This window comes from Orbicella franksi, chromosome 5, assembly GCF_964199315.1.
Source record: "Orbicella franksi chromosome 5, jaOrbFran1.1, whole genome shotgun sequence".
Lineage (NCBI taxonomy): Eukaryota > Metazoa > Cnidaria > Anthozoa > Scleractinia > Merulinidae > Orbicella > Orbicella franksi.
The window spans coordinates 13,004,956-13,149,134 of NC_138149.1; the positions used below are offsets into that span (position 1 = coordinate 13,004,956).

A 144,179-nucleotide genomic window follows, 5' to 3' on the forward strand; every position below is an offset into this window, starting at 1 on the left:
TTCCTTTGTGGGTTATTATTATCTTTTTGGTGTTTTACTATCTTAGTAAATTACTATTTTCAGGCTTACTTAGTTCATTTTAAAGGTAATTTTGTATGCAGCCCAAATAACTCAAAATACCGTGACTGAGCTCCTGTAACAATTTGACAGGACCACGCCTCAGAACGCTTACATGAAATCTAAAGAGAGGGCCCTGTCGTCGCCTGCGGATGTTCACCAAACTGTTAGTGTCTTACTGGTTCGCGCAAAACTAAAGACTGGCAATAATCGCTGCAACTTCAAATACAATTGTTGACGCAAGCAGAATATCTGACATATTTAGCAACATAGGACTAAAAAGAGGTAGACAGGAAAGAATCAAGTATTTTACAGTCGAACCTCTCCACAACGGCCACCTTGAGAATAGAGGAAAATGGCCGTTGTAGAGAGGTGGCCGTTAGTGACTGTTCCACTGTTATAGTTTGGAAAACTAAGAACTTGACCGCTGCCCAAGCACTGTTTTTTCCATTGGATTACGGGTTCAAGCCACATTAACTTAGGCCCGGTCCAAACGCCGCTCCACTCATGTGCCGAACCAAACTTGATTAAGTTCGACTTCAGGGCGACTTTGGAGCGACGGCTAGTTCAGACGGCGTACTTGCGTCGAGCTTAACTCGGGAAGCCGGTGGTAACAATTTTCAACGAGAAAATATGCGTTCTGAATTCACGAACTCTGTCCAAATAGAAAAGCTGTGACTAACATTTCGCTGTTACCTGCTGTTATAGCAATATTTAGGGAAGCAAATTCAAACTCAAAGTTCAGTGTTTGTATTAAGGCAGGTTTTCTCCCGGTTAAATCGACTTGTTAAAGGGAAATCTAATAAGCTGGGCTAATATCACGAAGAAAAAGTAAAAAATGAATTTGGGCTAAAGAAACTCGCTTATACAGTCCCGTTTCTCATAAATCGAAGGCATACTGATATTTTGTTGTCTTTATTTGAGCTTCATGCATGACTGGTCATGCCACTCAATTTTGAGCCAATCACGAGTCCCGTTATATGAAAAATAAATTGCAGTAATTTATGCATTAGGTTCGACACATAAGGAGAACGCCGTATGAATCAGCTGCCGCTCCAACGTCGCATAGTGCGACAAACCCTACCGAATTTAATGTTGTTTGCCTCACCGAACTGCCGAACCAAACTGATTCAAACACCGCTCTTCTGCCGTACTTAACTCATCAGTTAGGTTCGGCGCTTGAATGGAGCGGCGTTTGGAACGGGCTTTCCTGTAATCTGGACCCGGTTGTTCGGAAACCTGTTAACGCCAACCCAGGATTAAAAGTTAACCAAAGTATAAATTTTACTTGTATAAAAGTGTTTTTCAATGCTTATGTTTTTTGGTAGTTTGAAATTATTCAAACTCAGAAGGCCAGACAGTATAAACAAAGAGCCTCACCGCAAAGTTAAAAAAACTCAAATCAAAATTCTCGCTTATCCTGGGTTAGCTTAATCTGGCTTTGAACAACGCGCCTCAGGAGCTCCGCTTTTAAGCTTGCCTAACTATCTATATTACCGTAGTATAAACTTGCGCAGTAGTTAGGGCAGAGTTGAACCTGCCATACTGCCCTGGAACACTAGGAAAGATAACATACATCAGAGTTCATTACAACATAGCTTGAATTAAGGTCATTCCCCAGTATTGCATTGCGCATCCCTACTGCGCATAATTGCACGCGTGATTAGCGCATAAAAAAATGGCGGCTTTTTCTTTACAGCTGGACCTCACCATAGACGTAGATCGTCAATTTCTCGCAAACAAGTATGGTGACCTATCATTTTTTCCTGTTGTTTTGCCGAATTGAGTAATAAATTTCTCTGTGTAAAATAAATATGAACCAGTTCTCAGTGTAGAACAAAAAGCAATCGTCGGAAACGTGAATTTAGCAAGCAATCGTAACTACAATCATGGTGCTATTATAAGGATTTATATGGGTATAAACAAGGTGCTTTTGCTCCTCAACGAACATGGGGACCCCTCATTTTTATTTCAAAATTTAAGATAATATAAACAATCGATAGGCAAAGTTTCACAAAAATTTCAGTGCAGGTTCTATTTCAGCGGAATGACCTTAAATCTAAATGATATTAGCGCGATATCGTCTGACTCGTCATCAACGTTGGTTTAAATGTCTTCACAAAGTCCAACGAGATTGAAATTTAAAAACAAGTCAGCCGAAGAAAAAGCCTGGAACACGAGCGGTCCGGGATTCTAGTTCTGGCCGCGGTCATTGCGTTGTGTCACAGGAAGCCTCACTTTACTCTCACAGGTGCTAGCCCGCGTAGCTGGCGGTTGAGTTGGTTGGGGTATAGGACCGTACAGAGCGCGATCCGCGAGTGACCTTGGGGGAAAAATAAAGCCGTTTCTCCCACCACGCAGCATCGCCGATCTCGCCGCTCACTCGCGCGCTCTACCCCAACTAAACCGCCAGCTACGCAGGCCGTACACAGGTGTTTAAATTGGGACCGCTGAATTTGATGCTGGTGAGTAACCCTGTGGTGAACTAAGATCCCATCACGGGAAGGAGTAGAAATACTCCGAGTTACTTGCGCTACTGAAACCTGGATAAGCTCCGGCTGTGTAGACTACTTGGCCCGACGCAGACTATATTACCTTTCCATCAGAGAAAGGTAACTGGTAGGCGCCGTCCACACTACTTCGGAGAAGTTTGAAAACTTAGGTTTCACTCTGAAAACGCATCAGATGTTTTCCGTCCACACTCTGCCAGTAGAATTCAACAACGTAACAATCACCGGTCATTTTGGATTTGCGTTTGAGGAAAACTCGGTCAGGGAGATCACATGATCATCGTGACGTCATCGTTTTCGAAAAGCTCCGTTTTCGAATTGTTTTCTGTCCACACGAAAACGAAAAACCGGCGTTTTCAAATTCCTCCGGTTTGAAGAGTGTGTTTGAAAAGCTCCGTTTTACGACGGGTTAGTGTGGACGGTAGAACTAACCGTAGAAGTAAAGCTGCGTTTTCTAATTCCCCCGGGGTGTGGACGCTGCCTTAAAAAAGAAAACTTGCCCGAAGTATCGCAAATCAGGGAATTTTTAGACGTAAGGACATTTACAAAAGCGCTATGTTAAATTGCGCACAAGGGTTGCTAATATGAACAACAAACGAGGCACTCGAACTGACGTCCACCCTATTCACTGCCTTTGAGCAATTTATTTTCATTTTTCAAGTAGGTAAACTATCCGTGATAACTGACTAATGTTAACGAATTCGAAGTACCATAATTTGGAATGGAAGCTGTTGTGTGGCAAAGTGTTAATGAAGTCAAACTAGTTATTCAGGCATTTGATATCAGACAATGAGAGTTAGCTTCACAAAGGTGGCTCGCTTCTATTAGATGAAAACAATTATAAGCGAGTTACACGTTTCCATATGTTATTAATTAGTCTTGTTCGTAATTACAAAGGCAGAAAAAGAATAAGTTCTGCTTGGTTATAAAGAACACGAGGTATTATGGAAAATAACCACGATACATGAATGAAACACACAGCAGACAGTGTTTGCATAACAGTGTTTGCATAACTGGTTTGATTTCAAGTGTTTTTTGTTGTTGTTTTTTTTGTCCTCTTTAAACGCCGAACACACGCACAAAGTTCCAAAGACATTTACGTCGAACTCACAATGTTAGCGTTAATTTTTAAAACATCATTTTTCCAATAAGCGTTCCTTTGTCTTGCAACACGCCGTTAATCACTTAAGTTAACTTTAATAACAAACGAAATAATCGCCATTAACTTGTGGATCACCATATATTAGAGTATGTTCTGTGTTACACTGACCAGTGGATATCTAAATTACCTGTCTCACTCAAATTTATCACTCTAAGACCAAGTCTGTGATCAGTCACAAATTCTTTATCCGGCGACGAAATGTCATGATTGGCACAGGATGCATAATTTAAACCCTCGGGGTAAACTGGCGGCTGAATTAAGGATTACTAACGTTGAAATAAGCCTTTGTTTTCCACAGGTGGTAAAGTCTAACCTTGTATAGAGTTTCGGAAGCTGTTATTGTTTACGGTTATTTAGTTAGTTAAAGTTTTGTGTAATGAACTTTTAATAAGCAAGCCGTTGACTGCTTTTACACCCTCTTCGCTCACGCCGATGTTAGCTTTAAATGTCGCATCATCTTATCCGTTGATTAACGTTACACCATGTTACACTCAGTGAGGCAATTTGCGTAATCTTATTACGCTGCCAGGTCAATATTCGATAGTTAAGTCGAGCGGAACCCATGTGACACCGTCAAACAATTTTGCAAATAAACATCGAAAGCATCGTACGCATGTATTGTGCGCGTTGTTTACACACCATTCATATCGCTGGCGAAGTGTTAACTGGACTATTACTGTTGACTAAATAATACATCTGTTGGTTGAAAACACGCTAATTTCACGTGGTCAGGGGGAGTTTTGCTTATTTCCACCCGGACCATTGCAATTTCGTAATGTTTTTGATTACAATCCCACTTTTTAAAACCCACCCTTGTTTTGGACTGAAAACGAATACAGAATGAAAATGCTTCTCTGTTAACTGTAGGCTCTCAAACACTTGATCCACTTGACTTCCGACAATGGTTTACAAAAACGTGAAATTCTTTCAGGATTCGCTGCTGTACTGATAATATATAAAAGAAATATAAAAGAAAGATTTTACAAAACTGGAATTTAATCTCCTTCATTTGCTACCAATTTGGCTACGCGTTCATATAGCGCATAGAGTCATATCAAACGAAAAGCAACTATTCATACGCTACTTCCTAAAACCGCTCATAAGTACCCCCTCCCTCTCCCCTCACCCCCCCCCTCCCCGCATCGCCCCGTCCGCTTCAAGTCCTCGTGGACAAAACTGTGATTATAAGGACCTCGCATTTAGCCTGCAAAGCCCCCTTCCCCACCCCTAACTCTACCTTTCCTCGTAGAGTTTGCCTTTCTTATTTTCTATTTGGAAAAATTAATTAAGAAACGCTTGTTCAAGTTCAAGAGTGGGAAATAAAAACGAAACATCAGAGTGCATAGCCTGAAGTTCGATTATATTTTGGGTTACGTAATGTATCAGCACATTTCGCTTGTGGCCCTAACTCGCTCGTTCCGAAAGAGTTTATTTTTTCATACCTTTTTTCACTTCCTTCCTTCCCCCGAATGTGAGCTCAACCTTTCCTTATGCTTATTTGTAAGGGTTAGAAAACCCACCCATTAAGGAGTGATAAAAGCTTATTACCAAGGATTTTGTCGCAAAACAAAAGCCATCTTGCAAGTTAACGACAAACAGCACGACCGTAGAAGACTGTTGACGAATTTAAACCTGATTTCAAGATGGTGAAGAAAACTCCATCGCGACCGCATTTAAATGAAAAATGAAACGTGTTCATAGTCTAATATAAGCTGAATCATTTTTCTGAGCAAAGATGTCATCAGCTTTCTTTTTTTATATAATAATGTCATAACCTTTAACAAAGTGTGTGAAATAAAAAGCCGCAAGCCCATCGATCTTTGACAATGTCATTTCCTGATTTCCTGTTCAAGCACGGAGTGTTGACGGTTTGAACGACATGACGGAAAGACAAATTAACTTTCGAGAGCTCTCCCATTCGAAAAGATCAATTACTAATTAAAACAACACTTCTTTAATACTCTTGAGCTATCAACAAACCACAAGTTTGATTGCTATGTTGATGTAAGCCAGCTCGCTCTTCATACAAGTCTTCCCTGCACATTTTTTTCAAACCATCTTTTCCTAAACTATGGACATCTTTTCGTCTCGTTAGCGTGCCCAGAAGTTTTCAAATTCGATTAATAACACCCAGTATTAAATTCGAAGAGGCGACGATTTAATTAAGGCTTAAGCAATTACATATCAATCCGATTAAAACACCATTATAATCATTACGCGAGTAACATATATGCGTCTTAAAACCGATTAAAGTCCATAGACAGTCTCTCTAGAACTTAACATCAAACGCAAGCGTGTGACACGGCTTGTTTGAAATACATACATGGTGCTTTGTCTCTTTCAAACTTGAAACACCTTCTGGCCCTTGGTCGTTCCCTCGTAGTAGTTTCGTCAATTTGACCGCCTTTGTCGGCCTTGACCACGCTCTTAGAAGCGCTTGTTTCAGTGTCTGATTCCTCTCCTCTTTGAAGAATTTCCCACAGATCTCCAATGTAGCGAATGGCGAAGCGCAACGTCTGTATTTTGGAGAGTTTTTTCTCCTTAGGAGCGACTGATGAAGGAAGGTGACAGCGTAGTTGTAGCATAGCGTCGCTGATGCTTCTCATCCGAGACCGCTCTCGAGCATTAGCCGTCTGTCTTTGCTTGCTTAAGCCGGTAAGTCTTGGCTTTCTACGACGCCTTCTTTTTCTGTTCAGAGTTTCGCTGCTTTCAATTTGTTTCAGATCACGAGGATTTTCGACAACCATACCTGCTTGGTACTCGGGAGCGAGTAGCTTCTGGTTAAGTCTTGGAGGGGAATGAACTGAACACGCCGTTTGAGCGAGATGTCTTGAATCTGTTTTAAGCCGAAAAACGCACTTTCTGTCCCGTTCAAACCAAAGTTCTTAATGGCATGTCGCGCAGTGTGACAACCACAGTGAAATTGACCCCCTTCCACAGGGACCGAGGAATGTGTACTGAAGGAAGATCCAGCCCTACAGTGCGAAGGCGTACATTCGCGTATAGAATTGCAACGTCGATCGAGTGGTTTTCAACTGTGAAATCAAATTATCGGTAACCAGATAAGCGGACGTAGAAATTCAACGACCCTCCTTCGACCGTCACAGAAAAAACCAGTAGCAGGGAGACAAAGGGAAGCCACTTTTATGTGCCGTATTTACTTTCAACATGGGAGGTGATTCAGTTAAACAATTGAACAAAATCTCGGCAGGAGAGAAGCGTTTCAAGGTCTTAAAAAACACACCAGCATGGGTGACCGGAAAAAGCTCCCTTCATTTCTTTGTTTAACGGTTAGCAAGCGTATACAAACATTTCTGGGCCTTTGTACGTCGGCAGACTTTATCACAAAGAGAACGCAATGCCTAATGATACAAGACACGCATCTTGTAAACAAAACTACGAGTTTTATTATGTTTGACTCACTGGTCTGGAAAACATTTTTATACTGTGCATATCATTTAATATCATCCAGCGCAAAATAAAGTGTTTATTAAAAAAATCTTTCCTTCCATACACTCAGGTTTTCAGAAAGGCAACAAGTAAGAATTTGGAAATGAAATAACTGCTTTTTCGCCGACAAAACATAGCAGAATATTCTAGCATCTTCTAACGGTACCCTCCGGGTTCGATGGCCAATTACACTAGAAGTGTAAAACTCTTTGCGCCAGCTAAGAAAAACAAAACCGAGAGATTTCAAAAGGACAGACAATACGCACACTGGGACAACGGAAACTGTATTGACTTTTATCATAATATCTCATCAAGATAAAAAATTATCTTACTCCTTATTACACCGGTTACCACGTGGTAGATACCTGCTAGCGAAAATAAGCATTTTCTTCCGATCAAATTCAATGATCGGCAATTGTGTAATGATCGCATACCAAAGAATGGTAACTTATCTCGAGTGCGGGTAAAAGTATTTGTAGCTTTCTATAAATAGTACTATACTTATAAATAGTCAACGTCTAATAAAACTTTAAAGTATTTGCTGCAAAACTAACTAGCTATTCACGCTAAGACAATCCTTCACTCGATCAATGTCTGTTTGACAAAGCATTGATACTGTATTCAAGTTTCTGCAAACAACAGAGTTTAACAAACAACTGTATTTAACTTGTACTTATTACAAAACAATCAGGAACACAATTCATGCCCTGAGATGTCACCCAAAGACGGCACATGACATGGTCAGCTTACGCAGTTCGTTAGTTTATTCGAGCGAACAGACAAAGTTTGAAGTTTGAAGTTTAATTTTTGCAAATTGACTGAATGCTTCGGTATTGCGCAATACGTCTTTACGGTTTGCTATCCCGGATGTATTAGCGTCTTGAGAACTAAAAATCAAAACAAAACAAGTGGCTTCAAATTAAATTGTCCATTATTTTTCCAGACGCTTGGTTGATTTCGTGACTAAAATAAATTGAAATAGTTACAGAGGAAGGCACATCAGCCTTACATGAGTTTCAAACAGGTCTTCTATACGGGTCAAATATTTGGAATTTCAAATTTGGGTTTTGCAATTTTTGCATTTGAATTTGTAACGTAGGCGAAAAGCTAGAATACTGTCGTTCAAATGCCCTTGCAAGATGACAAAACACATTTGGACTTACATGAGATTCAATTTGTGATTTAAACGGTTTTAACTGACGGGGTGACAGCTGCTAAAATGTACAACAGCGGAGTTACGAGCGAGCACATGTTTGGCGACGATTTGCCGCCTGCAGCTTCAAATGAGTTCTTTGTGATCTTAAATTTTTTCTACTAAGCGTACAAACATAATTTCACAGTCGTCAACTGCCGAAGCGTTGAGAAAAAAAAAAAAAAAAAAAAAAGCCGCGACCCATTTGAATAGAACTCACTGGGAGAAAAACAAGAACTCAGGACTGAAATTTTTTTCTGTGGGTTTAGGGCTAGCGTTGTTTGGACAAAAGAGCAGCTTGCCATTAGAGTGAACAACATCAAGCGAACATCCTCATTTCAAGAAAAGGAAAAATAAAAACAAAAAAAACAAAGACAAACAAATCTATATACATTCCTAAATTATAAACGATTTTCAATAGTGAAGTTGGAGTAAAGGAAACTCGCAACGTAGATCGCGTTAAAAGAATAAGCGGATTCTTTCACTAATTTCGGCTCGTTTTAACACAGCAATTGAGATTCTAATAACCCGTTGTTTGCACATGTGCAAAATACACAAGCTGTGATATCGCAGCCAGTTTCCGTCTAAATTGTTCTTATAAAAACAATTAAGCAGTAAAGGCGTTTATTGTGCACCTAGAGTTAATTTACTGTATGTGTTAACACCAAGATAAGAGCATAGTAAATGAGATATTGGTTGATTTTCACACTTTCTGTGTACATTTTATATCTCACTTTCACGAAAACAAGCAAAAACAACAAACAACAAACAAACAAAACGAAAAAAAAAAAAAAAGAAATAAAATAAAAAAGAAACCTGCCAAATGAAAACAAAAAGACAGGCGACTGAAAGAATAACTACGAAGCACATTTACCTAAAGATAGAAGGGAAGCCTCGAAAACCTGTAAGAACGGTAATGGCAGAGAACATTTTAGAAGACGTTTCAATACAGGTGGCTTGAAGTAGTGTCGCATTACAGCTCGATTTGTCAGTTCTGTCCTGCTGCGTTTTAACATAATGCCGCTTTCAGTACTACCTACTGGCTTCGTTTACTAAATTAACATCAGTACATTGATAAACAACTGTGTCAACCACAAAGATCACACGCTGCAAAACAACAGGCTATCCATTAAAATGCTCCAGTTATGTTTTCCCCTTTCAGTTGTTTTGAGGACGATGACTGAATGTGTTTTCACTTGAAAGAAATGCTTTTCAATGTCTGTTAACTGACTTGAATTAAGCGGTTTACCATTAAGGCCCCGTCGAAAACACTTCATCCACCTACTGTCCATACTAACCCGTCACGATAACGGAGTTTCTCGAATACGCTTTAAAGCGTAGGAATTTGAAAACGCCGGCTTTGCGTTTTAGAGTGGACGGAAAACATTATGAAAACAATGACATCGCGACAATGTTATTTACCTTCCCGAGTAGAATCAGTTAAAAGCACAACTCCAAAACGACCGGTGATTGATGCGTTTGCAAATTTTTTTCCTTCGTAGTTTGGAGGGAAAACATTCGATGCGTTTATAGAGTGACAAGGCCATTTTCTCTGACGTAGTGTTTAGACAAAAGAGAGTGGTCGCCAAATTGAGTGAAATGTAAAAATAACCACTGGAAACAAGGAAGGAACAATTCAATAAAACGGCAAATACAAAACAAGACAAAAAGTGAGGAAGATTCAAACGGGTTGTGATATGGATTTTTGAAAAACAATTAGGCTGCACCGTTTTCAAACTTACCCTCGCTTGTTTCTCACCTTTAAGTACAACGACCGGGTCACAAATATGTTATAATGAAGGTATTTTTTGCCCATGATGCTATTTGTTTTGAATTCTATATTATGATACTCGCATACAGACATACGACCTTATCTGCCACTTAGACACGACGAGGATTATGTACGTATGTATACAGACATTAAGATAAAAAGGAGACGAGCTGCGAGAGAATAAATAATTTAATTGTCTCTATCAAGTAAGTCATATTTACAATCTAAACACAAGCGCACCGCAAATAATCTACACCCTCATCGAAGAGATTGCACACTGGGGAAATAAGCAAAATTCCTTACACAGCATCAACGACTGGTTTAGCTGGAGTGGAACTTTCCAAAAGCAAAGACGAGCTTTCATTCTTCACTTCACGAGAGATGATCCCACTAATTCCTGGATTTGCGTTCATGCTGGTTTCTCCATTGCTTGTTCTGCAAAAATAACAATTTTCGACCAACTCAGTCCTATTGTCAACGTACAAATTTTGCCTACGGGTCTGCATATACATTTTGGTGTATACATCTACGATCACATAACGCACTCTCTCATTGGTCGTAGAACCGTTTTACAACGAGGCTACGCAAATAGGGTCACATTTTACCTTATTTAAGAATAAAGGAAAAAAAATTCCTGTGTTCCTATCGGTTTTCACAATAAATCTACTAACGTTTTTTCATGAATGCCGCTCTCTGATTGGCTACGCTACTCACTATCTGTTCTGTTGTAGACAGAGTGTAACCTAGCAGTGAGTAGCTGTTAACAAAATGGCGGCTCCATCTCTACGTTTTCGAAATGTCTCTGAAAAGGATTCACATAATTTGAACGACTACTAGATTTATACTAAAATAATAAGATTAGTTGCTCTCGATTTCTATGCGTGATAGTTGACTCAGGCTGCGCCCTCGTTAACTAGAAATCTCGAGCTCTTAATTTAAATGTTGAATGAATGTTCGCCTTTTAGCATGGGATTTCTCACAAGCTATTTCTGTTGACCATACAGAGTCCCTAACAGCTACATTACTCGGAGAAAATTTCAGATGATTTTAATTTAATTTAATTTAATTTAATTTAATTTAATTTAATTTATTTACAGTACAGTATAAAACTTTGAAATAGCTCCAAAGCCACTAGTTACCTTTATGAAGCGAACTCTACTTGAGACACTGCTTAAGGAATGTAACGAGTTCATAGAATTTCTTACTTTCTCGTCGGTGTATCTGTAAAGCCTTGAGGGTGTAGTAAAACTATCATTTTCAAAGAAACTGTTACAGTCTACAACTTGTTTAGTAGGCGTAAATTTACGTTAGCTATGTTTCAGCAAAGTACTCGAAATTGTTGTTCGAAATTTGTCTGTAGTGAGATAAAGAGTGTCCGAAAATGAAACGTCCGGAAAAAAAACGTCCAAAATTTGAACGTCCGAAATTTTTTTGCAAGTAATTTACACAGCAAACTTACAGAGGTGGTTCGCCTTCCGCTGGCGGAGCAGGAGTGGGGCGATCTTCACTGAAAGGCGAGTCTGAGAGAGGAAACAAGAGAACACGTTACACTCGTTACATTGATATGCTTGTCTTCAGCTATATACCATGACAGTCTGGTAACCAAGTATCTTTTATGATGGAAAAGTCGACACCGAGAACCTGAGCCTGCGATGTTCATCCACAAGGTTGCTTAGCAACACCAGATTTTTTTCAAACGAGCTAAGTCACGGATGGAGCATGCACAAAACACAGTATAACAGACTTGCTCGTTTACGAGTTAACGTTAATCTTTTCTAATGCCGTTCCACCTTATGAAAAAATACTCTTGAGAATTCCTTTGATATAAACTTACTCTGTCCTAGTGTCCGTGTTAAAGGGGTTCCACTGCACCTTAATATAAAGTATAAAGTACTAGATCGAAAAATAGCAGCAGAACTGACTAGTCTTTCATCCCCTGGGGGAGGAGGGGGACGAACGCAAGCGTTTCTCTTTATTTCTTACCTGCACCAAGTCTGTCAGCCTTTTTATAAGGTATCGTCTCCTTTGTTCCGCCAGGCCGTTCCTTTGTAAATAAAACAAGGAATGAGTTGTCACTTAAGTGCATCAGTCAAACGCTTATGATAATCAACTGTCAGGGAGCTGACTTTGTGTTTAAGTCTGTAAATGAGTCGACCTTCATGAGGCCTAGTCTTCTCCTTCACAGGCAATCGTTTGACCTGTAACGCAGAGGAGCGATTGCGTGACGAGTCCACAGTCTGCGCTGGAGGGGTGGCCTAGGTGATAATCTATCGGTTGCTCGTGCAATTTTCGAACCATACAGAGAAGGAATCAAGAGTGGGAAGACTTGGTTCGGAATCCCTCTGTAGTTTATAGATTAAAAAGGTGCGACTCTTTTTTTGTTCTCACAGAATAGATGAAATCAATCGAAGAACAGTTTCAAAACTATAGTGAAATGACTGAATCATCTTATATCGCCATAACACAGTTCTAGAACACCACATTTTTACATTTACAATTGAAACTTACTAAAGTTCTGTACGTTTTTCCCTGAATTCTCCTATTCGAGACGATAACAGCAGGACCATCACTCTGCAAAAAAATGCACAAATAACCGTGACATAAAAAAAAATATGAAATCTATCATTCTACTTTCGCAAGAGAATTTCTCTTGACTGTCGTTTGTTTTCAACCAGGGTTCTTTTCACCTCCTTTTCAAAAAGTGTTGTAGAAACATAGCCACAACGTTTGGTGTCCAATGTAATCCTGCACCCAGAACATCGTACCACAACGGTCAAAATGAGTATAAGAAACCAAGACAGTTGGCCATTTCCGAGTTACCTTGTGCCTCTGTTTCAAAACAAGTAATCGTGCAAAACCTTTCATATGAAAATGAGTTTGATTTGCATGAAAATGAACCTGTAGGCGAAACACATTTTCATATGAATGGTTTAACACGAAGACTCGTTGCACTACTTGTACGCAGTGCTAATACTGCAAAACGGGCACTTTGCTTTGGTCTTAAAACACTACAGTCGTTAAAAAACCTCATCATGTTCTCACCGCGTACGCTACAGCAGCATGCTGGAGCCTGGCCGCTTGTCTTTGCAATGTGGTTCTTAGGAAGCTCTCATCCTTCAGAGCGTGTAGTCTGTAAAGAATACAAATACAAGAATCAAGGACTGGACAAAAAAGCGTCGTTAACAACAGTAGAACCGAAAGCGCAAACGCGACTGTTGATCCCAACGCCACTTGATTGCCACTAACATGAAATTTCACTTACGTTTGTTGCAAAATGGTGACCTTCATTTCCCAAGTTTTATTAACTCTTTCAAGTTCCTTCTGTAACCTTTGACAAAACGAAGAAATTAGCACCTAGAAATAACAGGACTTTACCCAGAAGCTTCGCATGTACATCTTTAATAGCATTGACGCCTCCGATTGTCAAGGTGTAAAACACAAATACTAACGGGAAAACACATTCGAACTAACCAGTGAGTGATGGCATTGACTTGGAAAGATTAACTCGATTGGGAGGTGAGTTTCAGTCTTAAAAATCAGAGAAGCCTAGTGTCTCATAAAAGCGTGATCGTCACTCTATTTTTCGTACCACGAAGTGACTGGAAACTTTCCAATTATACCCTGGACGAGAACCTGATCTATCGCCTTCAACTTAAGCGCCTTCGATCACGTTACACCAACACTTTTCCTGTACCTATCTAAGGGTCTTCGTGTAGATGAGGCAGGGTGAAAGAAAACTGATTTCCTAGGAGCAATGTAAAGGATTGCCTGTTTTCCAGCTTCGGTATCGTACACGAATCCTTTAGGTTACAGCTCTAGATCATGGCTCAATGCGCAAAACGTAACTCACCACAACAGAAAGTGAAATACCACTCGGGGACGTCAGCAAATATTTTCCTTACCTAAGGATTTCACTTTTCTGTTTTTTCTCCAGTTTTTGTAATTTCCTCAAAAGTTCATCTTTCTCAGACTCATTCAGTTGAGGTTTTTCCTAAAGTAAGAGGAACACACAAACAAAAAATAAATACAGGGAGAGAGAAATAATAAACTCTATAAAGAGATAGGGGAAGCGAGTTGTTTTGGTGAAAAATGCGCGAAAAAACAAAACAAAACAAAACAATAAGAAGTGTAATCGGATTTTTCATAAGCCTCTGAAAACACAAAGAAGTACACACTGTTCCAATTTCTCAGTTTTAATCGTGACAACACGAGCAGTTTTCCGCAAATCATCGTGCAAACTTTTTTGATTAGAGCCATTCAAGAGCGATCTCGTTAAACGAACAAGCTGGTGCCCTTTTAAGAAAGAAGAGAGCAACAGTCAAGCTACAAGAGAACCATAAGGCATCGCGTGTTACAAGAAGACGGGATTATATTCGTGTGAAAGACTTCAACTACCCCTCCAATTAACAAATTGACGTCAGTTTTTCATGCGTCTGTCCTGTTATTGATCACGAATTTCGTCATGAGATTGTGAAAGTAGGTCTGGATCCACGAGGCGAAAGCGTTCGAGTCATGTTAGAATTTCAATATACCCCGGTATAAAACATAGTTAATTCCGTTTTGTCTTTTTCCTTGTCTTTTTTTTTTTAAAGAATACTTGACGGCAGACACAACTGCAATAACAGCTATGCCACAGAAGGTAACAACAAGTTGGCGCAAAATACTTCATGTGATGATTTAGCGCGTGTTGCGTTCATGAGATAAAAACTTAAAACACGGTTCGCGTACTAACAATAAAAATCTAGGAGACAAACAATGCGCCGAATTAAGTGTCGTCATAGAGTGGCTAGTTCTTAACTTTTACAGTGAGTGACGTATTACTTCCGGTGGGAAATTTCATTTGTCAGTTTATAATTTCACCTCCGGCTGAAATTACTAAACGTATCCTCAGGTCCTTTTAGCTTTAACACAATATCCAAAACGGCGTCGAAAACGATGGCTGACAATACGCAATGATACTTATAACACAGTAGGAAAAGTGCAACCAAAAAAACTTATGAACTGAGATGACACTTTCAAATCAGTGTGCAATTAGGCTGTGGTCACGTAATTGCGTCTCAGTTTCCCCATGCACCTAATTATCTTTCGTCATTTACACCTTTTTGGGAGACTGGCGATAGTTTAAGAAGACAGCCCTAAGTAAATAAGGTTACTAGTTTTCGTGATGTTTACCGCGCTATGACCTTTGAAACGTTTCCCAAAGCATTCGAAATCGAAAGGTCTTTTCTATAAAATCGTAAAAGGGTTAATACACAACAAAGGTCTCATGGCCAATTACAACGCGACCTAATTGTATTCAAACGACAAGGTTTATATTGCAACTTGATCGAATCAGGTGGAAGGCGCGGTGGCCTCATGGTTAGTGCGCCTGTTCCCGGAACGAGCGGTCCGGGTTCGAACCCTGGCCAGGGACACTGTGTTGTGTTCTTGGGCAAGACACTTAACTCTCACAGTGCCTCTGTCCACCCAGGAGTATAAATGGGTACCGGCGAATTGTTGGGGAAACCTAAAAAATTGCGGAGGAGTGACCTGCGATGGACTAGCATCCTGTCCAGGGGGAGTAGCAATACTCCTAGCCGCTTCATGCTACAGAAACCGGGATAAGCTCCGGCAGCTATGAGCCAGTCGGCCCCAAGGCTTCACTTTTTTGATCGAATCAGACGCTCGCACACTCCGTAATCGAACTGAACTTGGGAAAACCAGAAAAGCTATGTAAAACTGCGTCCTAGTTCTGTGATACCCCCTTTACAACTAACCCCACCTTACCATTCGCTGGAGTCTGGAACTAGCCATGAAGCCTGGCGCGTACGCGGTGATCTGATCAGCGGCGAGTGCTCGTCTGGTGATGGTGGTGCTTTCAGTTCGTGCAGGAATGATGGACTTTTGGTGCAGGCATGTATGAAGTGTAATGAAGTACAGTGCAATGTGCAGGTTAGTTGAGATATATTAGTCTGTTAATAATTCACCTGAACGTGTGGATAGTCACTGCCTCCTTAATTGACGTCTGCATGCCAAAAGACGTTTCCTCCCTTCCAGCTGGCGAAATTGTGTGCACGATCTGCGTGCCTACCTGACTAATAGTCGACAGTTTCACTTTCTCCTAGTTGCTGGCTAAATCGCATCTACAGAAGCGAAACTTTATCTTCACTCCTAGAACCCGTCTTTATGATAACCTTCCTCGGCGTAAGTTGTACTGTCACGCACGGCTTTGATAACCCTGCGTGACGTGAATCGTAACGCAAGAATAATCTGCCTGGTAGCCATGAGTAGCGTAAATTCTAGTACCTACAGCTTTCTTTACGTGGCAAACACAGTATTTTCTTCTAACGTTGCAAACGTGAATTCTCTTGCCCAACTCATCTTAATTTGCGTGGCATAAATTGGACTAACATGGTAACTTAATAACAAATGCCTCCCCTCCTCTCGCCCATTTCTCAGTCTTGACTACACTCTTTTATTTTAAGAATATATTTTATTAGATTATCGAGGCTAAAATTTGCGGAATTTTAAAAATATTTTAAAAATAAACCCGCGGCTGAGACTTTGAACAAAATGTAATTTTGTATGTTGAAAATTTGTAAATACAATACAGTTATATGTTTTAACTAAGCCGTATAAAATTCTTCCTTTCTCTAACCAGCAAAACTAGCCTAAAAACAACAACAGCGGCACTAGCCGTATGTTCGATGCTAATAACATTTCTGCAGGAAGTTATATGTGTCACATCAGGCTTTATTGCCTGCAGGCTGCCTCCAAAATTACTTCAACGCCATCAAAGTCAATAAAACGGAATGTCATAGGCCATGATATGAGAATAGTCACAAGAATATTTTCAGCCTGAAATCGGCAGATAAATAAGAATATTCAGCCTGGGCCAAAAAAACAATATTCTTATATAAAAAAAGAGCGTATTGCGTATCTTTTTTTCTCTCTCAAACACAATCGTCCTCTCTTTGATTCTATTCCAAGATCAGACGGCGTTACACAAGGTCGCTCAAAAGTAACATCAGAATCTTCTAAACTCGCCGACGAAGTACGACATCAACAGAACCAAAAGACCATGGCCACATGTACATAAACTGTGCCTGTTAAAACCCTAAGACTACACACTGGACAAAAACTGGAGGTCTTCATTACCCGGCAGCGTATATCCGGACAACAGCGGAGGTCTGTGTACATACCCGACAAACACTAGCTGCCTATACATGTATAGCTGACTAGAAGGAATGCTATATACCTAACACAACCAGAAAAACCTAATGTACTAACGTAATTGTTCCAAAACAAAAGCCTATATAACTGATAACAACAGTACCTAGATCACATTACAAAGAGATCTGCACCCTGGTTAGGAATTCCTCAACCCTTCTGCTAACAGTACAAGTGATAAGAACACAGCTTTATCATACGTACATGTACCTTTGTTTGCTGGCTTTCCATCAGCTTTTTTTTCTCGTCAAGAATCTTCTGTTCCTTGATCTTTTGATCATGTGCTTGCTGCAGCTCTTCCACTTGTTTACGTGAAGCTGCCATTAGCTGTCAGAACGAGAATTGGGAGAAAAAGTCAACTAAAGGCTGCGTTTTATAGTTGCAGCTCACAGTGTTATGATAACAAGGCTGCCAAAAACACTGTACGTGTACCTAGTGCTGAACTGCGGGCGTTAAACTGAAACTTAAGTAGAGTGACCCCCCGTACTAAAGATGTTAACTCGTGTGCTTAGCAGACAGTCAGAAACCGCGGGAAAATTGTTTATCTATATGCAGTGTGGAAAGCGCGGGGAAAATCGGGTAACTGGTGGAAAAGTCCTGAGCAATAAGGAAGGAAACAGCTGTCTTAACTGATAGAAAACGTGGCAAGTCTCGGGCCACTGGTCGAAATCACAGCGCGGGAAAAGTCGAGCAACTGGTGGAAAGTGCGAGAAGAAAGGAAATGGAAAGTTATGCAACCCCTAGCAAGCACATGAAATCAAGTGATAGGAGTTGTGACTGACTGACTGATTGACTGACTGACTGACTGACTGACTGACTGACTGACTGACTGACTGACTGACTGACTGACTGACTGATTAACACCTGATTGGCTAATTAAAAGAACTTAAATCAATACAGCTTAACTGTGATTGGCCACAGCCCATGGAAAGAAACAGCAAGGTTTAAGATGCACTTTAAAATGAACAATTAATAACATAGATCTATATAACATACGTTGTTTTTTGTCTCCTGGATTTTGCTATCCATTTCTCTTTGAAGCTGAGCTTTCTGTCTCTGTAGCTGCATGAAGGAAACAGAGATATAGCAAGTCATCACAAAACAGAAAATAGAGCGTTGCGTGTGGTTTCAAAGCCTCTTCTTACAATTATTTTTTTATCAGACCCTTACACGTTTAAATTTAATTGACTTCAAGCAAGTTATTACACGAAATTGACTTAATACGTTCTTCCTTTAGTCTGCTTATATTACTTTCATATCTTCAATAATTTTAGAAATAAAGAGTTAACCTTTTTTGCTAGGTGTATGTTGAGTCACTGAAATAACGTTTCAAAATGCATGTCACTCTTTTAAAGAACCTAGCACCGTTGATGGAAAGATTCCCTCAATTTGTGACTTTAGTTTGTTTACCATTAATCACAAATAACGATTAAAATCACGAGAAAATGGATTGAAATTTATAAACGTAACGTTTTTGCTCATGATATATTTTGCTTTCATTTTACTACATAACAGATTAACTACGTTATTCATGACAATTTATACATTTTTTGACTTGCATATTTTGCACCGGAAAGCTGTTCAGTATCACATAAAAGAGGAATGTCATATTCACTGTAATTTATTTACTCTTTGTGCTATTTATCAGCGAATAGAATTCAACAAGTTAGCTGTTTTATTCTTTAACTGTATCTCAATCAGTTAGTTATTTTAACGTTTATTTGAGGTGATGTTACCCTTACAAGAAAGAACATAGTAGTTTGGTCCACGGTTTTGACTTCGTTACACTTGTTAGAAGAAGCTTGATCGGAAGATAGTTTATGCTGAGAAAACAAACCTCAAATAATTAATAACTTGCAACACTTGAGTGTAATTCGTAAAGCACAAAACAAAGTAATCACAAAAGACGCAAAAAGCACATTGAGCCAATAAGAACTCGAGGCAAAAACACGTGACCAGCGCAGAGCGGGCAAACAATACAACCCAAGCTAGCCACTGGAAACCAGTTTTATGTCGAGAAACCATTTTTTACAAAACGCACCTCGTTTCTGAAGTTGTTTCTCTCGTGCTCAGCAGCCAGCAAAGCATCAGAAAGCTCTTTCTTCAACTGAAAAAACAACAATAATAATAATTTACAAAAATATACAGTGAATGATCTCATAAACCGTTCAAAAGCCAAGATGAAGCGTAGCCAAGTGACGGGTTTTACTGCAAAGCTGCGAGTATTTTTAGGGGCATTTGTATGGTACACGAGAACGTAGGCCATGGAAAAATGTGGTCGTTTTTTTTTTTATTCTTACAAAAAAACATTGGAAACTTATCAGCAAATTAGGAGAGCAATCATTGCAAAATAGCGTACGCATTACAGTGCGAAAGATCATATTTTTTGTTAGAAGCAATCTACTAAGTTGGAGATTTCTGGAAAATGTCCGATTGACAATTCATAACTCGATAGTTTTTTTATTTACTGGGAAAAAGCCCTAATAATTTTTACAGTCTTATAAAATTCCCTTTCGGCATAGCGTTACAAGTTACGTCGCGCTACTTATGGTTATGGCACGAGATTATGGAGTTACTATACCCAATCGCACCTTTTTGTTACGTTTCAGCCGCATACCGGGCGAACTTGGTCGAGCCATGGTTCGTATTTTGGCAACAAGTAGTCGAACTAAAATACCCATGCCGAGACCAAACGAACCTGATATGCGGACACCGAAGCTTACCAAAAAATTTACGATTAGTAAAGGTAAGGTAAAGTCTGCATACGAGCCAAGTGGCCCATCAGGCCGGAGCTTATCCCGGTTTCTGTAGCATGAAGCGACTAGGAGTATTTCTACTCCCCCCTGGATGGGATGCTAGTCCATCGCGGGGTTACCCCAAGCATGTTACCCATTTATTCACCTGGGTGGAGAGAGGCACTACTGTGAGAGTAACATGTCTTGCCCCAGAACAGAACACAATGTCCCCGGCCAGGGCTCGAACCCGGACCGCTCGATCCAGAGACGAGCGCACTAACCATGAGGTCACTGCGCCTCCCACGATTAGTGTAAAAGTACCCAAAATTGGCCGAATGACAATGGTACCATAGTCATACCAGGTCAAGACAGTAGACTAAATTCTGATTGACTAATTACGAATTTGGGTACGGCAAATTTGTAAAAATAAAATCGTCTGGATACGAGAATTTCCCATAGTTTGCACGGCACTATCAGTAACTGCTAAAGTTGTTGCATTGTAGATTTAATCTATTATACCGACACAAATTGATATCCCATTACGGCTTTGAAATCAACTTTCACTGTCTGCTGCCAAGTAAAAACGAAAATTAATATTGTTTACCTGTTGGACTTGCCGTCTTTCACCATTCAGTTGTTCATTTAAATCTTCAATATCAGTCGCTAAGAAAATAAAGAAATGTTCAAAAATACATTACTACGGCAAGAAACTGATTCTATCGTCATGTGAAGATGATAATCAGAAATTAAGGGGTGAGGAGAAAGAATGAAAGAGAGTAGTCTACGACGACGTTGTTTTGAGTAAATGATAGTCCGGGACTATCATTTACTCAGAACTCCCACTTTAATTCAAAGAGCTTGATTACTATTGTCTACGAGGCGAAAAATGTCGTTTTAGTTTGAACAAGAGAAGATCAAGGTAACTATCTTGACCTTCTCTTGATGTAAAACAATGTAAAATCCTACGAATACAGTGGCCTCGGACAATGTAAAGGATGAAAGTTGTGTAAAAATGTTTACATGCCTCGATAAACAAGCAGTATAAAAGTCGCACCCAGAGTTGTACGGTCTAAATCTGCCCTAATGCTCATATAAAAACACTCTCAGGTATTCAAACTGACATCGGCTCTTAAATTTTCATTCGAGGGAGCTCTGCTGCGTAATTACACAAGAAAATACTGTGGAATTGAACTCAGGACTTCCACGGACCTCTAGATCTCGAGCCAGAGCTAAAAGAATGTTACTGAATCTTTTTTCCAATTCTTTATAGGGTACTCTTCTCCACTACATTGACTCACCTAAACGTCTGTTCTCATTTTCCCTGTCCTCTAGTTGATTCATCATGTCATCCAGTTTATTCTCCAGTTTCTCCACCTCTTCTCTCAGGTCATATATCTCAGGATCTGTCGCCACACTACTGGCTGACTTTGGTCTGTTTAACGCTTCTTCCAGCTGTTTGTCCGCACGCTCCTGTGCGTCTCGCATCTGCATCTTCATCATCTCTATGATGGAGTCTTGTTGTTGTTGCGCTTTCTTCTTTACTGCATCGTCATCTTGGACTTTCTTGAGCTTTTCGGAAAACATTGCTTTGTCTTGCTTGCTCTTCTTTGCGTAGTATTTCTGTAGAGATGGAAAGAATGTAAAGTCGTAAGAAAATCATCATAGCCATCATGGCGGTTTGGTTGAGACCCAGGTGAGTTGAGACCCGGGTGAGTTGAGACCCGGGCGAGTTGAGACTCAGGTGATCTCAACACTCATTTCAATCGTGTTTAAAACAAAAAAATCCACCAAACATTTTTTTAAGTATCAATGTACAGTAAAGCATCAACGGTTTTATAACATCAATCAGGCCTCTTCATTCTAGCTACTATCAAAGCAATTTCTCTCTTTTGAAAACGTGTGCACTGTCATATAACATCACCACGGGTCAGGAGTGTGGTGCAAAAGTTCACTTAACTTAAGGTCACTTAACTTAAGGGCTCAATAATGCCTATTCAAACTCTGTCACATTATTCTTGAGAGAATGATGACAAAATATCCTTTTAATTGTCTCCTATTTTCTACACAATAATGTAAAGCCCCACTGGACATTTGAGTCTGGCAGTATGTATATTATCGGTTTAGAAATGTTCCATGCATACAAAAAAGTAAAAATGTTACCTTAAAACCTCCCTCTCCCTCCTGCATTTTTTTACACATATACCCATGGTGGAGAGATGCAAAGAGTTTTACTATAGAGTACACAAGAACAGCTGCCTGTGTAAGGTACACTAATGCACAAGTCATGTGTATACATGCACATTAACATGTGCGTTCATTTAGTTCTATGTACCTGATGTTGATTGGCAATCTGGGTGATAGCATCAGCAAGCTGCTGGCGATAACTTCTTCTAATCACAGCAACCCGCTGAAACATGAAAGATAGACTTGCTTGAAACATGAACTTCTGTTTGACAGAGACACAAACTGGTAACTTAAGTTATCCCAAGGCATCGAAAAAATCGTTTATAGAACCTCGTAACAGAAAACAAGAAAAGGATTGTAAACACTATTGATGCCACTAACCTCCTCGTGTTGTTTTTCCAACTCTAGGATTCTGTCATTAACTCTGCAATATCTGTTAAGCAAAAAGATCCAGTGTCAGTCACTGTGAAATACAGTACAGTAACCTGGCCTAATATTTTAATTCACTGCAGCCATAAATAATCTTTTCAAAAAGTTCTGACAAGGTTATTGATACCAGTCTGACCTAAAAAATTCAATGCGAGAACACAACCAAACAAAAAATACATAAAGGTCAGTCAGTCCAATTTTACGACAATGCTTGGAATTGAGAACTTGTGCAAGGTTCAATCTCCACTATAGCAAGAGATTTTTCATTTTGTTTTTGTTTTGCATCAATTTGTTGTGATATCTCAGTAAGAATTTAAAAAAAGGTTTAAGCCATTCCAGGGCTGTGATTATGTTTTGAGTCACCTGCAGCCTTGAATTTCACACCCATAACAAACTTGCTACTTTGTGGGTGAATTGTATCAACTACAGGCAAATCAAGAGGCAAATCATTCATGGCATCAAGAGCCATGGATGATTCCGTTATTATTCGATTTAGCGTCCTCCTCTCAATAAGATCCCCCCTTTCGAAAAAAGTGCCCTCCTTTGAATGTGTTTTCATTAATAAATGCCCCTATTCCAATAAGCAGCCCTGTTATAATACATCGCAGGGCTGTCAGAGTACATATCAACTGGGGTTCATCTTCCTTAATTGCTTACAAACATAATGTTGCATTACAAAAACAGTGGTCTTCATCTGAGTTTCTCCCCTATTATGTCCATGTGAATGCATACATTTAATTCCTTCACAGGAATGATCTCTTCTTCAAATTTTGAGGTGATTACTCGGCTGGTTCTCTGAGTGCACTGTCTCAAATAAGCACCCTGCCTCGAATAAGTGCCCTCCCTTGAGGTATCAAAAGTACCATAAATAAGTGTCCTAGGTGTTAAATCAAATCATTGCGGTACCCAGTTGTAACAGGTGTTAAAGATAACAATCCTTTTTTGTGAAAGTCCCGCATTCATGCAATATTTTAGCCATATCTGAGATGGGACTGACTAAGGCATCAGTACAAACACATGTATCTACTTTCAAAAATATTCAGTCTAAAGACTAATGCTGTAGAAAATCCACAGAGAGGCTGATGTTAGAAAAAAAGGACATTATTTAAACATGCTCCTGGAAAAGTACTGAAATTATAATGATAAATTTCATGTACGTTCTAACCACGTGGTACTGTATAATACAGTTAATAGAATGTATTTATAACAAAATTATCAATTGTGATTGGATCTCTGCATTACTAAATTTTGTCACATCATAGACATGCAATCATATGGGTGTTAAACTACACAGTGACAGATCCAGATCATGAGATAAGGGGGGGGGGGGGTGTGGTTTTGTTTTGCTTGCCCTGTCGGCTTTTCTTCCTTCTGTGATTTCTTCTTTTGTTACCCAAAATAAGGCCCCCCAAGCCCCTCCCCTAGATCTGCCACTGCTACAGGTATCCAACTACAACTTTTTGTAACTGGATATGGTTTACCTGTAATTGGATATAGATCTATCTGCCATTTGCATGTCAATTACACACACTTTAATGGCTTCCCTCTTAGTGTTTCCAACAACTCCTATGGCTTATGAACAGCATTAATGACTTTTTCACTTTTGAAAAAGCAGTTCTCAAAAGACTATTCTAATCTCAAAATTTGTCAAATGAATGTAACAATCAATTAGTTTTTGGATCTCGTGTCGTACAATCTAGAGAGTCACCATACCCATAATTTCAAATCAGCCTCGCACTACCTGCTTGTTTGATTTTGAAAATTACGTAATACTATATATATACCCACATGATTTATTCCTACATGTAAATTGTACGACATGGGATCCAATTGTTATTACTAATCCATTCAGTGTGATGCTTACAAGTCCAAGGCTCTCTCCTGCAGCTTGTTTTCATAATCGGCCTGTAGAACATGCTTTGCATAATGTAAGCTCCTCTTTAGATTTTCTATGTCCTACATTGAGTAAAACACATGGAAGGCTTGAATTTCAACAAGCTTGTTAATGCTTCTTTGTACCACAACCACATCACACAGGCAATTAATGCTACTCATGAACACAAGTACATTTTAGTTACAATACTTCAATTCAAGCTCTAGCAAACTCATACATTGTGCATTGTGCTTTAAAAAATAAGGCAATGTAAAAACCAAGCAGTATTTAGTTTTCTGGCATTGCAATTTCGATGCTAAAGGATAAAAGTAATTCAGGGAAAACAATGGTTAAATGTGCATTTACAATGTATGTATACATGTTTTATAGTCTGACATGCAAAAAAAGAAAAAAACATTCTCAGTTACCCAACTACAGCATTCCCTTGATATATTTGTAAACTGATATTATATGACTGAGAAAATTAATTCAAATTGTGATTGGCTGAGAGCAGGCCAATTTATTGTTAATATTTCATTTGCAATGCAGTGCAAGGGTGCATTCCTTTGGGGTGATCTGGATCAGGATCAGTGATCCAAGATCACTTGGGTCATAGTTCATCAAAGAAACTGATGAATCCACTCTGGTCACGGATTCATTGGTTTCTTTGATGAACTATGATCGAGAGTGAAGTTGGACCACTGATCCTGATCCAGATTACCCCAAAGGAATACACCCCAAATTAACGCACACGCATTCACCTTCTCTGTCATAAAATAAATGAGTAATCGTGTGAAAAATCAAGCAATTAAGGATTTACACTACTCGTGATATTTGAAAATTCTTTTAAATTGCACGTGCCTACAATTTTGAGAGAATTTTCAAATAGCACTTGTAGTGTAATAATCCTTAATCACAATTGCATTCATGCAACTACCATACTAATTCTACAAACTTTAACATTAATTCAGCATACTGCACAGCTCTCAAGACCAGGAGAAGCAATTCTCACATCAACTGAGAGAAGAGTCCATTCCCTCTCAAGTGACATTATGAAAAACTGCAAATTCCAATGCTTGGTTTTCTTGCAAAACTTGAGAGTTTTTTGTTCACTGTACACTGTACACTGTAAGTCTGCTCTGTTTGCATTCACTCTGAATTCAAAGTGCAATTAATAACTAATCTAAGATGGAATCCACCAGAAGTTTGAGTTACAAGTGGACAAAAACCTAGTACCAAGATTATTTACATCTTATTATATGGCTTTGGCTTGTGGCCGATATAACGCGCGCTCTGATTGGTTAATTGTCACTGAATTGTAGGGCATTATTCTCCCGTAATGCCCACGGGCTGATTACGGATTATGCAAATTAGGAAGAACCCGGTTCTGAAAATTCAAGCGCATTGAAGCGATGAAAGCCGATTAAAATCAGTACGAGAATAGCAGTAGCTAAAAGTTTAGAGATATTTCTTTAATAAAATTTATATAGATGACTTACCAGTCGGTAACCTTGGTGGACACTAGTGAAAAACAATCAAAGTTTGCCTAGTCTTAAGTAAAGCTAAAATCGCTAAGTAAAAAACACCATCGACAGATCTGCCATGCATCCTGAGCAGAACACCACAAAGAAACTTATAAGCTATCATCTTAGTCACAGCAATTACCAAAGTATTGAACTCCGTCAAAGTTCTCGTCAAATAGATTCCCTCGCTTTGACACAAGCAAGTGTAAATCAGCTTCCAGGATCATCAGATGTAAACAATCGGGCGGTTTCTGTCGGTAGCAGTGTTTCTGATAACTGCAGACGTTCACAAGGCTTGAAATGTTCATCCATAAATCCCAGAATGAAGAAGGCGAAGATATGTTGTCGAAAGCGAATGCGAAGATCGAGTTAAGCTTATTTTGAGCAGTGCATTCTGAAGCATTAGTATCTTCTTTCACCGAAAGACGGTTGGTTTGGACAATTTTGAAGCACTTGCTGTCTTTTCTATATCCGTTGACGTTTCGCCCCAAAAGTCGGAAAAACTTCCCCATCAACTTGTGGTACCACGATACTAAAATACGTTTTTGAGGCTGTGACAGTGACTTTTCCGTAAAGAAATGAGTGTTTTTAACGGAATACGTAATACAGTGGTGAAATTCACTGACTATGTAGTTTTGCCCTAGGTTTGAGATGATGAATGAATCGGTAGACGCGCGCATCGCCGGATGTAAATTGACGACTTTCGCTTGAACGATTTTTCTCTTTATTGATATGATGAGCCATATAATAAACAACTTAATAACCTCGACCGTTCGGTCGTTACGGGAAAATCTCAAACCTCGGCCTACTGTATTGACCTCGCTATCGCTCGGTCAATACGGCAAGGCCTCAGTTTGAGATTTTCCCATAACGACCGAACGGTCGAGGTTATTAAGTTGTTAGTATTGCAAACTTCTGTACGACTGTTTCAAATATCTTCTCAAAACAAATAATTTCTAGCAACACCAAACATCAAAAATGAATGTTGAACTTCGTATGAAGAACTTGGAAGTACTGGTGAAGTGAGACTGATGATGAAATTTTGCCTGTGCTTGCACAAGTTCTCTGAACTTTAAAATTTATTTTCTCTTGTTCCCATGGGAAATTGTTTTCAGTGTTATTTCAGGCAATTATTTGTGTATTTAGCTTTAAGAACAAGTAAAAATGACTGTAAAATACTTAAAATTATTCTGGTGCCAGATTTTTGTCCACTAAAGCCTGAAATTGCTCGATTTTCTATCGGATTTTGTCTTAATTTCTAGCTGGCCGGCCATACATGTAAATCTTACAGTTCGATCTAACTGGTTTGTTTTGCTCCTTTTCTAAAACTCTCTGCATTTCTTTGTCCTATAAACTTGTTGAGAAGTCTGGTGATTTGCACGTACCCTGACAAGATTTTGTAAGACCTCTGTCATCTCTTTAAGTTGCGCTATCTCTGATACTTCGGTTTGTGATGATCTGTCTTGACTGAAGTAGCCAACACGAACTTGGTCAGCAATAGATGGTCTGCAAGAAAATAAAATTGCTTTAGAGGGTCATGTAGCCAGGGGAATAAGTGCTACAGTCAAGCCCCTTTTATGCGGCCATCTATTAAACGACCACCCCTATTAGGTGGCCAGTTATCACTAAGTCCTGATGAGGGCTTTTCTACTGTTTTTACCTCAATTAAGCCGTCAGCCCCCTTTAACAGCCACTATTCATTTCCCCAAGGGTAGCAATGATTGAGCGGTATCTTCATGTAGTACATTTTGTCCCGGACTGCAAGTAAGCAGCTAGCTGGTAAACTAGCTTATTGCATTCCCATTTCCGTTACCAAGAGCTATGCTGCCATGAACAGTCTAACATGAGGGCTTTTCAGACCTAAGTGTATTCTGCTGCCTGCAAATGTCATACACTGTAGGGATTACTGTGGTTCACATGGCTTGCTTGCTAATTGCCCTAAATAACACTTTTTTGAGCCTAACTAGCATTCTGTTTATTTTAATTAGCACTCTGGTTCATATAACTTAGCTTAGTTAGCTTTTGGTTAGCCTTTTTATTGGGTTTAAGAGTTATTGAGTCACCTGGCTTGCATGTCTTGCTGGCTTGCAAATTAGTGACACTGATCTCTGCAAACCAGTCTTAGAGACTGATAGAGGATTACTTGGCCTTTTGTTATCCTGGATTTACAACAGGGATTATGCAGTGATTTTTTTGTGTTGTGCTTTTGTCACCCTGGTTTACCCACAGACAGTTTTTGGTTTATCCCAGCAGGTAATGCACGTGCAGGCTTAATTAGCACTTTCATCATACTTGTGTATATGTACTGTATAAAATCAGACATAAGATGGTGTCAACTTCTCACTACAGGTGCATACAATGTGTTATGGAACATCTGATCTTTGCCACATTCTAAAATGTAGGGGTTTGCATCTGAAACATGATACAAAATTCCTACATTTCAAAACCCTCCACGGTATGGTTTGGATGAATTTTGTAATTTCCATCAACGGTCTCAAATTCAAAAACCATTAAGGTCACAGGCTGCCCAAGCTCACAATGCGAGGAGTTATTATTATTATTATTTTTTTAATCTTTATGCAAACATTCAGCGTGTGAAACGTGACATAATTTATTTACTGCCGACATCTACTATTCCATAACCACCGATTTGGTTACACGAAACGTGACCTTCACCTTGCAGCATATGGTGGTGTTGTGTGACAACTGTTTGAATTTATAAAGGTCTCTATGGGGAAAAAGGGTAATCAACATTATAGCTGAAAGTCTTTTAAGTGAGTTGAATATCTCGCTTAAAAGGCTTCGGATCAAGCTGAGAAGCGAGATGACAATAGAAAAGACGACAAGGCATTGAGGTAAGTCATTTTTATTGCAAAAATATCAAAATTTTTGCTATAATGTCGATCGCCATTTTTCCCCATACAAACCTTTATAAATTGAAATCGTAACACAACACCACCATAAGCAACACAACACCACCAAATGTGAAGGTCACATTTTGCGTAACCAAACTCGTTGGTTATGTAATAGTAGATGTCGGCAGTAAATATGTCACGTTTCACGTGCTGAACGTTCTCATAAAGATTACAAAAATAATAATAATAACTCCTCGCATCCAGAGCTTGGGCCGCCTGTTTAAAGGTATATATAAGCTTATAGCTCAAAGAAAAAAATATTTTAGAAAAAAGTCACTGGTTGTCCGAGATTAGCTATATGAGGCCTTTGAAGGAGATCCACACGACAACAATTAATGACGCAATTAAACATTAATAGGCAGTGTTACTAATTCAAGTTGTACTGTACGAGAACGTTATTTGCGAACAACAACAACAAAAAAAACGGACATACAAACTCTTAAGTTCCATTCTAGCAAACCTCACATATTTGTGTCGAATTTACATTTTACGCAAAATGCTGTATCAATAGACTAATGAAAAGAACGAATTCATGATGAAAACACTGAAGTGAATTCAGGCTAATTTAATTATTCAATTAAAAAGCAGCTGCCAAAAAGTTTTTTCAACGCTGATCACTTACCGGAGATCAGAAGTCGCTCCCTCTAACGAAAACAAGGATCTATCCTTCCTTACCTGTATTCATCCAGCTCCATCAAAGCTCCAGAAAAATGAGTAAGCGCTGGAGAGATCGATCCAGGTCTAGACGACACATGTTTCATAACCGTAGGCGACATTTCAGACGATTTCACCGCCTTCGTTTCGTCCGCCATGTTTTGTTTTCTGTGAACTTGCCTTGGTAACCGCGTTCCTGAGACATCTACGGGGGAGGGGTAGGAGAGTTGTATACTGGCTATATTTTCGTTTTGTACCCAGTCCACGACGTTCTCAACTCCAGTTGAGGCACAAGTGGCCAAAGGAAACAATCTTTTTCCCGAAAACTGGTGACAGAAGAACGTCTTTTTCTCATAATACGTAATCAAGTTAATAGTCGATCTTAAAACTTTCATCAGCTATAGTTAGGCGTCCAGTTCAAGAAGCTCAAGTTGATAGTCAACTGCGTGACATATCGTCCACACGATGCACCCCTGAGCCCCTTTGAAGAGGTTCTCAAACCCAATTTTATCCGAGCCCTGATATTAAGCAAGTCGATTATAATTTTGGGCGACCTAAATTACTACTTTCTAAAAAAGGTAAAGTCGCCAAAACCTATCCCTCAATATAAAAACACACGAAGCTATAAAAATTATAGCGCGGAGCTTTTCACAGTAGACTTAGCTAACAAGGCCAATCGCTTGCTAACTATCTTCCTGGATTTGCACGTTCCATAAAATCTATCAAAACACGGAGCAGACCCTGTCCTTTTGTAAATCAAGAAATTAAGGACCTCATGAAGTATAGAGATCGCCATCTAAAACGATTTCTTCAGACACGTGACATCACCGACCGGGCATAATTTCAAGGAAACGCGCAAATTAGTAAAGAAAATGCTACGGGAAGCTGAAAGGAAACGCACTTATGATGAGGTTAGACTTCTCAAGAACAATTCTCGCTCCCTGTGGAAGATTATCAATCGGGCTATAGCTTCCAAAGAGAAGCAGAATCAAACCTATGCAAACGATTTGACAGCCAATAAATTTAATCAGTTTTTTTCAAATGTCAGTAGAAAAGCTGCTGACGCCTCCCTGCACTTGGCAGATAAAAACAACATAACACTTCGAGAACCTTCACTGGAAGTTGATGATATATGGATTTAGCCAAGCCTAATAGCGGAGCTCCTGATTGCAATAACTAACCATAAAGAAAGAAAGAGAGAGGATTGTTTTTCTCTGATCGGAAACTCAAAAAATGACCAATTGTGAGCATGTAATTGTTGAGCATGTGGTTTCGCTATGTTTTCCAGTTAAAGTTTAACTGACGAGACGATTGGGCAGGGAATATGTCGGAAGGAAAGTAAAAAACACGCCAGGGTAAATTCGCGCCGACATTTTGCCTTTGCACGCACTCCCTGCTTCTCCCTCAAAGTAACAACCTGGCATGAGCCCGCGATCCAATCGAAAAATTAAAAAAAAAACATTCCCTGGTCAGCGGTCATCTTCCAAAAAAAACACGCAACCACGACGAGCTCTAAACCTGGGCCTGCGATATGGTCACGTGATACTGGTTAGCGGATATCTTGTTTTGACGTCAACAAAAACATGGATACCCAAAATAAAAGATATAGCTATGGTAATGGTGTTACTGTCTTATTTTTCAATTTATTGACGTACGGACGTACGGACGTACTTACGGACAGTTACGCGACAACCAAAATTTTTCAGATCGATGGGTTACCAAATTTTCTAAGGTATGGAGTTCCGCTCGTGCGCCTCTGCTATCAACCTAACTCCTGATGAGCCTTTTAATTTAAGGACTGTGACAAGCAGCATCTTTGCCTCTGAACAAATCACCTGGGCTGGGTTGTTCGAAAGCTGGTTAAGGCTAACCCAGGATTAAAAGTGAATCGATGTATTACTGTACAAAAGTGTTTTTCACTGCTCATGTTTTGTGTAGTTTGATATTGTTCAAATTTAAAACTGAAGGACAAACAATATAAACAGAAAACCTCATCGAAAAAAGGTACAAAACTGAAATCAAAATTCTCGTTAAAGCTTAATCGGGCTTTGAACAACCCAGCCCCAGACCGGTAAAGTGAGCGCTTGCGTAATCAAGGACCACCTTCCTGTCCTTTTGGGCCCTTTGACCGAGATAATAAACTGCTCTGGTCTATTCTCAGGGGGACACATTGTCTCGGCTTTCAGTTCTGCATCGGAAGATTTGAAGAAAAGAAATACAATATTTGTCTTCTATAGAAATATCTGAAAAAATTTCCTTCTTGTTTATTAGGTATGAGGTCTATATGGTCTCACGCGTGCGCCACCAGCAATTTTCGTGTAATTTGTTCCGGAATTGTTTACCGTTGTAAACTCGTGAATACGAGTCTATAAGGTAAGTGCACAACACTCGCTTGTTCGCTCGCTCACTCGGCTGATCGATACCTGTAAACATCCGGGAATTTCTGGACATAATAGTTTTGGGAAAGAGAAAGGGAAGGGGGCAGTGGTAAGGACTTACAAGTGTTTAAGAGACACCGAGTAGGAAAATCATGAGGTGGTGAGACATAAAAACCTTGTTGGTTATAAATACCTGGATAATTTTTTTTCTCTCGATTTTGGCAAACATATGACGATCAATGCGCTTTCAGCTGTGTTTTGAATAAAGATCGCGGATTTACGCAGCTTTCAGGACCTCAGAAAAGAAAATAGTAATGGCCATACCCAAATCAAAGCTTACCCAGTCATTAAGTGATCATGCAGGTTGTCAAGGTTAGAGAAAAGTCAAGGTTCTTTTTAAGGTTAGGGAAAAGTCAGGGAATTTTGTATCAGGTCAGGGAATTTCTAAATCTTTGTCCAAAATCAGTAAACAGTCGGGGTATTTTATCTCCCGGTTGTCGCAAATTATTTTGTTAGATTTTTTCGTATAGACAAGGAAATTTTGTTCCAAAAAAGATCTTTAATTATAAACCATCCATTTTTGTTGATTCACAGCCAGAATAATCATCGTGCTTGGTCAGGACAATGATTTATACAATCTGACCAAATAAAAAACAGACTTAACTGAATCTGCGTACATTGCTTAGTATGCTGGACAAAACTGTCATGGATCGACGTATTACGACAAAAAAAATAAAAGAAACAAAGCGATGCACAAAATTTTGTGATTATCTTAAACCTTACTAAATTCTACACATGGAAATTTATTTTCATACAGTTCACGCAAGAAAGACTTGCGTTACAGCGTACCTAAATTTGCGGACTGAATCACAAACTATGAAAGTACGGAAAATTGCACGATTTGTGCGAAAAAAATAGTTATGGTTTACATCGCCATCGCAATGTTAGACCAGAGTTGTTGTGCGAAGGACATCGTTACGTGTTTGTGGATGTTTTTTTTTTTTTCATGAATTCGACGAGATGGCATGAGGAACAAAGCGGTAATCTATCTTAACAGCACTATAATCCTGCATCAGCGGTTTAAATCAAAGATTACCGGTTGTGATGCTACCACTGAAGGGCCTCAAGGCAAACCAAACAAAGTCATTTCAAGCTGTTAGATGAGCCCAAAAACGGGTCTGGAAACATTTCTAAAAGCACAAATAGTAGCGTCTCCGGTTCTTGGTCGACAACGCTTTAACACAGCAGTATTTTAGGCAATTGTGACTTGTACGAACTCGAACTAAAGGCAGCCATCTTCAAAACAGACGAAGACCGATCTAGAGGGAAGAACAGTTTAAAGACTTCAAAGAAGATCAGTTTCTGAAGACAGTATCGTATCCTAGTACCAATTAAGTTTTAAATCTTTCTCATGCTTTCTGGTCAAAATCTTGACAAAAATATCCACAAGCACGTGAAGAGTTTCTTCGCAAAACAACACTCCAAATGTGACTTTTTTTTTTCTCAGAAATCACGTGATTATACATACTTGTGTGACTCAGTTTCCAAATTTGGACAAGGTGTAACGCAAGCCCTTCTTGCCTGATCCATATAAAAATAAGTTTCCATGTGTGGAATTTAATAAAGTTTAAGACAATCACAAAATTATTTGACACAGTTTATTCGTCTTAATTTTATGTCGAAAAACGTCGATCCAGAACAGTTTTGTCCAGCGTACGATGTTTATGTGCTATGGTTTAAACTTAAGTCACTTTGTTCCTCGGTTTAACTTGGTTTTACTTATGACGTCAATAGGTCGCTTGTTAGGTGTCGGTAGGTCAGAGTTGGTGGACCAGCTTTTCAGAGTCAGTCGTTGACGATAGTTTGCACCATAGAATACTGATAGTTTGAACTGAATACTTGGAAAACATCGTTTTTGGACGATAGACATCTTCACCAGTAGAGCGTGTTGATCACTGTTGCGCACGCATAAGCAGAAAAGCAACACACGCAGTCGCACTGAGATGCTGATAATAAGCGCCTTTTTTCCGTTTTCCTTGCCTGAAGCGCGGCTTCTTAATAGCACCTTACTGGTTCTTATTGAGTCCGTTATTAAAACCAGCCTTAAAATTTTACATTTTGGTCATCATTCGTAACACAGATAAGCATCTGGCTCGGCTCGAATTCAATTAGCTCCTGTTAATTGGACAGGAGATTTATAGTAAACAAGAGTACTCATGATAATGCATTTTCAGCTCAGGTACTGTTGGCAGAGAATGAAGGCTGGGTTTTAGCAGCTCCAGGAAGCCTATAGGAAGGACTGAACGATTCCACCCTCTGTCGCATGTTGATTAATCCTTTGAAAAGTTTCATTGAGCAAATGACTCGTGGTTCACAACTCCCTTCCTTGCGTATATCTTGCAGTCTAGTTTTGATCGTCCACTTATTCTCTTCGGGGTTATAACATTCAACTCTTACACTGGTTTCTCCGTACCGGAAGCCGTCAGTTATGCAACTCAAGGCATACACCTCGTTGTCAACAGCCAGAAGGGTTTTGAATCTTCCCGGTCCAAGTCTGAAGCTTGTTATAAACTGCCATTCATTTGTTGTTTCATCGTACACCTCACATTGACAGCTTTCTGGCAGCCACGACCCCTGAAAAACACCTCCAGCAATGTAGATTTTGTCGTTAGCAGCAGCTCCTTGAGCCCACTTTCTCGCCATTTGAATGTCAGCTACTTTGTCCCATTTGTTTTTGCTCACGTCATACCTGTCAACATTGGAAAGGAAAGTGCACTCGTTACCAGCAGGCCATAATATGCCTCCAATAAAATAGATAAAATGATCTTTGGCTACAATGCAAAAATCTTCTCTCTGATCCAAATGATCAAATGATGATACCTCTTCCCATGAATTTGTTTCCGGTTTGTACTTCGCGAGGAAGGAAGTATGTTTTCGGCTACCACACTTTTGCTCTGTTTCTCTTCCAGAAAAGTCAAAATGGAAAACGCGCCGACTTGTCCGCCGTCCGTCACGGATCCGCCAGTTTAATAAATGGTCCATGACACATGGTTCAGACATCAAAGCGTACATTTCATCGCCATTTCTAACAAATATTCTCCTCAAATATCGCCCTGGTTCTTCCAAGGATGGTAATCGCACACATTTGTTAGAGTACGGATTATATGTTACCTGTTTTAAAGATCGAGGTATATAGTATGACGCCTCCTGTATGGTACTGTATAACTGACCGTCACAAGGGACAAATTTGCCATGCATGATAAATTCAGCTGGTATCTCACCTAACTTGCACCAGCCATTCTCACGAGGAAAGTAACACAGGATGTCTTCACCCCCATTGATCACTAAGACAGGGGTCTCGAGCGACTTACGAGGTGGAACAAAGAAACTATCGCAGTTTTGAGAGTCAACTAAGTTGATGGCATCCTTTACCAGCGTCAGAGCGCTGTCATTGTCTTTTACAAGTTCTTCTGTCAAGATGTCATGCCGTAGAAAGTCACGTGATACGTAGACAAGCCGAACGTGACGAAATAACTCGACGAAATATCTTTTTCGCCGGCTTCTGTCACGGTCAATCCATGCTAGAATGATCTTGAACACATCTTCCTCGGCGCTAACATATATCTCATCACTTGAAATCCACATTTCAACCTCTCTGCTCGACATATTCAAAACTTCTTCACGGCTCGTAGCATATACGGAGGTAAAATTTGCAAGGAAAAACTTCTTAGTGTTCGAAAGAAGGTCTTCGCATTGATACCTTTCAGCAAAATAGTAAGTTGAAATGCAGTTTGATGCGTTCAGCGTCTGAACTAAAACCCCTCCAGCGAGAAGTTTTAGTTTGTCAAGAATCAAATAATCGGCCACAACGATCAGGTCTCGGGCATTGTCTTCGGCCAATATATGAACGTCGCCGATGTAAATAAATTGTAGCGTGGCCGCTATGACTGACTCGGTAAACATCTCCAACTTAACTATTCCTTCTTGAGTCTCCTTCATGTCGCTGTTCAGCAGCTTTTCAAAGAAAGGACTGGCCTCTGAGAGAACTCGTCTGTGAGCTTTGAATTCTTTGCCATCTTTGACCAACAAAACAACATCGCATGGCTGGTCGATTGTGTCCTTTGGTATAAAGACTTCGCTTATACTTTCCTTCCTGCGGCTTGGAGTACCTTGCTCAGAACTATCAGCAGATTGTCCTTCGGCTGCCATCTTACATGTAAATGTAATTCCTAAATGATCAATGTTTAGTTCTTAAAAATGATGAGTCGTTGTAAATTGCTGATTCATGATAACTGCGCTAGAATATTGCTTCAGTTTTTCTTGCTACCAATCAAAAATGGGATCTGAAACCATAAATCAAAAGGCTTCTTAAGCCAACTCGTTTGACATGTCATTTAATACGTGTGACAAGGGTGGAAAAAGATTTTGAGGAGTTTGTATGACGTGTCGCACAACATACATTTTACAGCAATTACTAATGTGCGAATAATCATTAACGGCTCATTCAGGTGGAACACGGACTGTTTTGATCGTAACAAGTAGTGATTAAAAGTAATGAGTTGTAACAAAAAAACTGAATGTGTTTATGGACACTATACTTTAGAGATAGAGTAGAAGCTCTTAGAGCGTTTACTCGGGTTTCGTACCGCATTATCAAATCGTACTTTACAATTAAGTGAGTTGATTGAACACAATAAAAGAAACAAATAAAAGAATCAGGATATTTTACCACAAGAACTGTACAAGAGTTGTGCTTAGATATTTACTATTCAAGTTGCTTCGTTGAGTATCCAATTGCATATTGTTTGCCTCATCTTCGAAGGTTCTGTTTCGCGACGATTCTTGATTTTTTCAATATCTGAGGTGTTCGTCTCAGCATCAAAGTTTGTTTTTAAGTTAGTAGTCATAGATTTTTGTTAGCGTTTTCGCAGTTTGAACTTGTACACGGCTAATTTGTTCTCTCAAACTAGAACGAACTTGAATTCTATTTGCTTATTTGGCAGGATTTCAAGCGAGAAACATTACCTTAGCGAGTGACGCTTGGTCTCCCAGGTAGACTTATAAATAAAATCCTCAAGGAATAATTTGAGGTATAAATTTTAGCTGCTAAAATAGATATATAGCTGTCCAAAATATATAACGAATAGACAGCCTTTTAAATAAAAACCAGCTCGAATAAGCTGCAGAACATTAACGTTTTCCATTTGCTTTACAATAACATTCAAGGTTAATACAAACGAGATAATCTCGGGTAGAGACTACAAAAAGGATCGTTTTCGAGTTGCTTTTTGTTTCTGTTTACACGATTCCTCATGAATGCCTTTCTCTATGTTTGATTTTCTTGAGGATTAAGAACGTGCATGTAAAAAATGCAGTGGGTCAATTCTAACCACTGAGAAATTCCATACAGTAAATTTCAAATTGGTGGCAAATGGGGCAAAAGTTTTTTGAAAAGTTTCCGGGAAATGCAAAAGTTGTTCAATTTCCGATATGACAACAATTCAACGGAAAATCTTAGAAGTACCGGAGTGAAAATTCCTGGTTTTGGGTGTACTTTGGGTATAGCTGGAAATTTCCTGAAATGCCAACTGAAATTTTGGTCCAACGGAAAGCGCCCACGCTTTGATATCAATGGTTTTGCACAAAGACTAACGTCAGCAAAAGCAAAACGCTTCTCGGAATCATCTTCCATCCGGCATTACCTCTCGCCTGCGTTGGACTTCGTTGTTAGGCCAATAAGTATCAAAAGCGCTAAAATTCGAGCACCAGGGTACCTCGTGATAGGGTTTGGAACGCTTAGGACGGGAGTACATATCTTTTTAAAAACGCGCAAGCATTTTTTCCTCTTTCGTTGCTTTTTCTTTGCTAGTTGTGCTTCAATGTTTGCTGGTAAAGTTAAAAACAACGAACGTGAACACAAATTTAATAATCAAAACTTTATCAGCAGAATCAATGCACTGTGTAATTTAAAGAAATAAATCCCAACTTTATTATCAGAATTAGTACGCTCTGTAAATATTCTTATCTACATAAAAGAATGACGCTGTCTTCAAAGTACTTAGTGCGAACTGTTTTCTGACTCTGAAATTCCGGACCCCGAGCATACCCTTCCAGACCTGGAATATTGCATGCTACGGGTGTTGGAAAACCCGAATAGCGAATAGCTAATAGTCGCGAATAGCGAATAGCGAATAGTACGAACAGTCTCGAATAGTGCAAATAGTCCCGAATAGTGCGAATACTCTTGAATAGTGCGAATAGTGGCGAACAGTCGCGAATAGTGGCGAATAGTCGTCAATAGTCACTGCTTTAGTTCAGCACTGATCTGGATTAGCTGAAATTGATCACTTGGAGCAATAGCGTTTATCCGCGGACGCTGATACATTCGACCGAGCACGTTCTGAGAAAAAAACAAACAAACAAACAAACAAACAAACAAAAAACAACAACAACAACAACAAAAAACATTAAAATACAAATGTAAGGCAAGTGATGATGTCTGGTTAGTTTATCAACTGAAAAGACACAAAAGAGCTGCTCTGATAACCGGTTATAAAAACAAAAACATCTAAGCTATATCTTGCGTTAATTGGTTATCAAATAACCCTAACCCTAAGACAAATAAGCAACAGAATTTCAGTGAACTTATTACCTTTTCTTCTCAGGACTCAGGCCAGGGTAGTCCATCGCCGACATAAAGAAATCAGAAAACACAAGGATAACCTAATAAAGACGTATCTACGCTTTTGTAGCGGTTAAAACAGAAGAAATTACGTTTAGAAACACCTTTTGTCCTAATAAGCGTCTATGCTTTTTAGCGGGAAAATCCCATTCCACGTTGCTGCGAGGTTGACTGCGAGATACTAGGTACCCTATTTGCTACTATTTGCCACTATTCGTCACTATTCGAGACTGTTCGGCACTATTGGTACTATTGGAGACTATTCGCACTATTCGTACTATTCGTTATTCGCTATTCGCGATTCGGGACTATTCGCTATTCGCGACTATTTGCTATTCGCTATTCGGGTTTTCCAGACACCCGCATGCCACAAAAAATTGCTAAAGTTTAGTCTAGCTCAACCGCAGTTGAGCTTACTTTAGCGACGAAAAGCCTTTTTCCAAACTCTAACAAACATTCAGGGTATGACCATATGTCCTCTGCACCTTGAGCGCTTGAGAATTGGCTGGTAAAGGTAGATGAGACTATATTGTGCTCCTGAGGAACTTTCGGGGCATGTAGATAGGATGCTGGAATACGGATGAAAAATGTTGTTCACCGGCAAGTACCCAGAAAAGACAGGAACACTTTCAAATGTTCCTTTCTATTCGATTTACCTTTTTTTTTTAATAAAAACGATGCCATCTCGTACGACTTAGTACACTTCAATTTGGCTGGTTTAGTTTACAACTTAAATGTCATAAGTTTCAACACACCAAGAACTCAATTCACACCATAATCATTTACACTTTATTATGAGTTTTTATATAATAATTAAATGGATGAGCGCGCTCTGATTGGTTGATCAGTTATGGTTTATTGTGCCAGTAAACTCATGGAAATTTCGCGTGTCTTCTGAATTATGATATGAAAGCAATAGACCACAAGTTTCTATGGTTTAGAGGAATGATAAACTACTTGGGGTGTTAAAAGAACACTCGAAGAATTCGTAAGTCACGAGCCGCAGGCGAGTGATTTATGAATTCTTCTCGTGTTCTTCCAACATCCCGCGTGGTTTATCAGCCCATAAACCATAAAAACGTGTGGTCTATTGCTTAAATAACACTAGATTGCGTGACCAAACTGTTATTAGATCAGGAGCCACACCTCAAACAATGCACAAATAATGGAAATGACATGATGGGATTGACGTTAAATTGCTGTCTTTTACGCTATATTGCAATCATAAGAAAACTAGTGGGTTCAGATGAAAAAGAAGTTGCGTTATGGTGAGCTATTGCAGACGACCTACACCTCTTGAAAACTGCTATTTTGATTCGTTCTTGTTAATCTGAACCCCATGAAGCACACTAGTTCGGTCAGTGCCAAACAACAACAACAACAACAACAACAACAAAACAACAACAACAAGGAATACAACAACATTCCCTTTGAAGCCAAATGTGGGTCGGTTAAGATGGCTGGACATCGACCGAGTTTTCTTTTGCAAGTTTAAGTGGCACTGTTTCGGCTGACACATCGTGTTGTAACATAAACTCGCCTTATTATCTTGCAATAGAAAGAAACACAAACAGAAAGCAAAATGGCCAAAGTAAAGAAATAATCGATTAAACAGAAAACAAAAAGTGAATGAAAGATTCAAACAAACAAAAAATGTTCACATTTGCGTTGCTTGGATGTTTCTTTGGAAGATAATCAAAAATGCGCGTAAGGCTGCTTTAGTGGCCCACTGGGCAAAATCTTAGTTCGTCACAGAATGTGGTTCAAGTACAACAACAACTTTATTTGTACCCAATATTTATACGTAAGTTAAACTAATAAGCGAAAAATTAAAAAGTATCGTTTGCTCAAAATAACCATAAGGCTGGAAACACAGGGCAGTTGTCAATAGCAACGTAGTCGTTAGCTACAATGCTGTCATGATTGGAAATTACACAATTATTTAGTCAAGTTTTTACATTTTTTTCAGTCCGTACCAGAATCAGTTTAAGTATTTACAAAGACATGTGGTTATGTCTGCAAAGATCCCACCAAACGCTTAGTGAGGTCGAACAATTCCTGGAGTACAATGGAAAAGTTAGAATGCATACTCTGGACAAACTAGTAGAAACACAAATCATTTTTTTTTTTTCACATAGCATACTTTGTTTGTTACTTAAAGGAACTAATTTGTTTTCAGTCGGTTACATTATGTACAATGAAAATTTTAGTTCGGCCTCAGTTACATTTTTTTTTCATTCATTCAATGATGACGGGAATGCTAACTGGTCGCTCGTGATATTCAAATGACTCATTCGAAAAAGCTGTAACGTTTACCATGGGATCCAAAGAGTTATGAACACCCATCTCATTCATAATCAACTCAAATTTCTCTTCCTGCTCGGCCTCTCTGGAATATGCTTGGACTATACTGTCCAAGCGTTGGAACAGATCTTTCTTGGTCGCCTGTAATCTTCTCAGTTGAGACTTAGTGACATCCTCTGCGAAACGTACTTTCTTTCCCTTCTTATTAAGATGGCAGCGATGCTCATTCCTTGCATCCTTCGGATATACAATGATATTACTGCCTTGATCAAAGAAGGACCTTTTTTTCGAGTTGTTTTGCTTCGCATTTTCTGATGCTTTTTTCCTGATGGTTGACCGGGCTAACGTTTCCTCGAGTTTCCGTTGGCGTAAACCATTACTTATCTTATCATAAAATTGATGGCGTTGGTTTGTTTTCTTCCAGCTGCATTCGTCCACGCCAGGGTCGTAAAGTGGGCTTTCCTTTGCAGTGTTCTTTGCTTCTGCAAGTGCGTCGTTCAGTATGACGATGAAGAAGTTCATCGCCAAAATGGTAGTACTCAGCAGAATCATGGCTGCGAAAATTCTTCCGAACATTTTGTTGGTGAGCTCTAACTGATTGACTGGCCTTGCTTTCACTCGACCCAGAGTCAACTCTACTTGGAAAAAGCTAGCTTTTAGAAATGATGAATAGCGCTCAAATCCCGCTCCGAAAATCAGAATACCAAATTGCAAGAAGGCAATGAAAAGAATGAAGAAAATAACACTGAAAGATGCGAGATGTCTCGCACTATTCTTCAATGTTATGGAAAACACAGCAACGTGTTTATTGAATCTTATCAGGTGCAAGAGTTTCAAAGAGATTACAAACACCAACAAACCAAGAACGACATTATCTACCTCGCGCCAAACCAGAGCGTCTTGGAAACTCACATAACCATACACGTTTTCTTGTAATTTTCTGATGGCCGAAGACACTTTTTCCGATTGTACCACATACATAATAATAGCTAGCACGGAGAAAAACACTTGATACAGTTCCATCCAGTTCCAGAAGGATTTAAAATACCGGAAACCCCGCTTGTAGAGCTTGTAACCCTCTCGTCCAAGGTACCACAGCACGAAGATGATAAATAAAAGAACACAGATCATATACAACTGTTTGGCGGCGGTCTGAGTGGAGGGCAAAGAGAGAACATCAATTCTCTTGAACGTTGCCGTTTGTCCTGACGCCCCAACTTCGTAGAAATACGTTGCAATAGCTAAAACATTTACTGACGGGTTGAAGGCTGAGAATTCCAAAATAACAGCTCTGGTTTGTCTGTCCAGCCAGTCATTAGCTTTTAAATTCTTAATAATGCTAAAACCTGTTGCGTTCTCGTATCCTAAGTCAGCCACGAAACCTCCCCCAGGGTAAAATGAGAATTGTCCCCACTTGGGCACAGTTTCACTCTCCCCCGGATTCTGGTATCGCCAGGGCTTCGGGCAAAGTCGAAGTAGCTCCTCGTGACTCGAAGAGTTGTCGGTGGGCTTCCAGGCCGGTTTACTATAGGGGGTTCTATCTTCATTTTCTAGCCCGTATCCGTCGTAGCACACCGGAAATATTCTCGTCATATAGTCAACTTTACAGGATGCTGAAATGTTTACAAAACCATAATTAGAAAATAGCTGTTCATGCCTTAAAGAAGGCTCTGTTCTCCTGCAAAGCGGTTAACCTGCAGAACATACTAGCTAATGCTATAATCAGAATTTACCTTCTTTGACAAATTTCCAAGTAGATATAAATCATAGACTGCTTTTCTCACAGTTCAAGGGTCCAACAACATGTTGAAGGAACAAGTATACTTGCTTTTGGACAATTTTAGTTAAAGCAATAGTAAACGCGACAAACCGAATTCACTAATAGTTCTATTATTAGATGTTTTGGTGTGTAGTATCGCTTTATATTTTTACTCGTTGTTTGTATTTTGACTCCCCCTAGGGCTCGTGAAAATACGGCACAACTCGTAAAAATATACAGCGATGCTACCCACCAAAACATCTAATAAGATATATTTATAATCCATCAAGTATTTTCACTCGCGCGCGACTGGTGTGAACGCGTCACGCGACTGAATACTCGTCCCAGTAAAAACTGGGGAATAATATCCGTGTTATATTCCCCAATTTTGAAATCTGCGCGTGTTGCGAAAAATATTTGAAGGGTAATAAACACAATAGCTTTTATTTGGCCCGAAAATATTCCCCGATATTTGTCCGTGGACATTATCTATTCCTCAAAGCTCACAGTGTTCCTCGAGCTACACTCTCGGAGAACCGTTCGCTTCTTGGAACAGATAATGTCCAAGGACAAATATCCGAGGGTATTTCCTCGCCAAATGGAGGCTATTGTTTATCTGTCTTCAGCTCACAGAATAGTGACTGAAGTAGCTCAATCACGGTATTTTAAGTAATTTTGGCCACATGCAAAATTACCTTTAAATTGAAAGAAACCGGATACTAGGTAGCTTATTAAAGTAGAGAAACACCAAAGAGATAATAATAAACAGTAAAGGAACAAGGATGGTAAAGGATGGAAAAGATTAAAACGGATTACAAAGGAAGCACTTAAAATATTTAGGCAAAACTTGTCAAGATGCACAAACCGAGACGTAACTCCTTTAAGACCGCCATCAGTTTAGCCATTATCTGAGCCTCTGTGTGCACTTAATACAATTAAAGTGGCGATTTTTGCCACTGCAAAACATTGAGCTTTGAGACTAAAACTTACTCGGTTTAACTCTTAGTTGGCGGGCTCGAGCCATCCCAGCAAGGATTGAGTGCTTGTCTCCAATGTACACTGTTTGATTCTCTTGTTGGCCATTGTACCATCGGCCCGCAAACACACCTGGGATAAAAACCTCATTTAACCAGCTCCAGAGCTTCTTCTTATCGTTAACCTATCATAGAGAAAAGAGAAAGAGAAAAAGAAAATGGACCGGTGAATACCGTAAATCCTCGAATTAGCGCCCCCCCCCCACCCCCCCCCCCACCCCCGCCTCACCCTTCGAATAAGCGCCCCCTTCTAATAAGCGCCCCTCCTATCGGCTGAAATTTAAAATAAGCGCCCCCACCTCGAATAATCGCCCCCCTCCCCTCCCCCCATTTTTTGGGCGAGTAATGAGACAACAAAGGATGTATAGTTTTCGTCATGTAGAGCTCAGACTTGTACATTGTTTCAGTTTGTGAACACGTTAAGTGAACACGTTGAACACGTGAAGTACTAACGGTGACGAGATTTAAACTTTAGGATCAGGTTTTTTATGTCAATAAACAGCTTATGTTGTTGTTTACGCGCAGATGATGTATTAAAAAAAATGAACATGCAGGCCACGACTTGGGAAAAATTAAATAAGCGCCCCACCGCCCCCCTCGAATAAGCGCCCCTCGTCTTCTCCAAAATTTGAAATAAGCGCCCCGGGTGCTGATTCGAGGATTTACGGCATACGAATGTTATTGAACTAACACGAGGTCCATACTGGGGTAATATTTCACTTGCTCCTTTCTTCCCCCAAGGTTATGGACCGAGCCGAAATCGCTTCCATTCCGCATGTCTTGTGACGCCACGTTCTAAGCACTAAAATAGGTTGGACTCATTCTCAGGGCGCGTTCGACTGACCTTATTCCAGAATAAAAATATCACTATTAATTCCGCATTATTCCAAATAGCCAGTTACTTTCAATGCTGAATTGAAAACCTGTCTAACAGTATAGAGCGGTTTCCAATTAAATATCGTAAAAGCAAAACCAAAGTAATCACTTAAGCCCATCACAAAAGACACAGACCAACGAACCAATCGATAATCGAAGTAAATACATGAAGCTGACGCGAAGCGCGGGAAAACGTATGAGGGCGAGTCACGATTGGTTATGTTTGACAAAATGGCGCGAGTTTTTTTAAGCCAATCGTGTAGCATGATACGACAAAACCAATTTACTTTTCGACACTCAATTAATTGAAAACCGCTTTAACTTAGTTGAATTAATTAAACAACATTTCACTTTGGTTTTAAACATCATGCCTACTGTTCGTACTGCTCGTTTTGTAAAATATGTTGAACTGAACAGCTCAACAAATGAAAAAACAAACGAATCCACACGATTACTCAGTTTGGAGTTAAACCAGACTTGTTTCACTGTTGACAGTGCTTACCTTTTCAAAGTTTGGTAGCCCATTCCGGATGGACTTTGTCATGTGATATTGGTAACTATTCCGGTTGCCATAACACAAGACCATCACCAAGAAGATGAACAGGACGTAAACGACAAGCTCGAAGAAAAGAAGCGACCAGTTCTTTTTCTTTAATTGTTGTTTCCTCATGTCTTCCACTTCAGATAGCTTTATTTTCCACAGTCGCTGTTGTGATGGGCTACTTTTAGCTACTTTGTGGCTTTGGCGTCCTTCAGATCTACTCTGTTTCCATTTGACAATGGCGGCGAGGAAAATCGCTGTGAGTAACACTTTAGCAGGTTCTGTAATTGTCACATCCTTCCCCAGTGATACAAGCACTGACGTTAGCCACTGCTCGCTGGTGCTCTTTCCCCAAATCAAGCTGTAGAAGATGGTAAACGAAGTAGAAACAACACAAGAACTAAACAAGAATAACCAGGCCAGGTAGGTAAGCCACTTCGCTTTACGACAACACAGAGTCTTACTTGCTCCTTTCTGAAAAAGGAATACTGTCACAATGTTTATGGGTGCAACGATAAGTTCACTTTTAAAAGTGATAATGATTTGGGCCCACGAGAATTTCAGGGGTCCTACTTTTAGCACTTGTTCAGATTTACCTTCCAACTTATAGAACATCGCGTTAGCAAACATGGCTGTAAGCAGCACTGACAGGCAGCACGATGCTCGCTGTACTCTTGTAAAGCGGCTTCTCCTCGGCTTCGCTAGAACTGAGACCCAAAGATGGGTTTCAGTCAGACCTCTCCACCAACGTTTTAGCATCTCGTGTCTAAAAGTGCCCTCATTTGGCGCATGTTCAATGATTCGCTCAATTCGACCGTCTTCTCGCTCCAGAGCAAGCCACTGGCTGCTGGTAAACGCCCAAGCGTGATTCACCTGTTCGTTAACAACAACAATTTCTTCTAGAAACCAGGAGGGGCTCTCACCAGAGTTGTCATGACCAATTCGCACTGCCTGAATCGTACCAAGAGACTGGCTAAGATTAAGAACAAACACATCCGTGTTTCCACGAGTAAAGAGAAAATTATCCACGCCAGGCTCGTCTAAGTTGAGCTGAACAATTCCGCTGCTTCCTTCACTACCGTATATCTCCATGGCAACCTTAGCTGTTGTACCTGAATTTCTCCACACGCCCGTGGAAATGATTATCCGATAGATGTGTGAGCAGCTTGCTGTGGAGGGTAGATGCACTGGCAGACTAGTCTAGGAATCAAAGTGGATTTCATTTATTAACGTACTGTGAGATACTAGACCTGAAGTTTTAACGGCTCAAGCTAAGATCATGATAATAACGAATAAACTGGAACCCCGTTAAAACGGTCACTAACGGGCCATGAAAATTTCACATCATTAATGGGATCTATTTTAAGCGACATCTTTGTGAAGGAAATTGTGTTTGATTTGTTAACGACAGAGGTCAATGACATGTTACAGGCGTTTGAATAAACAAGAGAATCGCTCAATATTTTTTCTTTTGTTTAACCAAACAAAAGAAAAAAAAAAACAAATGCGTATTTGGTTGGTTGTAAGTTGGGGTTTCAGAACGTAATCGTTGGCCGTGTTAACAGGGTTGCCGCATGGACGGGGTTTTCTTATGAGAAAATGTACGGGCGTTTCGGCAGGACAAAAAAACAACACGGCCGTAATAACGAGGTGACTGTATTAACGAGGTGACCGTAAGGAGTTGTTCCGCTAAATTTAATTTGTTCCTATATCAACCAATCAATCAACTGTAATTGCCACTTTTTTTCTTCCATAAATCACTTGACTCTACAACTGTTTATGTACCAGCTCGATCATTTCAGCAGGGGCGTTAGAAAGTTAAAAGGTATTTGAAGAAGCTTAATCCCTTTTGAAGATATAGAGTTTGGAGCTTTGAATTTCCCTCGATTTTGCAAAGCCTGAAAATTTGTTCTTGATCTGGTCTTCTTTCCAGTAGTGTTATGGCTGCATTCGCATCTATCATCATGTCTTTTTCAAAAAGTTTTTCGCATTTCACTTTATCTTAACTAGTTCTATCCGAATTAATTACATTTTGGGCCTTAACAGGGAAAAATGATTTAAATAATAACAAAAAACTCCATACGATTGTTTGAAATTAAAAGTTCTATCACTGCAAAGTTTGAGTTGCATCGGATAAAAGACCGAAAAGTTTCTCCGAGGGTGCAGCTTCAAGCCCTCTGCTAGCCCGGTGTGCCTAAGGGCAATTCTCCAGGGAAGTGAAGCAAAGTTGGAAATGAAAAATTTTAACCCCCCTTCAATTTTTGTGTGGAGGGAGGTTACCGTGGGGAATAAACAAAAGCAACCATATTTGGATCGGCAGATGTATCGTTGCCATGGTAACCGCACTAGATGACGTCGGCCTCAGGACCATGTTTTGACCAAAAGTTCCACGAGTCTGGTTTTCGGGTGCATGTGAACCAATTGAAATTAAATTCATACAGATGATAGAGCCACTCTCCCAGTTTATAAAATTCGCTGTTAAAATATTTTGAGTTTTATAAACAAGAAGAAAATGCTCGTCTTACTATGTTCCCTGTCAGCCATGTTGACAAGCAGGAAAAACAAGCACGACCATATTCGTAATTTCTCCGAAAGTACTCTTTCCACATAAACCATATTAGCAGCAGAGATTACACAGATATTGACGTTTCTAAATATCATAAAATCGATTTGGGGAAAACTATATTCTGGCCATGGGTGCTGAAGACACACGGGGCAAATTGCAAAAAATTGCAAAATTGGTAATTTTGAGGGCTCTAGTATTTGGCTCAAACAAGAGTTAGAGAGAGAAAATCAGCTTCAAAAGTATCTTTTATCATCTTGTCTGTTACCTACATTTAGTTAATAAGGTTTTGGCAAACGAATTTGATGAAATATAAATTTATACAAAACCTACCTAGAAGGTTTTGGGAATTTCTTCAGGATGCTTTCGTCGCATGGTTCTCTCCAGTGTCTCTCCTTCGCTCGCTCCATTTTCTTGACCAAATCTAGCACAGACTAACGGTTACTCCCATCGAATATCCAGTTTGCCGTGTTTCAGACCAGAGATGATGATATAAGTAGCCTGCATACACTTAACAAAGAATAGTTGACAAGGTCAAAACATGGCCGTAGTAATACTTGCGATTTCTGCCATCGAGCACCTAAATTCATCAATATTATCCAACCAGGAAGTAAAGTAAATGTGTCGAGATCAATGTACAAAAGCAAATGAATGTCTTTGAACAAGCCAAAGTAACGTCTTTGGCTAAAATTGAGTCAGATATTGCGATAGTCGATAAGCCAAGAATGGTGAATAAACTGAACGCGTAAGCCGGAAGTCCGAGAAGCCTAATCGCTGACCGCATGTAACACAATGCAATGGGATGTGACACCGGATGTAAATGTAATGATATCCTCTTGTAATGGGGTTGTTTTACACTGGCAATGGTGAAGAAAGCCAAAACAAAAAAAACCGAAAAACCGAAAAACCGAATAAAAGCATCCAAGATAAATTTAAAAACGTTGAGTAACCTCATACCCTGGGAAATTAACTGGGAACAAAGTTGGATTGTTTTAGTAGGTGTAAAGTCTAACTCGGATTCATACGTACCACAGGGCCCCACGTTGAATTCTATTTTTCGTTGAATGGGTACAAGTGAAATCTGCATTTTTGGCATCCATTTTTGCATACCTGTTCAGACAGACAGAGTTCGAACGTCCAAGAGTTCTTAGAAAAACTAACTTCCTTGTTCTCATTCAAGCCTACACATCATTTGTTGTTAACGAAAACCTGAACATATTTTAACACCTGTCAGTACTCCTGGATTTACTGTAGTTAAAACAATAGATGATAAATGGTATCCTCTCTTATATTAACTTGATCCAGTGTAGTAAAGCCGATAGAGGCAATCAGGTTGCGTAAAACGATCATTTTGTCCTCTTTATTCACCACCGTAAAACAGTCATAAAAGCGGATCAAAAGTCGTCCTTTTATCCCTCTATCAATGATATATTGTATCAAAAATATCTAAAGAAGAGACAATGCTATTGCGATAATGTCGCTTTATCTGAAGCTACAAAAACAAACAAACAAAAAAGCGCGTATATCGCATTTTAAAAGTACATCCGGTCAGCAGTTTTGCTCGATTTCCGGTCTACATACGTGTGATCGTAAACAACGATTTCCTCGCTTCTCAACCATGCACTACGGAATGAACGGCTCGATTTAGCCCAAGACTTGATTGAGAATCGTCGCAGACATGCATTTGCTTAGCTGTGATCTTGATGCATCTATTTAACTTCCTGGATGGATTGTATTAATGAATTATTTCGATACTTGACACACGACTGTGGTTGACCTGTTCGACTGTTCTTTATACTGGTTAATGCATCATCATCTGTGGTCTAAGAGTAGATGTTCGGTGAGGCAAGCCAATTAGATTTGACCTTCCTGCTAGCGTCTGTGCAAGATTTGCTCAATAAAATGGAGCGAGGGAACTTAGGAGAGACTCATACTATCACGTCAAAAGCATCCTGAAGAGTTGCAAGGTAGGCTTTGTTTCAACTTATATTTCATCAAATCCATTGGCCAAAACCTAATCAATCAAATGTAGATAACAGATAATATGATAGAAAATACTTCCGAAGTGGATATTCTCTATCTAAAGCCAGTTTGAGCCAAATACCGGAGCCCTCAAAATTTCCAATTTTGCAATTTTTTGCAGCTTGCCTCGGATGTCTTCAACACCCATGGCCAGAATATAATTTTCCCCAAATAGATTTTATGATATTTAGAAACCTCAATATCTATATAAACTCTGCTGCTAGTTTGGTTTTTTCAGAAAGAGTACTTTCGGAGAAATTACGAATATGGGTGTACTTGTTTTTCCTGCTTGTCAAAATGGCTGACAGGCAACATAGTAGGACGAACATTGTCTCCTTGAATAAAAACCCAAAATATTTTAACGGCAAGTTTTATAAACTGGGAGAGTGTATGTATTTCATTTGAATTGGTTCACATGCACCCGAGAACCAGACTTGTTTATTTTTACTTCTGGGGAGTGAATTTTTTGGTCAAAACATAGACCTCGGACCGACGCGATCAACTGCGGTTACCATGGCAACGACACACCTGCCGATCCAAATATGGCTGTTTTTGTTCACCCCCCCCCCCCCAGGTAACCTACCTCCACACAAAAAATGAAGGGGGGTTAAAAATTTTCATTTCCAACTTTGCTTCACTTTCCTGGAGAATTGCTCTTAAATTTACAACACCTTTTTTAACAAGCTGCATTTGTATGAATTCCAAAATTGTTGAACTGAAATCGTTGGATTCCAGGGTAGAACCCGGCAAGTTTGTAATATGTTCAAAACAGCGGATTTTATAGTTGAACCCAACATTAATTCTTATAAATCGATATGGTTAAACTTCCTTTAATAAGTCATGTTGTAACTTAGTTTCATATATAGGGCCATAAGGGAGACTACAGCCTTGACTGTAATTATGGACCCTATGGAAATAAATTGTCCTCATCAATGCTTACATTTCTGGCGTCTATTTTATCCGCTTTTCTGACGATAAGCAGGACGACAATATAGCACAGGAGAACTACAGAGATCGTCACAATAACTGCAACGTTTCCAGTTTCTTGGAGATCCTTGAACTCCGCTGAGACCTTGTCAAAATCAATAGGATTCGGTTTAATCAAAAGAGCTCCTCCAAATGAAGTCAGATGATTACAGGAACAATTAATAAATCCGTTTAATGTTGCTGATAAAACCTGGTAAAAAATAAACGAAAAAAAAAAATAAACGAAATTAAATCAAATCATTCAAAATTCACCACGTTATCATTTGTGGTACGTAGGCTAGCAAAAGCTGATCACGTTGCTTGTAAAACGTCCTATCAAAATTATTTTTTTCTCTGCCAGTCTGTTACAAATTTTGTCATAAAAAGAATTTACCACAGGCTTGAAATAATTACTTCATTTCGGATTGGTTCATAGAAGGCATATTTGTTGTAAACAAGCACTAGAGGGTTAAACCCTAAGTGAAATGTCGAAAAGTATTAAATGCCCTGGAGAATTGCGGCGGATTACTCTTTCATATCAGAATTTTAGAAGCAAAGGCTTCTAAAGATCACTAGATTGCAAAATTGAAAATGACAAATGAGACCTGACTGAAGAACATTTACACCACTCACCCGACAGCCCTCTGTTATCCACTTTTCCCTCTCCTCTGACCAGAAGACACAGCTCCCAAGGGCTACCCTCAGAGTATAGTTTTGATCCGATTTCGAATCGTATACTGGCACCACAGTTAAATTCTTGCCCTGAAGGGGAGTGGGAGGGGGGTCTTTGACCTCGACACATGAACGCTTTTGTCGTCTATTTCCGAAACATGATCTTTTCGCCCTCTTGTGAGAGTTTGTTCCGCTTCTTTTATAGCCTTGCACTCCAAGAAAGTACTTCCCTGGTCGCTTGGCTAGAGTTTCCACTGGACTCGTTAGCTGGGAACATTTAGTTTTGCCATCCTTTCTGCCATGCGCACCCGGTGACCAAACACACTTTTCGCTCTTCGAGACAGTGGCATTGAGGTCATGCACTTGGGTGGTTGGCCGCTGACCATATCGCAGGTATACATACAGATTTGTATTTGCCTCAGTAGGCGTGATTTCCAGCATTATCAGGGTATTCTCGTACTTAACATCAATTACGTGAAAATGCAGATTATCATTCTGGGTGAAATACTGCCCATTTTCGAAGGAAACCATCTGGTTTTGTAATGGTTCAACGATGATAACGTTGTTTGAGAGATTTGATACTTTGATCAGCTTGCGTGTTTCATCTTTTAAGTCTAGAGCTAAGACATCAGAGTTGACTCTTTGCTTAGTACTGTCCCAGGTGTAAGGATTGAATGGGATTGATAGCATCTGCAAAAGGGACAAAAGCTTTCATTAACAGCCCGGCATTAATAACGTTAAGAGTGTGTCCACGAGAAAACCAGGCAGAACCAGGCAGCAGGTGATACAGCTAAAATCACCGATTTCGCTCAAACTTGGCACAAAGTTTGAATTTGGTGAGTCAATTATTGTTGCACAAAAAGTAGGTCAAAATATTTTATTCCCTTCAAGTTAGGAGGACCCCCGGCAAAAATGGCCATTTGACACTAAATATGCATATCGATATAAATACTGCAGCAGACGATTCAACTCACGAGCTCCCTCAAAGTATGTTTTCAGGTGTAAAATAGAATGGAAACAAGAAATAACTACTTCATACAGGTCCCTTAGACGCGATTTTGCCCTCTCTTTGATTCTTGGATTTTGATGCCCTTTCAAAATGTTCAGTCCATCCTCCGTTGACTTCGACGCACGTTTCAACAGAAAAAATATCCATTACCATCCCGCTTTCATCGCTAGAGAAGTCAACGGGTTGTCGAGATAGCTATTCAAAACGCCGTTCAAAATTCAGGGAGAGCCATCACTACTGCTGTAACATATAGATTTCTTTCAAACGCCACCACAAAACATGCCGCCATCTTTGACGATATTATGCGGTAAAATTTGTATTACTATACATGAACTACCTACTGAGCCGCTTCCTTTTCAATACCGCTAATGGCGTAATAGCGACGGCTCAACGTGGTCAAAAAATGGCGGAGTGGTCGAGTGGTCGTGTGTGGCGGGTTGTTTTATAAAGATCTCTATGCTATAGTAGCAGTGATGGCTGTCTGTGGATTTTGAGCAGTCTTTTGAGTAGCGATGCCGACAAGTTGCAAGCATCTGTGACCATGAAAGCGGAATGGCGATGGATATTCTCTTTAAAACTCACCGGGTCGAAGCAACCGTACATGTATTGATGACAATTTCGCCATCCAAGAATTAAAGAGAGCCCAAAATCGCGTCTAAGTCAGGTGACATGTATGTAGAGGTTATTTCTTGTTTCCACTCTATTTTATACCTGAAAACATAATTTGAGGGAGCTCGGGAGTTGAATCTTCTGCTGCAGTATTTATATCGATATCGTAAGAATGCCTTAAGATACATTTTGTTGTAAAGTTACGAAATATTTGAAAGAAGTGTCCCCAGCGCTTCTTTTCGCCAAATTTTTACTCGTAATCGATAGGAAAATGCTAAACTTGATATTTTATGGCTTTTTTGATAACTTTATTGATTGCTCTCACTATCCAGGTTAGAATAATGTGTATTTGGTTTTGCCCATGGCAGATATTTGCCATCAATTAAAGGCTATTCAAAACACTACGAAATATGTACCTTACTTAAGATGAAGCCACGGAGAGAAATCAAATTGCCCAGTTGAAATGAATATCTGTGCTCTTAGACTGATAGTTGCAGAGTAGAACATGATCCAGTGGATTTCCTTTTCACATGGTTTTTCTTGTTGTAGAAATACTAAACCAAAGATGGCCAATTAAATATGCATAAATTAGTGTCAGATGGCCATTTTTGCAGGGGGTCCCCCTAACTTGAAGGGAATAAAATATTTTGACCTACTTTTTTATCGCAATAATTCATTCACTAAACCCCACATTTGCGCCCAGTTTGAGCGAAATTGGTGATTTTAGCTGTATTACCTCTTGCCTGGTTTTCTCATGGACACACTCTTAAAGGGTGTCCCATATGAGATATCGTGTTTACATACATACGTACGTACACGCAGACATACACACATACATAGACTTAAGTAACGCGTCGAAGATATTTAGCTAAAAATAGCTAATGGGGACACTAACGCATAAAATATAAAATATAAAATACTAACCTGTGTTTAAAAATGTATGGCAAATAACATTTGCAGACCTAGCTGCCTGTCCTTTTTTAATTCTTTAGTTATTTCAGGTAGCCTGGCTCCTAACTCTATTAATATTTAAACTTGTAAAAACATTTTTGTTAGTCCGAGGAGAAATAAAGCTTGTTGTTGTCATGGAAATTAGGAAAGAGATCTAGAGCTTTCAATAAGGAGTCAAATCCGTTATTACAATACAAAAGAAATGTACCTAGATTTAAACACCACGTGCAAGGCCATGGTACTACTTTAAAAAAAAATTCTGTTTAGTGACTTTCTAAAACTCCATGAAGTACTAATAGTAATAATTTGATAATAATTTAATAATAACTTATTACTGTGGATATTGCACGCTTTATTTCCGGTCACGAACGGAACAATAAGTTTCTTAGTGTTTCTTGAGATGTAGTCGAGGGAAACATCTCAAACCACACTTTTCAGAAATTTCAGGATTAAGTAAAGCTTGTTTCCCTCAGGATGGTCATCATCTGGTGCTTGATACAATATGCATACCTGAGTGTCCACAAAACTTGCTCCTTGTATTCCGCTGGACTCCAGTGCTTTCTTTTCAGCCGGCAAAACAAATCTGGCATCTTTTTCTTCAATTATTAATCCTACAAGTTTATCCGGGCTATGGCGTCCTAAGGTCATGGTCAGTCCTGTTGTCTCAATCGATATCATTTCTTCATCTGGAACTCTTAGTGCCAGCACTGCATCTCCAACTAAGCTGAGGATGTTCATGGATCTCATGACTAATTGTTTACCCTAAAAAAAAACAACAAACAAACAAACAAACAAAAACAAAACAAAAAAGAGTTGTTTTATAAATCAAACTCCAAAGTACTCACATGTGTTCAACCAATCACAAGAAAAGCAACAATTTACACAATGAATCAATCCAAGCAAAGCCAAGAAACTGAAGCAGATGCTGTCAAGCTTGTGAAAACATGTGACCAACTGCAAAACATGTAACGAATGGAAAGGTGGGAAATGCTTGGCCTTTGCTTCAGAGCTAAGCAATGAAAAAGCATGCGTATAACCAGTGGCAAGTGTGTGAAAATATGTGAGCCAAGTCATCTGTGGGAAAACATGTAACCAGTACCAAGCATAGGAAAACAAGTAAAGCAAGTCATGTGTGGGAAAAGATGTAACCAGTGCCAAGCATAGGAAAACATGTAAGGCGGGTCATGTGTGGGAAAACATGTAACCAGTGCCAAGCATAGGAAAACGTGTAAGGCGAGTCGTGTGTGGAAAACATGTAACCAGAGGTAAGCAAGGAAAACATGTAAGGTGAGTCGTGTGGGAAAACATGTAACCAGTGTCAAGTATAGGAAAACATGTAAAGCGAGTCATGTGTGGGGAAACATGTAACTAGTGCCAAGCTTGGGAAAACATGCAAGGCGAGTCATGTGTGGGAAAGCATGTGACCAGTGCCACGCATAGGAAAACATGTGAGGCGAGTCATGTGTAAGAAAACATGTAACCAGTGCCAAGCATAGGAAAACATGTAAGGCGAGTCATGTGTAAGAAAACATGTAACCAGTGCCAAGCACAGGAAAACATGTAAGGCAAGTCGTGTGGGAAAACATGTAACCAGGGTCAAGCGTGGAAAACATGAAAGCCGAGTCACATGTGCGAAAACATGTGACCAGTACCAAGCATAGGAAAACATGTAAGGCGAGTCATGTGTGGGAAAACATGTAACCAGTGACAAGGTTGGAAAAAATTTAACCACTGTGCATGTGAGGAGTGTTAGTGTAAGAATTTGTCACTTAATTATTACTGACAAATGCAAGTTAGGTAATTATCGTCGAAGTTATAGATCAAAGTGTGTCCTTGTGCATTTCAGTGAAGTAACAATTGACAGCCGTTAACAATACAAGACGGAAAATACTAACCTTTTCTTGAAGATCAGAACCAACATCTCCTGATGCAATGACTGCTCCTGCCTTCAGCAAGCTGTTAAGACAGAAAGCTAAGTTTTCTACAGATTGGGTGACCAGCGGTATCTTGACCACATCTTTAGCTTTAGTAGTGTTCCATAAGAATGATGCCATTGAATCAATAGCAGACAATGAGGATACCTATCAAAATAAAGTGTAATAAGCAACAGTATAAGTTGTTATCTGCTTGGCTGAATCTGAGGCTACAATAGCTTTTCACAGCCTGTTGTAATTAACAATGGCTACACACGCCTGACTTGATATCGGAGTATGATTTTCTCTTTACAGACGTCCTAAACTCGCAATTCGAGACATTGATCAAAACTTAATGATTATGTAAGTGCATCAAGTGGGACGTGACGACCCAATTCGTAGTTGTCATCAGGGCCATTGCTAAGAAACATTGAATGTATATCTGAAATGATGGGAGAGCGTTTATGGGATAATGTTTTAGAGCTTATGCCACTGTTTAACTGGATAGTTAATCGCCAGAAACAACCCAGCTGGTGCATTTAACAGTCAACGTAAATCTTTCTTGGAATTAATGGACATTCATGGGTGGCAATGATAAAACATCTATGAATATTATTATTTAGTTAGAACAGAGGGAAATAAGCTTGATCTTAAAGCATTCTGTGATCATGCAATATTCCTCAAGGTGAGATATTGGAGACTGAAATATTTAGAGAAACCAGGAAAGGGGAATCTCCTTCTCTGTTCATCTCCCCTTATCACAACCCGGCATCCTCCTGCTATACCCTCGCTTAACATTTATTTTGCTCACCAGTGACGTGTCAGACACTGTTTCTGTTTCATGAATAGCAGACCCTATAATGGAGGAGCTTTGCAAAAGGTCTGGAAGACTTTTCACTTGCAGTGAGACAATCTTTTCAATGATGAAGTCTTGAATCTGCAATTTATAGAAATTGTAGGGAGAACATTGCCAGATGAGGTTCTGTACGGACATTTTTTCAGCACATTCCAGAAACAAATAATTGTTCAGCATTTGACTTAAAGCATATTTCCTGATATGTTGATAATAATAATAATAATAATAATAATAATAATAATAATAATTCTATGTTATTTAATTTTTAATAGTTCGTCTTTTTATTCTGTAAATATTTATACGTGGGCCACTGTTTTTTCAGTTACTACTGTTCGGTGCTACCCTTGATATATAAAGTTCATTATTATAATATAATTAGTTATATTATGTAGATAATCACGTGCAAATTAATTTGATTGGCTAATTTAAGCATGTCAAGACCACTGTGTAGGTATAGCCTGCATGCAAACTTCTACTGTAATTTCCCTTCACGCAGAAAAATTGATGTCTAAGAAGCGTCATCACTAATTGAGTTTCAGTATTCTGCTAATTCTCCAGAATTCAAGGACCATACGCTAATTGGTTGCTTGACAATTAGCCTTGTTAAAAGTCGACTGCTATTGGCTATCTGTGTTTCAAGATACTCGACATTATTTACGTGGTGTTTAAGATGTGGTATAATGTTTGGTATGTTCCTTATTGACTTGACACGTCCAGATGAGTGCTGATTTTTTTACGACACCTGGTAGCAGAATGACAGAATACTGTTGACAATCGTGGGTAATAGGAATCCATCCATTTCAGTAAAATACTCATTTAATCACAGCGATCATTCTTGCTAACGAATGACAAAGAAATAACACAAGAAAAACGCACTGGTCCGATAAACTAGTGCCAGGCCCCTACAGGGAAATCATGTACGGTGGCCAGTCCCTTATTTGTAGAATTCTGCTCTAGAGAGTTACATATATAGATCACCGGAGGGAAACCGCCTAGCAAAATATAATTATGCCAAACTACACAACAGAGGTGCTAAATTGGACACCATGCAGACCTAGCTAGCAGCTATAAACATTTGTTATCACTGTGGTCAAACAGATTCGACACGGATACTTGCACTTCATCAAAACTCCTCTTAATAACACAACATACCATACCCATATAAAAACTGAGGTTATGTTAGTTGCGTCAAGACAGCAGACATCAACATTTCCTGAAATTCCTTCTTTCAGAATGAGTATAAATGACCATCCAGTGAAGCAGGTGTCATCCACGAAACCTCTTGGTGTGCACATCGACCAAAATATGAACTGGGAATGTCATATACAAAACATTTGCAAAAAGATTGCTTCTGCATTGGGCGCAATTAACCGAATACAACATCTTATAACCTTTAATTTGCTCAACCATATTTTAATTACTGTAGTGTTGTCTGGGGCAACTGTGGCAGTGGTCTCTCTGAAAAGCTTCAGAAGCTCCAGAATTGTGCAGCCCGTATTTTAATGTGTGCCAATTATGACTTTAATATCGATGAATTGTTCCGCACACCGGGATGGCTTAAACTCAAATATCAAAGATTTGAATCAGCTGCCATAATGAAGTACAAATCTATACATGGGATGACCCCTGAGTATCTGAGTTCTAGATTTGTGTTTCAGCCTATAACAACCTATAATCCAGTGACCTTCGGCCAACATGTTTACATGATTTTAAACGTAACATATGTCACCACAGTTTTGAATGAGTTTTAACTCGGCACCCTTGTAAGGCAGCTCTTAGTATGTAGTTTAAGTTGGTTTAATTAGGGATAATTAGTTGATCTTTTACCATTTTGTAATCTTTGCTGAAGGATTAACTGTGTATAAATTAAGTTATCATTAATATTACCAATTTACCCTGGCCTTCAGAAACAAGAATGGAGCTGAATAGCTTGGAAGTCAACAGTGAAAAGACAACAGCAAATGTCAGGAAACCTGCCTGGCTTCACAGGCCTCACTTTTCCCTTGTGAAAGTAGACGTCTCCACGCAGGCTATGTTTTGAACAAATCATATAGTTTTGATTTCCTCATGTTTGAACACGATGAACTGAGATTACTTTGTTTAAGGAACTCAAAAGTTCATAATCACATTTAATTACTGTAACAGTGCTAACATGGTCATTAATATAGAGCAAATTAAGGAGAGGATCAAAAAACAATCAACCAATCAAATTGTGAAATTCCTGTACTAGTTGCAACTTATAACAACTGTACAAGTTGTGTGAATCTGATTTAAATGCGCACAAACAGAACTCAACTCATAATTAAATTTATGCTCCTCTGATGATATGGCCCGCTTCCCAAAACCCTAACCCTATTTATGACCAAAATCTGCGATATTCCCTACCCTATTTATGACTTGACCAAAAATTCGAAACCCTATTTATGACCTAACTCTTAAATCAAAACCCTGTTTCAGACCTGCGTTATAATAAGTTCCCTCGTTCAGACCAATGTTAAATTACCGTAAACATAATTTGTGAAGGGCTTTTGTTGATTTTCTTTTCGATAATGACGGAGAAGTGGCTTCTTTTTAAAAACATACCCCCCATATCAAGGCTAGAGTGCAAAAACCATACCCTATTTATGACCAAAATGGCCAAAATCAGCTAAAATCGATACCCTATTTATGACCAAAACAGCTGAAAAACCCTACCCTTTGGGGCCGCACATACCTGTATAGCCCATGTAAGGGAATACACCCCGGGCCGTAGACTCACAAGTTTAAAAACACTAAATATTTGCATTTGCCTTCAAACTTTACGCTAAGCATTTTCAGTTTTACTGGTCATGTTTAAACACGAAAACTTATCTCTAAAAGTACAATTTACATACAGTTTTCTTAGCTGGAAGCACGAATATTAGCTGACATTTGCATTTACTTATCGTAAACAAACTCCGTGCAACCAGCGACCGATTCTAATATTTCCGCCAAGGAATAAAAGTAGACAACATTTCCATTGCCGTTCCTTAGTTCAGGCTTACTCTTATGGCTTTAGAGTACTTTTCCGAACAATTTCGACTGGATACAGACTGAATTTTTCATGAAGGGGCGGGGGAGAGGGAACGTCTGCGTAAGAGCTAAGGCTAGCTAATCTATTTGTCTCCACTGAACCTAGTCAACAAATCCCAAGACAAATGTAACTAATGAGATAAAGCTGTTCCCACAGTAAACATCCCCAAGCCAATGCGATTCAAAAGTTCTGTTCGGGAACATTAATTGTCCCAGTTATGTAGCAGGTCACCTGGCATCCCGAAGAAACAGGCCACGTTATTGTTGATTGCACAGTCCAGAATCACCACCAAAAACTAAACCGTCTCGGGTGCACTTGCTTTTCGATGATGTCATTTGTTTTCGCCCCTGCTGCGAAAAACAAGCCTTACCTGCAAAATGTGTTTACTTCAATGACTCTTTCAATGAAACCCCCCCCCCCCCCCCCTTGACTTTTGTTGTTATTACTGTTGTTTTATTTTTTGCTGGGTTTTAGTATACGTTGTGAAACAACGGTTACACGGGATTTTGCCAAGGTAACAAAAATGGCACGTGTAGGAAAAACATTTTTCCTTTTCGGTTACATATTAATGACAAACAGAGAAACGTGATTTGCTAGTAATACCTTAGACATCAAAACACCAATGCAACTGACCACATTAAATGTCAAGGGCGCTGCATGTGATCTTTCTGATGTATCCATGGGTATTAACTACGAGAAATTTACCTCCGGAAATATTGGTCATACTCACTGGTGAAAGGGTCATTTACCACGGTAAAGAGTTCCGTGTAACTAATCCCTAAGGGAGCGAATTTCCTGGAGACTAAAGTCCAAACATGTTTCTCCTGTGATCGTTTTTTCATCTGTAGCCTGAGATCTAACAATCAGGACTCTACGGTATCTTTACTCGACGTTCATCACTACAACACGACAAAATGTATAAATATTTACTGTAGAGCTACAGTTTCTCTGATTTATCCATGGCGCATCAACTTTTATGTGACTGAAATCCCACACAAGTTCGCACTGCGGACCTATTTTTTCTCACGGTTCTCATTCGCGTCACACTTGACGGACAAAGCAAGACTAATTAGAGAGGGACTACTCATAGCCTAGATGATATCTTTTGAACTATGGTGCAGAAAAAAATGCATGTAGTTAAATAAATAGCAATTTAATGAAAGCTAGTTCATTACCTCCGATATTTTTGTTGAATCCCTTGTAGTATCTTCTAAAAGTGCTTGAACGATCACATTTGCTATTCGTTCTGCCTTGCTGAGATCCCCATCTTTTATTGCATTATTAAACTCGCTGTCATTTGCTGTTATACGTCTGCTGATTTGATCTGGTCTCAAGAGCTCTGGAAATGGTTCAACCTACAGAAATATTTATGTGCAATATGTTACAACATACCAGTACTGGTTGTTAAAAGTGACAACCTGTCATTTAATATGCACGTAATGTGATGCAAGAGTTAATAATAATCAAGGATATACTGTACCTGCACAGAGAAATGGACTCTTGGAGCAGACACGCCATTTTTATCAGTCACTGTGACATTGAACTTCACAGTATAATTCCAAGACAGCTTTCCAGATGGCAGCCATGAGTTAACACTACTACTAGAGCCATTGTACAACACCCCATGTAGACCATTCTGTAGTTGATATTGAAACAAATAAGACAGGGGCGTGCTGTCACTTTCCCAGTCACTACAGCTCAGGTTAAAAACAGTCTCCAGTGAGGTGCCATTTGATGGAGTGATGGAACATGTTCCCCCTCTAGGTGGTGATGAAGTGGAGATGTCGCGAGCACTCATTCCTTGGTGACCGTCCATAGTCTGAACAAACACTGCCAGCCGGTAGTACTTTCCGCCATCAAGGGAGTCCTCTTTGATTACAATACTGCTAGAATCGAGGGATGTAGTTGTGATAAGTTGCAAATCTTGTATTTTCCTCCAAACAGTGTCATTATTTGTGGCAGATGGGTATTGTTTGTAAAGTATCCATTGGTATGTAGATATCTTGGAGCACTGCGGTCCATAGCACTGTGACTGGATACTTAATTTAACTGATGGACTGATTTTAGGTTCACAATTTATTATACATCTGAAAATCAAATGAAAATATATATTATGTTATGAAAAATGCCTCTGAACAGCTTTTATTCTAGAAAGGAGGTAAGACCTATCATATGAAACAAACAAACGATCTTTGAGTAACTGCACTTGTTTATTTCATGGCTATGTGCTAATAAGTGGCTCTGTTTTCTCATGGATGTCATGCTATTCTAACATTAGTATCAAGAATCTTGTCGGTTAGTGGCAAAAGAAGTTTCAAGGAAAAGAAGAAATAATAACTAAAAATACTAAAGTGAACCAGGGTACCAATTGCATCCTGAGAACCAGTGCCAAGCATTGGTGTGGGACCACTAGTAACCCGTGAAGAATTGAAAAAAAATAAATAAAAAATAAAGAATAATAATAATAAATAAATAAAATAACTGAAAAATCTATTAACCTCCTATGTATGTCTCTTGTGTCTTCTGTAGCACGTGCTGTTAATTAATGCACCGTTCTCATGTATACAGTGGCATTTTAGTAAATTAATGTTTTATTAATTATTCAATTCTGTTTATTTCTGAATAGCTAATTTATCCAACTATGCTCCAATTGGACGTAATAGCCATTTGGGTTATTTTGTTTGGTTTGAAGTCATGGTGTTATCTGCTGGACATCTGCCACTACCTATACCATATAATAATGCAGAGAATAGAATCAACATTATAGTTCCTTGAGAGGGTTCCCAGTAGGTTTGGCGGGATGCGGGATTTGGCTTTTTTTCGCCGTGATATTTGGGATTTAACCCGAAAACAGGGGCGGGAAGCGGGAATTGCAACTACGAGCGGGAGCGGTATTTCGTGTTTCTATGGGGTTGGGATACGGGATTTCAATTTTTACGCGACCTTATAAATTGTTATTGACCAGCGCAAAAACCACAAGCTGGCAGAAACGAGCCGTATAGCTGTGTCAGGTTTCAAGTAATGAATAGCAACCGCTCTGTACCCTGTCAGGTTCTTTCAAACGTGTCGTCCATTTCCGACATTTTTGATGCCTGCGTCTGTAACGTTGGCCTCCCGATCCTTTCTAGTTTTTCTAGTCTTTCGACCTTTTCCAAAGCGCTTGGCTTGTTTTGGCCGGGATGGCCACACCAGATGGCGGTGATAGTGATTTACCGAACGAAGTATGCGACATTACGAATTGCGTCACCATATATTAGACCATAATACGAAAAGGATGTGCGAGCAGGAATGCCTTCATTCGGAAAGAAAGTTCTAAGCCCAGATTTCAAGTAAAGTGAAGACGCTGAAAGCTTTGAAAGAAACTGTCAAGTGTGTTTACGGGCCATCTCTTGAATATGGGAATGAACAATCTTTTTCTTTCACTGATACGTGGACAAAAGGAAACAAAACAGTAAACCGTTTACAGAAAGAAACGTTATAATCATTTGTGCTTACTTATCTGCTACCCATTGAATTCTTTGGTGATCTTGTATGCAATATCTTGTTTTAAAAAGTTTGTGTCAATAATTAAATTAATTATTAATTTAAAAAATTTATAATTAACGCAGAAACGTCTTGGAAAAGTAGGCGGGGTTCAAATGCAGACTGCAGACCAGGGGGCAAATGACAGGGTTGATAAACAATGAAAGAACTTTCATACCGTTGAGATATTTGAGGCGGATCCCCTTTTACCAAGTGTATAACTTGATGATCACTTGAGCTGCGATAATCTTTTGCCACCACCAGTTTAACTACTAAGGTCGCAAAGTCCTGAAACATGGAAGAGGCAGTATTGATGGTAACTTCAAGTCCAGAATCATTCCCAATATAATGAACATTTGACTGGTTTATTCCTGTGAAGGAGTCTCTCACCCCTGTCTGTAGGCCAGAATAGTTGCCTTTGATCTCACCATAATGCCAGGTGAAGTTCATCCTGGAGTAGTTACCTAGTCCAACAAACGGGTCATAGGAAAGTGATGCATTCATCGTGATATTTTCATTTTGTCCTCGGATTACTTCGGTACCACCATAGATGATAGCGATGAGGTTCGGTTTTCTTTGGTAGGACTTTCCATCTACATGGAAACACCATCAAATAACAACTTTCATTAGTTTAGACATATCGTATGTATTGTATCAAACATAAAGACACATGCACCTGTACTGTAAACAAGGCACCAGAGTCAAGATCTAGCTATTGCAGCCCCAAAGTTCTTGAAAACGGAAAAAAAGAAAATTGAAAAAGCAAATTTTGCGACTTACATAATTGAAACATATCTAAGAAAAGAGAATTAAAAACAAAATACAGACAAGCAAGAAGACAACAATATCTACTTTCAATTTAGGCTGTGTTGATAAGTATCACTCAGAAAATAATTCTGCAAGTACGCTTGGAAATTTTACTTGGGACTTCTATCTCTTATGGTCACGTAGGGGCCAAACCACCCCGCTAATGTTTCATGAAGGCTATATTTGCTTGGTTTATATATTTCTGAACCAAGCTTGGCAGATGAGCTTTCTTTGTTCTCCAGTTTATTTCAATTTGAAAGTTGTGACAAAATCTTAGATTATGACGTCATAATTGATGACGTCACCAAAACGTGCTATAATTTTTTGTAAAATCGGATAAAAAGATTATGTCACTGGAAAGGCCTTGCCTTGAGGAGTAAAATGTCGGAAACCGTTTTCTGCTATGATGATTATTTTTCGAGATATGGTAAGTTAAATATTTTTTGTTGTCCCCCCCGGAATTTGCTTAACCATACTGTCTTTCTTAAGTCAGTCTCTCTGGTTTATATTTTTCAGTTTTATTCTAGGAGGACTAATAATCTAGAAAAATAGAAAGCTTGATGTTGTCAAAAATCGTATGGTTTTAGAAATTTGATTTTCGGCTTTGTTAGAAATTTTTTCAGGTTTCAACTCCCCTTGATGTGCTCTTTCGAACACATTGTAAAAAATATGCATATTAAAAACTTCAAAAGTGGCAAAAAACATGACGTCATCACTGTGACGTCACAACTTTGACATTTACTGACATTTTCACGTAAATATAATTGGCAATAGGTCTCCTGCTCATTGCTAAGTTCGGCGTCGAAAGAGTCAATACCTTTTAAGTAATGTGAAATAATGTGAAATACCCAAGAACTGACGAAACATTTGGGGGGTGGTTTGGCCCCTACGTGGGTGCTTTTTTAGGAACAAAATATCGAGCGGATATCAGCAATGCTTTCTCTAATAAAATTGTTGTTCTACATCATGGATCAAGTTAAAAGAGTTTTAAAGTGTCATCCATCGACGTCTTGGAGCATACATCGCTTTCGTGATACCGGCAATACTCACATTTAGTTCGATAAAACTAGACAATGAGGAGGCAGAAGAACACTTAACAGAAAAAAGCCTTGAAATATTATGAGACGACATCGAAGGATGGGAAGTGATTCTTACTATCACTAGCAACATTAATTTTGGCTGGACTTAAAATCCTTTGCAATCACTTGTCACACATACACCACTGGCTCAAGCACCTCTTTTTGATTGCCTCCTTTACTAGACTCTTCGCATTTTTGACCAAAGACTCTAAATAGAGCCCAAATTAATTGTTATTGATTGCATCCTATTCAGGAATCAAGACTCAGTCTGCAAACATGGCCCAATAAGAATTTACAGGCCCAGAGCGATTCTTACGTTGGCAACTCTTAAGGGCCTGGTCTGGCATCGAAACTCTGACTGGCGACCCAATATTGAAGAAAAACGGGAGGGTTTTCCTAGGGGGTTGGGTGTGGCTACACGTGGCTATATTGGTGGGATTGCTCCGGTTTATTTGATATCTAAACGCGTACGCCGTTAGAGGTTAGATATATATAAAACCATGCCAAAACTGTCATAGTCATATCACGGTTGGATTCTGCACTGCTCTGATTCAGTAAAACATTGACTGAGTGGAAGAGCGAGGCTAGAAAATGTTTGGTATGTTATCATTCTAGTTTGATAGGTCACAGAACATTGCTCTTCAAATCCTCAATCATGTGAAGAACTGGAGTGGATCTTCACAAAAATCAAGTTATCTTTTGGCATCAGATCGTGAACCGGTTTTATGGTTTGCTGTTTTACCATTAGGTTGTCACCACAAGGTCGGGGGAACAAGCTTCCAGGTCACGAAAAAGCAGAAAAAACGAGTACCACTAACATTAAAAAAATCACCAGATAGGATCAGAGAGCAGCGAGAATCATTTTCCCAAATGCAGAATTCTCTCTTGTTGTGGCTCAATAACAAATAAATTTATTTCTTACTTGGGGAAGTGTAACTCAGTTGCGTGTAAGTTGCTGAAAATCCGTCGTACTGCTTGGACTGCGTATCATCAGAGACAAATAGCACTTTCAGGATCTCAAGAATTGAGTAATATGTTATAGTCTCACGAGGTGCACCACATATTTTGTCATTTGAATCGGGATCAGCCCATAAGCCATTTTGAATTTGCAGATAATCACACGTGCACGCGTTCTGTGGACCGCATTGCTGTATTTTTAGGCCCATGTCAATTTCTAGCTTAACACGGTTTCCCTGGCGTGCTGTTATCTGCCAGCTGCAGTTCAGGTTATCTGGATACTTTCTGGGGTAAAAAGGACTAGTAATAACACCTGATGTCTCAGTAAGGGTGATGTTTCTAGGACACACTGAAACAAGAAAACCAAAAGGAAAACCGTTTCAGGTAACTTCAATACATACACGGCGCAACGCACACATTAAGTAATCTTAGGAATAGCCCGAACGTTAATTTCACTGCATGTTTAAAGGTTTTTAGGGAGCTTTTCCCTTTAGATATTTTTTTTCGTTTTCAAATAATTTAATTTATAGTATGGTGAATACACGACTATGTTCAAGTGAATATATGAAAGATCATATATTTTATTATCTATACGACTGAATATTTAACAATTAGACCCTTCGCCCGCCAGGCTAGGGCTACGGGTCAATAGCCCATGAGGCGAAGCCGAATGGGCTATTGACCCGTGGCCCTTGAGGGCGAAGGGTCTAATTGTTTTAGTATCACCCAACTAGTCGGACAGAAAAGGTAATAATAAAGTTAGCAAATGCAAGTTGAAGAAATATTTATTTGGGAATAAAACGAAAGAAAGCGTCACGCTCGATGGCGCCAATTTCGCTACTCGATGACTATTACTAATAGTCCCCTAGTAGCGTAGCCAATCAAAACGCAGGATTTGCATTAGTCCACTAGTTGGGTGATACTAAACAACTATATTCAAGTGAATATATAAAAGATCATATATTTGAACTTCGGAGAAAGATATGAAGATATGATTGATTATCGCAGTTATACAAACAACTTAAGCAGTTGTGAAATTGAAGCCTGAAAAAAAAATTTCTCAGGCTTTACTCCCGCAACTGCTTAAGTTGTGTGTATAACTGCGATGATCAATCATATCTTCATACGACTATATTGTTCCCCATTTTCTTTCTTTCGTCATAAGAAGCTGACTTACGTAGTAGTCCATCTATCGCTTCATAAGACGCATTAAATCCTGGGTAACCATTGCCAGCAGATCGCAGCCTAACTTGGATGGTATTTCCGACAGAGTACACTGGAGCAGGAAGTTCTCGCCCACATAGCTGAAATTCTTGAGCGCCATCATCCGAGGCAACATTAGTGATAAAAACACTGGCTCCCTCTGGCTCTCCAATACACGCTGAGCTTTGGTTTTGCTCCAAAGTGAAGCTGAAGAAGGTTACTTTGATACTTCGGCCAAATGGCACTGTGATATTCCAGGTACAATTGCTGTTTGTGTAGAAGCTGTTTGGAAAATTCGGGCTTGAAAAGAATCCACTCGATCCTTCAAGGAATTCTCCCGGTGGAACGCATGCTGTATAGGAAATCAACTTAATCAGTTATAAGTGAACAAAGTAATAACTTAGGAAAATGTTTCCTTTTTTCTCTGTTCCACTGTTATTACCCTGGGGGGTTTGGGATCGGGGGGGGGGGGTACGGAAGGGGGTTGTTTCTCTTAGCTTCTAAACTTAAGTGCGAATAGCAATCCATATATATTAACAAAGCCACGGCTAACACAAAAACGTGGTTTAGTTCCTGTGCACGCTCGGATTGGCACAAACGTTTGAGCTTATTGACCGAGTGGCAGGGCTGGGCTAGAAAATATGTTGTAGGACGTCACGACGTCGTCGATGTCGTTTCAAATGTCGAATTTTGGCTACCGTAAAACGCGAGAAAACCCATGCAAAAAGATTCGAATGAGACTGTTGAGAAAACAGCTAAACGTTTTGTTCAGCTTTTTTCGTAAATCGAGATATTAGAGACTCAGCTGTCTGAATTCCCTTTAAACGCTAAAGCGTGGCTATTGAGGAAATATTCAACAATTATATTTGGAGCTCGAGATTTTTTATCACATGATAGTTAACGAGTCACCTATCACGCATAGAAATCGAGAGCGATCGAATAGTCTAACTGTTTAAGTATAAATCCACTAGTCGTTCAAAACTTTATCTAAATCCTCTTCACAAACACTTTGACATATTAGGGCTGCTTGCGGAGGAAGCCTGCTTTCCTCCTGAATTATTTTCGTCTGTCAAAGACATCTCTGTTCTTGGTAATGTATCGAGAGGATTTACCGTAGCTCACTCGTTTCTTTGTTGATCGAAAATTCTAGAAAAGCCAACAGTGGCTTTCCCATTAACAAGCAGAAATTTCTTTCATTGTGTTGGAAAATAGTACTAATTGGCTATATTGGTAGGGTATGATTTTTAAACCGTTTTGGTCAGAAATAGGGTATCCATTTTGGCCATTTTGGTCTCGAGATCTTTATCACATGATAGTTGACGGGTGGGGGTTTTGGGAAAGTGGCCGCTCACCCTCACCAAATTTTTCTGGGAGTACCCTCCCCGAGGACGGAGATTATCTATTGACTGATAACCAACATTATTATATATTAAACTCACTATCTCTTTTCTGATTGGCCGAAAGCGTACAGTGAATTTTCGAAATCAGTGCCCGTGACGTCATCTACAATCATGGACAAAAGTCTTGGGGCAAATTTGCACTTTTGGCGCTTTTGCGTACACGCCAGGCGCGAATACAACTTCACCTGCCTAACCTCGCCCCCCACCCTCCATACAATGTTGAAAACTAGTACGTGCAATTTCAACTGACTGTCAACATTGTGTTGGGTGGGGAGGGGGGACAGCAACCCGTTTATAAAGGATATAGCAGCGTTTTCTTCATACTTCAGTTCTAAAACACAGATAATCCGTTACATTACATAAGTGTCCCAAGGACTTTTGTCCACGATTGTAGCTGCAGATTATACAGTAATCATGTCAAGGGCACTCAAGGTCACGAGTAATCATGTAACGTATGACCGCAGTGTCATGTCAAGTTCGCGCGCCTTGTGTTGCTTGCTTTCAGTGAAGAAGCAAAAACATGACTTCCATTTTTTTTTTCGTTCAGCGTATAAGAGAACAATTATGAGATTCGGTTTTTGTGATATCAAGAGTACAAGAATAATCAAGGTCTCGAAGCCGAAGGCTGAGGCTCATAACCCCTACTTCGACCTTGATTATTCTGGATATCACAAAAACCTCATCCAGTAATTGTTTATTACCCAAGGCTAGGGGTAATGATGGGTAAACTGCCAGTGAGAAGTCGAGTTTTTGGACAGTGCACTTGCAGGGTGTGCTCGGCAAGTTACACCTTTTACTAGGCGCAAGGTGCGTGTGTAGAAGATTGGTGAACTTGGACCTTAATGCTGGTCGCAAAGGAGTTCTTTCGACAACAGTGTTGGACGTATTATTAGCACACGGAAGAAACGTCCTTTCCTCTCGAATTGTTTTCCTCTGTTGAGTTCGATTTAATTTTGGTTCGATTTTGTTCGATTAGATACGCAGGGAGGTTTGTCAACATATTTCAGGCTCATGGTATATTTTCAGTCATTCAGGTTGGCTATTAACACAACTGATCAATGCAACTTACCAGCGCCGGCGTTACCACAATAGCGAGAGTACCACTCACGAGGAAGCCTGTGTAATTCATACACGTAGTAAGAACCGCAGTTCTTCACTTTAATGATGCTAGTCAACCAACAGCAGTCACTGTAATCATTATGACAGACTTGACGTTTCACCACTCCTTCAGCGACTGTCGGGTGTGCACCATTAAGCCAACCTGGACGCTTAGTACCGCAGCGATACTTGAGAACGCATTTGTCCGGCATCTGATCCCCGGCAGCTCCTTGGAAACGATACCAACCCGTTACCAGGTCTCTATCGTATCTGTAATGAGGTTCTGCGTTTCCTTGAGCGCGGTCTGCTTCACTCAGGACTGTGTAATTTGTACAACCATCCACTTCAAGTAAAACCATACCAGTTAGTTACAGTAAGAGGCGTTACAGTCATAAAAAAAAAACTTAATTACTGGTATGATTCATTATTGTAGGGTATCTGATCTTTATTTCCGTAGTGTAGCAGCTCTCGTAAGCTTGTAATTCTATTTGTCGTCATTGCAGCAGCTGTTATTGTTTTAGGGCTAGGGGCATTGTTTCTGTTGTTTGTTCTATTGTCCTCTCAAAGGGTTTCAAGCCATTCATGTGAGACTTTGCGAGAGCTGCGACATGACCCCTTTATTTGCTTATTCTTTTCTGTTTTGTCCAAAAATATTATATTTACCAAGATCATTAGATAACGTTATATAGTTTTTTCCCATCAATATTAATCTTGAGGAGTACTTTTTCTGTCACTAATAAAAGGTTCGTGGAATCACTGCAGTCTTTTGTAAACACGAAAACTTACTCTATTCCACTCTGCTGTCCTCAGAAAACAAACGCTTAATAATCCAATGAGGAAATGCAGCAAATCAAATTAAACAAAAACATTGAAGAATTTCCCAGCATGAGCGGCCGAATTTGAGCAAAGGCATTACCTTTCTAGATATTTTACTTACCTCCGCAAGTAGGTGCTGGAAATAATCATAAAGTTTGGATTAAATTCAAAATCAAAATCAAGCAAAGTTGATCAATTCAGTAAAATTTGTAGTACAACCCTCAAATCTTGATACTTTTACTTAGATACTTAGATACTTATATCGTTCTACAGTGGAACCCCGTCAATCCGGTCACCACGGGCCACAAACATCTACCCGTATTAACGGGGTGACCGTATTAAAGGGATTCTTTAAATAAGACAACGACTGACTGGGCTTAAGCTCGGGCCAGAATAAAGCGGCCGTAATAACGAGGTGATCCGGCCGTAATAACGAGGTGACCAGGCCGCATTAACGTGGTGACCGTATCAAACGGGGTGGCCGTGAGGCGAGGGTTCCGCTGTAGATATTATGCCTAATCTGTTTTATGACAACTTGATAGGAAATAAGTCGTGACTGAAAGAAGGACTTGTTTGAAGATTATCATGACATGAAAGTAGACAAGCCTATATGGGTTATCCCTTTCTAATGTCTTGTCCGAGTCACTATATTTTTTGGTTTTTTAAGGGCCCAGAACCCGGCAGGGTAACCATAGAGGGCCAAAGCTTAAGTGTCGACGACCTTTTTTCTTCAAAACCTTTGTTAGAGACCCTGTTAAGCCTTTGTTAGGAGCAGTTAATTATGCTTCAAAAAGAAGCGTTATTTTAGATTAAAATCGCTTTAACAAACCATGTACGAGTATTTATTGACCGAGACACCTTTACATGGTCAGCTTAACTATGGATGCTCCACCGAAAGAAAGGCTTTATCCGGCAGAAATATATCGGTTGAACGTTTGAAAGAAACAATTTTATGATACTGCATTTTCCATTGTATTCGTCAGAATTCTGCTTTACCACATATCTTAGGGACTGTCGTGATATATGTACAAGATGTTGCAAACTAGGAATGTCTAGTTCATTTGCAGGCAAGACGAACATTAAAATGCAGGCGCTCAAATTTGCCATGGGCCATCAGTTTGTTACAGTAGCCGGCAGGGTGCTACACTGAACGATCACATCTACAGGGAACACAATGTTAAAACACAATCGCACAAAGATTAAATGAACGAATGGCTTACTTATCTGTGCTGCGCCAAAAAGAACAATGGCTTGTAGAAATAACAGTGGTATCATCTTTTATATCTGCAGAAAACCACATCAACCCTGTGTTTTAATTTTGGTGTAAAATTTGTGAGTGGGAAGAATGCGAGTGGCGGAGTTGCGAGTTGAAGTTGCCGGTTGCGAGTTGTCGGTTTGAATTCGAGTTGACGTTTTTACATTAACCAAACGGTAGTAGTTACGACTGCTACTCTTCTGAAGACGAAGTTCTAAATTTTCCAGTATTAGCTCTGAATCGCAAAAATTCAAGATTATTTTACATAAAAATACAATAAATTGAATTCAATACAAATTGACGTACCATTGCTCTTAGAGGGTGACAGCAGGTTTTGTCTTCTATCCGCGAATTGTGACTTCCTCTTTGGTGAACACTAGAAATTGATGGACTAGCTAAGTACTCAGTATACTCATTAAAACATCTATATTGCCGTATTGATTGTAGAAAATTGAATATGTAGAAATCTAGGTCCAATTTACCTGTTATGTTTTCTTTTTTTTCTTGCCAAATCAAAACAAACGTTTCGGTCTCATCCTGAGAAGTCGTACCGCAGGAAAAGTTCCCTTTCTGTGAGGACCAAAATTAACAACAGTTTGTTTAATATAATAGGAGAACAGTTAATCAACGTGATAAATAATTTGTTTATCACGAGTATGATTACAGACCGGATAGGGCGACACGAAGTCTCATTACCAATTAATCATAAACATAGGCACGCAAGGCGTGCAAGAGTTATATTTTTGCGAATTAAAAGCCCCCGGAGGTAGCAGCACTCACTCTTAACAGTAATGATAAGGTTAATCCAACTAGTTTGTTTGGTTACAATGTACAGCGGAGAAAGAAAAGATTAGAATTTTTGTCACTGTAGGTTTAGCTTAGAAAATATCCTTTAGTTCGTATTGTGTAATCGTCGATCGTCCGGGTGGGGATAGTTCTGAAAAGGACTGTTGTTGGTGACTGACGTTTCTACAACTTGAGCAGAAGACATCTTCAGAGTGAAGTAAAGAGTTTGTCAGTCGATAGTGTTATAAATCTGCTCCGTTGAAAGTGATTTGTCAGTTTAGCCATGATGGTATTGGCTGGAAGACTCGTGTAAAGTTGTCATCAGTCATTGGTCGGTTTCGATCCGTCTATTGTCTGTCAAATCACTCCTACTGTTAGTCAAATTAAGTTGGTCTGTTAGAGGTCCGTTTTTTGGTTTCGTTTACGTCGCGAATAAAGTCATTAGTAAGGTGCCGCTAGTTGTTGACATCTGTTAAGAGGCTTTAGTTCTAAATTAGTGTATCAGCTTTCCAGAGTCAGTCCTTGAAAATAGTTTGTACTGTAGGTTCTCTTTGAAACGCTTCTCAGTTGTATTAATCGATATCATTGTATATTAATTTAAAGTGGTTTTATTGTTAACGGCAAAGGTTTGCAACAGAATAAGAACGCGCTATTCCGTGACTCGACATATCAGACGTGACTATCCAATAATTAGTTTAGTTTTGTTTATCCGTGAAATGATAATTAGCGTTTTGAAAATAAATCGTTATTCTTCCATTTTCACCAGATATTTAACTTAATACCAGTTTTCTCCAACAATGAAGAAAAAGCACATCGCCCCGATGTTTTCGAGAAAACAAGAGTTTCGTGTTATATACCTTTACGGGGAAAACAAAAGTATCAAGTTACAAACGTTGGCGTTAAGAGTAAAATATTCGCGTTTACTGGTCAACGTATTACTGATTTTAACTCATTTTATAACAAGACCCAGTTTAGCATGGTCTTATTTTGTTGTCAGCAATGATCGTAGTTTTTTTCGGTTTTGATATTCATAGAAACCACTTCAAATTAATATCGATATAAAAACCCATTTAAACGAGAAGACATTAGCCTTACCTAACTTGAGACTTGAAACAACCAGACACATGAAAAGTTGTATTAATTTTGTAAGACGCTATGAAATCTGCAGAGTTTGGGACGTTTCCTTGTCACATAACTCTTTCCAACGCCTGACATTTTTTTGGTAACAAAAAGTCAGTTACAGAAAAAGTTTTGTTACTTTATAGGAGACGTACGTTAACCTTTTTGAACCACGCAAGGAATCTGTTCAAAGCGAAAGAACGTGTCGCCTCAGAGTCTAATCTAATTAATTCGTAGTTTAACTCGCCGCCGTGGAGTCTTCAGGAATATTTGAAGATGTTCCATACCACAAACCTTAAAGAAAATCTCTATTAAGAATCCCCGTTTTTAAGAATTTCCATAAATGCAAGTAATTAAGATGCCACTGAAGACACTAAGAAAAGAGACGTCCAAACATTTATATCAAGTTAAAGTTTCCGGGCGAGCCGCTAGATTGGCTTCTTGTTTGTTTATTCTGACCGTGTAAACAAGAGTCACTGATTCGTCAGTTTTAATTGCAACTACTCGTGCCTGAAAAACAAAAGTGTCAGGTTACCACTTGAAACTAACAAATAAAAATATCATGTTACATTTATCTGCAACAAAAACAAATTTTAAAACTCAGAAGTGTTCTCATTCATAACTAGCCGTCCGTAATTTCTTTGTTTTTGACAGAGAAAACCACATCAAATGAGTATCTCAGTATCGATTCCAAGGAACATTTCAACGAGAAGACCGTATTACTCCGTGAACAGCTAGCTAAATAGCGCTACTTAATTGAAACTCGCACTCACAAACTGAAACATGTTGCGCAAACGTAAAGGTTTGGACTGAATTCTTTTTTCGTGAACTGTACGTAATGCAAATCATATCGATGGGACCCTGGCGAATACCATCGAAAGCCCCTTCACCATCCCAAAGGTGCATTTCGCACTAAAAACAATCGTTCCTGTCCTAGAATTCACCACGTTACCGAGCGGCTAAGACTCGTTTTATTCGAAATTTCCTGGGGCAAAGCCTTGATGACATGTTAGCGTATACCAAAGACTATGATTCTTCGGCTGATTATCGAATTCTGAACTCTTTTGAAACCCATTCACAATGTTCTGGGCTCAACCATAGTAAACGGAAGCATCGGAAACGTCAGAAGAATAACGTGTTTCTGTTTGTATAAAAACAAAGATGGCCGTTCTAAAATCAGGATCGATGAAATATCCACACACAGGATTCACCTTAATAAGCAACAATTTGATTAGTTGTTTATAGTAGCTCCAATCTGATTGGTGTGACATACATACATCTCTCACTCACTCACTCACTCACTCACTCACTCACTCACCCCCTCACTCACTCCCTCACTCATTCATTGACCCGTCCATAACATACCCCAGCGCGCCGACTAAGAGGTTTTTTTTTTTTTTTTACAAAAAAATAACTCAAAAATAAGTGAAGCCATCCTGCAAACTCAGCGGGAAATGTTCCCGAGCTTGATTGAACGAGATCTGTTGAATCAAGTGGAAAAGACAATGCCATATGACCATGATATGACAATATGACTGCATCATCGAAATAACGTTGTTCCTCGATTATTCCAGCTATCTATCAAAAAAAGAATTAGGTCATGCTTTTGGTTGTGCCTCTGGGAACTTATGATGCACTTGGGAAGTTTGAAGAACACTTCAGAAGGTAGAGTTGCTCTCGGCTGAGCCTCGAGCAACTCCTCAAGCTCTTCAAATCCATAACTCGATACACCAACTTCTTGCAACATGTAGGGCTGTATAGTCTTGATCGCAAGCTTATTGTGCTCTTCAAGTCGGACAGTAGCAAAGACTTGTTTCATTCGGTATCATCCAAGATTAACGCACATTTTCATACGCTAAACGACCTAAACCTAGAATTTTAAACATTTTGGCAGACCATCCGCGTACATATTTAAGGTGAACCTCAGAACTAACCTGCAAAATGCCTTAATGCATATCAAACCCTCGGCTCGCGAATAACTATTTCCAGAAAGGTTTCGGAACGTTCGAAGGGAAAAACCTTTTATCAGGCATGGTAATATACATTTCATTTCCACGTCAGTGTCCTCGCACTCTACTGCTCTTCTTGTATTCAATTCTATTGAGTAATGAAGGTTTGAAATGGATTCCCCCCCCAAAAAAACTGTTTTAAAAAATTCACAAGTCGACACCCCTTCCACAGGGCCAGCGCTATGATGCGAAGAATCCAGGCCATTAATATAGCCGACAAAACAAAGGGAAAATTCAAGGCATGGTGGAGTAAAATTCTGTCCAAGATTTTAGATTAGGTTTTTTTCTTTCAACCTTATTAAGAAGTATGGGCTTTTCATTGCTATGAATGTCCGTCATGAATTCGGAATGTATTAGTTCTTTTAAAGAACAATTTCGAAAATAACGAAAGAAAATTGGCCAAATCTAAGTGACATACAAAAACATTTTACACTTTGTATATGTCCTATTTATCGGAGTTGGCCCACCCAGCATGAAATAAAAACCGCGACTAACTCCAACACCTTTTCCAATCTTTCCTAATCCATTTATGAAATGTATGTGGCTTAATCTTTCTGGTCGCACATTCTCAGACAACATAGTACTATATATCAAATAACGAAAAAAAAATCTTCAATGCTTGCACCTAAACCTGGCCAATACTTTAGACTATATATCTGAGAGAATATTATATAACTAATAGACTATAGCTGAATTGCTCAAATCTTATTAAAAACGTGAGCGTTAAAATCGAACTCATTTTGAACAAATTTTCACGATGCCTTCTGCAAAGAGGAAAATTCATAATTTTCAAGCGTAATGTCCGAATAGTACCGAAACAATGGGAAAACTGACACTGGAAACAAGATGACTTTTTTCATCCAAAAAATATTAGAATTATATAATACCTAATGTTAAAAAAGTACTAATTAAGAATAACTTGCCAGAAGGCTTTGCCTTCTATGTGCAAACTGTGTCTTCCTCTTGTGGTAAACCGACTACACTGAAATAATGAACAAGATGTTAAAACATCCACGATACATTTTTAATGAAAGAAAATTGAATATTTGGTAATTTGGGTCCATTTTACCCTTTCTGCTGTGTTTTTTGGAAACGCACGCTTCGGTCTCAAACTAAAAATTCCTGCTGCAGGATATATTCTCTCTCTTGTTTGATTAAAATACGCACGGGCCAATATCTTACTTGTTGAACCCAAGGAGGAAGAGAGCCTAACGGTAGCACTAGTGTTTTAAACTGTCAAACCGTCAAATTAACCCAGCCAAACAGTATTTTAAATTTCTGTTATTATAAACTGTCAAAGATTAGCCCAAACAAGACAATTCTCTCAGACGTAATTTCTAGAATGTTTAATTTTTTAACATCAATTTTCGTTTTCAAACTTATCGTAGTTTTTGAATGTTGCCTCAAAAAATTAGTCTTTGTTTAAGTCTAGGCAATACATGAATGTTGTGTGTCAGCAATGTGTAGAAAGAGCCTGTGAGATAATAAGGGAACCATTACCTCCCCAAGAACGTAAGACGGTATGCTGGAAACTTCATTCAGTTATTCACGCTGAAGCAGAAGAAGATGGAATAAACTTCCGAGGAAAATACGAGAGAAATTGGCTTGAACTAACTGCTCTTCATGTAGTTGAAGATGCGTGGTTATTTACAGCTTTCTTTCGCGAATAAAAGCATTTCATTTATCACTGGCTATCCGGTACGTTTTCTTCTGCATTTCTTTAACACTGATGTTTGCCAGTTTAACGGTCATATCTAATAACCGTTATCAGACAATAAATAACAAGGACACAGAAAAGGATCCGAATACGTTGCACATACACCTGGCTAAGACTTGGGAATCAGAGCTTATTTTCACATTCTATCAACCCATACACTACGGATAAATTGTTGAAAGGCTTTTGAATCCTTAAGCATTAAAACCGAATTAGTTTTGAACAAATTTTAGTGCCTTCTGCAAAGAGGAAAATCCACTCAGTATTTCCAAGCATTAAGTCTGAATACTTATGCAACAATCAATTAATATGAAATAACACCACTGGAAGCATTATATACAACGCTGAATCGAAATTAATCAAGGTTACTTTTTTCACCAAAACATTTTACAGTCATGCAATACATGGAAGGGCTTATCAGAAGGGTTTGTCTTGCTTTTGCAAACTGCGACTTCCTCTTGTGGTAAACACTGAAAAGTAAGCCAGGACTAGTATGAAACTTCTACATTTTTCTACATTTCGTATAGCAGAAAATAGAGTATTTGATAATTACCCAGGCAGTGAGGCCTGGGTTTAAATTTCGGCTCCGTTTTTTTTTTTTCTGCGTTCAGTCACAAATCGCTGTCTGGTCTCTAAAGCGCATGCGCCACCTGTGCATGCGTACAGCACATGGAATTTACAGAGGTTGTCGTGGAGAAAAGTTAGCACGGCCGGATTCCATGATTTCTAGAGTGATGAAATCACATTCAAACGAACACACCGTTCAAGGTTGACCAACACTAAAGGGCGTTAAGCGTTTTCGGAACGGGTCGCTGAAAGCCTTACGAGAGATCAATTTACGAGCGAACATTTTGAGTGAATCATGAATCATGTTATACCAAAGGAGCCATCAACCGGGGCTATCAACTCTTCAACTTGATAGAAAGCATCTTCAGAAGCGTCTTCGTATTTTTAGACGTGATCGTGAAACAAGCAGAATCCCAGCACGAGCTCAAGAACGTCTGAGCAACAAGAGCAGGAAGGTTAGAGAATTTGTTTACGAATTCATCTGTTCGAGTACACCTAAGTAAAATGCTCTGAGAAACTTCGTAAAGTATAATAAAGATAAAATCTCGAACGAAACGATATTCTCTCGTTATTTGCTTGTAACAAGGTTATGCGTTTTAACAAGAGTGAAACTCATGTAGCGAATTATTGTACATTTAAGCTGAAAGAAACTAATGTGTGTCAGGGACCTCAGCAAAACAATTCTTGGCTTGCACTGTCACGCAATCCTGACGCAATAAAAAGTTTATTCGAAAACCATTTAGTGGATAAAATCAAGAAATTGTGATGTTATAGGAGATTAATAAAGATAACACTTCAAGTTCGAATTTTTAGGTCTGTGCGTTTCCCCAAGCTCAGATATTCGTCGAAATATTTTGCACAAATTTAAAGAGACCAGTATGGAGACGCCATGTTGGTGTACCTCCGCGGTAAGCCTACATTGCGGCCGGAAAATATTGTAAACATCTGGAACTTACTTAAACTATCTAGGCGACTGATTATCTGTACTGAACAAACAAGCATTTACATAAGCACTTTTCCTAATACTTTGACTTCTAAATGGGCTAAAAATCACGAGATAAGTATATGATTTCGACAACCGCGTTCGTAGGTCTAAGTCACGCATCGCCATAACTATGAAATTCAAAATGTCTCGCTTGCTTGAGAAACGCAAATAACAACGACAAAGGCTAAGGAAAATAGACTGAAACGTTTATAGGTTGATATAAAGACCTTGACTCATTTCACACCCTAAAGACTTGCAAACGAGTAATAAGCTATTAATCGATTCCAAGAAATGCAATCAAAAGCAGAAAAGCTTAAGCACATCAATTCGATTGAATTTCGTACAACTTCAAATGCGGAACTTTTAGCTCAATTGCAATATAGCTATTGCTTCTCAGTATAACGACTGCCTGGGTACACGCAGCAAAGCGTCTAGTTTAGGCTCATTTCACCTGTTTTTTTTTTTTTTGGTTTTTTTTTGCTTGTTTTTTTTTTTTTTGCTGGGAGCAAACGCTTCAGTCTCTACCTGTTTAGTTCTGCTGCAGGATAAACTCCTTTCTGGTTGGACGAAAGTGGACGAGAGACGCTTTCTTTAATTTGAATGCGCACACCTGCGTGATGAATAATTAATGATATCTTCCTTGTTTAAACCTAACAAGCAAAAAAGCCTAACTGTAGATCCACTTAAGCAGAAAAGAGATTGTTTGAAGTTATGAAGTTGAAGCCCGGAACTGAAGGAAATTCAGATGTTTACAGCTTGTAGCAGAGCCCACGTTAATTTTGGGCTTCACTGTATTGTTATGAGACTATTATTTATTCACTATTGTTCTAAACTAAAAAACGTCAAATTAATTCACTTAAAACAGTATTCTTATATGACATTTCTAAAATGCTAATATTATAACTGTCAAGGTTATTCCAAACAAGTCAATTTTCCCAGCAATGCATATTTGCGAGGCGTACAGCGTCAAGACTTAGCACAAAACAAGTCAATTTTCTTCAGGGACTTTATAGTATATATACTGTATAGTCTTAAACACAAGGTCACTATGCTCTTCAAGTCGGACAGTCGCAAAGATTTTTTTGCATTCGGTATCATCCAAGATTAACGCACATTTTCATACGCTAAACGACCTAAACCTGGAATTTTAAAAATTTTGGCAGACCATCCGCCCACATATTTAAGGTGAACTTCTGAATTAACCTGCATAATGCCTTAATGCATATCAAACCCTCGGCTCGCGAATAATTATTTCCAGAAAGGTTTTAGAACGTTCTAAAGGAAACGTTTTATCAGACATGGTAATATACATTTCATTTCCACGCCAGTATCTTCGTATTCTACTGCTCTTCATGTCTTTTATTAAGTAATGAAGGTTTGAAATGGATTCCTAAGGAAAACTGTTTTAAAAAATTGACTAGTCGACGCCCCTTCCACAGGGCCAGCGCTATAATGCGAAGAATCCAGCCCGTTTATATAATCCGTCAAAACAAAGGGAGAATTCGAGGCATGGTGGATTAAAATTCTGTCCAAGATTTTAGATTACGTTTTTTTCTTTCCACCTTATTGAGAAGTATGGACTTTTCATTGCTATGAATGTTCGTCATGAATTCGGAATCTATTAGTTTTCTTAAAGAACAATTTCGAAAATAACGGAAGAAAGTTAGCAAAATCTAAGTGACATATAAAAACATTTACACTTTGTATATGACCTATTTATCGGAGTTAGCCCACCCGACATGAAATAAAACCGCGACTAACTCAAACACCTTTTCCAATCTTTCCTTTTCCATTTATGAAAGATATGTGGCTTAATCTTTCTGGTCGCACGTTCTTAGACAGCATAGTACTACATATCAAAGAATGAAAAAAAAAATCCTGCAATGCTTGCACATAAACCTGACCAATACTTTAAACTATATATCTGAGAGAATATCATATAACCAATAGGCTATAGCTGAATTGCTCAGATGTTATTAAAAACGTGAGTGTTAAAACCGAACTCATTTTGAACAAAATTTTCATGATACCTTATGCAAAGAGGAAAATTCATAATTTTCAAGCGTAATGTCCGAATACTAACGAAGCAATGGGAACGCTACCACTGGAAACAAGATGACTTTTTCATCAAAAAAATATTAGAATTATACAATACCTAATGTTAAAAAAGTACTAATTAAGAATAACTTGTCAGAAGGCTTTGCCTTCTATGTACAAATTGTGTCTTCCTCTTGTGGTAAACCGACTATACTGAAATAATGAGCAAGATGTTAAAACATCCACGATACATTTTTAATGATTGAAAATTGAATATTTGGCAATTTAGGTCCATTTTACCTGTTTTGTTGTATTTTTTCTCGGAAGCAAACTCTTCGGTCTCAAACTAAAGATTCCTGCTGCAGGATAACTTCTCTTTCTGTGAGTATCAAAGAAGACAGCACACAGTTTGTTTAATTATAATAAGCACGGGCCAACATGATTTTTAGAGAGCTTAAGCATGACGTTTACGGCAAACGGCAAAAATGAAACTTTTGCCGTCTCTCTTCGGCTGTGTGCACAGTAAAGTGAAATTATTTGTATTTGCAATGAATAGTAGGAGACGTTATTCCATTTTTGTGTGCTTTATTTACGGATTTGAAGAAAAGAACTCAGAATCAGAAGTTGTCTTTGCCGTTTGCCGTCTGCCGTACGTTAACGTCATGCTTAACCTCTCTAATAATTAATGATATTTTACTTGTTGAACCTAAGAAGGAAGAGAGCCTAACGGTAGATTCCTCTTTAGCAGCATAGTGATTTACTAAAAAAATTTAGTTCTTGCTCGTCTTAAAATTTCTTTGCCTACATATTGTCCAAAGAACTAAACAGAACTTAGTGTTTTACACCTTGTCCCCGCGCCTGTCTCAACTCTGGGTTTTACTCTATTTTTATGAGGCTATTATTTACTCACTACTGTTTTAAACTGTCAAACCGTCAAATAAACCCAGCCAAACAGTATTCTAAAATTCTACTATCATAAAATGTCAAAGATTAGCCCAAACAAGACAATTCTCTCAGACGTAATTTCTAAAATGTTTAATGTTTTAACATCAATTTTCATTTTCAAACTTATCGTAGTTTTTGGATGTTGCCTCAAAAAATTAGTCTTTGTTAAAGTCTAGGCAATACATGAATGTTGTGTGTCAGCAATGTGTAGAAAGGGCCTCTGAGACAATAAGGGAACCATTATCTTGCAAAGAAGGTAAAACTGTATGCTCCAAAATTCATTCAGTTATGCACGCTGACGCAGAAGAAGATGGAATAAACTTCCGAGGAAAATACGAGAGAAATTGGCCTGAATTAACTGCTCTTCATGTAGTTGAGGACGCGTGGTTATTTACAGCTTTCTTTCGCGAATAAAAGCATTTCATTTATCATGCTATCCGATACGTTTTCTTCGGCATCTCTTTAACACTGATGTTTGCCAGTTTAACGGTCGTATTTAACAACCGTTATCAGATAATAAATAACAAGGACACAGAAAAGGATCCGAATACGTTGCACATACACCTGGCTAATACCTGGGAATGAGGGCTTATTTTCACATTCTGTTAACTCATACACTACAGATAAATTGTTGAAAGACTTTTAATGCCTTAAGCATTAAAATCGAATTGGTTTTGAACAAGTGCCTTCTACAAAGAGGAAAATCCATTATTTCCAAGCATTAAGTCTGAATACTAAGGCAACAATCAATTAATTAAGGTTTTATGGTTTATAGGCTGATAAACCACGCGGGATTTTGGAAGAACAAGAGAAGAATTCGCAAATCACGAGCCGCAGGAAACATTATATATAACTCTCAATCGAATATAATCAAGATTACTGTTTTTTCACCAAAAACATATTACAATTATGCAATACTTGGAAGGGCTTACCAGAAGGGTTTATCTTGCTTGTGTAAACTGCAACTTCCTCTTGTGGTAAACACTGAGAAGTAAGCTTGGACTGGTAAGAAAGTTCCGCATATATCATATATTAAAACATCAACAATACATTTCGTATAGCAGAAAACTGAGTATTTGATAATTAAGGCTCATTTTACCTGGGTTTTTTTTTCGTTTTTTTCTGAGAGCAAACGCTCCAGTCTCAACCTGTTTAGTTCTGCTGCAGGATAAACTCCTTTCTGGTTGGACGAAAGTGGACGAGAGACGCTTTCTTTAATTTGAATGCGCACACCTGCGTGATGAATAATTAACGATATCTTCCTTGTTTAAACCTAACAAGCAAAAGAGCCTAACTGTAGATCCACTTAAGCAGAAAAAAGAGATTGTTTGAAGTTATGTAGTTGAAGCTGGGAACTGAAGAAAATTCAGACGTTTTACAGCTTGTACGAGAGCCTGCCTTAATTTTGGACTTTACTGCATTGTTCTAAACTAAAAACGTCAAATTAATTCACTTAAAATAGTATTCTTATATGACATTTCTAAAATGCTAATCTTATAACTGTCAAGGTTATTCCAAACAAGTCAATTATCCCAGCAGTGCATATTTGCGAGGTGCACATTGTCAAGACTTAGCACAAAACAAGTCAATTTCTTCAGGGACTTATTTTCTAAATTATTGTTTGAACACCCATTTTTAACTCGTGAATTGCGCATGTGCAACACGAGTTATCGTGAGTTATGGGGAAATGTGTCGCTCGCTCCATGGGTTGGAAACATTATGCAAATGAGGTACGCTCGCGGCTTACTTTCAAATTGCTGTCCATCTTAATTAAAATAAGCTGTTTTAAAGGTCTAAATTAAAAGATATAAGTTAAAGAAGACCCGGCCACCGAAAATGAGAACATCCAGAAACGTAAAATCGATGAGCAACAGCTCTCACTGGATGCGGACTTTGTATGGATTTTACAGAAACGGAAGTCGTTGAAGTACGGTAAATGCACATAGAGCGGGCGAAATGATATAAACACATAGCATTTATTTATTGTATCGCTAAAAACATTGAAAAAAGAAAGGAAAAAAATCTACAGGCACCACGAGTCGATCGCGGTTACTTTCCAATGCGGACTTATCCATTAGCCGAAAAAAAAAAAAATGAATATCTACATGTACCCGGAGTTGATCGCGGTCACTTTCCACTGCGGACTTGTCCACTACTCGATGTGCTAAGTGAGCATAACATGAATGAGACGGAGAAAGTAAACCGCCGATAACTCAGCGGGCTGGAGTCTGTACGAGGATTGTCTGTCCCCTGTCGTCTGAGGGTTAATTTTGTCCTTCACCGAACAACTGCCAGTGAGTATATTTGGTATTCGTGGATTTTTCTGACGCTCGACAGTGCCTTTTTTAAAGCTTAGAGATCACATGTGTTCATTTGTTGGCAAATAGAGTCGCAAAGTATGTTTTGGGGGAAGGTCTTCATGACTTGCTTTGCACCGGGACTCTTCGCAAGCTACACACAACACAGGTAAGCTGAAACAAGATGTTTTGCTCAAGAAGCTTGGTTTCGAAGAAATCGGAGTGAACCAAGGTAGTAGCTGAAGGATACATAAGTCGTCGCGATCACCGTCTGTTGTGTCCCGAACTAGTCGGTGCTAAGAAAGGATTCAACCGGACTGAACCAAACAACAACGATTACTTTATTCTGCCATGACAGCTCGTGCATGACACTACAACCGAGAGGATCTGGGTTCTAATACATTACACCGGGAGGGGATCTGGATCCTAATACACAACACCGTCTGGATCTGCAAAGAGCTTAACATTCCACATTAGGCCGTTTGTATTGGACTTTTTTTGAACATGGCGAAACAGAAGTTTTTGAGACAGTTTGTCCTGTTATTTTTTCTTTGATTTCCTTGATGAAAGACCAGGTGTCCAGCCTGAACGAGAAAGGAGTCAAAGCTCTAGTTTTGAGGCCAGAAAGTTCTGATACGGAAAGTAAGGGTGCTTTAGAAGGTAAATACAACCTTGTGTTTACAAAGTCGGTGCGCTGTCAAGTGGGTTTTGAATACAGATCGCGGATTTCAAGCGGCTTCCTGGACTTTAGAAAACAAAAATGGTAATGTACAGTATTACTTCGAAGTTTAATTCAAATTTTTGAATGACTAGTAAAGCCACGGCCGATAAAATGACTGCAAAAGCCGTCGGCAAAAACTCAAGCTTTCGCTTCAACGTGAAGAAATAATTTGAACATGATGTCACGCGGTTGTTCAAAGCACGACTAAGCTAATCCAGGATTAGCGTAAATTTTTATGTCAATTTTGTAACTTTTCAGTGAAGTTTTCTGTTCAAATTTTTTGTCCCTCAATTTTGGCTTTGACTAATGTCAAACTCCAGGAAACATGGTCATTGAAAACACTTTTATTCAAGAGAAATTAGAACTCTGATTAACTTTCAATCCTGGATTAGCATTAATCGGCTTTCGAACAACCGGGCCCAGGGAATTAGGGGTAGGCTGTGAATCATTATGTCACACCCATGTTTTCGCGCCAAAACTTATACAACTTTTAGATTCGAATCCGAGCAAGCGGAACAAGTAGACTTCATTTTATAGAAGTTGAAGTGTACTTGTGGCAAGTCTATCTGGAGGCGTTCATGCAGGATGTAAGCGTTAACTTTAATAGCTACCCTGGAACAGCAAACACTCATGCCCCGTCCACACTACGCCGGAGAAATTTGAAAAGGTGTCAATCACTCTGAAAACACATCAAATGTTTTCCGTCCACACTTCGTTGGAGAAATTTGAAAACGCAACAATCACCAGTCATTTTGGATTTGTGTTTGAAGAAATCGTCACGTCACCGTTTTGGAAAAGCTCCATTTTGAAAATGTTTTCCGTCCACATTAAAACACAAAGCCCGCGTTTTCAAATTCCTCGGGTTTAAACAGTGTTTTCGTTTGAAGAGCGACCGTTTTCGTGGCGAACTATTGTGGACGGAAGACCTAACCGTAGAAATAAAGCTGCGTTTTCAAATTTCTCTGGCGTAGTGTGGATGAGGCCTCAGTATGGTCGTTTATCAAGTATTACAAATCAAACCTGAAGGTCAAAATTGCTAAAATTACGCACTGGTCGGTAAACACGTACTGAGTATCAGATAAGATCGAAATCTCCGGTGATATCACAAATTGTTCTTCCGGACAGACTGGTTGGTGGTTTCCACTGGAATGCTAGCAGCCTCATACCAAGAGTCTTCGCTCCCCTTGACCAGCGGTCGGGAAACGAGCGACCCTGGGGAGACCCGATTTGAAGTCCGAAAATATCGGACTTCCAGTTGAATTGTGCCTAGCTCATAAACACGTGGCTCAATCAAGTCGCTTGTGTTTTTCTTTAGCATGCGAGGGCACCTGTTTTTTTCTGCTCTTGTTTCATGGGCAAAAAAATCAAGAGCGAAAAAAACCGGATGCTCTCGCAGGCTAGTTTTTCTTCCAATCATTTTCATTGTTTTTAAAGCCTGTGAAATTAAAGGCTGCAATGGAACTAGATATTCTATTCTTCGCTGTGGATACTCTAGGCAACTTGTTCATTCTATATTCTCCACCATCGGCATACCTACATTGGTTACATGCGCTGGAAGTCTGTCTGTTTCCCTCGACAAAGGAAAGTAACTCTCGTTTCTTCGTCACCTTGTTACAACTTGAAATGAAAATATCGCCTAAACTTTGCATTTTACGGAATCTTTACATATTATCGGAAACTTCCGTCGAAAATGTCATGAACGTGTCCTTGTACAAGTCATCCTTATAAACAGAACCTGAAAATGCCGTTTTGCAACAAAACTTAAAAATCGTTTCTGTTTATCTCATTTGATAAAGAGAGAATGATTCATGCTTTCATTAAAACAGTATTGCCTTGATTTTTCAATATTTCCAATGTTCACTTTTCACCCATATTTACTGCCAACTATTTCTTGGTGAACCAGAAACAAAAATGAAAAATGTGTGGAACACATGACGTCGTCCAACCTTGTCAAATGTAAAAGCATGATCGTTTCAATTGTAATGCCTTCTTATCCAAAAGTTAGTTATGTTACTTTGTTTCCTTGGTACCTTATTAGTGAACACGGAACTACTGCTCGTACTCTAAACATGAAAATCACCCACAATATTCCCTAAGCCAGATAATATTAAACATAACCCAAAAAGATATTGTAATTCATTTGTTCAATTCACGAGTTTGCTCACAAAGCACTTTGATCATTTTCAAATTGATCGTAGTGTTTAAGGACGTGGGCGTGAAAATTTTCCAATACTGATATTTTTTCTGAGACTTTTGCAACTGTAGGATGATGAGCTAGTTATGTCAGAAATGTAAAAAAAAAATGGGAGGTCACCGACTTCGAATAAGGCCACAGTGTCTGTAAGCCCAAAAATATTCCAATTAGATCTTTGAAGTGAAATGTTCTCTGCCAAATATTGTCTAAGTGGACCTATTAATTGAATTTAGTCAACTGGTGAGGTTCCTTAAAGACCAAGTTCGCATTTAGCGACTGTAGTTTCACGCGCCTTGCGGCCACAAGATGGCAAAATTCGATGCCCCGTAGACAGAAATCTTGAATTTTGTTTTAACTTCCCACATTCACATTGATTTTTTGTTCATTTTTGGACAATGCGGAGATAATTGTAAATAAAATCTGTTTCTGGAAAGAAAAGAAGGGGTCACCGAACGTCCAAGATCGTTAAATCCAGGCAAAGCTATAGCAATGGCCATCTGCCCTACCATTGATTATTTTATTACTTAGCGCGCGCTCTCATGCTTGATGTGGCGTATGAATTTGCGTGCGCAGTAAAGTTGGGCAGAAAAAATTAGTGCGAACGTCCTTAAATGTTTTGTTTTCAAAACATGAGTCGTTTTTCAGTCAATTCACAATAAATTCATTATTACTTACAAAACAAGTCAGAAATTCGTTGAAAGGGCCGTTAAGAGAAAACAGAAGGTTAATTTACGTGTCAAGCACTAGAACAGGTACGTCCCAGACTTCATTTATGCTGATGCAAAAGAAGATGGGACAAGTTTCCCAGGAAAATTCGAGACAATGGCTTGAACCAGCTGTACAGCTTTAAAATTGAATATTTTGAAATTATTCCATAAATTAGACTTAAAAGAACACGTTTTTACCGTACAGATTATTCTTTCCTATTTCTGTTGTTTCAAATTATCATTACTTAGTTATTTTTTGTTTCAAATAAAGTATGTTAAAAACTTGAAATTTAATATATATGTTTTCGTAATCTCATAAATATTTTCCTTCATTTTCATTCTTTAGAGTCGAGAATTAAAACTTTTTGGATTTAGAATAAGGGCTTTCAAATGAAGCAAAAAGTGGTGTGCTGTCGCACTTTGTAATAATCATCGCAGTTTGTAATTCTTGACTCAACTTGTATGAAGACAAAGTGACCGCATGGTTAGTGAACTCTGAATCGAGGGGTCTGGGTTCGAGCCCTGTGCTGTGTCCTTGCTCACGGTGCCTCTCTCCACCCAGGAGAGTAAATGGGTATCGGCAAATTCAATCCTAGTTGAGGATAGCCTACTCTCGACTAACCTCCCACCTTGGGTCAGAAATACTCTTCTCGCTTCATGCAACTGAGACCTCGCGGGCTTCTTTTAGTTGACCAAAAATTCTGGTTGAATTTGAGGAAGTTTCTATCGGCGAATGGAAGAGGGATTTCTGAAAGTTGCGGAAAAAAAGACAACCTTACGAGGTATGCCCAAATTTTGAAAAGTTTCTTACTGCGGATTCCCGCTCAATTTTAATTTTCCCCGCGGAATTTCCGGAATTTTGCGGTTGAAAGATTCGCATTTCGGAAATTTACCCAGCTGTATAACGTCCCCCTCCTACGTCTCCTAGGAATTAAGGTTTCCACGAAAGTTCCCGAATTTAAATTCACACCCGGGCGTTTATTCTGACTCGGTGAAGAACGTGTTATAGAGCATTAATTGAATGCAATTAACATTTTAAATATGCTTTTAGTAATGTCATACTAATGTTGTACTGTAACTGTCTCGACTCTTTGGAGTCGAGACAGTCGAGACAGTTGCACATTCTTGTACCCGGACGTGCAAGTGGGTCAAAAGAAGAAAAAAAACGCTCGTTAGAACTATTCTGGATTTGCTTGGCAACGGATTTTCTCGCTCTATGTGAAATAACCAGCCTCCTATTTGTCAAGTTAAGAATTAAGAAGCACTCCTCAGAATATGTAATTAAAGGCATCTCTGGTGATATTTAGCTAAACAAATGCAGCTATATTGAATTTAAGCCCCATTCTTAAGCGTCAAGACCGAAAGGCACTATTTGGTATAGGCAAAAGTGCAGAGGTCAGTTCTGCATCGCCAAATATTAATGCAATATAACGACGCGTACGGGAAACGCTATTTGCTGCACTCAAAAGACCACTCTTAAGTCTAGAAGAATTCTCGGGGCAAAGCTGTGTAACGGTAAAGGAAAATCTTAGAGAGAAACGCGTCATGAAAGGAAAAACATGCAACGATATACGTAAACCAGTATTCGATGTTGTCGCGTAGAGTTAGCGCTTTAAACACGAAGGCGCACTATAAAGAGGAGTAAGCTCCACCCCCCTAATTTTGAATTCACCCAAAAAATCAAGATGACGGACGATGAAGAGAACAACAACAAACGCTTAGTATTTGTTATAATTGACAAAACCAATAAAACTTAACCAGAAACGGTCAGAAAATATTATTGTAATTACTTTTCTGTAAGTTTTTTTTTGTTTCGAGTACAATATCTCCTCGCTTCGTAAGGAAAACTTTCAGTTCTTGTGGTCAAATTGAACCAAGCCAACCGATAAGCTCCTCGATAGACCATTTTACAGTTGTCTGCTCAGTGACCTGGCCTTTGAATGGCAGCGAGGCTGGAGTTGATCTTGTATTGACACAGACCTCACTGCTTTTGTCATGTAAATGCACCTAGTTAGCATCAGAACAACTTGTTTTACACAACAAAAGCAGTGAGGTCCGTATCAAAACAAAGTCAATTCCAGCCTCGCTGCCATCCAAAGGCCAGGTCACTGAGCAGACAACTGTAAAATGGTCTATTAAAGATTCGCCCAATAAATTAGTCATCTGTAAAGTACTAAGTAAAGACAGCAGACACTTTAATTCACTTACAGCTTACCTTTCGTTTATTCAAGTCGCCATCCATTTTGAATTTGACCCGCGATAATAAATTGTATACCCAAAATCTGGATGTCATGAATTTCCTTTTGGGTATGTGAATCCGATACAGATGGTCTCTTACTAATGAATAACAAAAGTCTTTCTTAAATGTATTCCAGGTTCCTTCTGATAGATCCGAAAGTAAAAGTGAAACTTTATTTAGACACCGGGTCAGCTTTCGTGATAATGCTATAGCTAGTAACATATACCGAATATTAAACTTGATCAAGGTCCTTAAAGAGTTCCACTCCTAAATATTTATTTTGTTTAGGGTGTTTATTTATGGTGCATTTCTCCTTTGCGCGGGACCTCCGATTTTTTTCTCTTTGGACTCATCGAAGAGCGCCGTCTGATTATTGACTTCATCACGGAGCCTAGGAAGCTTAGGACACGTCGTCCACACTACACTAGAGGAATTTAAAAACACGACAATCACCGGTCGTTTTATATTTTGTTTGAGGAAATCTCGGCCAGGGAAATCGCGTGGTTCTCCTGATCCTATCGTGTTCGAAAAGGTCCGTTTTAAAATGTTTTCTGTCCACACGAAAACTCAAATTCATCCGGTTTGAAGAGCGTTTTTGAAAAGCTCCGTTTTCGTGACGGATTACTTTGGACCGTAAGCCTAGCCGCAGAAATAAAGCTTTATGCGTTTTTAAATTCCTCCGGCGTAGTGTGGACGGAGTCTGGAGCAAACCACGACGTCAATGAGCACCACCAAACAAAAGATTTAATGAGCGAAACAAAGGCTGTACAAGTGTGTTCAGTAAACCTTTGTACATTTCATAGCCGTCCTCTGCAAAACAACAACGCAAAATGACCACGAACGTGGACGATGAGTCAAACTGTTAATTTTTCGTAATTCCATTTAGAATTAAGCGCTGTCATTACATATTTAGTCTGAGCGAGGTTTTAGAACCATAGGCATCGTGGACAAATTCAAGTTTACAAGGCATTGTCCTCGGCGTCACCGTTGTCATTGTTTAGATCCCTATATTTGCATCTCGGATGCTGGAAGGTCGATACACTTGTTTAACGGCATGGGATCTGTCATCGTAAGTGGCTGCTTTGTGCTTTGCTCATGTTTTATCCCAAGACCATTCGAACGAAGATGAGAGTATCGTGTGGAAACTGTAAAACATCACACAAATTGCAGCTCTTGGCTAAGGTTCTTTTTGATTCAGCGATTAAGTTGTCGAACGTTCACAGGACGAAATATCAAGAATCCGTAAACGGAAACGTGGCAGAAATATGTGAAACCATTGCGGAAACACGACGCTTAACACACGTTTCCGCTGTCGCTTTGTTGACGTTTACTCGTGTTTCCGTTGCTGCGGTCACAGCGGAACCGTACCACTTTTTTACATGTTTCCGTCAGGTTTCGGTTGAAGGAAACAAGTGTTTCCGCAAGCGTAACTTCATGTTAACATGAGCGGAAATACATGGTAGCGTTCAGGAAATCTGAATTTTTTATGTTTCCGTCGACGTGATTAGACCTGAACGTTCATGGAAAAACAAGGTTTCGTTCTGGAAACACGTTTTTTTCTTGTTTTTTCGTTGACGTAATCAGACCGAATGTCGACAGAAATACTAGGTTAGTTTCCGGAAACAGGTTTTTCTCTTGTTTCTGCTGACGTATTCAGACCTAGAGGGGACGGAAACACTAGGTTTTGTTCCGGAAACGTATTTTTCCCTTAATTTTTCTGTGTATAGGTCGTAATTCTTGATCTTCCTTTGTCATTACCGGACAGGTAAATATGTTGTCATTGTGCTGTTTATATAACCCATACGATATCTAGTATGTTCCACTATGTTAAATTACACAAATATAAGAGCGATCTTTTCTTCACTGCTTCAATCAATTTCTTTTATTATTTTCCTTTTCCTCAATCGATCGACCGGTGACACCTAATAATCAATTCTTCTTATTTAAAAAATACATGTGCATTCGCTCCTCGTCCTCGTCATTTGAACATAACATGCCTGAAATTCCTTTCTTAACAAATAAACATCAAACAAAAAAACTTACAGCTGGTAGGTATAAAATGTCAAACGTTCTGAAAATTTTCCCTCTCGCTGAAACAATCTCGTTTACGTCACTTCGCCGATGCGATACCTTGTCATCTTCCCCATTACTACACGGTAATCGTTTCCATCTTCTTCAATATAGCTTAAGGCTTTGAGCACTTCAAGGCCATCGTCATCAGTAACGTCCTTGAACATGGCGAGTTGATACTCGAGGCTTTCTCGCTCCAAACCAAGAAATTATTACAGTATTTCTCTAGATCTTTCCATAGTTTCAAGGTCTCGAGGATCTCGCAACTTAATTAACCTCAAATCCAAATGTTGCGGGGACAATGATATCTAGTGGAATAGCATTGAAAATTGTGCTGCTTTAGGCGGGGAGGCACCGGAAGTTGTTTTCGCTCGTAGGCATTCGTAGACGGTGGACGTTGTCGACGAATTTGAGCTACCCTTTCGCTGGAACATGTAATATTAGATAGCAGAAAGAACCTTAAACGAACGTCATCAAACAAGGCTTAATCTGGCTACTGTAACTCAAGACACACAAAGTAAACGCGTTGTTTAATATATAACCGTATGTATAGCATAAATTGCAAAGCCGTTACAGAACATAAGCGTGCACATAAAGAATGCTTGGCAAATTAGCACATTATAACATGTCCGTCATTTTGAATAATGAAATCCAGCCGGTGTCAGAAACTCGTTTGTCCAGTTTGGCTATGACGTCAGTGCTTTCTTCATTGGCTCACAGCCAAGCGTTTTGTTCTTTCGCTTTATAAGTGCAACACCATGCACCCGGATGGTTGTGTGGCCAGTTAACTCCACCACAATATACACATCTCTCTTCATCTCTCTTAAAACAATACCTCCTGGATCAAGTATTCTTCCTCAACCATCACCCTAAATATCCCCCCAATATCCCCTCACTGCCTGCATTTTATTAATCCCCTAAATATTCCTCCACAGCCCACTTCTCAATAATCTCCATCATATACCTACACAGCCTACATTTCATTAATCCCCTAGATATACCTACACATCTTACATCTCATTAATCCCCCACATATACGTACACATCCTCCATCTCATTAATCCCACACATATATCTACACAGCCTACATCTCATTAATCCCCTACATATACCTACCCATCCTACATCTTATTAATCCCCCACATACACCTACACAGCCTACATGTCATTAATCCCGCACAAAAACCTACACTGCTTAAATCTCATTAAACCCCAATATATACTTACACAGCCCACATCTCATAAATCTCTTACATATATCTACACAGCCTACATCTCTTTAATCCCCCACATATACCTACACAGCAATATATCTCATTAATCCCCCACATATACCCACACAACCTACATCTCATTAATCCCTTACATATACCTACACAGCCTACATCTCATTTATTCCCCACATATACCTGGACAGCTTTCATCGTATAATTCCCAACATATACCTACACAGCAATACTCTCATTAATCCTCTACATATACCTACACAGCCTACATCTCATTTATCCCCCACATATAACTACACAGCCCACATCTCATGAATCTCTAACATTTACCTTCACAGTTTGAATTTCATTAAATCGTTTCTAAGGTCATTACTCATTATATTGAGTGGTTATCAACTCATGTAGAACCCTGCAAGTGGTCCTAAGATTTCTTGAAACAAGTAAATTGAGTATCGCTATTCAAATTATCCATTTACTTGTAGCCTGGGAACAGGCTCCCGTTGGGTTAATGGGTTTAGTGCAAACTAGCCAAGTGTGGTCTAGGGGCGACCGGGGAGAGCCGAGAGCTGAATGGTGACGAGGGGGAACACATTTTGTGGAATTCTTCTTTTCGCAATTAACTGCTCGCTTCGCTCGCCGGATTATTTTTTTTTTCCGTCCCCGCCGGATTTTTTTTCCGGCCTCGCTGGGAGCCTGTTCGCAGGCTGGTTCACTTGCCGTACGTTCAGCCGTTCGAACGGATACAGTAACATTTTCTCGTGAGAGGTCACAAGAGAGGATGAAGGGTAAGCGTCTTCATCCCTCCTTTCCCAAAGTAATTTCTATTATTTTTAGATCGCTCCCGGTTTCAGAAATCTTAAGAGTGTCTATAAAAAGCCAGTCCTGTCACGTGGAGTTTGCTCACGTGGACAACCTACGCAGCTTTACACGCAGTTTCATCATCCAAAAACACATCCACGCAACGCGCGCGGTAATTTTACCCGCGGAAGTCATAAAATAACTTGAGAGTGATTACCTTGGGGATAGGGCCTACATGGGGTGTTCACACTCTTACTCCTCATTCACTCTTGCTCACAACCGGGAATTGTTCGGTAACTGTTTTGTAAGAATCTTATTTTTGGCAGTCTCAGCCCGTTAATTCTGCAGAAAACTTTGATTAAGCTCAGGCTTCTCTGATGAGGCCCAATATGACTCGATAAGGTTTTAGATTCCTAGTTAACGCAGGTGATAAGAGGTTGAATTCATGACGTACATTTCTAGCGTCTTCTATATCCGCTTTTCGGACCATAACAAGAACAATAATATAAAACAGAAGGACTAAAGCCACTGTCAAAATAACTGCAACATTTCCTGTTTCTCCAAGATTCTTGAACTCGACCAGGACCTGGTCAAAATCGATGGAATTGGTTTCAACTAAAAGACCGCCACCAAATAAAGTCAGATGATTGCAAGAACAGTTGAAAGATCCATTTAACGTCGCTGATAAGACCTGTACAAAAATGATACAAACCTTTTTGTTCAAATTTGTCGTTTCTCATCCGAGCGTAGCTCTGAGGCGTAAAATAACAGAAATAAATTGAAAGTGCCATAAAAGATACAAATGGTATCAGTCCGTCGGAAAAAGGTAGTCCACAGAGTGAAAGTAAAACATCGATCTGTACAGGTTGCTTGACCTTAATCATGGTGTTTTTACATACAGTTAAAAATACAACCTATTATTAATTCAGTTCATAAACGGAATCCACCGTGGGAAAAAAGATGGTGGCTGTACATTTTACCACAATACTTTGCGGACCTAACAGAGCCTAAGAGACACAAAGAAGGCCAAATTTTTACAATATTTGTCCTTGTACTAAGGACATTGTGTAGCTTCGGTTTGAAGATTTTGTAACTTTTCTGTACATTTTTATGAACGTTTTTCGGTTTTCGTTCTCTAAGAACTATGGATAAATGTACCATTCGTCATCTTTTTTCGTGCGGAGGATTGAATAGGCCACGTTTGATATATCAATATTCTAACATGGCTCCGAGGCTTTCGGGTCAAAATTGCCATTTTTTTATGTTTCTTTTGTCTCTGAATTCCTAAAAGAGACTTGGATACAAAGGCAATGACACCAAATATAGAAGTTTGTCCTGAAAGCCTCGGAGCCATGTTATAATATTAATATATCGAACGTGGCCTATTAAAGGGCCACATTCAGCTGGCTCACTTGCGCATTAGATACCATTTCATAGCTGATTTGCATATCACAGAGACGCGATCCATACTGCGAAGATTGAAGCGGATTTTTGCGTGTACTTTGATTTCAGGTTAAGGTGAACTTTTTCCAAAGAGAGAAAACTAATGCCCAGCTCAGCGCTGTCCCAAAGCTGACTGTGTCCCTTTAACAATGCACTCCGGAGAAGACTGCGCGAAAATTACCGAGGAATTACGAACCGTGCCGAAGATTGCTTAAAATCACCTGAGGGGACTTTTGAACAATTCTGAAGATCATTTGAAGAATTTCGAACTTGAACATAACTCGCACAGTTTCCTAGTTTAAGAGGCTGTCTCTGTAAGAACCGACCACTGATTTTACTTCGAAAATTCGATTTTTCTCATAAGCTGGGATTTCAAAGCCCTTACCTAGTCAATCACTAAAATGAGTTTTATTTCATTAAAATTCCAATTGAAGTTTTCTAGGATGTATTGAAGTTCGGTCCGGTCGACACAAGTTTCATGCCCGCCGAAACTGAAAAAATAGCACATATTGCCGGCGCTCTAAAAAAAATAATATTCGCTCAAAAGCCCCAATTCTTTTTTTCAACTATAGATATATCATGGCAGTTTGTTTAGCCATGTTGCAATTATAATTCAGTGTTGTTCCTTCAACGGTTAAAAGAAGATTTTCTACCCGTTAAATCGAGTTTTGAACCAAACGCCAAAATAGCTCTACTTTGAAGGCACGTTTTAAAAATGTGGCACCTGTTTGAAACTGCTGAACTACATGAATAGAAAGTATAAATGTCCCTTAATTTAAAACAATAATAAAATTTGTCTGCCCACTAGGTTTTCAAAACTAACGACCGCTTAAAGTTCAGGAAATTTTGAAAATATTCCAGTGAGTAACTAACACACTCGCCTTCGTAAAGTGCTCCGATAAATCCCCGTAAATCTCTTACCTGGCTTCAAGATTAGAGTTTTGGTCCTTTGTAGCGATCCTTGAAACCTAGGTAGCATTAAAACTGCCAGCTTTTCCTTCCAGCTGTAGATTTGTATATAACGTAGATTTTTACGTTCCTCATCTGTGTCGAGCGTGACCGTCACATACTTCGATGTTCTTTGTATTACTGACCATTGTTTTCCCCAAAGCCGGTTTAATATCTCTTGAAAAACCTCTTGAAAGGTTTGTAGAAGCACTCTTTTGGACATCTCTCGGCACACATACATGTATGAACAGTAAACGGTGATTCGGGAAGCCAAGGATGGATTGATCAATGCCACGGCCATTTTGTGTTTACAACAAGTGATTTAGTTCCCAATCTTCCCGTCATACTCCCGTGAGTATAACGGCAGGACCGAACTTCAATAAATCCTAGAAAACTTCAATTGGAATTTTTAATGAAATAAAACTCATTTCAGTGATTGACTAGGTAAGGGCTTTGAAATCCCAGCTTATGAGAAAAATCGAATTTTCGAAGTAAAATCAGTGGTCGATTCTTACAGAGACAGCCTCTTAAATGAATGCTAGGGCAAATGTTTACTGTACTCGAGACATTTTAACCTCCTGTTTTTCGAGGATCCAGGACGTAAATGTAAAACTGCAAAACAACAGGGAGTTTTAGCAAATCACGACGGCAACGCCAACAACACCAACGAGAACGTCACCAAACAAAAGGTTTACTGAGCAGAAAAATAGCTACCAATGGCTATAAATCTTTGCTCATTAGCCGTCCTCTGCAAAACAACAACGGCAAATGGCCAAGCCCAAGAAAAGTAATCTTTTTCCATTTCTTTTTGGAGTTGGAATCTGGAATTTCTTTATCGTATCTAAACAGTACAGTTCCTTCACTAATCACAGTGGATTGCGAGCGAGGTCTTCAAAACGGATTAACTTGTACCCATCAGGAGAAAACGCTTTCATCAGCTTCCCGATCTCGACATCAAACTCCATTTGCTGGCAAACTTTTTTTCACATACCATAATAATTCTCGTCTAGGGTGATGTGATCTCCTAAACGCCAGAGATTTTAGAGACTCAACAACAGTTCTTGGATCTCTGACCAAACGAATTATTTTACATTCACTCGTAAAGTTGGAAAGACAACTTCCTAGACGATTTTGTTCCACTTATCACAAGAATTTAGTTTTCTGGGTGTAAGTATTTTCGCAGCGAGCACGATATAAATGTTTTTGCAGACGTCCTCAAGTTTTTGTGTTTTTAACTCGTGGCAGACCATAGAAGTACCTTTTCTGGCACAAAATGGAGGAGGGCTTTTAAAAATGCAAGACTGCGACGTCGATTTTGTGGGTAGAAGTAACGAGTAAAGATGTCAGTAGCAAATTTGCAGCTGTTAAGAGCGTAAATCCGAAAATATCCAGAATCGGCCGACAGAAGCGAAATAACGAATTTTTTCTTATTTGACCAAAAGAACCCATTTGATTAACTATTTTCGGAAATGACATCAAATGGTTCGATTTCCTTTTCTTTTCTTCAAAATTTGCAAAAATTGAAAATTCGGCCACAGGGCCTTCAGTGGCGGCCATGGAACTTGAAATTTGGCACATGTTTAACATACTCGTGTGGACGTACCAAACGTTGTCTTAACATTTCCTTTACATAGTTTGTGAGGCATCTCTTAAACTTTACTCGGGACTAGATTCTGTTTAATGATGTCTTTTTTTTTTTCGCAAAATAGTTAACCTTCGGAATCTGAACCAATTACGGACCTAAAGTGATAAGGCTAATCGAACCTCCCGTAAGCGACCACCCAAAATGTCAAGTCAAGTCTACTTGGTCGCTTACGGGAGGTGGTCGCTCACGAGAGCTTGGACGATATTGGGTCAAAATTGTGCCTCATTAGCATATGGCAACTGCAGAGACTTGCCACGTGTTTTAAATGCTTTATTCACGTGAAAAGTCAATTCCGAGAAAAAATTCGGTTCTATCAATTGGGAGATTTCCATCTCTTGTACTACCCAGGAATGCAATAATGTTACAACACCTTATCATCAAACAAGAGGTTCCAAATATAGTGATTTGACTCGGAAACTTGTGCTATTTTGGAAAACTGGTCGCTGAGGAGAGGTGGTCGCAACCGGAGGTTCGACTGTATACAGTTCTGTGTTCTGCAGTACTAGAGCTGGCCGTTAGTGTTTAAAGAACAAATCATGCCCATAACTGCAACCAGCATTAACATTAATATTAATAGTTTCGCTGCAACAAAAAGCAGTGATACGTACAGTTTACAAATGTTTATAACTATCTTTCAAAGCCAGGCCCAAATCCGCCCAATTCTTTTCAAGTGTCCGTTTACGGGAGCTTAAAAACAAAGGAAAAGTCTAGATCGTAAGCCCTCCAAGTGTCCGCGGCCACTCACGAGGATGTCCGCTTACGGGAATGAGAAATAGAGAGTTCAAACGGGATTTTGTGAAGATGGTCGTGAGCAGAGATGTCCACTTACGAGAGTGTTTTTTTAAAATACGTCGGAGAATATCTAGAAAGGCGGCAAAGTACACTAAAAGAGAACTAAAAACGGGACTCTCGTGTCAATTATTTAGTCAAACTTCTGCTTTTATGGAGTACGTACCAATACAAAATGCATGCCTCAAGCACAGTTTCAAGTCTCCAAAATGAATGCCAGTAGAGCACATGTTCTTCCGTAAGTTATCGAGGACTCGCTTTACAACACAAAGTTGTCTGTGCTGCGTTTCATTCTGGAAATTACCAATGCTATTACAAAATTAAAGCAATAAAACTAAAAATAGGATTCAAATTGAGACTACGGTTAGTATCCATGGTGAAACGCCGTGAAAGCATTCAGTAGCTTTCAGTGGCTTGCAAGTATCCATGGTGAAACGCTGCGAAAGCGTTGGTTGGCTTGCACAGTCTCACGTGATAGTCATATGGACGCATTTTCTTGACCAATCGCAGCCTTTTTGTGTTAGTTTGAATCTAAGTTGTCGTCAGCTCCGCGCGCTCTATTATGTCACAATGGATTCAAGTATAAAAGGACGCGCGTTGACAAGAATCGTCATCTTCTCGTTGTCTCTTGCAGGGTTAACTTTACGACGTTCGCGTGGCAATTTAGAGATTATGGGCTGCGTATTCAGTAGAAATGAAGCTTTGAGCTTCCGGAAAAGGAGAAAGGTGAGCAAAGTTCAAATAAATCTGAACTTTTCTCAGAATTCGGCAAGAATGAGGGCTTTTCTGGGACTCTTTGTTCAAACGGTTTTTATTTTAAAAAGAAAACCTGTTAGGCTTTATGACGTCAATGCACACGCCATCCAAATTTGAAATTTGCGGGAGATCTGGGACGAAAATGTTTTGCTGGCAGCCTGGTGACTAAAATAAATTCAAACCCAACTGTCGCATCCGCGTGCAACTTTTGTTGAACACAGAATAAAAGATATGTCCACTACATAAAACAAAACCGTCTCTATTTTGATCACACCAAATACATATATGTTATTTGCCGGCTGGGAGGTCCGTATAGTGAAAAACTGTGACCGAGGTCTTGAAAATGCTGCCCGAGGCCGCAGGCCGAGGGCAGCATTTTCAAGCCCGAGGTCACAGTTTTTCACTATACGGACCGACCCTAAGCCGGCAAATAACATGTTTATTTTTTTTTTCCTGCGGTAAATTGGTTTTACAGATTACAAATGGGTTTGTTTAAGCAACTTTGTCATTGAATCGGCTTCCGCGCCGTCTACTAACGATTTGTAAAAAGCTCTTCGCAACGAGCAAGTAACTCAGATAGTAGACAAAGAAAGATGTATTAAAGAACCGTGAGAGTTTTTTTCGAACTACTTTACGTTAGTTGCATTTATTTCAACAGTTAAGTTCTCCAGAATTGTTTTTGCGGTGTGAAATTTCGTGCGAAGTTTTAAGTTTTACTACAAAAACAATTTCTGTCAGTCGTTGCTTTCAAAGTCACTTGAAATCAAACTTTTCTACCGTAAATTGAATAGCTGAAAGCGAGGAAATTTGTTAAGTGTTTTCCACAGGAGGAAATTTAGACAGCGGGGAAAAAATCCGGCCCGTGGGCCGTATCGTAAAAAGCTGGACCGGTCACGTGCGGATGATTAACCAATCAAATTCGAGGATTTAGGATTCCGGCCCGCTCAGATGCTTGAGAAAAAAATAAATAATATTTACTACGTCTGCCTTCCGTAGTAACATTGTTCAAACATCATGGACTGTATTTAGCAAGGTTTTGAACATCTTCAGAGGACGCTATTCTTCTTAATAGTTTACGCACAGAGAGCGCACGATCTTGTTGAATATGAAGAGAGTTATCAAGGAATGAAAAGAATATACCGAAGCTTGAGCACACGAGCTTGAGCGTGCGCTGGATGACGCGATTGGTACCGGTTCAACGGTACGACCACGTTGTGAAAAGCGATTTGAGAAAAAAAACTTTGCAAAAGACGTTAAAGACGGCCAAGTTGTAGAAAAATCTTTTGACTTCGTTTTGTGTTTGTTTGGTTTCGAAGCAACGAAATTTAGAGATTCGAGCGAATATTCGGATTGTGTGAAAACGTTTGGGCAAAAAGTTACCTCCCTTGTCAATGTCATATGCATATGTAAACCAAAAAAAATTTGCAGAGCGCAGAAAGGCCTAGGTACGAGTTTAGCGCTACAGTGTTACGTAGGTCTTGTAGGTAGCGGTTGTCGCGTAAGAAATGACAGCAGTAGGCAAAGGTAAATTGTATATTCTTTTCATTCCTTTATGGCTCTCTTCCTACTCAACAAGATCGTGTGTTCCCTGTGGTTTACGCGCTCTGATTGTCACACTCGTGGTAATTTTCATGAGTTTTAGTTCAGTTTGAAAATGCGTCAAACCTACGAAGGCTTTAAAAAGCAAAAAAAAAAAAAAAGAAAAAAAAATCGATGTAGACCTTTGTGTCGAACATTAAGCAGGATGACCAGAATTTTAAGGATCGTAACTTACAATGCGACTTCAAAACTCCGGTTTTCTTTCACACGATCGCTTTTTCTCAGTGTTTTCGTTCGGCAGCTGGCACAGGGAAGGGTTATCGATTAAACGAAGCACTCCAACACGCCCAAGGTTCAATTCAACTTTTCTGTAGTCTTAGTCCGGGAATTTTTCTGGACACGGTACTGGAAACGTTGCTTAAGATCATGATACCACAACTTAAAAAGTGCGTTAAAGCAGTCTTTGACCTATAAAAAACACACCTGGTTTTGCACTCAGACAATGAGCGATTTTCACAAATTCGCTGTAATTTCAGGAACGCTCCATGCAATATTTGTTTGGATAAAAAGTCCTCTGGAATCATACTTAGCCTGTGAACAGGTTCACGGCGAAGGCGAGAAAAGGAGCAAACCTCTCCTTTAGCTCCGCCCGTCTCTTTTTCTTCGTCCTAAACCCACAGTTAGTGGCAGCTCAGAAAAAAGCTACGAGTGCTAAGATGGAGGAATTTTCTCTCTTAAATGTTGTTGAAACCTTTGTTTAAAACCAAACAATCTGACATTGTTATTCCGGCGTTGTATCGTAAACACGAAAAGAAGTAGAAGGAGATGTTATACTTTGAAAAAGTTCACCCTGTCATTTGTATAAAATACGTTAAAAAGCACAAATGCTAATTAACGGTCACAAGGCAGTTCTTAACGGCAGATCTTACTGTTATTCCTGAGTGTTCAAGATTTGATCCTTCCGCCAGTTATAGAGCACCCTCACAACAGCCATATTGGTTTCCTCAACCAGTAACATTTCATTAATCTTTGCTGGGAACAGCGCCAAAACGCGGAGACGTCACGTGAAAAACGCCCTCATTGAAAGGATCAAAACGATCCTTAGTTAAACGTTTTCTCCCAGATAACATCCCTAATTGGTAATATGGAGGTAGCTTTGTCCGATTTACGCCGTATCCGTGAATCAGTTATACTGATGGGAGAGATCGCAAAACGAAACAAAACCAGCAGGCCTTCCGTTCTGGCCGATAAACCAGTCATATTGTTCACTTCTCATTCCTTTATGTTTGAGGACGCTAGTAATATTTTTAGGGTCATATGAATTTGATTTAGAAAGCGCCCATTTGAATTCAAAGTTTTCATATTTAGACGAAAAAATACGGGCACGAGTAGCCCTCAGAGAATATCTTTTAATTTTATGACTGCGTTAATTTTATCTTAAATCTAAATTTCCAGCTCATAATGCAAGGCTATACAACGCTACTTTGTCCATTCAAAGTGCTGACGTTTGCAAATTTGTTTCTCGATCCTTAGATACCAAAGATACACCATGACCGTGAACGCCTTACAACATCTTTATATGGCGTTCACCCCGTCAAAAAACCAACGAAAAAAAACGAAAATCACCCAACGCCATCTAAGGGTGTCACGAACATCAAATGTATTTATAAGAATATTCATCAAGAATATTCCTTGCTTGGCTTTTTGACGGGGAGGAAGAACTTCCCGGACGAGGAATTGGTTTTCAGCAAACCAGCATCTACAATGAAAGGTATCCACTTAGCTTAAAAGTAATTTATCTTATCTACCATGGGCTGCACGCCTGAGGGAGCCTAGATTTTCTATAAAATACTTTCCGATGTTTTTTTTTTTTTTTCAATATCTCAAAGTTGAGCGCTCGTAGCTCGATAGACTAAGCGCCGAAGGTCCGCTTGTGACAGGCTATGTCCGGGATTGTCCATGTAGTTGTACGAGTCTTAGTTACAAACTGTTACTTATACCACAAAATACACCACAGGTGTTGAGCCTGTGTCTGTTTGAAGCATACCGGTCGTAAGGCCTAAAATTATTTCATTATTTACAAAGAGCTGTTAATAGCTAAGTCTATCTGTTGTAATATTTCTTGCTCTCTGAAATCGACATTAATGTTGTTATGTGTGGTACTTCTTTTAGCAATTCCTGAAGTTCTTCCTCAGCCAATTGATACACCCAACACTGTACTTGGTGATTGTACGAGCCAAGAAGGTAAACAATGTCACATATAAAACATCAATTCAACAAATTGACGTCAGATTTTCATGCGTCTGTCCTGTTATTGATGATGAATTTCGTCATAACATTGTCAAAGTAGCTGTGGATCCGCAGTGGATCCGCAGACTACTACTACCTGTTATAAGATAAGATAAGATAACTTTATTTATACACGGTTTTTCACGATAACAGATTGTCAAATTGTCCGCTCTCGCTCGTTGACGCATCGCATAAATTATAAATTCATGTGTCTGTCCGCATATCGACGATGAAAATTAGCCAATGAGCGCGCGAGAATTTCTGCAGATATCGTAAAAAATAACTTTTTGACATTGATTAATAAAATCGCGCTGAACTTATCAGTTAGCTGTAGAAATTTAGCTCATGGTTATCTTCAATTTATCCATTGTATTAAGCCTTAACTACGCATTTTTATGTCCTTGTAAGTAGAAACATTGACTTTGCTAAATGTACATGCAGAACTATTTCTTGCTGTCAGAGTACTCATACTGTACTCATCGTGTAATTTCATTTCTTTTTTATCCATTCCAGCCGTTCATGAAGTTCCTGAGACAATCCCAGTCTCTATCAAGCTACTGGATTGTCTTACCTATGAAGGTAGATATAAGTAAAAAGAAAAAATGCATTCGAATCTAGTGACCCATCAGGCCGGTGGTTATCTGCGCCCCCACCCCCTCCCCCCGAATGCGGTGTTAGCCCACCACCAGCATCTGCTTTGCATTTGTGAGATGCTGCGAGGTGAATACCTACTTATTTTCATAAGTAATTTCTACTCATTTTATTTGCCTTAATAGGTCTTCATGAATATGGCTTCCACCTTTTTACGCTCGATTCCGAAAAATACTGTACCTCCGTCGAGAGCTCAGAGTAAGTGCTTCGTTTTTTATTTGTTGTTTTCTGGCCTTGCTAGATGATAATGGAGATATTAATTTTATTTGATAGCCCAAGGAAATTGTAATCGTCGTTGCGTTAGTCAGAGCTACTAGGGAGCTTAAGCAATGACGACGGCGACCCCGAGGACAACGCCTAGTAAAAAATGAATTTATATTTTATCATTGAATTTCGCAATTGCCTAGATCTATTCAGGGCGCCTATTGGTCTCAGAACTTGCTCAAGCTAAATATGTAATGCCAGCGTTCAATTCCAAATAAAAATACGAAAAATTAGCCGCCGTCGTTCGCGTTCTCCAAAATGCGCAGAACTTAGTCATTTCACGTTGTTGTTGTTGTGCAGAGGACGGCTAAGAAATGTACAAAGTTTTGTAACGCACGTGCATCGCCATTGTTTTGCTCATTGACGTTCTCGTTGCCGTTACCGTCGTGGTTTGCTTAAGTTCCCTATTGGTTTACAGACAGCCAATGACAAAAAAAAAAATCGATTTTTTAAGAGTTCGAAAGCTATTTCCCACTATAATTTCGTGTTGATCTTTTTTTATTCATTCCACAGCTACATACCAGAGGCAATAAGTTGCCTGATTGGTCGGGGCAGGTTTGTCGTTGTATACAAACAAAAACTTGGTTACACTGCATACCTGCCCGATCAATCCGCCTATGCCAGGGATCTTTTTGACACTCTGTGTACCCGGTAGGTTTTCAGTTATTATATGTGAACCTTTCAATTATTTTCCATGAAATAAATGTCTTCACTCAAAACCTCTTCTATCCCCAAGGGCGATCTTTGTAATGTAAAAATTGTCATTGATTTTAACGTCAGTTTTAAACGAATATAATCGTAGCATAGTTACCTCTGTGAACATTTTCGCCAAGTTTCCTCTCTTAAATTAGACCAATTATAAATAAGTGGCTTTAAGGATTAATTTTTTCAGGGACATGCATGTATTTTATATATTGTGATACTGAGCTCAGTGAATGTAATGGTCCTGTGTCTAAGGGACTACTTCAAGAAACCCGCCAAAAAACGGCTTTAATACTTTATTAACTTTGTTATGTTTTTTCCTTATCTATTTTACTCAGGCTTGGCGAGCAACTATTGCGTATTGTATTCTACAATTCCTCTTGGTATGTTCAGGTCTGCCTTGACCTGCAAAGCAGGAGAAGTCGACAATTTTTTAGGTGACTGTCTAATTAAGTTCAAGGCCTTCTTATAATCCTGAGGTTGGCACCACACTGACCCACTTGAGTACACGAAACGAGCAAAAGTAGCTACAAGTAGCAAGCAATGTGTCAGTGAACGTGTTGGGCAATGCATACGCTTTCTATGCAGATATGATTACAAGTTATATGTAATTGCAAAGTTTCAATCTCAGTAATTTGTTGACAAGAACTAAGTCAGATTGCTGTTCATTGTACTAACACATCTTCATTCATATGAACGTATTCTGCCTTATATAGTGCGTTGATATTAAACTTAAGTGGAAACAAAACGCTGCGTTTTCGTCAATTGTGTCATTTTTTTTCATTTTGTTAGGTGAATCCTTGCAGTAATCGTTCAAACTAAACTATGAAGTGCAAATGAAACTAATCAATTTTGTTTTTATTTGTTTCGTTTTCATTTCAGCGTGGCAGCGATGGAGAATTTTGTATTCACGCAGAATCCAGTTGAACTCGCCAAACTGACAGGTAACCATTATTCCACAGATTTTTTTAATCATCAATGTTTCTTTTCATATTTGGTAACAGTGACTGTGTTCATGGAAGTTATGTCATGCAAGTTTTAAAAAGGCTGCCAGTTTTCTCAGACTAACCTTTGTTGCAGCCGGACTTGTCATAAAATCCCCGATATAGTCCGTCTGCGAAACGGCTCCTAAAAGCTTGTTCTGATATCCCGCATGGATACACGGATCTGCGTATCCATTTCTGATTGGCTAGTTTCTTACGCGCCTTGTGATTGGTCATATTCTTGCAAAATATATCACGCAATGTCAACAATGGAGTGACCGGCTTACACAACTCCTATTCACGTGTAATAGCCGCTTTAAAAGTTTTGCTCGAGCTAGTACATCTTTGAGGATCCGCCCCTTTTTTGTGGTACGATAGGGGGATCTTTGAGTATTTCGCTAAGCAATAATCCTGTGTTTTTATGAGGACTTTTCACCAGAGTAGAGCCGTTAGAGGTCATAGGTCTGTGTTGTTTCCGATGTTACCCGCGTGTAATTTGTAGATTTTGACACACCGCTTTTTTGCTACGTGCTTTTTGCATTTGTACTGCGAGATATGATTTAAGCTCTCTTAATATTAGCTATGGAAGGACAAAGTTTGAAATATTCCGTGAACATGTTGGTTACTGGCATTTCGTATTATTACGCCGCACCCGGCTGTGTTTGATTAAATGTTGCAAGTTATGCTGCTTCTTATCACGGGTGTCATTTATCTTTGTCCGGCTTCGCCAGAGAATTTGGTCTGCCATAAGCGATCGCAACTGCGATATTACAACGAGAACACTGGAACCACGAGGCTTTTCGAACAGAGCATCCGCAGCGATCGGAAGGCACTGAAATTCAAAGATTTACCGTCGCCCGTCGGCAAATTTACAAAAATATTTTGACCTTCAAGAAATTCGCGAACCGAGTTTTCCTGTTCGGGTAGAAGATTATCGATTTCAAACTGCTCTCGCACGGCTTTGAACGCTTTTTGCCAACCTTCCTCTGTAATTGCAGGCATCTTATTTCCAACTCGAGTTAGATTTGACGTTTAATAATCTACAAATCTACAAATGTACTTGGGAAACTCACACAAAATTATTTTTAGCATTACGTGTAGTTCCGTGATCGCTTTCGCAAGAATTATCCAAAGCGCGTAAGAAACTAGCCAATCAAAAATGGATGCACGAACTGCGGGATATCAGAACAAGCTTTTAGGAGCCGTTGCGCAGACGGACTATACCGGCGGTTTAGACTGTCTGCAAGACTTCCTTCGATTGTGTGTAACATTGGAAAGGGGGAAAGGGGGGAAAGAGGGTGAAAGAGGGTGGTTCTCAATCTACAGTGCCAGGGATTAGATGTAGAATAATGGAAAATTGAAATTGGCACTCATTTTAATCAACTGTCTTGTCGCTCATTGTTGGTTAGCTTGAGAAAATAGAGGTTTAAGAAGGGGTTAGCCTAATAAGTTTCTGGAGTGAAAATGGTTTGAAAATCACAATTTTTGGCAAATAATAAAATGATGTTGTTAATTTATACTTTCATGTAAAGTTGCCATAGACGGGACCTTCATAAAGATCAAGGCACCCGGTGTAGAACCTGAGTCATACATTTGCAGGAAAAGGTTTTATGCTTCACAATTGCAGGTAAATATTCTCATACCATTACCTAGCTATATGGATCAGTGAAAAGAAAGGAATTGATCAGTCCTCATTCTTTAACCAAGTACTAGTCGTACTAGTCTCTTTGGTGTTTTTGAGCCAGATCATAATTTTTTTCATGTTTCAATAACTAATTAATGCTTCGCCTACATATAGATTGTTTGTGACAATAACATGATCCTCACTGATGTATTAGCAGGTTGGCCTGGATCTGTCCATGATTCCAGAGTTCTCAGAAACTCTTCTCTTTTTACCACTTCTGCAAACAAGTTTCCTGGAGATTACCACATCATCAGGGATGGGAGCTACCCGCTTTTGAGATATTTTTTAATGTTGAACAAATATTTTTTTGTTATAAGCTATATGTTTAATTTCAGTTGTGTAGAGCAATTTTCAATTTTCTACTCTTAAAATTTCAATTCATCAATTATTTTACTTTACCCTCTACGTTAATTATTTCTGGCAGGATTTATTATTCAAACTGTTTTTCAAGTGGATTGCCATCACTATATGCAGTGTAGTATTCAACACAAGATTAAAATATTACCTTTTTGGGGGCAAACTATATAAATTTAAGAAAAGATGATTCTCTGATTTTATGTTTGCTCCTTAATTACAGATGGCTCATGACTCCTTTCAGGAATAATGGTCACTTACTGCCAAATCAGCTCCGTTTCAACAATACCTTGTCATTATCCAGACAGATCGTAGAGTGTGCAATTAGTCTTTTGAAGAGGAGATGGAGAAAACTGGGTCATTTGAACCATTTACGCGTAAAGCTTATGACTAAGATAGTAATGGGAGCCTGTGTCTTGTACAAATTCACTCTTATTCATGACGATTTTGATGAACGTTGCTTCCTGGATGATGATGATGATGATGATGATGATGATGATGATGATGATGACAATGATGATGATGTCCATGATAGCAACTGAAGAGACAGAGCAGCTGAACTAAAGCGTCAACATCTATCAAACATAATCGTCGGTTAATTAAGAAGTGAGACTTTTTGTCCTGCCTATGGGGGTACTTGGGATTTCAAGTAACAGGGATGATCAAAGGGTATTTGGAGGTCTTTGAAATTTTCAATAGTGAGTTTCTTTTTGTAGGAAAATTTGGCAAGTATTTTTTGGGGTGGCTTGATATGAATAGGGATTTTTTGGTCATTCAAAACAATCTAAAGATTTGTGGTAGTGTCTTGGCAGGATAGTTCTGCAAATAAAGTACAGCAAATATGTTTTCTTGTTGTTTATAGTTAACAGTCACGCTTTAAATTGCTGTTGGCATTAATAAAACGGGTTACAGCTATGTTGAGAAAGGTTGTCCAAAAACACGCAAGTGACAATCCCGAAGTGTATTTTGGGTAATTTTAAGTTCGCTGTTTCTTCACTTGAGCATCTCAGGGAAACCTGAAAATCTGTCACAAGACGCCATAGACAAATACGTAAGTCTGGGAGTGCTAAAAGAAAGCAACAGAAGTAGGTTCCACAGATTCAGTGTCATGAACTGAGTGTATTGATCATATCCCAGATTGGGATTGTGGCATGTACTTTTTTTCGGACACCCTTTCGAAAAAGCTGCCGGTGTGATTCATGTATATCATTTAGGGTCAGAAATTTGGCTTGGGAGTTTTTGGTTGTTAATTTTTGGGCCAGTGATTTTTTCGGGTTTTGTTGGAAGCCCAGGGGAATTTTTTGGGTCTTGAATTTTACAGTCAGTCGATCATTCCTGTCTTGAAATCCTGAGTACCTCCTGGGTTGTCCTGAATATGAGTTAAGGTGATTCCACTTAAAAAGGAAATTTAAAAAAACCACCAAATATGGTTGTCATCTGGGGACAAGAATGCGCATGAAACTACTCAGATCAATTCATCTATTGATTAATAAAAAACTAATCAGTTACAAGTCAGTGCGTGGCCAGATCCAATATACTCTCGGCTTGGGGTTTCAAATAAAATGCTTGGTCATCTATTAACAACTATATTTGATGGACTTTGCCAGGGGCCTGGGAATTTATTGAGGCCACTGTTTTCTGGGAGCGTAGCATTTAATCATGCAAAGAAAAAAACAAACAGTTGGGTATGAAAGGTTAAGAGAATCAACAATTTATTGTCAGTTTTTTGTTTGTTTTCCAAGTGTGGCCTAAAGATCACTGAAATAATGAGTACAATATTTGACATTAATAATACATTTCATGCTTTAAAGTAAAGAATTTTGCAGTCTTCAAAATTAATTAACGTAGATCAACCAGGTATGACTACAGCATAGCTCAGGACTATGCCCTTACTTGTGCCATAATTCAGGGATACTAGCTTGATGAAATAGTTGTATCAAAGCCTTGAATTTGGCCACATACCTAGTGTTATGTTTTTGGCTAAAGTAAATACATGTACTGGTAAATAGTTTTCAAAATCCGAAGTCAATTACATTTCAAGTATGGATAATTAAGAAAAAGGGTATGTGAGTATGCCAAAATATAGTTCAACTTACATGAATGGAGGGAATGGAATGGCTAATATTACTGTAAAGAAAATTAAATTTCGCAAATTAAAGTGCCCATAACGTCACATTTTTTGCTTTCTCATCTGATTCTTCATGACACCCAATTAACTTTCTCGAAAAAAAATTTCGATTTACATAAAACGTAATTTTTTTTATAATTTTTTAAAGACGTTCAAATTTGCCACCATTTTGGCCCACCATTCGCACCAATCTTCCTCGGTTTGAAGTGAGTCGTGACGTAGGTTCAAGGACACGTGATTTGGGGCGTAACTTATCTGACTTGAAAACAAGTGAGAATTTTGCTTCAGAGTTGTCTACATTTAGTTGAAAATGCCGGAAAGGTGCGTTGCCGCTCTTTGTCGCCACGACGTATGTATTTATATGCACTAAAGGTCAAGTGAGGTTCCTGAACCTACGTGACAGGCATGAGTCACGCAGCCATTTTGAGCACGTTATTCTTGTGATCAGCGGCAGGGGTCTATCACAAGAAAATACAATTTTGAACTTTCTAAAAATTCGTAAAAAAAAGTTGCGTTTTATCCAAATCGAACACTTTTTTCGCAAAAGTTCATTAGATGAAATGTAGAATGAGATGAGCGAAAAGATATTTTGACATTGACATTTCAACATAATCTACCTATTGCTGGTTTTCAGTGTCACGCCATTCAAAATAGATCAAAAGAACAATCAAAACCGGTCAATAGATAAAGTCCAGAATCTGGGAAATGAAAGAAGGTAAATATGCAAAGACTCCCGCCAAGATTCTGGTCACAGTAATTTTTCTTATGCAAGATATGCGGAGAAATTTTTTGTCCAAATTTATAGAGATTTGTATGGAGACGCCATGCTGGTTCCCATCCGTATGGGCACCAACATGGCGGCCGGAAAACCAACAGAAACATCTGTCACTGAGTTTTGCTACAAAAGCGTGAATTAATCCCTCGAGGAACTCTGAAACATTAAAATAATGCTTTTTCTAAGACATGAACTGTTCAGATAGCCAAATTCCCCAAAATATGTCGCTTTTTTAACCATCATGACAGCTATTTAGGCCGTCATGTAAATGCCGCGTCACGCAAAAGCTTAGAAATTCAAGCGTAGTGTATTACAAAACCAAGAACCAATGCGGAGCGCAAATTTTTTGAATATTAGTTTTCAGCTGCTCTTATACATCATTAAAGTAAAATTTCAGGAAGATCAATATTTTGTATTTTGAATTTTAGTGACGTCAAGTGAAAACCAGCTATATGGAAATAGGGCCAAGAAGTTGTAGTTCAAAGTACATTGCACAAACTGTAAGTGTTGTAAATATAATTGCCCAGCAAACGTACATTTTAACTTATTATCACATAAATGTGTAAATAAATACAAATTAAAATAAAACCATCTCGTTTCTTTTTCAACTCTTGAAGTAAATTTGCCCGAAATAGTTTTTTTGTCCTCATTCATTTCTTCAATCATCTTAACTTTTTCTTCTTTCTAACTTTTTTTCACTTCTTCTTTTTTCTCGTGGTATTCCTGGAGAAATGTGAGCATCTCTGATGCAGACCACCTGCTTTTGTGTTTCTTTGCTGGTCTTTTTCTGGGGGTCCTCTTTTGGGGTGTTTCAGTCGAGTAATCACCATTAGCAGAACTATCACTTTCCTCACCTTCATTTGACATCACACAAGATGAGGATATAGGTAGGCCTTACAGCTGCATTCATTGAGATCTCAGTCTATCAAGAATTATATGTAACGCACTTTAAAACGAGGAATGGCCATCCTATCTTAGATCAGACGTCGGAACAGCGATACGCAACTTGAGATCTTCCTCTGAACTTGATGTGGTAGTGCCTCAGTTCCCTGTCACGTTTCAGGACTGCGCCGGTTTTTATTTTTCCCCTGCGAAAGCCGAATTTGAGTAATTGTGAAACTTTTTTTTTTCTTTTTTTAAGTTTGTATATATTTTTAATGTAGCTGGGTTCATTTTTTTAAAAAAAAATTACTGTATATAAGTCTTATTATAGAGGAGCTACGCTTAGTGGAATACTAATAAACCTTTATTATTACTATTATTATTATTAGTAGTAGTAGTAGTAGTAGTAAATATTATAGCATTTTGTAAAGCTTAGCTCTAGTTTTTGTCACAATAAACACTCCTTTTTCATTATTGTTATGATTATTATTATTGTTATTATTATTATCATTATTATTATTCTCTTAGGGACTGTCACATATACTTGTATACTTATATGAGTGGAAAACAAAGAGACTTGGCGAGACATTCCACTGGCTCAAAGAAAATAAGATTCCTCAAAGCTGTTGCTATGAGGCGACGTTGCACCCAGCAGATAAGTCTAACTCATCAACTAAAATCTGATTCATAAACTAAAATTTCAATTTTGCGATCTCCCAGCAACAGCTCTTAATTCGATATTTCGTTGGCGTTTTCTCCAGAATTTCTTCAAAGCATCTTGAAATATTGACATCCCAAAGCTGTACACAAATGGATTAGCCATGGAATTCCCGAGCGCTAAAACTGTCACGAACCACGTAGCCACTGAAGACAAACACGAACAGAGCTCTTTTATCAAGATCATAACGCAGCCTGGCAACCAAAAAACAAGGGAAACAGCAATCACTATAAAGAATGTTCTTGATATTCGCAAAGCCTTTTCCGCTGATGCTTGCCTTCGGACATCTAAATCAAGAACTGGTCTCTGCAATCGCGAACAGATCGTTAGGTAACTTGCGCAGATAACCAAAAAGGAGAGAAAGGAAAATGAAGCGTAGGTCAGAACAGCATACGCACTGTCTACATGTATATCGTATATCGTCAGCAACAACAATCCACTCATACAAAATCCAGCAACCCAGATAACGCTAATGCTGTAAATGTAAGCTCGAGTACTTGTCACACGATGACGCAGTGGCCAGAAAACGGCGTAAACGCGTTCCAGCGAAATAAGAGCGAGAAACATCAGTGACGTACTGCTACCAAATACTTGGAACACCCACCAAGGACTTTCGATTTTCAATATTTCGTTTCCACCACTGGGAATTGTGTTGGTCGCGAGAATCAGAGCTTCTCCTAGTCCTACAAGTAAATCAGCCACAGCGAGGTTGATCAGGAGAAAAACCGTGCGCTTCAAACGGAGTCTCTGAGTCCAGAAAACAAAAATGGTGAACACGTTTCCCATGACGATGATGGTTACCTCAAGTGCAATGATTACGACGAACACAATAGCGGTTGTTGAAAGAAGCATGACTTAGTTTTTCTTGTTTCATGGATGTATTTTGGCTCCGTAATTCGTTTTGTTTCTTTCAAGCGCCTTTTGCAAAGGATTTCACGTTTCTCATTATTCTTATTAATCCAAGAACTTGTCTGAGAGTAAAATCCTCTCTTTCACACGACTGGAAGATAGTACGTAGGCTTCGACAGCTGCCAATTTCTCATCAGTGAGGTGTGAATAATGCAGTGCTATCTTATCTCTATTTATGTAAAACATATTTGAATTAGTTCATTTTTCCCCCACATTGAGGGGAATTCAACATTATATACTTCTTCCATTTTCGACGAAAGAAAATACAATTTGTCTTCATCTTTAACATGGTTGCATTTCTATGATTGTTCACCTAAATCATCGAAATTACAAAAGGCTGCATGTTCTAAGGATTTCTTAAACTGTAAAAAACGGATTTTTGATTACCAATAATTAAAAACCCACTTGCTTAACTTGTACCGTGGTCTCTTTTCTTCATTTTGTTTTTACTTGAATAATAATAAGTTTATGATCTGCACATTTATTTTCGTTGTAGGAAGTTCAATCATTAATCATTGGCTCGATTTAGAACATATTTGCAGCAAGCTAGAAAAACAGTGTTCAGAAAAATTGACAATACAAGCCGAACTTCGCAGCATCTGTTTCTCTATAAATTTTGAACTGTCGTCGTTTTTATTCCTTGCTAAAATACGGATGACAGTAAGTAAATAGACAAATGACACTTAGTAAATATACAGCGATAATTCATAAGCTAGTCTCCTTAAGACGTGCTAATTTTCGTGAGCTGAAAAACAACAAGGCATGAAAACAATTTATTCAGTTTACGTTATACTGTATCAAGAATTTTACACTTTCTCTAAAATTTAGACCTAGAACTTTAAGAATTACTTCTTCAAATGTTGGGTACGACAATGCTATCTTGGAACAAAACCAGTATGTGTTTTTTTCCACATTTGAAAGCATTAAAAAACGAGCCAATATTTCACAGATGTGATAAACAGTTTAAATTGTAAAATACTTGTATAATGGATTAACCTTCAAAGACGGTAGGTGCGCTTCTGAGAGTCGGTCACCATCTGAATCAAACTTTTTACTAAGCTTCGTCCATTTTCTGTTTTTTCAGATATTTTCAAATGTATTTTTACCAAAATTAAACGGCAATGATAACTTAGTCCATTGATAGTATTTCAAGATAGTTGAGGCTAGGCATAATTACAGGTATATCCAGAGAGAAATGTAGTCTCGGACCTCAGTTCAACATCAGAGGAGTTGTGCTTGCCTACCTGTCTCCTTTCACAACATGAGTGGAAGTTGTGAAGACATAAACTATATTCGTTAAGTTTCTAGAAAAGGCGTTATAACCCTTAATAAAAATAACTTTTTTTTCAATATGATCTGTTTGAATTCATTGTCAGAATCAAGGTCACCCTGGGTCTCTTGCAGGCTTGAACATATCACAGATAAAACAATCTTTCAGTTGTCACTTTCAATATTGATCGACCTTACCGGGAAATGAAAAACAAAGATTATGATGTTCTATATGATATATAATGAAAAGCACTCCGCGGAGTAACCGCGTTTAATAAATGAGAACGAGATCTTTCAGTAAAAGATATCCGTTGAAAAAATTCTTTTAAGCACTTTAAATCTATATGGAAAGCGAACAAACTTACAGAATTTTACTATAAACTTTTACATAGGATACCTGTCTTTAAAAAAGGAATTTTACTTCTATGGAATATCGGAAAGCTTCCACTGCACTTTCAGATTCGACAAGTCATAGTTTCATTCTAAACAATTCGTCAATGGAGTATTACAACACTTTGATGAAGAAAACGTCACCTCTTCCTCGCAGAGTGATGAAGAACCACGCTTTGGCTTTGATAAAACCATAAATATTGGTCAGCTATGCAAAAAAATTAATTTACTACTTAAAGAAATAAAATAAATGCATGCTATTTGCAAAATATTATCTCTACCACCAGAAACGTAATGACATAGATATTCATCTTAATGAATTCAAGAGACTTAACTTTAATGACTCGCTGAATGCTTTGCGAGCGTTTGTTTTTGTTTTGATTCTGTCACTAAAGAAAAGCGTAAGAAAAATCGGAAGGATTTGGGGCATTTGGTGACCTAAATTATAATTTACTGGTAAAAAGTTTACTTTAGTCGCTCTTTTTTTTTTTTCGAACTGCTCTATGTCAAATGACAGCTACATGGAGAGACTTGAAAAAATTCCATGCAACAAATTTGCTTTTTTATTTGCTTTCTGAAGCATACATACAGAATGTACATTACTGACTACGCTTAGCATACTGTCTTAGCCATGACGTAGAATAAGAGAAAAAATTATTATTTTTATTATTTTTCCGTTGACAATCTTAGACCGCGCTTCAGAATCTCTACAGAGTTTTTATCGACAAGCGGTCACGTGCGGATACCAAAGCGTTTTCAGTTCGCCCTTTTTGCAATAAAAGGTTTTCTCTCCAGAAATAAAACGCAGCAAAGAAAGCGCTTTTCATCGAAATAAATGTTAAGAAATCTCATTGTCTGAAGATCCAGATGGATGCCTCAGATTATAAAGGATTGAAGGGCGAAACGATCGACAACAACAAATTGGAGGTTTCGTAAATCACGAAACCTCCAACGACGCACGCAATGTATGTCGGTCTTTAAATATCGCTTTGAGAAATTTATATAGATAACCTTGAGCTTCAGTAAAGTTTGGTTACCTTATTATGGCTATGTGTATTGCTTTTGTTACATTTGTTGTTTTGCTTTTGCAACTTGATGTATTTTTATAAGCAAAGGTTTTGCATTGCACAAGCAAATAAAAAATAAATATAAGAACGAACGACGTCATGACCCCAATTTCAAGTTAAAAGATAGAAAGTAAAAACTGTAAGAAGACGATTAACATAATAAATAATTGATTACATGCAATTTCACGCAAATGGTTTTGACCGGATTGAGACTCATTGGAGACTGAGAGATGGTGACAAGTCTCTAATTAGTAACATTTCGTGTACCAAACAATCAAACTTATTGTGGCACTTCTTAAGGACGGAAAACTGTTTGTTGACGTCTGTTTTGGGACAATACAATGTTTGTCTCTATAGTGCTTGCCAATAGATCGTGACCGGTTCTTATGTTCATCCACGCGCTAGAGTAAATACCTCAGCGTGTACCCGACATAACTTGCATCGCACTTGTAAGTCACATTAAAATTTATAGACTACAGGCTGCTGATTTACAAAATGTGTTTTTTTTTTTTTCTCCTCCACTTTAATCTTCTTCTTACAGTTTACTTCCTATCTCAGTGCGACCAAAGGACACCGTCAAACCGGCTAAACAAGATGGTGTTGTCTACAGGATTCCCTGTGAGTGCGGCAAAGTCTACATCGCGGAAACAGGGAGATCTATGCAGGAGAGGATCAAAGAACACGACAGGGATATACGACTCGCCCGTACCCAGACCTCCGCCTTTTCTGAACACACCCACGAGACCGGCCACTATCCTATCTGGAATGAGGTCAAGTTTATTGATCGAGATCCTCACTGGTACACACGTAGGGTCAAGGAAGCTGTTCACATAAGACTTCACCCTAATAACATCAACAGGGATAGTGGAATTGAAATTCCTGAAGCATGGATGCCCACGATCAAGAGACACAACAACAGGAGAACGGTACAACAGCGGACCACCGAGGGAACAGCTACTCGCCGGAACAATGAAATAATAGGAGGATCAAAATGCACCAACCACAGCCGACCCTTGTGATATAAATGATACCGTGCAATCAGTCGACCTTATCGCCTGAAGAAGACTAGCAGTAAGCAGTCGAAACGTCGCGATCTACATCTCAAGTGACTACATCGTGAGACAAACGATAATACACTTTATTATTGTACAGTGGTTAGTTTACACTAAGTATTACATGTATACATTATTTATTTTATTCTATGTAACGTACTGTACGTAGTTTATTGTAATTAACGTACTGTAGATAAGTTTGTTGTAAGTATTGTATTGTAAGTAATTTATTGTAATTATATATTGTAAGTGAGCTTTTTTCAAATAAAAACAAAAAAAACAAAAAAAGAAAATTACAAAAAAAAACTCGGGATTTTCGTCAGAACTTAATTTGGTAGTGCCTCAGTTCCCTGGCACGTTTCAGGACTGCGCAGCTTGCTCGTTTAACAGCTTGCCTAAGGACATTAAAAACACCACTGACCCTGAGGGACTCCTGCAGAAATGTAAAAGCTTTCATTTTTCGTCTGCGAAAGCCGAATTTGAGTAATTCTGAGACTTGTTTTTCTTTTCTTTATTCAAGTTTGTATATATTTTAAATGTAGCTGGGTTCAATCTTTTTTCAATTACTGTATATAAGCCTTAGCATATAGGAGCCACGTTCAGTGGAATGCTAAGAAACCTTTATTATTGTTATTATTATTATTATTATTATTTATTATAATTATAATTAATATTATTATAATTAATGTTATGATGATGATAGTAGTATTAGTGTTTTTTATATTATTATTATTATTATTATTATTCTCTTAGAGACTGTCACTTATACTTGTATCCATATCTGAGTGGAAACAAGAGACTTGGCTACGACGCTTCATTGGCTCAAAGAAAATAAGATTTCTCAAAGCTGTTGCTATAAGGCGACGTTGCAGCCAACAGATAAGTCTAACTCACCAAATAAAATCTGATTCACAAACTAAAATTTTAATTTTGCGATCTCCCAGCAACAGCTCTTAATTCAATATTTCGTTGGCGTTTTCTCCAGAATTTCTTCAAAGCATCTTGAAATATTGGCATCCTAAAGCTGTACACAAATGGATTAGCCATGGAATTCCCCAGCAGTAAAACAGTAACAAACCACGCAGCCACTGAAGAGAAACACGAACAGAAGTCTTTTATCAAGATCATAACGCAGCCTGGCAACCAAAAAACAAGGGAAACAGCAATCACTATAAAGAATGTTTTTGACATTCGCAATGATGCTTGCCTTCCGACATCGAAATCAAGTGCTGTTCTCTGCAATCGCGAACGGATCGTTAGGTAACTTGCGCAGATAACCAATAAGGAGAGAAGAGAAAACCAAGCGTAAGTGAGAACAGCATACACACTATCTACATGTATGTGGTATATCGTCAGCAACAACAATCCACTCATACAAAACCCAGCTACCCAGATAACGCCAATGCTGTAAATGTAAGCTCGAATACTTGTCACACGATGACGCAGTGGCCAGAAAACGGCGTAAACACGTTCCAGCGAAATAAGAGCGAGAAACAGTAGTGACGTACTGCTACCAAATATTTGGAACGCCCACCAAGGACTTTCGATTTTTAACATTTCGTTTCCACCACTGGGAATTGTGGTGGTCGCTAGAACCAGACCTTCTCCTAGTCCTACAAGTAAATCAGCCACAGCGAGGTTGATGAGAAAAAGAAAAGTTCGCTTCAAACGGAGTCTCTGAGTCCAGAAAACAAAAATGGTGAACACGTTCCCCATGACGATGATGGTTACCTCAAGTGCAAGGATTATTACAAGCACAATGGCGGTTATTGAAAGAAGCATGATTTAGTTTTTCTTGCTTCGTGGATGTATTTTGGCTCCGTAATTCGTTTTGTTTCTTTCAAGCGCCTTTTGCAAAAGATTATTTGGTTTCTTATTATTCTTGTTAGTCACAGTGCTTGTTTGAGAGTAAAATCTTCTCTTTTACAGGACTGGAAGATAGCACGTGAGTTTCGAGGCTGCCAATTTCTCAGCAGTGAGGTGTGAATAATGCAATGCTATCTTCTCTTTATTTATGAAAAACATGTTTAATTAAGTTCATTTGTCCGCATTATTGACGAGAATTCAAAATTATACAGTTCTTCGATTTTCGACGAAGGAAATTACAATTTGTCTTTATCTTGTGCATGGTTGCGTTTTCATGATTGTTCACCTAAGCCATCGAAATTTCAAAAAGTTGCATGTTCTAAGGTTTTACTTTAAGTGTAAAAACGGATCATTGATTTCCAATAATAAGCCTACTTGCTTAATTTGTACCTTGGACTCTTTTCTTCATTTTTAATTTGAATAATGCTAAGGTTATGATTTGTACATTTATTTCCGTTGTAGGAAGCTGAATCATTAATCGTCATTGGCTTGATTTAGAACTTTTTTGCAGAGAAATTAGGAAAACAGCGTTCAGAAAAATTGACAAGAGCGTGAGATGAACTTCGCAACTTCGTGTTTCTCAATAAATTTTAAACTGTCGTCCTTTTTATTCCCTATTAAAATGCAGATGACAGTAAGTAAATAGACAAATGACACTTAGTAAATATGCAGTGATAACTCATAAGCTAGCCTCCTCAAGACGTGCTCATTGAGAATCTACATATCACGTCATCTTATATAGTTTCTTCGTGGGCTAAAAAACACCAAGACATAAAAACTATTTATTCAGTTTACGTTATACTGTATCAATAATTTACAGTTTCTCTAAAATTTAGACGTAGAGCTTTAAGAATTACTTCTTCAAATGTTGGGTACGACATTGCTGTCTTCGAACAAAACCAGTATGTGTTGTTTTCCACATTTGAAAGCATTAAAAAACGAGCCAATATTTGACAGATGTGACGAACAGTTTAAATTTCAAAGTATACTTTTATAATGTATTAACCCTCAAAGACGGTGGGTACACTTCTGAAAGCTGGTCACCATTGAATCAAACTTTTTGCTAAGCTTCATCCATTTTCTGGTTTTCAGATATTTTCAAATTACCAAAATTACCAAAATTAAACGGTAATGATAACTTAGTCCATTGATAGTTTTCCAATTTAGTCGAGGCTAGGCATAATTACAGGCATATACAGAGAGAAAAGTAATCTCGGACACCAGAAGAATTGTGCTACCTGTCTCCTTTAACAACATGAGTGAAAGTTGTGAAGATATAAACTATATTCGTTAAGTTTCTGGAAAAGGCGTTATAGCCCTTAATAGAAATATTTCTTTCTCAATAGAATGCATTTTAATTCATTATCAGGAGCAAGGTCAACCTTGGTCTCTTGCAGGCTGTAACGGGCACCAATCCTTGAACATATCAGAGATAAAACGATTTTTTAGTTGTCACCCTCAATATTGATCGACCTTACCGGGAAATGGTTTTCTATATGATGAAAAGCACTCCGCGGAGTGACCGCGTTTAGTAAATGGGAACGAGATCTTTCAGTAACAGATATCCGTCGGAAAAACTCTTTCAAGGACCTTAAATCTATATGGAAAGCTGACAAACTTACAGAATTTTACTATAAACTTTCACATAGGACACTTGTCTCCAAAAATGAACTTTACTTTTATGGAATATCGGAAACCTTCGACTGTACTTACAGATTCGATAAGTCATAGTTTCATTCTAAACAATTCATCAATGAAGTTTTACAACACTTTGATGAAGAAAACGTCACCTCTTTCTCGCAAAGTGATGAAGAACCACGCTTTTGCTTTGATAAAACCATGTTGGTTAATATTGGTCAACTTTGCAAAAAAAAATTAATTACTACTTAAGAAATGAAATGCGTGCATGCTATTTGCAAATTGAATAGTACTTCTACCAGAAACGTAATGAAATAGAGAAACATGAACAGAATTCTTTTATCGTAAACATGGCGAAAACGGGTAGCCAAAAGACAAGCGATACAGTGACAACCATAAAAAATATTCTTGACATTCGCAAAGTTTTTTCTGTTGATGCCTGCCTGCGGACGTCTAAGTCATGATCAGGTGCTGTACGCTGTAAGCGAGAGCGGTTCTTTAGGTAACTTGCAAAGATAACCAACAAGGGAATAAAGAGAGCTGAAGAGTAGGTGAGAGAAGCGTACAGATTGTTATTTTGGTATATCTTCAACAACCAGACTCCACTAATACTCACTCCAATTGCCCAGGCGATAACAATGCTGTAAACGTACGCTCGAGTGCTTGTTACGCGATGACGAAATGGCTACAGCACTGAGTAAATGCGTTCCAGTGAAATAAGAGCGAGAAAAAGTACTGACGTATTGCTGCCAAATACTTGTAATGCCCACCAAGGACTTCCGATTTTCAATATTTCGCTTCCATCGTTAACTTAGAATTGTGTTGGTCGCTAAAACCAGAGCCTCTCCTAGTCCGACAAATGAATCAGCCACAGCGAGGTTGATCAGGAGAAGAAAAGTTCGTTTCAAACGGAGTCTCTGAGTCCAGAAAACAAAAATGGTGAACACGTTTCCCATGACGATGATGGTTATCTCAAGCGTAACGATTACGACGAGCATAGTGGCTTCTGTTGGAAGAAGCATGATTTTATTTTCTTGGATGTAATTTTCCTCTATAATTTGTTTTGTTTCTTTCAAACGTCTTTTACAAAGGATTTCACGCGTCCTTTTGAGTGTATTAATAATCACAGTACAAGTTTGAGTAAAATTTGTCTCACGCGAACGAAGGCGGTAGGTTTCGACAGTTGGTAGTTTGTCATTAGTGAGGTGTGATCAAAAAATGATATTATTTCTTTATTTATTTAAAGATATATTTAAATTATTTCATATTTTTGGTAATGTTCCAGATTGCAATCATTAGCGTCATTTGTCCGCAATATTAATAAAAACGCAAAATTAAATGCTTCTTGCTTTTTCGTTGAAGGAAAACAAGAACAATTTCTGATTATTTTCAGTAGATTGTCACGTCGTTTTGATGGTTGCTATTCTAAGCCATCCAAATTAGGGAAGATCACATTCTGAGTATTACTGAAAGAATCAAGATGATCATCAACGGTTTGCTTGTTGTCCAGTATTGCACGGCCTCTTCAATTTGTAACAATTTTCTTCTGTTTTTCGCCCCTTTCCACGTTTTCTAAAACTTAGGCATGCCTTGATACAGTTATTAACTTCACATATTTTCTTTCCTTGTAGTAAGCGCCACCATTGATCATTAGAACGATTTAGAGTGGTTTGCATAAAGACCTTAGAACACAGCGAACAGAATGATTGACAAGAAAAGCTAAATGTCGTTGCAGCTATTTCCATAAGTTTTCAAATGTATTTTTGTTGAAAGAAGTTGCCTGTAAGTAAATATGCAGCGACAATTCATAAGCAAATCTCCCTAAGAACGTTTTAAGAATATACCTGTAACCATGCCACAGGGACTAGCCTTATGCCTTTATTTCATGAGCTCAGAAAACACCAAGGCGCTGGTACTCTGACAATTTAGACGAAGATTTCTCACAATTTCTTATTGGAAAGCAATATTTCAATTTTTCTTAACAGAAAAGAGACATAAACGCGACTGATCTCGCTAAAAACGAAAACCAATATTTAGTAGATAAATGAGTAATGCCAATAAATACGTACGTGAAGGGCTAAAAGGGTTTACAATTACTTTTAGCTTTTTGATACAAATAACTTTTATAATTGTGCCTCGTGTGAAAACATAAAACGTTACAGATGGTTTCTAAGAAGGGAACATTGTTTCTTTAATTGTAAAACGTTTTTTATGCTCATGAATATGTGACGTCTTATGTGTAGATGTTTTGCAGTATTTGACAAAGGATATCGTATATTTGTAGCGTTAATGTCCCCACTGTGTTGTGTTCTTGGGCAAGACACTTTACTCTTATGATGCCTCTCTCCATCCAGGTGTATAAAGTGGTACCGGTGATTTTAATACTCGGCGTAACCCTGCGATGGACTAGCATCCCATTCAGGGGAGTGTAGAAATACTCCTAGTCGCTTCATGCTACTGAAACCGGGATAAGCTCCGGCCTGATGAGCCAATTCGCTCGTATGCAGACTTTACCTGTTTTCATATTTGTAGCGCTAGAGTGAAGAAGATTTAAGCTGGAAGCTTTTTTAAGACTTAAGTCAATTTAAACAGCTTATCACAACTTATCCCATCTGCAATGCTCCAAAGTGTCACCAGAAGGGACAAAATATCACCAGAAAATATAAACATTCTGACTGCACTTGACCAAAGTTAGTTCAGCCTTTGTAAACTATAACGCTTCGAGAATTGAATAAATCATTCTACTTCATTCCTGCATGTACTCGTATAAACGATGTGTCCAACGTGCATGTAATACGTGACTTGTATTTTCTCGGTACGTACATAAGGCTCAAGAGTTTGTGGAATTTAATACGATTTAAGAAAATTACAAATTTTTTTTGCATCGCTTTGCTTGTTTTAATTTTTTTGTCGTAAAACATCGATCCAGAACAGTTTTAGCTAGTTTTGTCCAGCGTACTATAATATCAGCTCAATCTAAACGCTAAAATAGCTTTATTTAATCCGAATAGGTTTCCTCGCTTCGAATACCAGACATCTGTGATATGATGTCAATTTCACAGCGGAAGAAAGAAGAAATTAATATACTTTCTACACGGCCCTCTAATAATTAATTTAAAATAACACATCGCTACAAGAGATATTTACTGATTTAGTTTTATTGGCCTCTAATAAAATACTTACATCTCAGTATAAAAATTTGATCACACGTTGCACGCCCAGCTAATAGTTCAGTTTCTGAAATAATGCATGAAAAAAGTTAATATAGTCATTTTTATAACCCTATAACAAGAAATAAAGGATAGAATTTCCTTTTTATATATTCTAAAGAAAAAAAAAAATTAAGCGCTTCTGCTTGAGAAACCGGGAAAGACTTGGAAGTTGGTGTTGGACGATTTTCATACACCAAGTCCAAAATCCACGGGGGTTTGACCAATTTTGGGGGGCTGAGCGGTAAAAAATATATTAGAAGAAAACAAAATTTGTTTACCTAAAGCCAAAATATTTAAATCTCTTTGTAAAACCCAATGCCTATGCTTTTATAGGTAGTGATATTGGCTCGCAAATATCTTTCGCTTCAAGTGTACTATCAATCAGAATGTAGTCTTCTAATAAACAAATTAGGAGGAACCGGAAACTACCATTTTTCCTCATGCCTATTATTTCGGATGCTCACATATTTTATCACAATAATATTAGCGTCGCTGTACAGTTTAACCCTTAATGCAGTGATATCAAGAAAAATTGCTAAGGTCGAGCCTTTCTGACTTTGCAGAACCTTCCTCGAAGATACCATCCAGCCCACGACCGGTAAAGGTCCTTAGATATTGTCGACCTGAAAAAAATTCCCATCGATTTTCGTTGTAAAGTTATATTATTTCTTATTCTTAAGAAGTCAAATAGTTGTTTAGAGATTGTTTATCACTAAAATGAATTTTGTTTTGTATTTTCGCAACTTGATGTATTTAAAGTTCTTTCTCTAATTTATAGATGTGTCTTTTTTCTTTAGGATTTGTCAAACGAAATAACTTTGTAACAAAAGCCAAAAACAAAAACAAAAATACCAATCCAGGAAAAACAACGGACATTAAAAACGTCGAGCCTCCAAGAGAAAGCTAAGCCTCTCCAAATCCCTATTGAGACTGCAGCGGACAGTCGAACATCAGAAAAGAAAGGTGGGTAGAGTCCGAGTTGAATAACTGACCATCATGTTGACTTCCATCTCTGTCTCCGTGACATGAATCAAGTTGGGGTATCCCTACGCCCTCTCAATGATGTGCTAATCTATCGCAGAATTGACATCAGCATTAAATTGGCGGGTACACATTTTTACTTGGTTAGTCAGAACCTCTGCAATAGTATTTTTCCCAAGGAAACATCACTGACGATAGCCAGGTTTAAAACCTGCACCGCTCGATCCGAGTCAAAGGCAATAACAATTAGGCCACCAAACCATAATTCACAAATTGCGCTCCGTATTGTGTGATTTCTTCGAGATAACTCTTAATTGAATATTTTGTCGACGTTTTCTCCAGCATTTCTTTAAAGCATCTTGAAAAATTGGCATCCTAAAGGTGTTCACAAATGGATTTACCATGGAATTCCCAAGTTGTAGAACAATCACAAACCACACCTCCAGTGGAGAGAAACATGACCAGAATTCTTCTGTTGTGAGCATAACGAAAGAGGGCAACCAAAAGACAAGCGACACAGCGATCACTTTAAAAAATGTTCTTGACATTCGCAAAGTTTTTTCTGTCGATGCTTGCCTGTAAATGTCTGAGTCAGGTGCTCTACTTAACAATCTCAAATGGATCGTTAGGTAACTTGTACAGACAACCAACAGCGAGGTAAAAAAAGCCGAAGAGTAGGTGAGAGAAGCATAAAGTTTGTCGTTATGGTATATCGTCAACAACCACACTCCACTCATACGCTCTCCGTGCAGTTACCTAGACGATAACAATGCTGTAAACGTAGGCTCTTGTGCTCGTGCTGGATACAGCAGGGACTATACGCGTTCCAGGCCAATAAGATCTAGAAAAAGCACTGACGTACTGCTACCAAACACTTGGAATGCCCACCAAGGACTTATAGAACCAGAGCATCTCCTAGTTCCACAAACAAGTCGGCCATGGCCACAGCGAGGTTGATCAGGTTGACCGTTTCAAACGGAGTCTCTGAGTCCAGAAAACAAAAATGTTAAACACGTTTCTCATGACGACGATGGTTTCCTTAAGGGTAACGATTACGACGAGCACAATGGCGGATGTTGAAAGAAGCATGACTTGTTTTTTTGTTTTTTTTTTTTCTGTTTTCTTTTGTTTACTTCCTGGATGTGATTTTCCCCTCTAATTCGTTTTGTTTCTTTCAAACACCTTTTACAAACGATTTCACTTTTGAGAGTACTATTAATCTCAGTACAAGTTTGTGAGTAAAATATGTTTCACGCCAACGAAAGCAGTAGATTTCGACGGCTGGACGTTGAATTTCTCACCAGCGGACTGCGATTCAGACAATGATTGTCTTTTCACTAATTTTCTTTGTTAATGTAAATACATATTTAAATTAGTCCATCTAAATGGGAATTTTCTAGATTACAGTCTTTTGTCCTATTTGTCGCAAAATTAACGATAAACCAAAATTAATTACTTCTACATTTTCAGGGAAGGAAACAATCAATTTCTGTTTATTTTTAGTATAACTGGTTTCGTTTTCATGGTTGTTCCATTGCGGAGGATCACAATCTAAGAATTACTTGAAGAGTCAAGATGACAAATCAACGCTTTATTTGTTATCCAATATTACACTTCTTTACTTTTACCATTTTTCCTCTCCTTTTCGCCTCTTTTAATTTCTGCATTTTTTATAATTTGACTATGCCTTGTTTTTTGTCGTTGTAGCAAGTGCCACCATTAATCATTAGCACGAGTTAGAGTATTTTGCACAAAGCGATCAGAATGATCGACAAGAAAAGCTGAACGACGTTGCTGCTATTTCACTGACTTTGAAATGCATTTTTGTTTAAATACAGTTGGCTGTAAGTAATTATGAGGGGATATATAATTTATAAGGAAATCTCCATAAGAACGTTTTAAGAATATTTATGAGCTCAAAAAAACCAAGGCGTAAAAATTTTGCGTCTTTTTACGTTATGCTTTTCAAATTATCAAGTCGCATGTGTTCTGGCAATTTAGACGAACATTTATCGCAACTGCTTGTTCAAAATTTGCGTTCCACAATATTGTCTTCCAACAAATCCGGTGAGCGTTGTTTATAAATTGAAAAAAAATAATAATAAATAAATAAATAAACAAAAGCAATCTTTCCAGTTTTTCCTGATAGAAAAATAATTGACGCCATCTGGCTAAAAACGTAAATTAATATGTAAACTAATGTGTGATGCCAATACGTACATGAAGGGCTCAATGGTTTACAATTACTTTTAGCTTTTTGATGCACAGCACCTTTACAATCGCGCCCCGCGTGAAAACACAGAACATTTTATATGGTTTTTAATAAGACAAAATTCTCTTTTCAATTCAGTATGACGAATGGCCCTTTCATGAATTTGTGACAACTTATGTGTAGATGTTTTGCGGTATTTGACAAAAGGAACATCGTATATTTGTTGCGCTAGAGTTTAGGAGATTCAACTTTTCCCATCTGCAAGTGCCAAAGTATCACCAGAATGAACAAAATATCACCAGAAAATAGAAACAGTGCAAAGTTAGAAGTGTTCAGACTTTTTGAAATATAACGCTTCGATTCAAGGATAAATTCTTCTTCTTCTTCAGTCTTGCATGTACTGTTATATGGTGGTAATGGTGGTGGTAGGGGTGGTGGTGGTGGTGGTGGTAGTGGTGGTGATGGTAATAAAAATAATAATGTCAATGAGTGAGTGTAGTAAAATTCAAGCGCTCATAAGCCAATCTCCGTAGATAAAGATTGATACAAACTTTCTAATTCTTCCAAAGGTTCTCTCGTATTTGCATTTAGCTTGAAGGTTGGGTTCCAGGTGATCAGTATTATCGCTGAAAAAGTTCCCTTTGCGATCATATGAAAGCAAATCTTCAGAAATCGAAGGAATCGTTGGGACAACGATCACTAGAATAGACCACAGTTCAATCCCAACAATCTGTTGTGGAGCCAAAATTTAGAAATTATGTTTTTAAAAAGCTTAGTTTTGGCAGGCCAAGGCTAACTCAAATAAGTGGAACACTTAATTCTTGAACGCCTCTTCCGTTTGCCACGGAAACGTTCTATTCTCGAACTTTGTTTTCGGATCTTTACCTGTATACATGTTTGTTTCGTTCTTGTGACCTAGGCTTTTACCTCCCCCAGGTAGATCCAAGGTTTGCTGTACCTAAAGATTATTCTATTTTCCGGTTTTCAAATGGTGAATTTCTGCTTGCCTTATCAAGTCAGCTGCGTTCGCGTAGATTTAAATCTGAGTACTTTGTCTCGTACTATCTGATTCACGTTCTGATATCAAAAAAAGTCCCAGTTCACACATATATACATACGTTATGTTGAAGCCGCAAATGTAATAATTGACCATAAATGTAATAACGACCACAAATGTAATAACGATCACAAATGTAATAAGGCTTGACCACAAATGTAATAATTGGCCACAAATGTAATGAGCGTTTGACCAAAAACATGACAAAAAAATAGTATGAATATCAATCGATCACTTTATGTTTGATAACATGTATAGTGGAACCATCTACGGATCTACCTCGGACGTATTCGGTGTGCTTCGGAAATATAATATTTGGTACTCTTTAAATGTTTTTGGAAATGTTCGGAAACATTCATATTACCTTCGGACATCATTTGTACGATCTTCGATAATCTTCGGACAGTTATCAAAGGCGTAATTATTAGTATTTTCAAATATAGGCGATTTCTTTGAGATGTGAGATTTCTTATCTCGCGTTCAACTGGACAACCTACTCATTCATGAGATGTTGAGTTGAACGCTTGACGAGCACATCTCCGCCCAAACGTGCATTATATACAGGTGGATTTTTACTGACGAGTAATTTTTATAGCTACGTTCACAGAGGCAACTTTACATGGATTTATAATTACGTGTATAGAATAAAATTGGAGCACACATCTCGAAATAAAAAAGTCGAACCACATTCAAGTTTTTTTATCTGCATATATGGTCGCTGTTTTAACTTCCACACATAAAACCAATTAAATTCATTCCCGAGCATTCACTTTATATTTGACCAGACTCAGTGCGCCTGCTGGTATGTGGTGCTGGGAGTTTTTCAAGCTAAGTAAAATTAAAATAACTTAAAAGAAAATAAAAGAAAATAAAAGAGGATAAAAGAACGCAACCTTTAGTCAACATGAAAATTACAATACAGCTGTACCAAATGTACCTTGATCTCATTCTTACGGGCTTTAATTTGACGTGGCGAGAGAAAACCAAATGTGTCAATCAAAACATTTAGAAAAAATAGAGCTAGTTTTTACTTTCGGCTCTCTAAAATCGAATTTTTTTTGTTTGCTTGTTTGTCTGTTTGTTTGAGTTTACCAAAACTAAGATCGGAACACGGTCATGTTCATTCACAAGATGTCGCTAACGTCATCTTCTATTATTTAAATTCACGTGATTTTTTAAGTATGAGACTGCAGACGAAATGACGCGGCATGTTATTTTGAAGTGTTTGATGTCGGCTTGTTAGTAAGGTTTGCTGTCTGGCAGGCAGTACCATCCCCCCTAAGAGTTTCAATATCTGCTTTCGACTTACAATGATGTGGTCGCTGTATCTCATTGTTGCTTTGGTTGGCCTCTTTTTTATCGAGTTTTATGCTGCTGCTAAATTTAAGTCTCCCAGTAGAAGCAGAGGGCGAGGAGACAGAAACATGTCGGCCATTCCTGATGCGTTAGATGATTCTATGATAAAACTGGCGAAAGGTAAAGCACTTCCTCTGGTAAAAGGACGAAGCAGGGCAGGACAATCACCATCTGTCAGATACTGGAGATCAAAAGGGAAATATCATTGCAAAGACAAAATGGAAAGGTAGTCCTTTATTTGAAAAGTCGCTGAATCTTGCGAAACTCGGAGATAGGCAAGATTGTCGCGGATGAATTTCAACGTATGAAAGAAAACTTTGTTGGACTTAGCCAAAATAAAATTCAAGATACTCTCAACCGAAAAAAGTCCCACTACCGTCGAAATGCAAGGATTTTAAACAAGACTACGTTAAAGCAAATCCGAGGTCAAGCTGTTCAGGTAAGACATCAAATTGATCTTATGGACATAGGTAAAAAAAGGAACTGTGGTATCTCTCACCGCTATGTGTTAACGGTTAGGATGTTTCTAGTCGATTTGTGTGGCTCAGAGCTCTAAGTGACAAATGCAGCAAGGCTATTTCCAATGACCTACAGAGCAGCTATTTGGAGCATGGGCCCCTTTTGATAATCCAGAACGATCAAGTGCGAGAATTTAAGGGCACTGTTAAAAAACAGTCGCCATTACCACCCACAATCCTAAGGAAAAGTGGAAAGAAGCCATCGTTCCTTGCGTGAAAAAATGACTTACGACTACTTGAGAAAGTCAAAAAAATGCGTGAACTGGATAGAAGAACTTCCAATTTACCTACGAATTCTGAACGAGGAACCAAAAGAGGTTTTAAAATACAAATCTGCTTTCCAAGCGTATTAAGCGCGAACGCCTGTTCCCAGTAAAACTGATGTAATGAATGATGAGCTGCTGACCAATGCAGGCAAAGGTCATCTTGTTGAGGCTCACAAAAAACGGCGCGCTAAAACTGAATGCTTCAACAATAAGAAAGGATGCTCGTGCTGCAACTGAAGATGTAACAGAAGAATGGTAAACGCACAGTTAAAATGCAACCCACTTCAAAATATCGTATAGGCGAAAAAGTTTACATGCGGCTTCCATAGTAATGAGGAAGTAAAGGTGGGCAAAAAAGGTGTCACGTCATAGAAGCTTTAATGAGGACCAATGAGAGAAGAAACCTTAAAAGACACTCTTACAAGGTATCATTCGTCTCTTCACTAACTGGCAAAATGGAAAAGAAATGGTTAATGGTTGATGATATAACTAGGCTAACGCTTAAAGAAGAAAAAATGAAGCAAATGGTTGCAAAGCTAACCAAGGGGAAGAAAGAATATCATCGCAATAGATATCTGATCCCCATGAAACAGGATGACTACGAAGAAATTATAGAAGATCAGGGTGACGACATTGTGTTTAATCCACTAGGAGATGGCATCTGTCAGTTCGCCGGGTTAGCCAATCACTTGAGTGCACTTGGTATTTTTAGGTCACAAGAAACGCTGCCAGAGGAAATTGTTCTGTACTTGGAAGAAAACCCTCTGGACGTCGATGGTTTTCTCCTATTGGAATTAGTTCCAAAGTTTAATTTACAGGAGAATTACTTGCAGTACATGGCACGGAGTAATACTTTTGGTGATCAGCTAACACTCTATGCTGCTGCGAATTTGTTTAATATTAATATCCATGTAATTTCAACCCTTAAGCTTGGCGCGAGCCATACCTTTCATTCTATATCCAGCCACGCCATGGGCACTGTCCATCTCGGCCACTTTGCTGAGAATCATGGTGAACATTCTGTCAGTTTGGTACCACGGCTTCAGTGTAATGAAAACGGAAATAATACCATAAATGATAACGTAACTGACCGCGAAGGTGTAAATGATGTCATTTAAGATGACGTATTGCTTGATCATGATGATGAACACGTAGACGACAACTTGACCAGTCAGGAACAAGAGACAAATGCGCAACAGTTTTTAAACGATGACGTTCTGGAAATTATAATAAAGGTGCTGCTATTTTCATTTCCCTTCAAGAGGAACAATTTAAAAGCGTTGAACAGATTCTTTAAAGCTACGGTTGAACGAGTACGTTTCCCAGCGTTTAAATCCCCGAGCTTCCAGCCAAGCCGACAACCATCGGCGTGCGCAGCATGACTGAAATGAAAGGCAAACAAAGCGGTGCTGTTATTCGCCTGAAGGAAATTGTCAGCCCCCGAAATGGCATCTGGCAAGGCTCAAGCTTCGTCCCCAGTCATGTGGCTGGTTTGCCGTTACAGACATTCATTGGAAGACATAATTTTATTAGGAGTTCATATATAAGTTGTGTTAGTCGCGGGAAGGCATACTGTGTAGTTAATTAAGTCATTAGTGGTAATTGGGAATTGTTTACTATATAATGATGTACATATTGCCTCATTGGTTACAATTGTGGTCAAACCTTTATTAAATTTGTGGTCAAGCTCTTACTTCATTTGTGGCCGGTTATTACATTTGTGGTCGTTATTACATTTGTGGTTAATTATTACATCTGTGGTCAAACCCTTATTACATTTGTGGTCAAGCTCTTATTCCTTTTCTGGCCGGTTATTACATTTGTGGTTAAGCCTTATTACATTTGATGTCAATTATTACATTTGTGGCTTCTACACGTGAAATAACTTTTACTTGCCCTCACATGGTTTCAAACTTAGCTGTAGATTTATTCCAGAATGTAACGATGTTATGGTGTCTTCTCTTTAGAGGCGGGCATCCTTGATCCTCAACTGACGATTTGAGCGATCTATTTTCTTTATCGCGTCCTTGTTCTAGAAGTGGCACCGTGAAAATAACGCTTGTAACTTTTACTCAGCTCGTACAGAAGGGATGTAAAACCATGCCCCTCTAATAAAGCTGATTTTCAGATTAAGAATCTTTAATCACTCCCCTTTACTTATAACACAATTGACAACATTAACTAGCTGGGATAGCTACCTAACTTGCAAATGTCATAACGAACAATTTGATCGTTTATCAAAATATGTAAAGTTCCGAATATACCTGCAAGTGCTTCCTTCCACATTCTGTCAGCGTCATCTCGAGCCGAAAAAAGAATATTGAACAAACTAAGTCATGAATTCAGAATCATCTTGAGTTAGGAAACAACACTGAAAGCAAATGTTAACATTTTAAGAAAAGAAACTGGTGGCGTTCGAGTAGGTATCAGGTAATACAATTCCTTGAACAGGACAAAATATTCAACAAGCTTTAACTAAATTATGTTTTGTGGAAATGATGCGTCAATGTTGCTCATAATATATCTTTACTTAGACACACTTTAAGCAATTAAGAAATGGGTCTTTTAAGGGGTAAATAACGTCACTTTTTTTAACTTGCCAGCAAATGAGATTTGATGAGCTGGAGTTGAGAAAAAATCTCGAATCCTTAACTATTGGAAACATTTTTGTGGCAGCATGCAAGTTTCATACTGATTAAAACTGTTCAAAGAGTTAAAATGTCCTTTCTTCTCACTTGAAGTTCCCAAATTCATTATGAGTCATTAAGGTGAAATAAACGACATTATAACCATGACGGTGTTTGGATATTGCTTTTAATTTTAAAATCATATGATAAGGATTGGGCTGATGCGGTAGCTGCTAGCGACAAAGGTTCCTACTTTGAGTAGGGGAAGTTGTTTACACTCGACGAGGAGACTAATGTTTTACAATCTCTAGCTAAGCATCACTTCTTTGGTGGTTTCAAATTTTGAAGCAGTAACGGTAGCATTGATTGCAATCGGTATCTAGTGGGTTTCCTTTTCGTTGGTTACGAATGCGCTTTTTCGTTGTCGGCTATATTTCTCGACCTGTGACTAGATAGATTGTGAATCTATATTAGGCTAGGGCATTTTGAAAATCGAAAGACCAACTAGAATCGAAAACTATTTGAAGCGCGAGCAGACGAAATTTAGATGTTGCAAAGGATATTTACATTTGAGACCCTTTGTAATTGGTACGAAGTAAAATGGGCCTTCACTTTGTGGATCAACGCGTCATCCTTTTCATGCTGTTCGTGTACTTATCTCATTACACCGGAAGAAAGACCTAAAGTCTATTTGTGCTCGTTTGTTGAAACGAAAATTTAAGCGAGTGAAGCGCACATTTTGAGTGCGCTTTCGGTGAGTTTTCAACATTTTTCGCTGAAATTTGGTGAGAACGTTGCCAGAAATCGTGGAAAAAGCCATGTCGGCGAATTATTAAGTTTTAGTTCCTTTAAATGGTGATTTAGTGAAGGGAATGCAAGTTAATTCAACTCGCAAAGTTAAACTGCTTGTCAAAAATAAACTAAACAAGTAATATTTTCCAACAGTGTATTTATAGAGAAGGGTGTTAAGACATAGCGATGTTGATTGCTTCCTCCCACTCGAATGCGACCAGAAACGAACTTGATTAGTGAACCTCTGTACTTTAGGAAATCGGGCGTTATATCCTGAAAACGTTATAATGTTTGGTTTAAACGAACATGACTTGGTAAACTACTATTTTTAAAGCTTTCTGAAAATGTATACTTTACTCGGGTTTGAGTCAAACGGCCGACCGTAAAGCGGCGCAAAGAATGATGGTCATTTGGGGTATACTGATACCATAACTAGCATGAAGATTATCTGCATATATTTAAACCTCAGAATGAATTAAGCTAGCATGGTTTAACGTTATAATCTCACGTCTCCGCAATGATCTTAGTAATCTTATACAAATATCAATAGAGCATCACCATTGTTTACTATTTCGTTCTCACAATTGTCGATTGTTTACATGAAAAAACAAATAATAAGAACTTGATTTTTGAAACTTCTTTTACGGTGAAGCAAAATCCAACCTGAGGCCAGGCGAAGAAAATGAGTGGCTGTACTATGTTTTAACTTTCAAATGTTCAATTAATTGCAACTCTATTTATCGATAAAATCTCCGTACAAAATTGCACTATTATCCGTTACCCAGCTTTCTCTTGTATCGTACCAAACTACAGTTGTTTGAAAACTACAGGCCCGTTTCATGATCTTTACTCGATGTATTTACTCTAACAGCTCTTAACTCAGTGGTTCTTCTAATATTTCTCCTGCGCTTCTTAAAGGCATCTTTAAATATTGGCATTCTAAAACTGTAAACGAATGGATTCACCATAGAATTTGCCAAGCGCAGGACATTTACCGTCGACGCTATTGGCGGAGAGATACATTCCCAGCAGAACTCTCTTAAGACGTACGCTACAAAACCTGGCAGCCAAAACGCAAGTGACACAGCAACTACTATAAACAATGTCCTAGAAAGTCGTAAATTCCGCTCAGTTAAATTTCGGTTGTGCACCTGAAGATCACGTGGTGCAGAGCGCAGTCGACTACGGATCGTGAGGTAACTTCCACAGATAACCAACCCAGATACCAAAAGGCACGAATGAATAACCACAGCAGCATACAACCTACCGACTTCTCTGTGGTATGTATCTAATAAGAAGATCCCAGCCAGACAGAATCCAGCTGCCCAGCTCATAAAGATGCTACAAATGTAAGGGCGAATACTTGTTACCCGGTGACGAAGAGGACACAACACGGCGAAAACTCGTTCCAGTGAGATTATGGCAAGAAAGAACACCGATGTACTTGAACCAAGGACTTGAAAAGCAGTTGAAAGAATGATTATTTTGCCTTCCTTTTTTCCAAGCGATACCATTTTGTCAAATGTATCGGCTCCGAGGACAATGGGTTCTGCTATTCCCACAAGTAGATCAGCCACCGCGAGATTGATCAGTAGAAAACAAATTCGCTTGAGATGGAATCTCTGAGTCCAGAAGACAAAAATGGTGAACGTGTTTCCTATGATGATGACGATTGCCTCGGTTACGATTACAACAATAAATGTAATGGCGATTGCTTTTGCCATGATGTCCTTGTCGTTATGCTTCAAACGTTCTTCTACCTTCTGACTTACGATCAACAGTAAGCAAACACCACGCAAAATGTCTGCAAAGTTGTGAACGAACTACAATTATAGACAACAAAGGAGAGCTCTGCTTATTGCGAAAGCGAATAATCAATAATCATTGAATAAACAGTTTTAATAGGGTGGGGGAAAAGGAACAGCTTTCTCACCCTGATCGACATGCAAATACGTGTCACAAAGTAATAAATTAGGTCGAATATTCAAGATGTGAATTCGGACGAAAATCATTTGTAAATTAAGCTGGAAATAAGTTAGTTTATTTCACATGTGAATATCTTGATCACCTAGGTAATTTTTCTTTATGAGCTGTAAAATGCTGTTCTTCTGCTTAGCGTTACAGCAACGTGAGTACAAAAATATTAACTGAAGACGTATTTATAAACCCTGACAGGTCGAGTATGGATTTTATGTTTCGTTTTCCCTTGCAGCTATGTAACACAGGTGATTAAATAGATACGTTGACGGTGTCTGCATTATTTACAAAGGTAACATGCAAAGTCTGTCAGGATCGTTCATTTATGATATAAAATTTGTTTTAAACCAGTAGGTGTTCCAAATCCATTCAGCTCAGCACAATCACGAAAATAAACAAGGCAGCCTTGTTAGTGTGAGGACGAAAAACTCCATACCAATTTAACAACCTAAGGGTAGGAGGGTAATTTATAACCAACAATCATTCGCTTCAGGCTCAGTGAACATTGGTGAATATTTACCGACCGACAAGAAGTCAAGGTAACTATTCACCAAAGTTCACTGAGCCCGAGGCGAGCAATTGTTTTCGTATAATTTAAATTTTTCCCAGGTGAACGTCAAAAACTACGAAATAACAGACTAAAACACGGAAACACAGACGCAATTGTTCGCTTACATACACGAATGCGACCGTAGTTTTAATGATGAGTTGATGCAAAACGTGCAGGTTATCCTTTATTAATAGCCTAGGTTTGATATCTCAATACTTAAACACGGCACCGATTATTTCTGCGAGACCTCCATATGCTTTATGTTTTATTGAATCTTTAAGTCTGAGTCTGCCCCAGACTAGAATTTTGGGCAGAAAGCCGTGGGTGGATTAGGCCTACTCTGGGACCTTAAGTCGCCTAAAGTCGCCTAAAGTCGTCTTAAGTCGCCTTAAGTCGCCTTAAGTTGCTATCGGTTAAGCAATGTTAAAAAGGTTTCAACACACTCAAATTGCCCCTGTAGAAGGTTATTAGACTTATAACTGTCATGTTAAGGTGAACTCCACTCTAACCCTCTGGAGGAGGAGGCATGATGACCCAATGGTTGGTGCAATGGACCCCTATTGGGGATCATTGCATTGTGTTTGTACTCTCATAGTGCCTCTCCTCACCCAGATGTATAAATGGATACTGGTTTCGGAACAGGGGGGGCAAGGTGCAGCAGAGGTAACCTTAATAGGTGTGCTTTGGAGCCATCTAACCCCCCCCCCCTAAAGGGCTCTAGTCAGCCACACCTTTGTTTTTGTTTACATACAAGAGGTTGGCTTTTATGTTTAATATGGAGTATGTCAAAGCAAAGAAAATCACTTTCAAGCTACTAAAGATAAAGGGACATACTTTAAGGAACACAACTTACAGTAAAGCGACAAGACTTCATCTCACCATGCAATATCGATAATTTTGATGGCATCGAAAATAGCAGAGGCTGGCTAGGGTCCTTGAAGAAGCTGAGGACCCGACAATTACTGTATTATGCCTAAAAGCTGAGGCTCCCTTATACATAAAAAGCCTGTTATTAGTATGGTCCTGCACCTGTCTAGCCCCCATGTTAGCAGGGGTAATTTCTACATGTGGACAGTGCTTAAAGAGGAATGACAATCTAATGTATACTCTCTCACAGATGGCTTTTTATTTCTATTAAGTTTTATTTTATTTTTTCTTGTATTTCATTGTAAAAGAGTTGATAAAAAAGATGACACTCTGTGTTATCATCAGGAAATATACTAAGTATGGAAAGATAAAACAAATGATTATACTGCAATAATTTCATTTAAGCTTATTAATTTTTGTACGAAATTACTGAATCAAATCTTCCGAAGACATACAGTGTATAATCAATAAACAACAACAGTGAGAGGTGTTCCAGATAATCAAGACGAAAAGAAAAAAACAGAAAGATATTTCTGGGTTAAGGCTCAATTCTTTCTAGTCACTTTGACACTGAGCCAATCACAGTTATATGAGCCAATCATTTTAAGAGCAATTCTCCCGAAAGTGAGGCAAAGTTGGAACTGATAATTTTTAACCCCCCTTCATTTTTTGTGTGGAGATAGGTTACCTGGGGGGTGAACAAAATTAGCCATATTTGGATCGGCAGGTGTGTCGTTGCCATGGTAACCGCACTTGATCCCGTCGGCATGAGGTCTATGTTTTGACCAAAAAATTCACTCTCAAGAAGTAAAAATAAACGAGTCTGGTTCTCGGGTGCATGTGAACCAATTCAAATGAAATTCATACAGATGGTAGAGCCACTTTCCCAGTTTATAAAATTTGCCGTTAAAGTATTTTGGGTTTTATAACCAAGAAGACAATGTTCGTCCTACTATATTGCCTGTCAGTCATTTTGACAAGCAGGAAAAACAAGTACAACCATATTCGTAATTTCTCCGAAAGTACTCTTTCTCAAAAAACCAAATGAGCAGCAGAGCTTACATAGATATTGAAGTTTTTAAATATTATAAAATCTATTTGGCGAAAATTATATTCTGGCCGTGGGTGTTGAAGACATCCGAGGCAAGTTGCAAAAAATTGCGAATTTGGAAATGTTGAGGACTCTAGTATTTGGCTCAATCAGGCTTTAGATAGACAATATCAGCTTCAGAAGTATTTTCTATCATCTTATCTGTTATCTACATTTGATTGGTTAGGTTTTGGCCAACGAATTTCGTGAAATTTCTTCAGGATGCTTTTGTCGTGTAGTACTCTCCTCAGTTCGCTCGCTCGATTTTCTTGACCAAATCTTGCACAGACTCTAGCGGAAAGGTCAAATCTAACTGGCTAACCTCACCTAACATGTACTTTTAGACCACAGATGATGATGATGCATTAACCCGAATAAAGAACAGTCGAACAGGCCAAACACAGTCGTGTGTCGACTATCGAAATAATTCATCAATACAATCCATCCAGGAAGTTGAATAGATGCATCAAAATCACAGCTAAGCAAATGCATGTCTGCGACGATTCTGAATTAAGTCTTTGACTAAACTGAGCCGTACATTCCGTGGTGCATGGTTGAAAAGCGAAGAAATCGTTGTTTACGACCCAACGTATGTAGACCGGAAATGCGAGGAGCAAAACTGCTGATCGGATGTACTTTTAAAATGCGATATACGCACTTTTTGTTTGTTTGTTTTTGTAGTTCCAGATAAAGCGACATTATCGCAATGGCATGGTCTCTCCTTTAGATATTTTTGGTACAATATATCATCGATAGAGGGATAAAAGGACGACTTTTGATCCGCTTTTGTTGTTGTTTTTTTTGTTGTTTTTGTTGTTTTTTGTTTTTGTTTTTTTTTTATGCAAATGTGTCACTCACTCACTCACTCACTCACTAAGGTGTAGACACTCCTCGTAATTAGTCGGCCCGAACGAGAGCGCCCGAGTCTGACGCCATTTTGGAATAGTAACCGCGCCCGACGCCACATTGGAATAGTAACCGAGCCCGACGCCATATTGGAATAGTCACCGTGCAGTCAGTGCGAGCCTACTACTCAATGCGTGCATCGTGCCAGCCCGAATATTGATGATTTTGTAGCTTTTACACGACCATTAATATTAGGTGTTTCGCTCAATTGAAGTGGAGTTGACTTTGAATGTTCGAATTAGTACTATGGCCAACTTGAAGATTGAATTTCAAGAGCATTTGAGTCGTCCAGGCGTTCAAAATGCGGCAGGTCTTTTTTGCAGGGTGCAGGGTGCAGGTTGCAGGTTGAAATTTAATTATAACTGGAAAACCGCTGGCACTAAAAATAATTAATAACCTATATACTCGTCAGGGGTTCTTACATAAAGTAGTTCGCCTCTTTCACATAGTGAAAACACGATCGATCCGCTATAAGTACTTATCGATCGACACGCTGAGACAAGTGAAATCTCTTCAAAGCCATCTGAATGGCCGCTCCACAGATGTTTCCATCGATTCCAGAATTGGCTCGGGTCTTCCTGTAGGGTTCCACGTGCGAATTTTTATTTTAGCTTGCCATTTATGTATGCAAATTAGGACCGTACTTAAATGCTACGGTTTCCTAGCGCGCCAATCTTTTGAACGTTTTCTATAGTTTCAAGTTAATATTGTTGCGGAATCTATACTCTACCTAGCTTCACCGTCATCGCTACAGTCAGGAAACATTTGTAAGCTTTTATATTCTTTCCTGTATTTTTCTTATCGCTCGGCTCTTCTTCGCATGTATTTTGATTTATTTTTCTAGTCGAACCTCGCTCGATCTTTCAATACTCAACCCGACTCCTCGAGTCTCTTCAACAGCGTGTGAGTTCGAAATCTCTAGGCGTAGCGTCAACAAGAAGTGTAAGCTATACTTCCCTTAACAACAGAAGATTGCCATCACAAATGAAGCAAATAAATAAAGAAATGAAATAATATAAGACTTAAAGTACACCTAACCCCAAATTTTTTTTTTCGCTAGAACGAACCTACTTATTATTTGAAATAGTTCTGCGAAGAAATTTTTGAATTCCGTTAAATCCTCGATTTTCTGTGCCACGACGAAATCTCGAAAATAGCTCCAAAACACCGCCATTTTGTTTCACCACCGAGTTTGACGAAAATGGGTCCAGCGGCTCTTGTGACGTCTACCCAGGAAGGTTGGATATCTCATTTCCTCTCATTTCCTTCAGGATGGTGCAATACACATTCGAAAAGTGCGCAGAAAACGCCTTCCAGAGGTGCTATCGGCTTTTGCAGCAATATTCCAGATTTAAAGAAAGATATACTCTACAATTTACTGACGATGATCGGCTAATGGTGCAATAAAGACATAAACGATGGTTGATTTTGTCGAACCGAAACAAGCGAACTGAATCTGTGAGAACCATTGAAGAACTCTCACTGGAATTTGTTCCGCAGACTTTCGAACGCTATTTTCATAAATTTTCTGCTTAAAGCTAACCAGAAATTTGTAGAAATACTACCTACAACCTATATCTTCCAATCCCGCAATATTTATAACATAACCGGCAAAGTTGTGTGATCCGGTCATGATCAAGAAGCGTTTATACTGATATGTAAATAGATCGCAACTGTACGCTGCTAACCAACACTTATTTCTCTTTCGATTTAGGTGAAAGTCGAAGATTAATCCTCTAGAATTACATGATAACAAAATTGTTAGACTCACAGAGTTTTTCGAAGGTTTGGAAATCAGCAGTGCGACAAAGATTCTGTGCAATAGCGTCGAAAATATGACCGCGTAACATCTGCGGACCGCTTAGGGAACACATCCTTTTCGCTTATCCGACGAATTTCACTGCAAACTTTGAGAACAATTTACATTGGTTATTTGGAGTTACGACTAAAACGTGTGACAATGTGAAATCGGTAATTGCATGAAATGTTTCCTTCCGCCTTGCTTCCCGCAGCTTCAAAAATACAGGTCCAAACAATACGATTTTCAATCGATCGAAGCCAATGTTTTGGAGGTCATCAAGTCTCGAAAACTGCAACACGTACGTCGCTCTTATAAACATGAAGCATTCAACTGAAAGTAAAACACAAACTGGATTTAACAGAACCTTGACAAAATACATTCTCGGTAAGGACAAATGTAAACGGGCTGTAAACACGCGTGGGAATCTTATGTTTAGTTGACGAAATTACCATCCAAAGCAGTCCTTGAGTTTTCTTTCCTGCTTTTCGTTTGTCTGCTCCTCCACTTCGTATCTAGCTTTCCATTCCTAATATACAAGCAGCTCGTCCGCAAAAACGTCTTCCCCGTCGTCGCTTGAAATATTGTAAATTGCTCTCGAAGCTCTAAGCAGTGAGTTCACAGTCGTCGAACGTGCTCGATCGAAGTTTATTTCGGAGCCTTCCGAATCGAACTTAACTCTGACTCCAGTGACGAAAAAGAAATGATTCTGAGACAAAACTTGGACGTTTTAGTCCCAAAATACATCGGAACGATTAGTTTTGCGTTCTATTTTCTCGAGCAAATACAGAAAGTTGACTGAGGCGCTATTGTGTTTGGTTCCTGGGTAGACGTCATCAGGTACCGCCGCCCCAGACTCCCTAAAACGCGGTCGTGAAACACCTAATCGCAACTTTGAAAGGGCATAGAAAATCGAGGATTCAACCAAATTCAAAAATTTCTTCGCCCAAATGCTTCAAATAAAGTCTAGATTTGTTTTAGCGAAAAAAAAATTGGGGGTTAGGTGCACTTTAAACCGTCGGAATATAGTAGCACAAGCTCAGTGTGCTTTCATTTTGGTACTCACAGGGAAGAAACCAAATTCAGCAGATATTTCAGATGATATTTCAGATGTTTCTTCAAAAACAATAATTCATTGCATGCTTAAAATCATAGGAATATACTCTCCTCCTATCGCTTCGGCGGGTTTGGCACTTAGGTGGAAGCCACCTTTCTGAGCGATCGTAAACAGCATCGTGTAACAGTCACGGTAAGTCTACCACCTGTACGTCTCTTTTAAGTGCCACTGGTTTTCCAGTTATAATTACATTTCAACCTGCAACCTGCACCCTGCACCCTGCAAAAAAGACCTGCCGTTCAAAATAACCAGGAGATGTGCATTTGTTTGCTGGAAAGTGACCTGAAAAGCTAATGTGGTAAGCTTTGATGAGAATGTGTCTTATTCCTCGACCTTAATGAGCTTATATGAGCGAAACGAACAACTTTTAATGAACGAAACAGCTATTGAATACAAGACAAGCATCGGGACCATTGTATAATATTGCATTTTCATTTTTATAATTTAGTAACATCTAAAACTGAGGCCAGCCGAAATATTGTTTCAACTCTACGACGTTGTGTCCAACCTCGTTCCCAGGGTCTCTCATCTTACCGTCCCCTGGAACGAGCGAAGAGAGACCCTGGTTGGGTCTGGTCACCTGCCACTTTGACAATTGAGAACATCAGGGAGGGGTCCTCTGTAATCAGCAGTTTGTCGCGTTGAGCTTTGTCGCGCGCTGCGACCGCCACATTACCCGCGGCGTTTATCAATACTTAGCTTTCAGCCTGAAATTTCGAATAATATCTGTTCCAACGTTTACCTAGAGGTTAAGCAAGTCTGTCTCGAGGCAATTTAGTGGTCGTGATTTTCAGTGTTGTCGTCTTACCCACTGAATTTATGGAAAGTCAGTCATATTTCAACTGTGGACGTCGAGCAGCGTAATTTCATCCCGTAGTAATTGTTGTTTCTCCTTTGAATGCACTCGATCAAATTGATGCAAAAAACATAAGAACGTCTCTAGGAAAACGTATAGCTTTCTCAAAGTAAAGCTACGATAGTCTCTGAAGAAAAGCTGGACGAAGATAAATATGATATTCGTGCAACGCACTGTGCTTGCAAACAGTTCTAATCAAATAGCCGGGCCCGGCGTCACCTACAGCGTCACAATATAGAATGTAAGTAAGCAATATGTTCACGGAATATTTTAATCTTTATCCCTGGAGAGCCAACACTTAAAACATATCTTGCAATAGAAACGAACCTAAACAAAGTATAAGCAAGGCATGGCAAATTACAAAGGTGTCAAACTCTGAGAAGCGACGTGCAGCGGAAACCATGCAGATCTACTACAGTACCTCTAAAAATCATGGCGTAGAATGCCTATTGTTCTCGGGACATTTACTTACAGTTCGAAAAAGTGTATAGGTATGTCATGACGCTTATTAATATTCATCGATGCTCCGAACGAGCTGTTTTCATTGGTTGCTGTGAATGCGCGACAATACTCATTACCTCATGATGAGGCGGTAAACTAAACAATGAACTCTCCGCCTATTGTTTCTTTCTTTGTTTCAATGAACTCAACGTGCTTTTGTTATTTAAATATCGAAACAACTCACCGCACGCGTGTGTTTTTTGTTCGTTTCGCAAAAGTGAAACATCCACGCATTAACTCATTTTCGCGTAATGGATTTGCACTTGCTTTAAGGAGGTTTCGTTGTGTGGAATTTGTAACACTGGAATCAAAGCTCACTTCATTTATCTTCATTGTGTCTGCGCGAGCAAGAC

At 38.8% G+C, this 144,179-nt stretch overlaps 8 protein-coding genes and 1 pseudogene across 12 annotated transcripts; 1 reads left to right on the forward strand and 8 right to left on the reverse strand.

The window, feature by feature from the left end:
* Positions 1-9,198: 9,198 nt before the first annotated feature.
* Positions 9,199-30,731, reverse strand: LOC145486275 (uncharacterized). Of its 4 annotated transcripts, XM_081464912.1 has the most exons (19): positions 29,686-30,731; positions 27,481-27,601; positions 24,564-24,655; positions 22,652-22,703; positions 22,419-22,493; positions 21,385-21,706; positions 20,691-20,749; positions 19,393-19,458; positions 19,094-19,174; positions 18,348-18,413; positions 17,562-17,678; positions 15,909-16,022; positions 14,045-14,133; positions 13,405-13,470; positions 13,185-13,272; positions 12,651-12,713; positions 12,126-12,186; positions 11,602-11,662; positions 9,199-10,577 (listed from the first exon to the last, which is right to left on the reverse strand). In XM_081464912.1, exons 1-19 carry the CDS (start codon positions 30,057-30,059, stop codon positions 10,442-10,444), a joined length of 2,103 nt encoding a protein of 700 aa, XP_081321038.1. In that variant the 5' UTR covers positions 30,060-30,731; the 3' UTR covers positions 9,199-10,441. The 4 variants fall into 4 exon arrangements, with proteins under 4 accessions (XP_081321038.1, XP_081321039.1, XP_081321040.1 ...); XM_081464913.1 differs by lacking the exon at positions 19,094-19,174 and having other exon boundaries at positions 9,200-10,577; positions 29,686-30,729; XM_081464914.1 differs by lacking the exon at positions 15,909-16,022 and having other exon boundaries at positions 9,200-10,577; positions 29,686-30,729.
* Positions 30,732-32,579: 1,848 nt separating this feature from the next.
* LOC145487054 (kelch-like protein 40) lies at positions 32,580-36,357 on the reverse strand. The gene has a single exon (XM_081465762.1). It carries the CDS (start codon positions 36,249-36,251, stop codon positions 34,278-34,280), a length of 1,974 nt encoding a protein of 657 aa, XP_081321888.1. The 5' UTR covers positions 36,252-36,357; the 3' UTR covers positions 32,580-34,277.
* A 2,417-nt stretch (positions 36,358-38,774) lies between these two features.
* LOC145486333 (polycystin-1-like protein 2) lies at positions 38,775-66,643 on the reverse strand. Its single transcript, XM_081464972.1, has 12 exons — positions 66,182-66,643; positions 63,552-63,966; positions 61,332-61,938; positions 61,027-61,206; positions 56,755-56,880; positions 55,926-56,111; positions 54,541-54,792; positions 51,423-52,151; positions 50,764-51,000; positions 45,200-46,438; positions 43,778-43,946; positions 38,775-42,641 (listed from the first exon to the last, which is right to left on the reverse strand). The coding sequence occupies exons 1-12, from the start codon at positions 66,423-66,425 to the stop codon at positions 40,963-40,965; spliced, it is 6,063 nt and encodes a 2,020-aa protein (XP_081321098.1). The 5' UTR covers positions 66,426-66,643; the 3' UTR covers positions 38,775-40,962.
* A 2,733-nt stretch (positions 66,644-69,376) lies between these two features.
* On the reverse strand, positions 69,377-83,303 carry LOC145486323 (pancreatic secretory granule membrane major glycoprotein GP2-like). Of its 2 annotated transcripts, XM_081464964.1 has the most exons (8): positions 83,250-83,303; positions 83,083-83,134; positions 81,506-81,584; positions 72,471-72,558; positions 72,295-72,364; positions 71,954-72,017; positions 70,855-70,869; positions 69,377-70,260 (listed from the first exon to the last, which is right to left on the reverse strand). In XM_081464964.1, exons 6-8 carry the CDS (start codon positions 72,006-72,008, stop codon positions 69,875-69,877), a joined length of 456 nt encoding a protein of 151 aa, XP_081321090.1. In that variant the 5' UTR covers positions 72,009-72,017; positions 72,295-72,364; positions 72,471-72,558; positions 81,506-81,584; positions 83,083-83,134; positions 83,250-83,303; the 3' UTR covers positions 69,377-69,874. The 2 variants fall into 2 exon arrangements, with proteins under 2 accessions (XP_081321090.1, XP_081321089.1); XM_081464963.1 differs by having other exon boundaries at positions 72,295-72,558.
* Positions 83,304-107,627: 24,324 nt separating this feature from the next.
* Positions 107,628-109,403, forward strand: LOC145488710 (uncharacterized). Its single transcript, XM_081467631.1, has 2 exons — positions 107,628-108,038; positions 108,673-109,403. The coding sequence occupies exons 1-2, from the start codon at positions 108,022-108,024 to the stop codon at positions 108,989-108,991; spliced, it is 336 nt and encodes a 111-aa protein (XP_081323757.1). The 5' UTR covers positions 107,628-108,021; the 3' UTR covers positions 108,992-109,403.
* Positions 109,404-112,934: 3,531 nt separating this feature from the next.
* On the reverse strand, positions 112,935-113,975 carry LOC145486775 (putative G-protein coupled receptor 21). The gene has a single exon (XM_081465484.1). It carries the CDS (start codon positions 113,802-113,804, stop codon positions 112,935-112,937), a length of 870 nt encoding a protein of 289 aa, XP_081321610.1. The 5' UTR covers positions 113,805-113,975.
* Positions 113,976-118,563: 4,588 nt separating this feature from the next.
* LOC145486776 (sphingosine 1-phosphate receptor 1-like) lies at positions 118,564-119,435 on the reverse strand. Its single transcript, XM_081465485.1, has one exon. It carries the CDS (start codon positions 119,419-119,421, stop codon positions 118,564-118,566), a length of 858 nt encoding a protein of 285 aa, XP_081321611.1. The 5' UTR covers positions 119,422-119,435.
* Positions 119,436-125,173: 5,738 nt separating this feature from the next.
* On the reverse strand, positions 125,174-126,455 carry LOC145486402 (uncharacterized; annotated as a pseudogene).
* Positions 126,456-134,988: 8,533 nt separating this feature from the next.
* LOC145486777 (trace amine-associated receptor 1-like) lies at positions 134,989-136,000 on the reverse strand. The gene has a single exon (XM_081465486.1). The coding sequence runs from the start codon at positions 135,886-135,888 to the stop codon at positions 134,989-134,991; it is 900 nt and encodes a 299-aa protein (XP_081321612.1). The 5' UTR covers positions 135,889-136,000.
* Positions 136,001-144,179: the final 8,179 nt, after the last annotated feature.

Excerpts from the sequence above, each read along its gene's own strand:
- LOC145486275 (XM_081464912.1), bottom strand. The coding sequence starts at position 30,059 with ATGAAAGTTTTAAGATCGACTATTAACTTGATTACGTATTATGAGAAA. Across the intron at positions 14,134-15,908 it reads GTTCCAGACTCCAGCGAATG|GAAAAACCTCAACTGAATGA; the intron begins GTAAGGTGGGGT and ends CTCTTACTTTAG. Across the intron at positions 11,663-12,125 it reads GGCTGACAGACTTGGTGCAG|ACTCGCCTTTCAGTGAAGAT; the intron begins GTAAGAAATAAA and ends TTCCTCTCTCAG.
- LOC145486323 (XM_081464964.1), bottom strand. The coding sequence starts at position 72,008 with ATGATACCACTGTTATTTCTACAAGCCATTGTTCTTTTTGGCGCAGCA.
- LOC145486775 (XM_081465484.1), bottom strand. The coding sequence starts at position 113,804 with ATGCTTCTTTCAACAACCGCTATTGTGTTCGTCGTAATCATTGCACTT.
- LOC145486777 (XM_081465486.1), bottom strand. The coding sequence starts at position 135,888 with ATGGCAAAAGCAATCGCCATTACATTTATTGTTGTAATCGTAACCGAG.
- LOC145487054 (XM_081465762.1), bottom strand. The coding sequence starts at position 36,251 with ATGGCAGCCGAAGGACAATCTGCTGATAGTTCTGAGCAAGGTACTCCA.
- LOC145486333 (XM_081464972.1), bottom strand. The coding sequence starts at position 66,425 with ATGGGCCTAAAAATACAGCAATGCGGTCCACAGAACGCGTGCACGTGT. Across the intron at positions 51,001-51,422 it reads GGATAACAGAGGGCTGTCGG|GTTTTATCAGCAACATTAAA; the intron begins GTGAGTGGTGTA and ends ATTTTTTACCAG. Across the intron at positions 46,439-50,763 it reads ATAAAATAGACGCCAGAAAT|ACTAGTCTGCCAGTGCATCT; the intron begins GTAAGCATTGAT and ends TTTGATTCCTAG.
- LOC145486776 (XM_081465485.1), bottom strand. The coding sequence starts at position 119,421 with ATGCTTCTTTCAATAACCGCCATTGTGCTTGTAATAATCCTTGCACTT.